The sequence below is a fragment of the Manacus vitellinus genome, unplaced genomic scaffold (assembly GCF_001715985.3).
Source record: "Manacus vitellinus isolate BGI_N305 unplaced genomic scaffold, ASM171598v3 scaffold_20_pilon, whole genome shotgun sequence".
In the NCBI taxonomy this organism is placed as follows: Eukaryota; Metazoa; Chordata; class Aves; order Passeriformes; family Pipridae; genus Manacus; species Manacus vitellinus.
The window spans coordinates 9,259,674-9,403,852 of NW_021939471.1; the positions used below are offsets into that span (position 1 = coordinate 9,259,674).

The 144,179-nt window shown below is 44.3% G+C and overlaps 2 protein-coding genes across 4 annotated transcripts in view; one reads left to right on the forward strand and one right to left on the reverse strand.

The window, feature by feature from the left end:
• Positions 1-42,407: 42,407 nt before the first annotated feature.
• Positions 42,408-104,156, forward strand: KLF7 (Kruppel like factor 7). Of its 3 annotated transcripts, XR_001920527.1 has the most exons (5): positions 42,408-42,659; positions 72,819-73,431; positions 94,561-94,684; positions 101,521-102,447; positions 102,560-104,156. XR_001920527.1 is itself a non-coding variant. In XM_008931091.2 (4 exons), the coding sequence occupies exons 1-4, from the start codon at positions 42,480-42,482 to the stop codon at positions 101,570-101,572; spliced, it is 969 nt and encodes a 322-aa protein (XP_008929339.2). In that variant the 5' UTR covers positions 42,408-42,479; the 3' UTR covers positions 101,573-104,156. The 3 variants fall into 3 exon arrangements, 2 of the variants coding, with proteins under 2 accessions (XP_008929339.2, XP_029815397.1); XM_008931091.2 differs by having other exon boundaries at positions 101,521-104,156; XM_029959537.1 differs by lacking the exon at positions 94,561-94,684 and having other exon boundaries at positions 101,521-104,156.
• A 35,556-nt stretch (positions 104,157-139,712) lies between these two features.
• CPO (carboxypeptidase O) overlaps positions 139,713-144,179 on the reverse strand; it is a 14,500-nt gene continuing 10,033 nt past the window's right edge. The window contains 4 exon segments of the mRNA XM_008931177.3: positions 139,713-139,999; positions 141,204-141,288; positions 142,241-142,443; positions 143,036-143,126. Coding sequence (XP_008929425.3) covers positions 139,731-139,999; positions 141,204-141,288; positions 142,241-142,443; positions 143,036-143,126 — 648 coding nt within the window. The 3' untranslated portion in view covers positions 139,713-139,730.

A 144,179-nucleotide genomic window follows, 5' to 3' on the forward strand; every position in this document is an offset into this window, starting at 1 on the left:
GCAGCCCAGATGAGAAGGGGTCCCTTGAGAGTGCTGGGAAATGAACATTCATCTGCCAGGGATGTATTTAGGAGGTGGAGACAGCCACGGGCTGCATTCTGCATTCCCTGGCCCAGACAGGGAAGACCTGCAGACAGGGACGGGTCTCTGCCCATGGAGTGTTGCCTGCACCGGGAAGCTCCAAAATCAATGAGGTAGATAGGGGATTTATTTCCAAGGAAATTGTGACTAGAAGGCACAGAGCAGCCCAGAGAGTCAGTCCTCCTCACTCAGCCTCTGTCCCCATGACATCCAACCCAAAAGCTGACAGGACTGGGAGGGGGTGCTCTCTTGGTTAAGCTGCCACAGGGGCATTTGCCAGCTCTGGGGTCACTGCCTGCTTGTATAGAGAAGTTAAGTGTTATCAGGAAATAAAAAGGAAAATACTACATGATTACTGGGGAGGGAAAAGGGTTACAGTAAAGAAAGGAATTAGGAGAAAAATAACAAGTTGACCATTATTAGGAAGGGAGATGCAAAGAGATAAGGGGGGGGGAAACAAACATCTCGTACAGTATATTAGTCTTGGGTGTGGATGTAAGTATAAAATGCTCCACAAGTCCTGTAATTGAGAAAATCTATCAAATGTCCTGACAGCTGTTCCAGCATTTCCAGAAGCGATAAAACTTGAATTTATTTCACTTCTGGAAAGGGGGCAGTATCACCTTCTGGCGGCTCTAATGAAATGCCATAAAATTTGAGGAAAAACTGTGCTGTAAAGTAATAAAAAAGGGCAGTCAGCAGCGAGTTGTTTGCTGAAACACTGTCAGAGGGGACACAGTGGGGCGGACCTGTTCCCGCTGGTCACAGCACCCAACCTGGGGGATGCTCTGGGCTCTGGCCTCACTCCCTGCAGCCACCATGCTTGAAAGTGGCCATGGTGGAGCTGAGCAGGCTGGGTCTTGGCCCTGGTCAGGAGGCATGGAGGTCATTGAATAACCAGTATGTGCCAAGGCTCAGGCAGGGCTGCAGAGGAGCTGGGAAGAGGCTTGCATGGCTTTCACCCACCCCTGGCTGGCCCCAGCACCTGGGCCAACTTGGAACAGAGGAGGGCTGAAAAGTGAGACCACTGAGGAAATAGTTTTAATTTGGTTTTTCTTTTTAACTGTGTAATTTGGTGACAGGAGAGGAGGTCATCACTGTTTGCCTCCTGCCATAGCTGCTAGGCAATAAGCTTGTTTTCCTAATTGAATCTGTTAATTTAAACTAAATTTGTAATACAATGTTTAACTTATTTGAAGACTCACGGACTCTGTAATTTAGTACTAATTTGTTGGCAGGAGAGCACACCTTTTGCACACATTTTTCTTTTTGGCTCACCATCATCTGTCAGGTAATTGCTGAGACAGTTTTCTTCCATTGCCTAATTTTGTGTAAATGCTGCAGGCATCTTGGGAGCCAGCGTTACTACCCCCAGCTGGCAAATATTATGGATCTAGGTAATATATTTAAACAAGAGGGGGAGGAGATGTCTAAAAATAGAAGGGCAGGAAGAACAGTGCCGGCAGTGCAGAGGGAACCCTCTCCTCCTCTCCACCACTGTCAGAGGTCGGGCACAGGGGTGACCGGACACATCTTGCCTTCCCTGGGTTACACAAGGGTAAAGTGGCCGGGAAAACAGAGCAAGAGCCACCAATTGTCTCCCAGTAGTGTAAAATCCTCCATGCCAAATGAAAAGCTTGGGATGAGGTCATAAGGACTGGTCATTATGAGCAGTAAAACACTGTGTAATGCTTGTTTCTGCTCCATCAAACCCTGTGCCGTGGGCACTGTGGCCATGGCCAATGCTGTGCTTCCACCAGCATCTTCCAGTCTTGGACACCTCCTGTGGCTCATGGACCGTTTGGGGGGGTATCTGGGACAGCTGTATGGGATGAGAAGTCTGTACTTTGGTCACACTGCAGTTCCCAGTAGCTCAGTGGGAAGTCGTGTGGGAACAGCAGTCTGCTGGAGGGGGCTCAAATAGAGGGAAGCATTTCACTGCCAGAGTGCAGGAGGTGCAGTTGCTTGTGCTCTGCAGCACGCTGAGCACTTTCCACCACAAACCAGAAAACAAAGAAAGGCAAAAAAGGTGATCTGTGAAAGGATTACAAAATTCCTAATTGGACTTGTCTTCTCACACACGCCAGTGTGTGTTGGCCAAATTGGAGAGGCTGAGCCCTGCTGATAACCTGCATGCTTTATTATGTGTTCTCAGCCCAAGCCCCTGCTGCTCACAGAGGTGTTGAAATGAGCAAGTGAATGATTGCCTTCAGCCCATCATGAGAATTCAGAGCCCTTTTCTTCTGGCAGGTGAAAGGCTGCTCTGGTCTCTGCTCTCTTGCCCAGCAGCATGTGCAGGGGGAACCAGAGCCATTCCATGGTGTCTGACCAGTTGCCACAGATGTTTCCTAGACTGCTTGTGGAAAACAACTTTTTCCAAAATAAGTCCTCTGAGTCAGCCCATGACTTCCAGTAGGAATTATTTGTGTGTTAGGGAGAGAATTTTCCAAGGCTTCAGTGACAGTGTATTAAAGGCTGATACTAAAATACCCTTGAGCGGGGCAGAGCCAATCCCTTTGGCAAGGGACAGCGCCATGCTGGCACCTCACTGGGGGGAAACCCGGCTTCCCAGCTGTGGAAAGGATCCTTCTGATTAACCCAAAGTCCAGATTTCTACATGAAGGTTCCCATGGCAACCAGACTGAAAAGATTAAATATTTAAAAATATGGAAGTGATGCTGGTGTGCAAGGCGAATGCAAGAACTTTAGGGTAAGTGATGTCTCTCTGATCCATCCACAGGGTCAAGTTGTGGCCCACACTGCTGTCCTGCAGCCTGGCTGCTGCCATCTCACCTGGCAAGGCTTCTCCAGGCTGGGAGCAGCCACCCTGCCCATCACTGTGCCCATCATCCTGCCTATCAGCACTGCTGCCCACAGCCTCTCTGGGACATCTCCCTGCTCTCCAAATGATTTTCTACCAGACAAACTCCAGGGCATGAAGCTGGCCCCTTTTGGTAATTGCTTGCTTTGATACCAGCACTCCTTAGGAAAGAAGGGTGGAAAATGCAAGTTAAGTGATGAACAAACCTTCCCCAGGCCTCTGCCCTGAAAACATTATTTTTGGAGAACTTTGAAGTGGTTGCCAATAGTTTGCGGGTGGGGGGGGGAGCAAACCAAAAAGCAGGGTTGATTTGCCTTCATCTTACAGCTGTTGGAAAGTGCTGTTTAGTGACAAGCAAATGCTCTGTAGGAAGTGATCAGTTTAATGATATTTTGAAGTAGAATTTCTAATCCACTAGAAATGAGTAATCTGTTTTGACCTTGTTTTGTTTCTGACATATTGTTTTACACAAAGCTTGTGGCTTGTGTGGCCCTGGCCCTGCTTACTGTGCTAAGATCACTCAGCCAACTTCAACAGTACCCATCCTATGGTAAACCAAAAAATACCACTTACAGCAACACATGGTCATGTCTTTTGCCACCAGTCAATATTAATTTATTGATACAATGATTGAGTAATAGTGGTAATACTAAAGGAAGGCGGTGCCAGCACCGAGGCATCTGCAGGGAGGTACAGATGGCCTCTCCAGACACAGCAGAGATTTAATGGCACCACAGTTTCAGCTCCTGCCTTTGGAAAAGAGATATCTCATCTCTGAAATGATTGGAAAGTTAGGGAAGTTGAGTTTTTAATGGCACCCACCATACATATATCCACTTTTAACATCTCAGCCTTTTCTCTAAGGTAAAGAAGAGTGAGGCTCATTAGAGCCCTTTTTCTAATTAGCTGCTGCAAACAGATTTTATTTTATAAATGCCTGAATGTAAAGTTATTTGTGTACCTAATTCCTTTTTTATGTTACATTTATTTTTAAGTGTAATTCACAAAGGCTTCACATTTGTAATTCTTGCAGGGGCATTACAACCAACGATGCACATTTATTACAACCCCTTAATTTGCTGCATTTTATTTCCATATGCTTTTAAACCGCTACTGAGCTTGTTTCGTGCTCTTCCCATCGTTAAATTGTATTTTTTTACTGTACATAAATGGTAAATAATTGATACCTGCCATCTGGTGCTAATCATCCTGCCAGCCCTATGTCTCCACCCTGTCCTTTCATTCCTTGCTAGCTCTCCCCCATCGATTCTTCCCTTTTCTTTCCCAATTTTCACTGTATCTTCACCCCTTTGCTCCAAGGAGGTGCTTGCAGTGATGTGGTGCCAAGAACTGAGCTGCTCTTCATCTCTGCTCAGCCCAAATACTCCACATTCTCCCTGACACCTTTCGGGGGAGGAAATTCCCCTGCAGAAACTCAACCCACCATCCCTGCCCAAGCTCCTCTCATCCTCACGGTCTGTCCAGTCCCGTCACCCAGGGATTACTGTGGACCCCCCAGTCAGAACTGCTCTGCCTTAGCGCCACTGGGCTTTGCAGCACACCTCTTGAGGTGCTCCTGTGCCTCACTGCTCTTACAGAGGAAGAATCCTTGCCAGCATTTCCTCCTGCGTTAGCATGTGTACAGACCCCCGAGATAAGAACGCTGAACTGCAGGGGTGGGTTTGTCTCAGTATAGTCTGTTCTGGAAAAAAGCAGCCAGGCATTACAGCAGTTAATGGCTGCAAACCTCATGTGCTGGTGGCTCCAGAGAGAAGCAACAAGCCAGAAGTCATGGTGACCTGACACTGTGACCACCTCGTGCTCTGTCAGGGAACAAAACAAAGTTCCTCTGAGCCATGAGATTGCTCAGCAGTGAGTTACATGGGCTACGCACTCTAAAAACCACATTTACAAAGTATCCAGTTGCCAAAGTAGGGAAAGCCCAGAGCTGCCTAAAACCAGAGAGCACTTCCCATTAGTAAAGCCATTTTTTTCTCTTAGACTGAATCAGATCTTTCCAAACATAAATAAAACCTCCTTGAAGGCAGATTCCTGGGATGGAGAATGTCTGTGTACACAGTTAAAAGTTTGGCAACACTGTCAGTGACCAAAAGCAAGGCTTTATGATGGGAAATGCTTGGGAAAATTAGAAGCCAGCATTACTACCAGCCCAGCTGATAATAACAGCTGTCACTGTGCAGATATGTGACCATCCGTGCTGAGCTAATTGTTGATAAAATCCTAGGAGTTATAATTAGCCCCAGTGGGACTCCTCGTGCTGCTAAACTGAAGCACATGCCTCCTTGTTTGCAGGGGGGTCAGGCCAGGGGGTAGCCCAGCACCCCCAGGCACAGGGTGGGACCTGGAGGTGCAGACCCTGCTGGGCAGCGCTGGCCCCAGAGGAGGGGAGGCTGGGGGTATTTGAGGGGATTGGGAACAAGTGAACCAGTGCCTCCCACCATTCAACATGATGGCCAAAGTGGGCTGTTACAGGACAATTTTGCCATTCTGCCCTTGCCAGAGCACAAGCCCTTCCTCTGCTTTTACAGCCTGCAGGACAAAAAGGTTTTGAGACGCTGTACCTGAGCATCCATCTGTCCATCTGTCTGTCCTGAGCACAGTATGCTGGGCACAGGTGTGCAGTGCTCCTCTCTGCTCTGTGCTGCATCATGGGTGCAGGCATGTAGCTGCATGTGGTGCCCAACCCCTCCAGCAGCCCCCGGCACAGCCCTGGTAGTGCCCCAGGGACAGGGCAGAGATGGTCTCGGTGCCCCCTTAGGGCAGGTACCAATGGCACTTCTGCAGGCAATGCGATTTTTGCCTCTTCCTCGGTGCATAGGTGTGGGCAAGCGGGGCTGATCCCCTGCAAAACCAAAGCCTCTGCATGGCCATGGCAGGTGCCAGCCTATTGGCCCCACTGGGGGATGGGGCTCCAGGGTGGCAAAGAGGGGCAGCAAAGGGTCCTTGGGCCAGAGGGAGGAGATGGGAGGAGAGGGTGGGAGGTGGGAGAAGAAAGGGAGAGAGGTGAGGAAGGCTGTGTGCCAGTGCTGGGGTCAGGTAGCTTGAGCTCTGTGAAGGGGGGGATCACTGCTGGCTATGGGGCAGAGGCAGCTGTCTTTGCCTCTGAATATTGATGACTGGTGGTCTGAGGAGATGGAAAATCAGCTGAAGGCTACAGGCATCCCTCCTGATGGACTGATGCCTGCCATGTATTTAGTAATGAACCAGGCTCCTTTCCATGCTGTCTGTATTTTAGTACACGGGGAACAGTCCTACTGAATTTGCCTCGAGCAACTAACACCCAGAGAGACACAGATGGGCTTTACTCCATCCTGAAACCCCCTTTTTGGCAATCCTGCTTCACTGGGGGACTGATCAATCAATAATTAAAACATGGGATAATTAAAATCTCATAAAACCTCTCTCTGAGTCCTCAAAGTAAAATATATCAGCCTCTCCATTAGCTACACTGCTTGTCCTGATTTTTGCAATGCCCCCCAAACACGGTGATCTGACCACGGTGTTCTGTCGCTGTGGAGAGCAGGAGATGACAGTCTCCAGAAGCACCAGTCGCCAGCGGCTCCCTCCGGGGCCCTGATGCATTTCCAGCACTGGTTGCGTCATTTGCAGCGTGGCTGCATGTGGGGATGTGCTCATATGTGTGCACAATGGCTTTTGTTTGGAAGTAGTTTCAGCTACTTACATCCACCAGAAACTGGAAGCCCTGGGTCCCCTTGCAGCTGAGCAAAGCACCCACTAGACCTGAGCAGAGTGAGAGTGCAAAGTCCAGTGAAATCCCACCATGACAGAGGAAAACTAAAGTCATTTTACCTGTTTACTGCCAGGTAAAAGGAGACTGTTCTAAGAGCTTAACTTGTAAACTGGGCTCTTTTTTATGTGTTCATAAATTGAGTGACAACAATAAAATGACGGTTACAGAAAACAGACTCTTTCCAGGCATCTGAAAGTTAAAATACATCAAGCAGACTTTGAACCCAGAGAGGGACCACCTCTGCTCAGGGATGATTTCCTGGGTTCGTTCAGGCCTCTGACACGCCCTAGCTAAATGGCATTCATTAGTTCAGAGGAATTTCTGTAGAGGAAAAACCCCAGTACTGGAGCCAGGCGCCACCAACGTGTGATTAATATCAAGTGGTGGGGTCTGCACTCATCAGTGGGGGGGAGTTAGAAATCCTCTTTCCCTTCCAAATGTCTTTGACACAAGCCTTGGCAGCTCTTTCTAAGCTTTTCCTGAAATCTAGCTCTCTTGTGGGATTAAAAAATGCTGCTGCATCAACAGCTGTTCTTACGGGAGCAGGTGAGATGCAGGCCTGACATTTCCAGGCTATCCAAGCAAGACAGCTCCTGACTATATCTTTGCCTGGATGCTAATGTTGGCTGCCAGGCCAAATCCCCTGAATCCCTCAGGCATGCAGGGGAGCAAGCTGCAGTGAGGGGGCCTTTAGTCCTCCTCCAGCCGCCGGGCCACAGGGCCACCCCTGTGGGTGCCCCCTTGGGAGTCCAGGTCCCCGGGGGCAAGTCTGTGCGCCCTGAAGCCTCCGCATCCCTGCGGGCCACAGGCATGCGAAGAAATGGCTGTCATTGCCAAGGCTGCTGGTGCTCAGAGCTGGCACCAAGGCTGCTGCCGAGTCCAAGTCCTCCCACGCCCCCGGCGAGGCTCCGAGGCTGGCAGCGGTACCCGCCGGCTGCGTGGTGCGGTGGCGTTCACGGGGAGGGGGGGACGTGGTGGCTCACGGGCCTGAATTTTCTCACTTTTGTCTGGTGGGCTAATTATTATTGATTGACATTTTTGGAGTTTTCGGGGCACTTTAGGGAAGTGTAGAGTGTGGGAAGAGGAATATGTTGACAACTTTTTCACATAATCCTTTCCAGCCCCCTCATTTTTCAGTCAGCCATGGAACGTGTCCAAATATCTGGGATTTTAATAAAATTAAAAGCAAGCGGACTTGAATTCCCTTGAAAAATACAACAAATCCTCCACAAATTGCTGTTTCCTTCCTCTCCAGCCCCCGTGCCACATGTTTAGGATGGATGTCCAAGGGGGTTTGGTGGTGATGTGGGGAGGCTGACCTGGCCCTTGCTCCTAGCCCCACACCAGCGCAGCTGTCCCAGACCCATGGTACCATATGGCCACTCTTCTTGGGTGATTGGATGGTGTTTTGTGTGAGCATCTTCCCTTCCCTCCATGGTCTGCCACCAGGTCCCATGATAAGGACTATTTGCATGACCATCCTCTGCTTACACCAAGAGCTGCATGGCATCCTCAGTTCTGTTCCAAGGGATGGTCCAGCACCCCTGCACACTGAGCTGGTTTAAGCAACCTCTCCGGAGCTATAGTTGGCAGTGCGTATTTATCCTAAGCCCTGAGTGAATCCCCACTGGGAGCTGCACCTCAGCACATGCTGTTCAGGATCCCCAAAGGGCTTCAAGCAGGTTTGTTGCAGGAAAAAAAAAGCTCTTTGCATTAATAAGTAACAGTCTACTCTAGCTTAACTGAACCGAAGCAAGCACTTTGTGTGGCACAAGCTGTAACAAAGCAGTTAAAGGTGGTTACAAGGGACAAACAATTGCATACTGCACACAGTAGCATCTGCATGTGTAATATCAGCTGCTGTAAATGCATTTGCACAAGTTTAACCACCGTTGCTGGAGGTAACTCTCATATTGTATTACGAACAGTGAAAACTGTTGCACAGTAAATACCTAACTAGCAAGCTGGATTTTAAACAAATGTTCTTTGGAAATGGCAACTGCCTGTGTGGCTGGGAGGCATCACTGCTTCCTCACAGTCATGGTTGCTGGCGCTGGGCAGAGCCGGCATGGCGACGTCTCCAAAAGATGCTCCCGTTGCGTGCTAGTACTGCAAAGGTACAATCCAGACACAGCTGGAGCTCTGGCTCCTACAAGATATTCAACCCTCAGCCTGCAAACACATCCTCTTTGTATTTTCCCCGGGCAGCTTGCTTAGCCCTTAGGCTTCCTGGGTTTTGAATTGACTCTGCCTTTTGAGTGGGAGTTTAAGAAAAAAAACCCAGCAGGTCGAAAGCAAAGGAGCCGGCTGTGCTGACTAACCATTTTGATTTAAGGCAAATGTGGAAAATACTGAGGGGAGAAGCAAAGCCTCCGCTTTGTGAGCAGTGCAAGAGCAGTCAGCAGCAGCACGCGCTTAAAATGGATCCCGATACCTGCCATCCTCAGCTTAACATTATTAATGTTACTTAAACTAAACAGGACTGGACAGGAGGATTTTCCCCCAGCATGGATTAGTGAGTCAGGAGAAAAATGAAATTCAGCAGAAATCCTCTTAGTCATTTTTATCGGGGGTAGATTTTCACATCTGAATCTCAGCTGCCAATTTGCATGGATAATCTCAGATTAGCTTTAGTCCATGGTTCATTTTTTTGTTTCCCCCCTAAATAAGCCCACTTTTGCAGTAAAAAAGCAGAGGAACAATTCTTTAGGAGAATGGCTGTGACATCTAAATAACAATGATAAAAAAGTCCATCTAAAAACAAGCAGCTTGGCACTTTCGGCTCCCTCCTCCTCACTATGCATTATTCATGGTAGACAACAGGACCAAATGTGTATGCTCCCTGTGCAATTACCAGGAGAACATATTCAAAGACATATGCTAGTGCCTCTTAGTGAAAGGAGATGTGCAAGTACCCATTATTTACTAGGCACTGTTATAAAATCTGCAAGTTTGACTCCAAGGTTGCAGCTTAATTGACTCCCCCTGGTAGCTCTTGTCATCCATCTAATTCAAGCCATGCAAAAGCCTGGTTGTTGTTTTGTGTGTGTACAATACACTGGCTGCTTTGGCACATGCTGGTGGAAAAAATGTGGTTTGCATCAATTAACCTTTTTTATAGCAAGGAGACTGGCTGAATGACAGGGCTTCTGAGAAGCATGTAAAACTTCAGCGCGTCACTCAATGCAAATCACCACTGAGGTCATCGGTGTTATCATCATGGCTGCCTTTGGCCCTGCTCCCCCTGAGCACAGAAGCCTCGATAAGGATCATCTGCTTGGTTTATTGCCTTCTTGATCCAATAAATATATTTCCTGTGAGAAAACCCTTCTGTGGGATTTATTTAAATCAGCCTCCCCAAATTCATCTATGCAAACTTCCTTCCTCTTCCTCCCACACTGTTTTTCTCTACGTGCCGTAAGCTTTAAGGATCTCTGCTCTGATTCCTTTCTGATCCCCTTCCCAGGCAGGCAGTAACCTCTACACACATGGAAATAATTTTCCTCCAGTCACCCAGACCAGTCCAGCTCTTTTTCACCCCAGAGCACATCTCCCAGAGATGCAAATGGTGCACTGAGGGGTAGTGGCAGAGAAGCACCACCAATAGCACCAGAGGAGGGTACTTTCCTCCACCGCCTTTCACAATCGAGATGAAGAAATCTCTGGTTATCTGTTTTCCATAGAGGCGTTTGACATGGTGGTACAACCACCACCACAGTAAAAAGCCATGAGAGGGACATGGAAGCTGGTGAATAGCTATCAGGGGTAAAAACCATCTCCCCTGGTGCCAAAAAAGCTTCAACATGCAGGTTCTGAATGCCCCCAGGAAGATGCCCCATGCCCCGGGACTGCTGTGGGTGGGGGGTGAGGACTGCACCCCACAGGGCACCAAAACCCTCCCAGACAGGCTGGCCATGGGGACCATCAATCAGTGGTCCCCCAGGCCTGCCCTGGAGAGCACTGCTCTGACACTGATCAACTGGGTGGGCAGGAGGCAGATCTGTCCCAACATGGAGCTGGGGGGAGGTTGGCTGGAGTTAATAAACAGGTATCACAAAACTTCCCTTGGTAGGGAATTGATGCTGACAGACACCACTGAAATGAAAGACAACAGCAAAGTCCTTGCTACGCTGCCTGCACCAGGCTCTGGCCATCAAAGGGCTCTGCAACCACTGGGATCAGACCTGACCGGGAGGAGCTTCTCCATGTGCCCCTGAGACATGTGCCCGGGTGGCCTTGAGGCTGGGAGCCACAGCAGGACCAGCAGTGATGCACATCCCGTGTCATTGCTGCACCTTGTTGTCATTTATGCACGGCTCCTCTCCCCTTTGCCCTCCTGTTCAGTCCTGCGCCAAACAGCGTTTCCCCCGGGGCTGCCGTCTGTCGGAGAGCTATCCTCTGGTGATGCCAAAGGCTGGGGAATCCACACCACCTGGCTCTCTCCAGGCAGGACCCTGCAATAAAGGAGCAGCAGATGACATGCTGAGGATGCACAGGCATGGAAATGCAGCACCTCTTTCCTTTTAAAGTGGGAATGCCCTGAAAAACGAAGGACAACAGTTAAATGAAGTTTTGAGAGGACAGTACTGTACTGTTCTTCAACCAATCACATGAACATAAGAATCTGTATGGAAGCCCTCATCCTAATTTTGAATAGAAGAAAATTCAATTGAATAGGTATATTTTGGAGAATCTGAAATATGCACACTTTTTTCTAAGCAGCCCTGCTCTCTGCAGTGCTTTGGGAGGTAAAGCATCATTTCCAGCCTGCTGAAGCTGAGGGGAGTGACAGAAGCGGTGATCTGGTGTGCTTTCCACACGAACTCTTAATGTAGACATGCTGCAGCACCACAAAAGAGAATTGACTTCAGTGCAAATGAAGCAAAGCCTTAAGTGCTTTGTTGAACAGCAGCTGAGCTCTTTGGTAATGAACAACAGTGACAAAAGAAATAAAGAAGCAAGCTGTGATAGCCCGATGTGGTTGCAGTGCAGTAGCTGTTCTGATGGCTGCTGGCGTGAGATGACATGTGAATACAATCTATCTCCACACGTTGCTGCAGCCTTTCATGACAGGCTAGTTTAAAAACCTTGAAGACTTGGCAATTAAGAGGACGACTAATTGAAACAGAACAACGTCATGCAACTCCCCTTCAGAGCATCGTGGTCTAGCAGAAATTCAAGGTTTCTACAAGCAGGTTTAAAAACGTATTTTTAAAATCATACAGAAACCATGTCATGTGTGTTTTGCCTCAAAAGCCATTTAGCATCCTTGGGAAGGGATTAATTACTCCACAACACCAGGGCCACACACTTGGGTAGAAAAGAGATGCTGCTTCAATGGGTGACATGTGCCCTGGAAACCTTCCTTCTGCAGGGCAGGGACAGCAGCCGCAAACATCACGCAACTTAAAATGCATTAAAACACACTCTGGAGCCCAGATTTGAGCCTCCTTAAAACAAACCACTGGCTGATAATGATTATCAGCTGGACAGCGAGAAGGAAAACCCATCCGTGTGGGTGTCATGAAAACTGGAATGGTGTTGTTCTATGGAGGTGATACAGAAGTTCAAGTCACATCAAACTAAAAGGAGAACTAGAAGTTGGGATATTCCTTCCCATTACATAGGTTATTCTTTTGTTTGGTGGCATTGACACTGGGTTCTTTAAGGAAGGGATGTTCATTTTTTCTATAGAGAGAAACACTTCAGGTAGCACTTAGTGTGGTAATAAATGGTATTGCAGCAGCAATCTCACCCCAGCACAGTGTGGACATGGACCCTTCAGGAGAGGAGGGAGATGCTAGAGGTGCTGGGACTACTGCCAGCATCCCTTGTGGTGGGTGCCAGGGCTCGTGCTGGGCAGGAGCCTCTGGCAAATATATGTTATATTATATTAATACACTTTTATAATTCCTTTCATTTCCAAGAGCCCCAAGACATGCCGCAGCAGATAATCCTGCTGATTAGCCAAATCAAAGCTTTGTGACCAAACCCCACACACTGTTTAGGGAGCTGCGCAACATGAAATCAATGTATTGAAAGAGCACTCTCCACAGCAAGTGCTGCTGATTCAGAGCCCTCATCTGCTTCCCATTTCAGGGTAAGTGACATCCAAAGAATGGTCACGGTGTTGTTTTCCACTACTAATTATCTGCTGGTCCTGATCTGGATAGCACTTGGAATGTAAAAGACACCATGCCTTCCCCAGGGAGATGAGGACCAAAGCACAGAGGGAAGACTAAGGCCAGGAGAGGAGGTTTCTGCTGTGCAATCTGTGCAAGACACCCAAGGTAGGCTGAAGTGGTGAATGCAAAAAATGTCTGCAAAAAATGGTGAGTAGGTGTTTGGCACAAGGGGGAGAGGAAACACAGACCAATAGATGAAGAATAAAGGTCTTTTCCTCTAACCAAAAGCTATATGAGGAATCTTAATCTAAAACCAGCCAAAGCCAAAACCCTTGCTGAGACCTGGGCATTCGTCACTTGTTTTTCAGAAAACCCAATATCAGGGGCTCCCATCTGCATCTGGTTCCCAATGAATATTTCAAAACTAGGTCTTGGTCATCCTTGAGGGGAATCAGGCAGTTCTGGGGGGAGCAGCACCGTGCAGGACCCCTGACACAGTCCCTACTTTGCATCACACACAGGGACACACCACCAGAATCCTTGTTTTCATCCCTCCCAGCCCTGGCAGCACCGAGGCAGCCTGACACTTCGCCGCGGGAAGGACCTATTAGATAATTGACTGCATCCCCTGCCAAGGCAGCAGGTAGTCTCCTGACAGAGGCTGTAACAGATATTAAACATACTGCTCTTGATCTCAGCAAAAAAAGGCCACTGGAGTAATTTTTTTTTTAACCCACTAAGTAAAAGCTTTCTAGCTCATATTAATAGGTTTTATCTGATGAAAATGGTACATTCATCAGGGAAAAGCTTTTCTTTTTTTTTCTCCCCCATTGAACTTTTGAAGAAATGTTTTAATTTTTTTAAGCTGTCATTGATTTTTTTGTAAGCAAAAATGGACATGTTCAAGAAAAAAAAAAATCCATTCCATTGTAAGCCAATTTTCATTTAGCGAACATTTTGACATACAATTTCCAATTTGGTCTCGTCACATCCTCCTTGTCCCACTGTTACACAGGTCAAAATGTTACAGGAGATTGATAAAAGCGCAAAAATGTGAGCTTGTTTTAATAATTGGTACTTTTATATTTGTTTCTTGACAGTTTTGTCTAGCTGCTTTCCTCTTTTTCTATCAGCCCAAGAGACTAACATGCCCAGGTAGCCACATCTTGATGCCAGACCCATAATGGAGAGATTTTTCCCTCTCCTCTTCCCATTTCTAAACAAATTCCTTGAGCAGACATGGTGTATGACCCATATTCAGGTGAGAAGGAACCAGCATCAGCACCATCACACGTGATGACTAGAAAGTACTTAATTTCTCAGTTAAACTCAATCCCCTTGTTGAAACGCTGCCTGTCCCACACTCCCAAAAGCCTTGGTGCTCTTGGAAGCCTTGCCCTGCTCTCACTTCCCAGCTGGGGGTGTGGGAGATGAAGAGTGGGGCTGGGGGCGTTGGGGGTGCAGACCCCCAGCAGGGTCCTGCTCCTGCCATCTCAGAAACACAGGGTCACCAGCGTGGTGAGCCCCTCTGTGCACCTGGATAACATCTTCTGCTGGGCTTTGGAATATTGCCACAGCCCCTTGGTGCTGGCAAATACCAGCGGCAGTGCCAGCACCGCACCTTCGAGCCCCGTGTATCTCGTGGCCTCATTAGCCCCAAATAATGTCCAGCCAGGGCCATGTACGAGCCAGGCTCCGGCAACCAGGGCTTCCTGTTGCCAGCTCAGCACCTCAGCCTGAGATGTATTTTGCAGTTGTGTCCGTTTGGTACCAATTGAAGGAAAAGAGGGAAAAGGTGAAAAGCAAGGAAATGGACTCCTGCATTGTTCATCTCCAAAGGAGGGAGGGAAGCTGCTGCTACAGCCCGCAGGGGCACCATCTGCCGTGAGTCAGCAACCAGCCAGATTTACTGCCGATTGATTAAATTAACATTTGTTATAAGCCAGGGAAGGGAGGAAGGGGGGGAGAAATCCTCTTCGCTGCTTTTGAATTATTTATGCCCTGGAAGCCTCCACGCCATGCTCAGGGCAGGCAGCAGCGATGTGAGCTGCAAGTGCCCCTGCACAGGGACAGGCAGGGCTACTGCAGGTCCTCCTGACCCCTGACAAATTATAGTGACACAGGGTGGTACAAGGTGTGCAGGATGTGCTGCTCCAGAGGGCATTTTGCTCCCATTGTTTTGGGCATGAGCTCTGTTTTCCCAAAAATGGTGTGACGGGTGGTAGTAAGTGCCACTGTACTTCTGGTGCCCTCCGCTAAGTCTTTGTGAACTAGTGCAAGAGTGAGGGCAGGTTTGTGAGAGCAGGCCAGGCCAGGCTAGCTTCTCTTCGCTCCCCTGGGAGGGACCCAGGAGCAGGAGAAAAAACAAGCTGAATTCCCACCAATTTGATGTGGTATTTTTTTCCTAGGTGCTGATAATGAATCTGGACGGAGTCAGCTGGATGCTCTTAGATCTCATCAAAACCTGCTTCCATGTGCAATGCGTGTGATGCGAGGCGGTGGATTTGGGACTGGGTTCATGTTGCTCTGCAGGGGCTGTCTAGGCTCAGCATGTGCCCACTGGTGAGGGGAAGAAAAAAAAGTAGTGGCACTGCTGAGAGATGTTACCCAGGCTGCGCCTGAGTGGGCTGGACCTTCCGGGAGAAAACATTCATGCAAAGCAGGGCCCAGAAGTTGCCAAGCCAGTGAGGAACAGGGACTGTGGGTCTTTTTTTTTTGTGGCTCACAGTGGGTTTCAGAGCCAGCCAGCCCCAATGCAAGGCCAAAGCCCTGACCATCTATCTGCAGAGCTGGCAGCCAGCCCGAGTGAGAAATAAGGCAGCTCTTCCCTTTCTCCCACAGACTAATATCCTCTGTACAGACACAGCGAGGATGTGTTTTCCTTCTATCAGCTGACCTGTCATACAGGATTGAAGCCCCTTGTCCCTCCTCAGGGTGATAGGGAAGAAGTGTGCTCCCTGCAGGCACTAGGACACATAGTGAGGACAGGGGAGCTGAGGAAGGAAAGGGTCACCAAGGAGTGAGGGCAGCAGCAGAGGTGACTGTGGGAGTAGTTCCACCTCCTGTCATTACCAAGCCTTCCTAAAGCCCAGTGCCTGACTTGCCCTTTGCAGGGTCTCACCCCACAGCCCATGCTGGCATGTGAGGTCTCCCTGGCCCCCCATAACCCTGCACAGCCCCTCCAGCCCTACTGAGTCCCAGGCCGCCACGCAGATCCCTGGCAACAGCAGGGCAGCCAGTGCACCTGTACCTGGGAATGAATTTTGTTATTTAAACTTCTCATTACAGTCAGCCATCAAATATTCACAGTAACAAATAAACGAGCAGAGGATGGGCGAGCCTATTGCACAAGGGCTGAAAAGAGAAATAATTTTTTAAAACCAGACAATTAAGTTACAAATCTGGATACGTCCAGGATTTATCTACCATGCTCTCTGGACGTAAGCACACTGAAGCTGCAGCTGCAAGTGAGGGGCATGTGGTTTGTCCAGCTCTGGGATGACAGTCAAAGAGGGTAGTAAGAGAAGAGGAGGTCAAGTAGAAGAGGGGACTAGTGTTGGGTGTACAGGTAGTGAGGAAATCAAGGAAAGGCCCCCTTGCACAGTCTGCAATGGGACATGGGGGTGCATGGTGTGGGGGGTGACAGCGAGTTGGGACACCAGGCAGGTCTCCCCACTCTCATTTCTCAGCTTCCTCCAACTTCAGGGTGCTATAGTCCTACATGCTGGGATTTAAGCTGAGGGCTCTGGTTGCTATTGCAGCAGAGATGAAGAAGACAGCAAAAGCTGAGAGGGGGGCTCGGGCCGCCAAGGCCCTTCCCACAGGTGCCTGAAGGGCCATTGCCTATGAACAGTTTTCCACCACTGTTAGCTGGAAGAGAAAAGACCTCTCTTTTCAACTCTTGCTGCAGGAAACAGCCCTTCCATCCTGGTGTGCAATGGTGTGGCTTGAAATTTTGTAGGAAAAAAGACGTCCTTGACATGAAAGGAGAAGACGTGGCACTAGGAAGGGACCACATCTGCTGGCACCAGCCAGAAGATAACCAGGTAGCCCTTTCAGCCCCAGGAGGGTGGTTTGAGTTTCCCTTTCTCTCCAAGCAGCTGCTCAGTCTGAGCTCACCCTTCAGTGCCTGAAGAGACACCATCATGGACTGTTTCAGCAGATTTTCAGTTATCAGAGAGAGGGCAGCGCATGGAGGGAGCTGCCTGATCCCTGCTCTCCTCTGAACTGCTGGTAGGCACAGGCACCCAACAGGTATACAACAGCCCTAGAGGTCACCAGCAGACTTTACCTCATCCCTGATAGTAAAAAGGGTAAGTGGGGTTGAAAGGCTGCTCTCTCACCACACACCTCTTCCCCAGAACCCTCTCCCCATCCTTGCTTTCCCCCAGTGACTATATCCACCATGGGAGCACTGGCTGGTGCAGGAGCCCTTCAATGAGGGGCGGGGCTTTGCAAAGCTTGTTTCTGCACAAGGATTTTCCCTCAGCCAAGCCAGGATTTCCTAACCCTCAAAGGCCCATCACTGTAAAGGTCAGGGCGTATCTCCGCAGTGCAGCACATCCGGCAGGGTGAGCGGATGCCTGGACCCCTCTCCCAGCAGCCAGTGCAGATTCCTGGGCAATATTGCTCTGTGAATCTCCAGGTTTTCTGTGTCCCAGGGAGCAGAGCCGGCAGGGAGGGTGGGAGGCATGCCAAGGGGAGTTCAGTCCCTGATGAAGTTTCCAGTCATATTCTATTTTATTGTTGAGATCCTCCATTTGTTCAATTCTTAAAGGTGACCCACAAAGGAAAGTACAATTTGGGCCCATGCCCAGTGTTTGCTTCCCTATGCTGAATAAAAAGACCTGGAAGTAGCTGCTTTTTGGCATTAGACATGTGGATCCTTGCTTTACCTCAAGACCCTGGGGAGGCAAAAGGACTCGCATATGGTGTGGTTACAGAAATGATAAAGACGTGAGCTGACCTGCTGTGAGGTGACTGGAGCAGGCTGTTTGCTGTCCGGTGTTTCTGTTTGTTTTGTTATTAGCATCACTTCATTTCAATGACCAGCTGACATTTTGGATAAAAAGCCTTTGCTGAAGCCTCAGCATCCTTCCCCCTTCTATGGTACATTTTCCGTGGGTTCATCCTCCATTTGTTTCAGCAAAACGTATTGACTATCACTTCCGTCAGCTAAAACAGCAAACGGGAAAAATCTTTAATAGCTTTTCCCCTGCAGGACTTTAGTCATGCAGCGAAGATACCTACAAGACAGCAACCCCAATAAGAAAAACTCAGTTGCAGGCCCCAGGGGTTCCCAGGGCTGCCCTGGCTGTGTGGGGCTCTTTGCTCTTCCATGAGCTGCAGGAGAAGGAGAGTGCTGTCCTCCCATGAACACAGCACAGCCACCCCCTGCACCCCATTTTGGGGCAGGATTTGTGGCTGTCTTCCCATCGGAGACCACTGGTATGAAGCCTGTACAACTTCATGCAGGCTTTTGTCTCAATCTGTGTGTGTCCTTGGGAGCTCTATTCCTGTCACTCCTTCATGGACACCCCTACTCCTCTCCTCTCCTCTCACTTTTCTCTTATATCTAGAGCCACTGTTAAGAGTTGGGGTAACTTCTGACACCGTTTGTGTGCCTATACAGTTGACAGTAAAAACACTTAGGGAATTTAATTCCTCACAGAAATCCAGTTCCCACGGGGCTGACACCACTCTTAGATGCTTTGAGGTTTTCCTTATGGTGTCCCCAACTTTTCCAGACCTTGCTGCTGGGTCAAGTCTGTTGCCAGCCCCTGAGTGCTTGCCCGTGAGTGGAGCATGCCAGGTGCGCTGGCAGGCAGGATGAGGGCAGTGGTGCAGGGCTGGGGACGCTGCTGGGGACGCTGCTGCAGCTCTGCCTGTGCTGAGTCACACCCACCAGACACTCCTGCATATCCCCACTGGAAAGATACCAAGAGTATTAGCATTGCAAGCCCAATCTCTGCAAAATAAGACAGCCTGATCCTTGCAGTAGCTCCTATTACAGCCCATGGCTCCCTTCCCTGTGTCCTCCAGTCATCCGTCCCGCCTGGGTCAGGCAGCCTCCCTCTGGTGTGTGCTGCGTGCCTGATGTTCAAAGCAACATGCTTGGGCCTTCTCCAAAAAAAGCCTACAGACTTGGTCAGCTGCTGTCATAGCTTATTCACAAACTGCTATTCCCCCTTCCATGCTCCTGTCCTCCAGCAGTGATTGCTCCCACCTCTTTGGTCCATCCCATGGTACTGCTTAGCCGTGGGCATCACTATGTCCATGAAAGGACAGACAGACGCCAAAGAGGCCTTCAGCAACATGGGTGATTTGGATGATGGCCTTTTGTCCACACTTGTAAGCATGGGGGAGGCAAAGGCTGGGAGGGACTGACCTGCCCTGTGCCCCAGAAGGCTCACAGCCCATGAGCTCTCCTTTCCTTCAGCTGCAGGCAAGTGATTTATGGCTCTGTGCCTCCAATTCCCTGCCTGGGACCAAGACAAGCATCCTTCCCTCACTAGGCTGCTGTGACAGTGGCTGTGTTTAAAGCTCAAGGTTCCCAGACACTATAGCAACGTGGCCATACAAACACTTAGGGCTGAGCCACTCTTTGTTTGGTGTTTCTGGAGCTCTGGTGTGACTGATGAGCTCTCATCAGACCAAAACCATCTCGAACAGGCTCTGCCAGGGCCAGGCTCCTCTTGACGTCAGTAGGTTTTGGACTGGGGCCCATCTTCCAGAGGAGGTAAGGCCAAAGCTGCTTTTAAATTGTGCTGCTTCTGCCGGCAGCAGAGAGGACAGAGCAGGGCACAGGCCCACAGCAGCCATGGCAGGGTCCTCCAGGAGTGGAGCTTGACCAAATCCATTCACTTTAGCTGGCTGGCCCTGTCCAACACCTTGCCCCCAAAACCCCAGGGCTTTTGATGTGGGCAGCAGACCTGGCACACTCCCTGCCTGGAGAGTCCCAGCTGTTTCTTAGGAAGATGGGGCTTCCTCTGCCCAGTTCCTCAAGCATTACCCATCATCCCTCCATGTTTCCTGAGGGGACAAGGTTACTGCCATCAAGTTCTTCTGACAGCTGAGGACTGAAGGGGACTGAGCAGCTACAGGACCAGCTCTGCTTGGCAGAGACAAATTGCAAGACCCCATAATCCCAAAGATGTCTCTAAGGCAATTCTGCAAATGCCAAATAACCAGCAGTTCAGGCTGTTCCAGGTGGCCTCCCCTTCCTGTTGGATATCTAAATGTCTCCCTCCCACTCTGGGTCCTTACTACAGTGTCAAAGACAAGGTGAAGGTCTGTGGACAGTAAGCAATCCATTGCTCATGATGTCTCCTCCCCAGCTTGCCCTTCTCATGCCCCAGGGCTCCTGCTCTGGCACTTGCTCTCCTGTTTTCGGTTTATACTATGCCTCTCTGGGCTCTCCCACACTCTGAGGCTCCTGGGGCTGCCAAGCCACCAGCCCATTTCTCAAGCTGCCAGAGGGGCAGTGGGTGTCCAGGAAGGGCCCTGACCTGCAAGGCCCAAAGGAAGAGGAAAGCAGGGGCTCCCTGGAACACCTGTCCAGAGTCAGGATTCATCCAGGACAGATGGATAGAGTCTTGTCTCCATGCCCTGGACAGGCAGAGCCTTTGCTGATGCTCCGATCTTGCTGCTCTAGGCACTCGTATGAACTGGTGTTTGCCAATGGTGGTGCTCCTCTGGGCACAGCTCCCCAGCACCTGCTGCCCAGGCTGCTGGCTTTGGCTCTGGGCCTGCCATGTGCCCAGAGTGCTCCAGGCTGGAGGCTGCCGGGCAGAATGGCAGTGTAATTAACCGCTAATCTTCCTCCTCCCTGAATTTGTTCAGCTCCGCTAGGTCTCCCTGCTGCTGCTTCCGGGCACTTCGTTGTCTCCTGGCTCCTTCCCGCTCACCTTCTTCCATCCCAGGGCTGCTCTCTGAATCCACCAAAGCTGCTACTTCGGTCTTACACTAATTTTAACAAAGGCTCTTCCTTACCCTGGGGACTTTGTTAGTGTCTCTGTCAAAGCCGCCTTTGAAAGCTTTGCTACTCATGCTCACTAATAATTTAGTGTTTGGCTTCTGCATGGCTTCCTACTGTTCTCCTGGCTCCACCAGTCTCCCTCCTGCTTTACTCGTCTTCTCCCTCATGCAGGTTGGGAGCAGGAACCAGTTAATATTTGATTTTCCCTCTTGACTGCTGTGTCTGGGAGGCATCAGGGGATCAGCCACAGCCGCTCAAGGAGGGAGCAGCAGCCCCCCTAGAGCTATTCACAGGCCTCCCAGATGTCTTACTTCGCCGCCTTTGTGCCTCATGATGCTTCATCGCCCCCTTGTCCCTCCCCACACCCACCCTCCCAAGGTCTGTTCTCCCTGTTGATAATCCATTATCTACATTTAATGCCTCACCAAAGTCCTTCCCTTTGTCTGACAGTGAAACCCCAACCAGATGTGAAGCTTCTTCTGTTACTAATGGAAAATCCTTTTGCAATAGCTGGTTGGAAAATGGGGAAACCTTCCTAATGAAATAAAAATGGAAACACTGGACTAATTTTCATTCCATGGGCCTTATTAAGGAGCAGGTTTTGTTTGGCATTATTTCTATCTTTTTATAGAAAATCATTCTTTAGAACTGTGGCTCAGAAGACATACTCACACCTCTAAATGTTTCCTTTGCTGGTGTAGTTACTATTGCTCTCATGGCCCCCTTGCCTCTGAAAAAAACAACCAAAAGGGAAAAAGAGATGGAAGAAAAAATGTAAATGTTCTGCTGTGTTCAGACTTCAGAAAATTGAGGCCACCAGTAGCATTTTGAGAAACAAGACTGCCCTCTGTGCATGCCGAGCACACCCGGACGAATGCATAGATAGGCTTCAGGAAGGGGGTGAAGTGTGGCTTAAAGGAAGGTCTTCAGTTAACCCTCAGACTGTGTTTTTATCATTTGGCACAATTTCCAGAGTCCTTCTGCAAACTTCCTGGCTGCTATAAGGTGTTAGGTTGTCTCACAGTGTCACTGCCTTGTAAAGTTGCCCTCGTGCAAACAACCTTTAAAATAGAGCAGTGCCAGCTGCTACACGGCAGCAGAGCTTCCCAGCAGCAGCAACAGAGCCGTGGTACCCAACACAGCCCATGAGAGCCTATGGATGGAGCCCTGCCATAGTGGGCCAGCATCTGAATGGAGACCCCCAAGCTGGAGGGATGCAGATAAGACGTCAGCACATGCCCCTTTCTGGCGAGCCAGCACCAGCACAGCACTTTGGCTGCATGCGCTGGGATCTGCATCGTCTTTTTTGCTGAGACAGGTGGTAAGAGGAAATCCTGGACCACAGAAACCACAGGCATTGCCAGCAAGCTGGGAGAGAACTGTCCTCCTGACCAAATGCGTATTCCCCTTACTACAGATGTGTCTATCTATCTTTTTCCTTTAAATGCAAGCACTCATTTTTGCAGCTAGTTAGAAATTCACTGACAAATGCCAGCCTGAAATCTTTAATCTCCTGTTCAATGAACTGTCACTGAACCAAAAAAACCACAAAAATTCACAACGACATGCCTGTGCTCCTGGTGGGTCTGCCCAGAGCTAGGATTTGAGAGCTTCCCCAACTCACTTATGACATCCTTCCAGTTTGGGAAAGTCTAGCTAGTTTTTAAGTGTGTGTCTAATTCAGAAAGATTTTTTGCTTTTGATTTCTGTATACAGCAGCACATGCTGTGAACTGGAAAGCCTGTGTACCATGTGTTAAATCTGTGGAGGTTCCTGTGTCCTGTCACTCGGGACGAAGAAGTCGATGAACTCATTTGATAACCCAAAGAGGTGAAACAATAAGTAGAATATGCAAAGCACAGACACATGAGGCAGTATGAACACCTACGCTGCTCAAGAAGTTCAGTGGGAGCTGGTGCAGCAAAGTGCTGGGATGTCACTAGAAAGATGTCCTGGGGCAAAAGGAGCAGGCAGACAGGAAAGCTGTGAGGAAAGGCTGTGGGTAAGCATGAGAGCAAGCTGGCAAAGGGGGCTGAAGAAGACAGAAGACAGGAAGAAGTGTGGAACCACACACCAGCAAAACTAACCATGGAGTCATGAACATGGAGTCATTTTTCCCCAAGTGATTTTTCCCAGGCACAAGGAAATGTTTCTTTGTGAAGGTAGAGGTTGGCAGCAGAAGTGCTTCCCCTTGCCATCGTTTTCTTTTTCCAAGGCCCAGAGCCTGCTGGGCACTGCCTTTTCTGCTTCCCACCACCACCAAGGAGAGGCAGCCATACATAGAGTGACTGACTTCAGTGAACTATGGCTTCAATGAACCACCCAGCTAAAGACTTTTGACCCAGAAGGAAAAAAAACTGGAAGGAAAAAAAAACCTGGAAATGGTGGCAGCATCTTTGCCTGGCTTTTACTCTGAAGCTGAAGGCAACAGCAATGAATGCAGATAGGAACAACCATAACAGTCCACCATTCTTCAGCCTGCCATTCTTCAGTCCCCTCACCATGGCCCACAGATAGCTGTGTTTTGGCTGTAACAGCAGGGCCAGTGGGTCTTAAAGGGTGAGACAGGCACTGCTGGCTGCAGGGTGTCAGCAGGAGATGCTCTTTGCTCCCCTTGGTTTTCTCCTTCCTATTTATTTTTCCTGGAAGCTTTTGCTGCTGAGGTGCCCTCCCAGTCAGCAGGAACAGAGCCATCCTGCACGCAGTGGTGCCACTGGCACAAGGCACACACTGGGCATTGCTCCACCACTGCGGAGTGAAAGAAAAGTAGGTCAGGAAAGTAGGTTTGACAGAGCCAAGGACCGGACCTGTCACCTCACTTGCCATTGGCATGGGAACTGAGAACTGCCAGTGAGTGCCAGCCAGTGAGTGGAACAGGCAGCTGCCAGGATACCAGGTAGAGTGGGCAGCCCCTGCCCTCCCAAAGCCATGGCACTGCATGCAGCCCCACTACTGCACCTGCCTCCAGCAAAGGCTGGATCTCTGTGGGAATTATTTGGGTCTTGCAGGTTCCCCAGCCACCAGCTGCACTTGCTTGATTGATAACTGAAGCAAAGTGCCTCCCAAGCCCGGGCCAAAGGCACTAATTGCAAATACGCACTGCCTCCCTCGGATAGGCAGAACAGCACCTACCAGCCGGTGTGACACTCTTCAAGGGAAGGGTCTGCCACTGGTCACTGATAGGAGAAGAGAAATCACTGCATGGGGCCCTCAATACTCAAATTTGCCCCATCAGTGAGTCAAAAAGTCACCCTTTCTGACTGCTGCCTGCTGCTGCAGAAGGTGTGCTTCCTTTGTTTAACATGCTTTCTAATGGACATGCTGCAGTCACTTCGTGTGTTTCTGTGATGCCCACTCCAAACTGGGCTTTGGAATGGGACTAGACTGTGTGATTCAGGGCAGTGGGGAGAATTTCTAATTGCCGAGACAGGCTAGTGTTGACACACAGCAACTTTCTGAGAACAGAAGCTACCTGTGATAAATGCCACATAAGGGAGAGAAGCTTCAGGCCTATGATCTCCAAAGCAACTCAACACAGAAACAACGGTCATGTTTTGGCAAGAAGGGCCCTTATGCCTGAGGTGGGAGTGGCAGTGGCTGGGGCAGGCAGTCCAAGAAACATGGATACAGTCAGTGCCTATTGAACCCCCTGTCTCAGGCTGCCCCCCCATGCCTGCAGCTCCCCCGTTGCAGCTGCCCGTGCAACTTTTGTGGGTTAAATCAGTGCCGGCCCCTCCTCGCTCCTGGCTAATCGCTTTGATGCTGGCCAAAGCGCCTGCCCTGCCTCCCTCCCATCAGCGGCTCATCATTAATTCACGGGGCTGAAGCCCCCCCAGCAGCACCCTGCTGGCCACCACGCTGCGGGGGGCTGATGTGGGGTGGCAGCCTGGCCACCGAGAAGGATGACATCATTCTTGTGTTAGGAGCCAGGCACGCGGGGCTGGGGGAAAGGCTTAGCCCACTTATCTTCCGATGTACACCTACAATTTTCCCTTTCAATCTCATTCCAATCTGGCTACTCCCACGTGAGTTACTAATATAGGACACGCAACGGGGCTTCTCCCTGCCTGGCCTATCCTCATCTATTTGACTAATTAGCTCGGTTTCGCTGGCGGGGGGGGGGTAGAGAGATGGAGAAGGGATGAAAAGGGAGGGGAAGCCTTGTCCAAAATACACCCATCTGCTCCATCTTCTCTAACTGGTCAAGCTGAGCACAGCTTTGCTGGTACTGGACATCAGGACCCACAGAGGTGCTTAATGGCTCTAATACCATATATCCTGTGCCCTGCAAAACTGGAGGGGCATATTGGTCCCTTCCCATTCACCCTGCCAAAATACCTGCCTGCAGCAGCAGCCCTGCAGGCACCGAGGCAGTATTGCCCCTGCTGTGGGGAAATTACAGCCCCTGGCTGGCCATCAAGGCAGGGTGGGAGAGGAGAAGGGCAAAGGACAGAGGTGTATCAGTTTGTTTTCCTTCTCTCCCCTCTTGCAGCCTGTCCCTGCAGCAGCTCTGGGACAGACAGGGGGTTTTAGGGACATTTCCCCTGAGAGGGTGTCCCTGACCTCCCAGCACTGGGCCCCAGCAGCACCAAAACTACCCACAGCCGGACCTGTGGCATCTGAGAAGCTTTATGAGTCGTTCGGCAGGGAACGAGTGGTTAATTACCATGTGCCACTGCTGTTAACCTCTGCAAATAAGTCTAATTATCACAGATTAATGAACAGAGCACAGGCACATCCGAGGAGCTGTCGCTGAGGGTCCTTCCGGGGCCGTATTTCATTATCTTTCCGAACACTGCTGTCCTGTCTCCTGCATTGCCCCCCCAGCCATGCACCCTACTGATGCTCCGGCTGGTCCCGGAGAGATGTGGCCCCACAGCTTCTGCACTGCCATAGAAGTGGAGAAATCCCAGGGGGAGCACCGTGGAGGCACAAAATCAGGGTCTGTGACAGCTCCCAGGGCTCATCCCATGGACCTCAGTGTGGCCCTACAAGGGTGCTCACACATCAGAGCCACCTCCTTGCACAATGTTATGAGGAGACTTGTGATGTTTGGGTTGTGTCTATCCCAGAGTCCCTAGCTTTTGTGGGTAAATAATCAGATGAGATCCTCCTGTCTCATCTGGGAAAGAAAAAAAGTAAAATAGAAAAACTAATGCATGTCATTAGCTCTTGTGGTTGCAGGGAAAAGCTCAAGTGAATCTCACAGGCTGAGAAAGCAGACAAAGGGAAAACAAACCACAGTTATTGATTTTTATTTCTAAAAGCCCACCCTTTCCCCACCACTGCCTTGCGAGAGCCTGTGGCTGGGCAGAGGGGGGCTCTGGCACCTGCTGTGGGATGGGCAGCAGTGTGGGTAGACACCTCGCAGGGCACAGCTGTGGGACCAGGCTGAAGATGCCAGGAATAGCAGAAGGCTGGGGATGCTACGGGATGAAGTCTCAAAGCGAGGAGAATTAATAAATGATCAGATTTTACGATCATGTCAGGAAAGCTTACACTTCCAGCACTAAAATAAATAATGAAACATTTTTTTTTTAGCTATTCTGGCTTATTTTCAGCACTTGCTGAATGGCTGATGTTTTGTTATGTTTGCTTACCCAGCACTCAAGAGCATCCTTTCAGATCTGGACCAATTAGCCCACACTCACCTTGACGAGCATTGCTACAACACACGCAACACCACTGCTGTACTGAGGCTCCTGTGCCAGCAAATCGATGGAGCCTTTTTTTGTTACCCTTAAGAAGTTGCTAGCTCCATCCTCACATGTCTGACACCAGAAGGGGTTTGCCAGTGGAGAAAGGAAATCCGCACCTGGGGACACGCTGCCTTTGCAACCAGCATCTTATTGCCCCCGCAGCAGAGCCCCGCTGGCCTTGGCTGTGTTGGGATCGAACATGTTCCATCACATCCCTCGTGGTGGTTTCGCAGCTGAGCGGCACAAATGTGTCCCCGGCTTCGACATACTGTCATGGGGAGGAAACCAGCAGATGCAAAGGAAGCTGAATGGGCAAATGAATGTTAAAATAATTGGAGCCACCATTTCAGACTTGATGAATATGTTGCTCAAATTACAGCTCTGCCTTGAAAACAAAACAAAACAAAAGCCCTGATGAATGTAACATTAATTTAATAATAGTGAAACTTGTAAATAATGTAACACTCATTTAAATGGTTGCTCATGCAACATCTCTTGAGAGGAGAGTAAGGGACTTTATAATTTTGGGGCTGGGACGACACATGATCTGTAAAATGTGATGTTTTATTCATCAGCTCCCCCAGGAGCTGTTGGGGCAGTGGGGGCAGGGCTGAGACACTTGAAGGCAGCACCCAGCCCTGCCACTGGCCATGTACATGCTCCCTTCCTCCTTCTCTGTCCCTTGTGTTTCCGCAGCACTGTTCCTTCTTGTGCCTGGGCACTGCCAGCTCCTCTGGGGCTGCCCCCTGGGACCTGTCTCCGTCATCCCGTGGACATCTGTGACACCCACACATCGCAGACGTCTCCCCTCCCTTTGCTGCAGCATTTATTTAAATGCTTCTCTTACCCTTCACCCTCCACTACGAGGCAGAATTAAACTCACAGAAAAACAAAAAATGCAGTCCAGGGTCAAGCCAGTAATTACCATCAAACACAGAGAAAATCAGAGCAGAGATACCAAATTCCAATCTTTGTCCCTTCCATTTTTTTTAAGTTGGCCTTTTTATTTCTCTTTTACTGCTGTTAAAGCCTATTACCAGCATCTACAACTTCCTTTCACCAAGGACCTCTGGGTTTTTCCCTGCCCATTTCCTCTGCTTTATTTATTGACATATTCAATAATTTAGAGAAATCTTATTTTAAATGCACAGGGCAGAACTCACCCCCAGGTTTAAAAAACAAATCTTGTCACGTTTGGCAAACAGCTGCACACAGAAGGCAGACATCAAACATATATATCCAAATATGTATATTCAAAGAACCAATAGATATGGTGTATTCATTATTTTAATTTTTCATCCAGAAATAAAAGCTTGTGCGTAACATTATCATAATATTGCTGTATTGATTTCCTTGCGGTAAGGAGCATCCTACGAGATGCGATAAGCTTTCCTCCCCGAGTGAAGGTCAGCCTGCTGCCATTGGGACTATTCTTACATGACCAAAAATGCTTGATCAAAAGCTGATTTGCAGGGCTGGGCTCCAACCTAGTGTGACCAGTCTTCCTCCTCCTCCTCAACCCAGGAGGCACCTCAGTGCCAAATAAGGGAAGCCCTTACACACAGGGCTTTCAGTGTGAGTCCCAGGGCGCCAAAGTGCTCCCCCAGCAAAAACCTGCGGTCTGGGCTGGTGACATGCGGGCTGAGCCCACAGATCAGCACTGGCCACTCATGTGTCCCCCAGTCTATATTGATCCTGTGTCCCAAGTTTATTTTCCTTCTACATGCTGTTTGCAAGGTTATCTCTCCTCTTTTATAGCCTGTAGTATAGCTCCTTTCACCTCTCTGGTGCCCACCATGTTACACAACCTCACAGTGGACCAGCAATCCCTAGCCATCACCTGCCATCTAAATGCCCAGGTTTGTTTGTACACAGTTGAGAAATAAATGTAAGCACACCAGGATGATTAAGATATACCCAGCTGGTGTCACCAGAAACAGGAAAAAAGAGGGAGCACTCTGCATATGAGAGCAGCCCGTGCTGTTTCATACTGACTCATCCAGGACCGTTAGCATCCACACAATACCAAAGGTGAAGAGGCTGCATTGCAAAACCGCTGGGCTGTGCCTCTGGGATTTCTTCATGCATTATCATTTTCATCTTGCTGCTGTTGGTTATAAAATAAATGTGTACATCAATACAGTAGTGGAAAGCAAGCGTCTGTTTTGAAGAGATGTTGGCATTGTTTTATAAATGTCAGCAGCTGAACAGCAGTGGGCTCTGTCACCTGCTACCACTTCTATCACTTCCTTTTTATTAAAAAAACATATTGACAATAAAAGATCTGGCTAAAAAAAAAAAAAAGCCCCTCCCTCCCCAGAAGAAAGACCTTGCTCTGCTCTTCTTGGAAAATCTTTAAACATGTGCCCTGTGAAATGACCTTACACATCTTCTTCCCTCCTGCGAATGCCATTGAAGTATGCTTTTAAACCAGGCAGTAAAAAGTGAGGCTCCTGTAAGCAGTTTAATAGCAGTGCTTCTCACTGCTGCTGCAGCAGCAAATGTCTGAGCTTTCTAAAATGCTGCATTTTGCCCAGCCTGCCCGACTCCTGGCCAAGCTGTGCCATGCTGTGCCGTGCCATGCTGTGCATGCATGGTCGGTGCACAAGCTGCACAGCACATGGTTCCTGCTCCACCCTTGCAGGTGCTGCTGTGGCACTGGGCACACATGGGGCTTTTACCATAGGTATGGATATGGCCTGGCACCAACTCCTGATGCTTCCCACTGAAATTTTGGGGCACTGAGTGTGGAGGACTTTACTATCCCTAGGAGCTGGGAGCGGGGCTGGAGCTGCTCCTGAGGGCTTTGCTCATGTCTCAGAGTGTGGGCAGCAAGGGGAGGTCAGAAGCTGAGCAGACCTAGAGGAGATTTATCACAGCTGACCAAAGCACTGTGGATAGCACTGTTATCGTTTTACTACGGTATCAGATTAAATTATTCTTTCCTTTTTGGTAGGTGGATTAATTTTTAATTGAAAATGATTTTTAAAAGCAGGAACCTCTTTCCTTTTTAAGTAATACAGGAGAGAAAATTTAGAAAAGCATCCCATGAAAGCAAATGGGCTTTATTTCAACAGTCCCTACCTAAAACCACACTATTAGAGCTTCTGTCCCTTTTTTACTGCTTTCCTTCACCAGGTGTCCTGAGGAAAGAAGGCCAGTGATGTGTCAGGAGGACAGCTTACTGTACACAGCCCACTGGGCACTCCAGACTGCCACGCACACCTCGGGTTTGCAATGGAGATGCTGTTAAGCTGACAGTGGTCGTACCTGCCGTTTGCATCCCTTTACACCTCTGCATCAGGGAACTGCAAAGTTGCAAGTCTCAACACCTTCACAGAAACCCCAAAGAAAATACACTGTTCAAGAACACGAGCACATGAACACTGCCATGTAAATGTCAATCACCATGAATCCTCAACATCGGCCATTTGTAAACTGTTTGACTGCAAGTCAAATTGTTTTATGGTTAGAGGAGCATTTAATATACTATGAACAGTTTAAAGTTAGCATTTCGTACTCAGAGTGATTAATGGCACCATATTGTATTTCAATTACTATAAGATACTTCTCTGTAATAAACTATGACAATAATATTCACATTAAGTCAATAAAAAGCATCTTCAAAGTGTGATGTATACGTGCCATTATCACAGCCCAAAGTGAAAGCATCATACAACAAGTTAGCAACACTGATAACAGAAACCTCAGCACCCAAACGCAGATGTCTGTGCAAGGCAGAGGTACTGCACTCTACCAGCTTCCCCACTGCTTCTGGGTACAACTTCATAAACTCCAGCCCAAGAGCTGATGAGAATATGACTGCAAGCATGGACATCCTACAGTAATTTCCTAGGCACTACCACTGCTACACAACAGGTCACACTAGGGCCTTTCATCCTCTCTTCCTTCTTCCATGCAAAACCTCATTAACTGAAAAGGGAAATTATTTTTTCTCATAGTCTTAACCTGCTTGCTTGCTTTTTACTTGCTAGCACTGATTTAACTTGAGTGCCCAAGAGCATACTGACCGGAAACTGGTGATTTCCACAGCCTCGCACCTACAATACAGTTGCATTCCCCATCAGGAAGTGGAAAACTAAAAAAAAACCCAAAAACATAAAAGTCAATTCAAGAAAATAAAACTAAGAAAATATTTAATTTCAATTAACATTGAATTGTTTTGCCTTGGCATCTTAATTTCATTTTGTTTCATCTGACTAAAATAAAAAGACACTTGGCTTAGATGTCAAAACACAACAGTACATATAAAAATTTAGATACAGTATTAAATAGCATCTAGAAAAAGATAATGATAAATTACTAACTGTTATGAACTGTGTATTTATAGCTAGCAGAAAATGTAGTAAAATAAGAAGGTGGAAGTAAAAAATGTTTGCAGCATGGAAATGACAACTCTGTCTCTGTCAAAACAAGACATTTCACCATTATCAAAACAAAACAGAAAAGCCCAAATAATTCACTTTGACTTTCCTGTTGAAAATTATGTCCAGATTGGCACATTCTCACAAAATGCTTCAATTTCAAAAAAAAAGCTGCATGTTCTTCAGATGAAAATTTACTTCTGCTGGAGACCTTCACAGCCACACCTGCTGAAGGGCTTGGGACAGCAGGTACCTCTGATCCCTCCAGTTAAGGATTCAGATCCCCTGCCTGAGACCCACACAGTCCCTCTGCTCAGTGGAGGCTCAACAGTCTCCCTGTTTCTAAGGTAAAATATAAGCAAGTTTGTCCCCTATTTCACAAAAAGCAAGGCTCACCTTTTGGTGCTACCACTAAGAAGCAACGAGCAATGCATCAATAACAGAGGTATTTCACAAAACCCTACGAGGAAATTTAAAAAATAATAAAAACAAAGGAGAGAGAGAGAAAGAGAGAGAGGGAAACATTTTTCTTTGCAGGTCAGCTTTAATGCACCTGGTATGAGGATTGCAGAAGAGGTGAGAAAATCTCGGAGGGAGTCATTATCTGTAGATCACTGCCCAGGCAGACCCTAATGGCTTCTCCCAAGCTGTTAGAGGCAATTCTTTCAATAAGCATTTGTCCTGCAGTGAATGGCAAGACACATGGCAATGCCTGTCCAGACTCCATGCCTGTCTAGCGGGGAGGACATGGCCCTTGGGCAGCAAGTCCCAAGGGGATGGGAGCCCCTGGCCTTGTTAGGATGCTCTGATGGTGAGGACTGTGCTGGTGCTCACACAGGCAGGGTCTCACCTTGCAGAGCTTCCCCATGCAGCTGGACCTGTGGTGGCTGGTGCCCTTCTGAGACTGGGCAGCTGTAGCTGCTGGCTGTGGCCAAGGGCATGCTGCTTCTGTAGTCCTGCATGGAGATGCCTCCACCAACATGCTCTGCAAAGCACCGCTGAGCTACTTCACAGAGCCACAGCCCTGCACCACAGACTGCCTCTGTGCTGTTTTATAAATCCTTGCCATTATGGCCAGTGGCTTTTACTAAAGCAAACAGACAACTCAGACCTGGCTAGAGCCCCCTGCACTGCCTCCCAGTGCTGCAGCAGAGAAGGTCTGCCTGGGTCCTGCACAGGCGCATGGGGTGACCACGTGGGCTACGTGCAGGATCGTGTTGCATTGAAACCCTCCCATGGTAGCTGTTCATTTGGGGGATCTTCACCCACTTTCCTGCAACCAGTGAGCGCTGTGCCAGGGGACAAGCACTGTGTCAGCCATAAGGATCAATTCCTTGCAGCAACGCCAGTGTCATTTTATTAACTGTCTACTTTGCTCTGTACAAGAAAAGACCAGCTGCTTCAACAAGCCTGTATTTAGGGTTTTCTTTCCAAAGACCTCTTTAATTTGTATTCCAAGACTTTTCTACCAGCTTGTCAAAATAAAGAATAAAACATGCATGACAAATACAGGGGACATGCACCCTGACATATACTCTGTCCAAGTCCAATTTAAAGTAGAAATTACTGGTACAAAACAAAGAAACCTCCATAGTTTATCAGTTCTAATCCAATTAATGCTAATAATATAGGTTACTAATAATAGTATGTATTGTACTGCTGAATGTACAGCTGAGAGATGGAGGCAGATGTAGCAGTAAAACACAAGTTAAGTCTCCAGGTCAAACCAGGTCATGTCCTGATCACATCACTCCTTGCTTTTCAAGTTTCATATTATTCATTTCTTGAAACACATGTTCCTACTTAAGCCAATGGGAAATTTGCCATTGACTTCAAAGGGACCCAGAGCGAGCTCCTGCAGCAGTTGCCCTTCTTAAGGAGAAGGACTCTGCATCCCCAGTTTTGGCAAGGTATGAGCAATCCTGCTGGCTTATAAAGTCACAGTCACACTTAACACCACAAGTGCTGGGTGAAAGTTTTTGCAGGAATATTCTGCTAACTTTCATCATGGCAACCTAATGAAAAACACTCCTCAACTTGTGCAGAATTCAGCATATAGTTTAATGAAAATGATTAAAAAATACACATGCTGTGTGACTCTGCCCAGAAAGGGATTTGTCGTGGTTTCTCAGGGTGCTCTCTGCAGTAGGACTACACGTCTGAAAAATGCAAGAGGGTAGAGGTTCAGCCCCCAAAGTTGGTCTCCCTGGTTGGCCTCTTGTGAACTGGGGTTTACCCAGGGTGGAAAGTTTGTAGCCAGTGCTTTTCCTTCTTATCCAAACAGGAGAGGGATCATTCCCCAATAGAGCTGTACAGACAGCAAGGGCATGGCAGCACTGTACATCACCCATCCAGGCCATGAAAGCCCTTGAGAATCCCCGTCAAAAACCCAGTGATGTCTTTGTGCCTTACGACGGAAAAAGGTGATGTCAGAGGCTGAGGCAGCTGCTGAGCCTGCTTGCCTGCTTCCAAGAATCTGTAAGAGTTTCTGGAGAGACATGTTTCCCTCATCCTTTGCTCCTCCAAGGCTCATGCCTGTCATGCCAGGCACCTGCTTTCTGCTTAGCAAAGCTCTGGCAAGCATGATGAGACCCAGCACCCCTATGCTCGGCCATCCACAAAACAGCTCTCAAGGCAGGGTGTCGCAGAACAAGACTCAGATCTTCTTGGCTACCACTTATCACCCATATGACCTCTTAATTTCTTTCCTCAGAAAGAACAACTTTCCAGCTCATCTTCTCCAGGCAACCTCCACTTTATAAAATTATTTCCCCCGTTCCTTATAAAATAATCTCATAACATTCCCCCTGGCTTTAATAATAATAGTTACTCACTGTTGGCAGGAATTGCTAAGAGTACAAAGGACAGGGGTGCCAAACCACTGGCTCCCCTGCTGAGCACTGTCCCAGAAGAAAAGAAGGTCACGAGAGCTCGCTCAACCCTCAAATCAAACTAGGCAGCCAGGAGTCTTCTCCAGCCACAGAGAGCTCAGGGGGAGCAGGTACAAGAGCCACAGGCCAATCCCTGTGCATTAATCTTCAATTTGAGAGGATATGGGTTTTATTCTGGGTTCTGATTTGTTTTGTTACTTTGGGCTAAGGTTTGTCTCTCTCACTTTTAACCCATGAGCTCTTGCACTGTGCAACCAACACCTCAGGGTTAATTGAGTGCTCTTGAAGCTACTGCCTCTCTTCCAGCAGACAGGTATCCGTCGGACTGAGTGATGCAGTATGCCACATAGGCTGAATGAGTATGAGATGCTCTGCCAAGTGGTGCTCATGCCACAGTCAGAGCCATGTAGATCCTCAAGGGAAATCAAAGCCAGGGAACAAAGATTGTGGTGCAAGAGAGGCCCAAAGACTGACACTTGAGCAACATCCATTTTCCTTTCAGCAGTCCACAGCTGCCCAGCAGACAAGGGCTGAGCCCCTCAGAGAGTTCACTTGTGAGGAATTTTTTTTTTACAGACTACCTGTTGCAAGGTCTTGTTCTAAGGCCCCTCTTCAAGCAGGGTAAGAGTGCAGAGAGGGAGAAGCCCTGGAGCTTCAAGCTGCCATTGGGATGCCGTTGGGAAGAGGCTGCTCAAGTGAAAAGACATTTCCATCTTTTTTCATAACAGGAGTCTTCAACAAGATGCTCTTTAGAGGGGGAAATGCTGCAATACCCAGGTGATGCTCCAATGTCATGCCAGCAGAGCCAGCAAAGCCCAATTCAGAAGAGGACTCTGGCCTGGGGTTGCATTTGATTGCAGTCTCTTTGTATGAAGCCTGGCCACTGCTGTGGGTATATGTGTGTGTGCCTGTGTCAAACAAGGTATTTTACTCTTCATGCACCTCTGTTGGGGAACATGAAAAGCTGGCCAGTAGGTGAGCAGCACAGGCTTGCTTCCCTGCATGCCAGCATTTCCTTATTAATTCACACATCCGCACTTGACTATGAGAGCCCCATCTTCAGCAGCTTCTCATAAGGAACAGGACTAAAGGGAAACCCCAAGAGGATGTGAAAACAGAACAGCAAGAATCTTGCCAAAGACAGGCTTTGCTCTCAATGCATTGCATTTCCTTCCTCTGCAAAAAACCCAAGGAGAAAACCCCAGTGATGCTGCTCTAACCCCTGCTTTCCTGAGAGCCCTCTTCTCCCCACAGGCACCATGTGCTGCGGTGTTTGCTGCAGCGCTGCAGAAGAGCTGGACACAGTAGGCCCCTCTTGCTGCATGTGCTACCTGTGCTGTGATGTCAGCTCTTCTTAACAGGGTTCTTGATGGCTAAAGCCAAGAAAAACCAACATTTTGTCCAGAGTAATGTGTGTAATAACACAAGCCAGTTCCTGGTTACCATCTGCTGAACTATGCCAATGTTCTCCTATTTTATTGTAAAGTTTCCTAAAAATTACCTGAGTGCAACCTGATTCAGTCATTAAAAGGCCACCAACCCAGAGATGCAGCACACAAGTGTGCATTTCTCATGTCTGTTGACAGCTGCACAGCCTCTCCCCAGGCTGCAGGGACCCCCTTCCCAGGCCACTCTCCAGCAGCATCGCTGCACTGCTAGCAACAGCAGCACAGAAAGGTTTACAGAGTGGACATCTTGTGTAGAAGCCATAAGAGTCCAGCCTGAGCTTGAGACTCAGAGGGCTTCCTTGCAGCTCATTATTATTTATTATTTGTACTGTAGGAGTACCTGAGAGCCTACTAATATGATCAGAGACTGTTTATGTCAGACAGACATAACACCAACAGAATAGCAGTGATAACTGCCCTTGCCAAGAGATTCAGAAACATACAGATCACTTTGGGCAGAAGGGAGAACTTCAAAGACAGCAGGGGGAGTGGTTAGATCCAGATGGGTTCCAAGCTCTCGGTGGGACCCAAAGGAAATTGCATTTCCCCCTGGTACCACAGGGGTTGTATCTCTCTGCCTCTGGAAGCTTTGACGCATCACTGTTCTGCTCTGAGCACAACTGCAGTGCTCTCCTGGGTAGCAGAGCTTTATGTTCTGGCTTTGAAAACTGGGAGACAGAGACCAATTCTAATGTGAACAGCCACAGCCATTCAGCAAAAATTATTACAAGAAATACAAAAACTGTAGAACACATGAACAAACCACAGCAGAAGAAGCCTCCTTTCCCATAGTGGAAACTCATGAGCATTACATGCTAAGCATGCTTGCTGCCTTTTCAGGACAGGGGGTCAAAAGCCTCCAGGCCAGATCTGGATCAGGCCCATACAGCTATGACTTCTAACCATCCTTTGAAGCATCAGGCTTTGGTTCTTTTGTCTCAGCCCAGAGAACTCAGCTGGATAATATTTCTGCTTCAGGATGGCATGTCATGCTTTCCCATCAAACATCATCTGCATCTGGACAGTGATCAACTTGCAAAGTCCACTGAGACTTTTGGATGCCCTAAGCCATGATTATGGGTTAAACCCATTCCATCTCTAATCCTGGAGAGTGCTCGTTAGCTGCCCTGCAATTAAACCAATTGCAATGTCCACAGAGCACTGATTTGAAAGAGAAAGGGAGCAAATGGGGCCTGTTTTCAGGCTGGAGGCGAGGCACAGGAACCTGCTGTGCCACGCTCTGATGTCCCCTTTTGTTGCTGAAGATCTAGGCAACAGCTTGTGACTCACTGGAAGCCAGGAAGCACCTCCACCCACTCAGGCCCAGCACAGAGATGACACTACCCTGCTTCACAGTGTGTCCCATCCAGACAGAGCTAAGCGCTGCTGAGGGTGATGGCTGCAAGCTGCAGCTGTTCTGCTCCCCAGGATGGGGATGGGAAAGGAAACCACCTCCACTCTCTGTGCCCTTGGGATGCTGCTTTTGGGTTGCACCTGCCACAAGGAAGCATGAAATACTGACCTGCTCTCCAGGCTGAAATGCTGTTGTGCAGGCATGGAAAGAAGACATGGGGCCACAGTATAGAATCATAGAATCAGCCGAGTTGGAAGGGACCTCTGAGATCATCAAGTCCAACCCTTGATCCAACACCACCGTGGTTACTAGACCATGGCACTAAGTGCCACATCCAGTCTCATCTTAAAAACCTCCAGGGACGGAGAATCCACCACTTCCCTGGGCAACCCATTCCAATCCCTGACCTTTCTCTAGGAAAATGAAGTCTGAGGAGGAGACTTGGGAGGTTGGGAAGGTGTGAGGTATCGAGCTGGAGGGGGAACAGGGGATGTCTGGGGCCTACAGAAAAATGCTTCACTCTAGGAAAAGAAGTTGTGTCCCTTTTTGCTACTTGATGTTTGTTAGGATTCTGTTTCTTATCAGATGTGGACGTGGATATAGAAGCACAGATACATTGAGGTATCAGGAACTGACAACTCTAAACAGCAGGGTTGCCTTTGAGGTCTTCTGCTGCACCTCTGCAGCCACCTGGCCATAAACCATCACCACAAATCCTCCACTCCCCCAGTAGATGCCTTCTGCATCCACTCCTGGAGAGGCTGCAACTGCAAATCCAAGCATACTCCAGTAGGTTTCTAAGTACTTCTCCCCTCTTTGCAAGGTTTTACAACCAGTGACAGCTTCAACCCTACCAAGCTGCAGGTACAGCCTCTTCCTCTCCAGGAGAAACACAGATTTCTATTTGGTTTCTGTGGCCAGGTTTTCATAGTTGGGGGGCTAAAGGGGTGGCTTCTGTGAGTCTCCTGGCACCACTGAGGGAGAGGAGGTAGAACTTGGGAAGGAAGGGAGGGGTGGGGGAAGGTATTTTTAAGATTTATTTTATTTCTCATTCTCCTGCTCTGATTCTGTTAGTAATAAATTTAATTAATATCCCCACTTTGAGTCTGTTTTCCCCATGATGGTGATCGGTAAGTGATCTCTTCCAGTCCTTGTCTCAACTCACGAACCCTTTGTTATATTTTCTCTCCTCTGTCCTGTTGCAGAGGGGAGTGAGAGAGAGGCTTTAGTGGGTACCTGGTACCCAGCCAGGGTCAACCCACTACAAGACTGAAAACCCAACATCTGTAAACAACACTGTCACAGGCTCTAAGCACAGAAAAGCTACATTAGCTCTCAATCTGGAGTTGGAGGAGAGGAAGAGATGCAGCTGGCAGCCTAACATGCAAATGTGATGATAGAAGAAACTGGTAGCCTGGACACCTGGACCAATGCGTCCCTGAGGGAGAAGGTGCTTTAGCACTTTTGTTGACTATGCAGAAGACCATGGGGTTTAAAACTGCATCACGAACGAGGGACCTCAGTGTATCTGTTGAAACATCATTGGTACCAAAGCAGGTGTATTCAGTGAAGTGTTTAAATTGTGAATTGATATACTCTCCAATGGCTTTATGGCATCTTGTCACTGGCCAAACCAAACAAAACAAACATCTCAAAGTCCCCCACAAATCAGCCTTCCCTGTTGGGTCCTCACTAACCATCTCTTACAATTACTTCTGGGGGCAGTGGGGATGCAAATATCACAAGAAAAAGCAATCAGAGCAACCAAAATTGTGATTCTATACACACCAGTGGCTTGTAGGGACCCAGTCAAGTGCAGGGGGTGATTCTGAGCTCCTGACTTGAAGAAGGTAGAAGAGGTTGTTGCCAGAGGTCCTGTGGAAGGCTTTAAATTCAAGCTTCTCTCAGAAAACAGTGAAGTCATCTTTCCTCTTTCTCTTGAAGAGCAGAATGAGCAAGGAAATATTTTCTTTCTTTCCTCTCACTAGAACTAACCACTTTCATTACTCCTTAACACCAAAAATATAACCACTTGCCTTTTCCCATGTGCCAAAGCCCATTGGCATTATTGCACAACCAGCCATACCACTTCCTTGCATCTTCCGGACATTTCAGCAAGTTATAGAAACGGTGAAGTTTGGGGCTGGCCTAAAAGTCTTCTCCCCATCCAGGCCATTCAGTTTACCCATTATGGGACAAATCAGCTATGTCTGAAATGCCCCTCCTTACTCCCTGCAGGTCCAGCCTGCACTCTTTGCCTGAATTTTTGTGTAGTCCTCTGTGCCCTTGAGCCCAGCTGTGTAGCAGTAGGGAGGTATTGCTCCTCCTCCACATCTGATTGCATTGCTCTCTGTGATGGGTGGTGTGGTTGGGCTGGAGCAGGGAATGTGGCTATTTGCCAAGAGTAAGGTCAGTACAGCCTGGGAAACAAGGGAGCTTGGCAGAAATCGCCTTTCACTACCTTTGGGGTAGTACAGATAGATGCTGCCTCAGGTGCTGGACTAACAGCATTATACCCAGCGTACCACTACATTCAGTTTTTGTCTAGGCTTTTCTACTTCTGCCAAGTGACAATCCCATTCTGCTTTCTTGACTGACCTCCAGAGAAGAATATCCAAGACAATAAAAATGCAATGTCTGCCTGGAAACCACCCAGGCAAGCAGCCAGATCTGGAGCCCAGCTCTTCACCTCAAGGCTTGCAGCCAAAATCCTGTCCTCAGACACAATTCCTCCTGAAGCCAGCCAGGGAAGCAGACCAGCATCTGCTCATCAGATGTGGCCACCAGTTACAGTGCAACCTGGGTACAGTCTGGGCTCTTTACTGGTGTAAAGCAGCTGAGATCCAAAACTGAGGACAACCTTCACCCCGAGGGTGGAAAACTGGCAGTTCCTACAGGACATGCCTTCAGCAGAAAGTTCAGGATAAGATGGACAAGTAGAAAGATTTTAATTGTTTCAAAGGAGAACTACTCAGTAGCAAAGAGGTGACTATCACAGCAGAGGGAATCCTGGGCTGCCTGTTTACGCCAAGCTTTGCAATATACCAAAGCATGAGCAACCCACTGCTAGCACAGGCCAGGCCTCCTCTCATGCCACTGTTAGAGGAGAGCTTGGACATCACACCACTAAACTTTCTACATATTAAAATGGGAGTTATGCTGAACAAGGCCAGAAGTAAAGCACAAAAATATTTTTCAGCCACAGGAATTGCAGCCTTTGAAGACAAAAATGGATGTTTAAGTAGCTCGCAGCAGAAACCTTCATTGCTTTTGTCCTCTATTTCCTTGCCTAGGTCAGAAAAGTCTCTGCATATGCATTTGGCCTTGTTCTGACAAGCTGTTAAGGATAAATGCTTATCAAAGGCTTTTTCTGAAACAGGTATTTCTTGTGTAACCCTCTCAGTACGGGAGCTGTGTTATGATACTCAAGTGCTGCTTCTTTCCACATCTGACCACCTTTATCAAGCTCTCTCCTTTCCTGTCTTTAAAAGTTTTCCCTTCCCAAGGTGCCCAGGAAAGGTGTCGCTTTGCCACATTGAGGCATGCTTGGAATTGGTAACTACAGTCTGCAAGACCTCTTCAGCAGTGCTTGCTGCACTAACCTTCCCTCTCATCTTCCCACTAACACATACATTTACACATTTATGGGTATATTTATGAGAAAGAGTAGTTTATTATTCACATCCAACCCTGCAGCTTCTCTGCTAAGCTAAAGGTCCTGAGGATAGTCCTGTTTGAGACAATCTATGGCTCCCCAGATGAAGGCTGGGAATGGCATCGTTTTCATAAGCAGTTCCCAGGAGACAGCCATCTTCAAGGGAGATGCCCCTGGACTGTGCAGACCTGCAGCCTCAGGGTCAACGCCTGAGCAAGAGCTCCCACGAGCCATCCCGCTGCTTCTGCAGTGCAATCACGCAGAGAATGTTTTTGTAGTGGTGAGATTGTTTATTTGAGAAAACTGCCTATATCCAGCTCTCTCCCTATTACTGCAGTTCTTCAGCAACATCTTCATTTCCCCTTTTTCCTCTATATTTTGACTCCTTAAACTAAAGTGGGGTGCCTACTCTGCTTTATTCTTCTTGACAGCACCTATGAGAATTTGGGATTGAATGCAGCCATTATCCAAGCCTTCTTCAAACATGGCTTTCAAAGTTGTTAACATGGACCCAGTCTTGGAAAAGGTAAATCTGTCTTCATTGCCAAGAAAGAAAACATACCACGAACTAATCAGCACTGATGAGTTCTGCTGCCTCATACCTCCATGTCATTCTGAGAGGGACACCTGGGAAGACATGTGTGTGTACAAGTGGCATTGCATCTATTTACACCAGCCGAGGCCTGGCCCAGGTATGCTCACCTGGGTGCAGAAGGAAGACAACAGCGAACAGAGACATCTTAGTCACTTACAGCAAGGAAAGTATGATGCAACTGCTCTACAAGTAGATACTTTAGCAACCCCTGGCTTGCCCTGATACCCAGTCCAACCTACACTGCCGACAACCCACCACTAAAGGGCACCAGGGGGACGTTCGTCCAGCAGTCTGGTGGCTGGATACAGCCCTGGCAATACAACCCATGGGACCACACGGCCCTTTGCATTTGAGAGCAACAAAGAGAACATGTTTCTTCTATTACTGGAAACCCCTCCCCACCCCCACCATCTTCAAATGAGCAGTTCTGCAATCCTTTCAAAAGCAGAAATGCAACCGTGCTCAGCGCCAGAGCGATTTTGGGGAAGCTCTGCACCACACTAACCATTTAAGGTCAAACAGCTCATTAGCCAACCCAAACTAGCATTCGGAGAGGGCTCGGCTCACAGCTAAGCCTGATTAAATGTCATGATAGATGCCTTAATAAGCGCAGGAGCATTTCTGGGGATAGCTGAACAGCGCTCGGAAGCTGTGCTGCTGTGGTCTCCCCACACGGGCACACAGCACGTGCTCCTCACGCCGGCGGCTCCTGCTCGGGGTGTATTCCCACGCTTAGTCCTTCCAACACCCCAATCAGCTGTGCATCTTTCCCCGGACATCAGCGACTAAGGGAAAGAAAAGTGCTTTTCTCGGTCTGGCCACCCCTGAGCCTTGGGAACTAGAGGCTGGGGAGAGGCTGCACACACAGTGCGGGCAGGGCAGCCGGCTTGGCAGGCGTCCCCTGCGCGGCCGCGGCCTGTTCCCCGCTCCCCTCAGGGCCGCGGTTCTCCCGCTGCCGCCCGGTGCCGCGGCCGGCGCGCAGAGCCCCGCCCGCCCCTCCACCGTCCCCGCTCGTGCCACCGCCCGCGCGCGCCGCCGCCCCGTTATAAGCGCCCCTAAAGAAGTACTCGCCGCGCGCCCGCCTCGCGGACGCGGGAGGGGCGGGCACTCTACCCTGCCGGGCCAATCGCCGCCCCGCGGCCCGGCGTCCCGAACCCCGCCCCCCGCGCCCCGACGGCGACGCCCCATTGGCGGGCGGTGGCTGCCGGGCACGCGGCGGCCCCGCCCCTCCCGCCCCGCCGATTACCCTACAATGGCCACGCCACTGGCCGGAGCGGGGCCGCGCACGGACTGCGCGCAGAGGGGGGCCGCAGCGCCGGCGCTTGCCGGGAAGGTGAGAAGGAAGCGGATTGGGGGGGGGGAGGGGATGTGGTGATTGGTGTCCCGAAAATGAACGAGGGAGGGGCGGCGAAAGAGAGGCGCGCGGCGCGCCATCGGCCGCGCGCGGGCTGCGCGGCAGCCGCCGGCGCGGAACGTGCCCGTGCGCGCCGCGGGGTGCTCGTGCGCGCCGGCGCCGCTCGTCCTGCTCGGCCCGGCCCCCGGACCGTGCCGTCCGTCCACGCTCATCCGCTTTCTCTCTCTCTCTCTCTTTTTTTTAAAGTGTGACTGAAACAAAACAAAGCCAAAGGGACGCTGGATTTATCATTGGTTGATTTTCCTCCTCCTTTTTTTTTTTATGATCAAAAAACAACCCCCCACCCGAGCAAACAAACATACACAAAAGCAGAAAGAAAGGGTCTTGCTCAGCAGCAGCATGGATGTCTTGGCTAGTTATAGTATATTCCAGGAACTCCAGCTTGTCCACGACACCGGCTACTTCTCAGCTTTGCCATCCTTGGAGGAAAACTGGCAGCAGGTGAATCATTTAAATTACTCCTGTAAATCTCTTAAGCGCAGACAGTCGATGCACTGAGGCTGCATTTCTGACTTTTATTTTATTTTTGTTCTTTAATTCAGGGTTGGGGTTTTTTGGTGGTTCTTTTTATTGTTTTGTTTTGGTTTTTTTCTGCGTGGGTAGACCTTTAAATCTCTGTATTTTTTACCGTGACAAACTGAGCATCCATTCAAATCTGTCTGCCTTCAGCCCTTTCCGAGCACACCCGGCAGTACCTGAGAACCGGTGGCATTCTTTAGGGTTTTCTTTTTATGATGACTATTATTTTTTAATTTTATTTTTGAGCTTAGATTTTTTGTTCTATTCTCTTAAACAAGCCTGATCACTTCCAACCAGTGCTGGCAACTGGCAGCTGGTGGCAATGGAATAGATCATTCTTATTTTCAGGTAATTAGTATATGTCAATAAAATTTGTAGCTTGAGTCAGAGGTGGGAGTGGGCAGGTGTGTGGAAGCACTAGCAAAAGCTTTTAGGCTGAATTCTGTAACTAGGAATGCGACTTATTTTTTGTTCTTTTGTTTTTTCCTTAGAAGACAGGGAGAAATACACACTTCTTGCTATCTTAGAACAATGATGCCTTAGGCTGGTTCCAGTAAACCAATGTGTTCTGAGGCACTGTAGGGTTAATGTGCAGGCAGAATTAGGATAAAAATTGAAATCAAGTATTACAAATGCATTAAAATGATGACTGGTAGCGTGAATAAGTAAGACCAAGGAGAAGAGTAGGTTATAGAGAAGAACTGTGTAAAATGCTCTATGAGCCCACTTGATAAATATAGTTATCAGCTGGGATATTGAGGGAAAAGGAAAGACAGGATTCTTATTTATGTCAGAACATTGTAAGATAGTCCTGCTTCTTGATGCGATTTTCTGGCAGAGGTAATATGCCAGGTGAAATTCTGGAAACTAGTGTCTCTTTAAAAGAAAAAAAAAACACATCTGCTGGTGGGTAGAAATAGTGGAGTGTGGTTGGGATGACATGTGGTGCGATTGCAGCGCACGGACCAGTGGCACTGTCAGTGTGAGAACAACGAGCTACTGGATTTCATCTTGCCAGCATTCACCTGGCTAGCATAAGGGTAGCCTGTGTTAGGGGTCCAGTAACTGACAGTTGTGGGATATTCACTTAATTTTTCCTTAGAAATGTGTGTGGGGAAAAATGTGGACGGCAGAGCTTCAGGGGAGTACTCGGGCTGTAGCCTTGTCATCCAGCTGGATCGTGGCTGGATCTTTGAAGGTTTACCCTAGTAAAATTGTTTTGGCTTCATCTTTGTGGGTATATGCACACAAACCAGAGGTTTATTGACAGCTACAGCGTGAACACATTCAGGATTTAATTTGCAAAATGACCGATCCAACTTCGCCTTATCCTCCAAGGGGGAGGGGATGCTTTCTGTTATTAATATTCAGCGTGCACATCCATGACGGTCACATCTGCTTTCCTTTTATATTTTTAACATGATAGTTAAACTGAAGAGATTAATATAATTTAATTTTAAAAAAAATTCATGTCATCGTTGGTGTTGGATCGGTTGCATATTCAGTTGCATATTAATAACAGTCCAAACAGTCCAAAGCAAGATAGTCTGTTGACATAGCCAGCATGCTTTAGGCAGTACTGCGAGTGATACTCTGTCTCCTTCTGCCTTCTTTTATGCGTGGAAGAGCAGCTGTTTGTTTTATATAGTACAATATACCAATCCCTCTGTTACTATTGCAGAATTTAAAGTTACACTCCTGGTTAAACCCCACTGATTCTCCATGTATGCTTAAAAAGACAAGCTGAAAATAATTTGCTACATTTTCCCTTCTTTCCTCTCAAATCCTGCAACCAGCACCCGATGTTTCATAATGTATCCTGTATTTATGGTTTGTTCCCCTGTTGCTGCGTGTACTCTCCTTGCAAACAACGGGCAGCAAAACTGATGTGTCAGTGGTGGGAGCAGCTGAAACTGGCTGTGCAGAGACCATGCTGGCACGCAAGCTTGGCAGACCCACTGACACAGAGACCCCAATTTAATTCTTCTGAATCACTTACAAATGGAATCAGGTCTTGGGGATTTATTTATTTAAGGCAAACCATAGCCACTTTGGGACAAGGCATGTGTGTTTTATTAAAGGTATCCTGTCAGGCTACCATTGAGACCTTAGGGAAGAGAGCTGACAGGGCAGTGACTGATCCATGTGGGAAGTGTCAGAATTGCGAAAACGCAGCTTTAATTTTGAGAGAAGACACTTGAACAGGTCCTGCCTCTGCTCCTAATAAGTGCTCTGGTGCCATACCTGAGCTTCACAGAGGCTCCAGAGCAGAGCTTCTCCCAGCAGCAAAGCAGTGCCCCAGGAGATTACTTCAGTGTCTTAGAAAGGTGAGGGGGTGGAAGGGGGGAGGAAGTAGTTGTGTGGGTTTAAGAGGAAGCTTCCTTATCAGCTGTTGTGAGCTCCAGTTTTGTGATTAGCAGCTACTAGTGCTTGATGTGCAGAGGTTACTCTGTGCCAGGTCCTGCTTTGAGAAATGATGCTTACTGTGATACTGTAAAAGATGCACTTGCCCCAATGAAAATCAGAGCAAGCCTTAGGGTGAAAGCGTTGACACAGTCTTGTCTTCCTTTTCTCCTGACCCTGGACCACCGTCTTGTAGCTGCTGGCTGAGGACTATACAGCTGGGCCAGTTGCTCATATTTCCGATTGTGAAACACCCATCACTCACTGGGCACTGACAGCACAGGCAGGTTGCTAAATGCACAAAGTCAGCTGATCTCTCCCATTTTTCCTTCCCACTGCAAGAGGAATGTGAGCAAGTTTGGTATCTGTGCTTTTTACAATTAGCGTTGGAGTTGAATGAAAGCAATTCAGCAATATGTACAAAACAAAAAGATTTTGTGTATGGAAAGATTGTTCCCTTTTGTGTAGGTTTCTTTTTTGGAAGGAAAAAATACAAATCAAAAACCCCATAATCCACCCTGGATTGCGCAAGTGGAAATACCTGAAGTGGAAGCTGGAACTGACACCATGATGCCTTTGACGTTATTTTAAGACACATATTGGGAAAGGAGGGCTTGGCTTTTAGGCAGCAAAAGCTTAGCTTTGCTATATTGGCTTTGAGTATACTCCTTCAGGCAAAACACTCTTGAGGTAGGAGGATTTTTTCTTGTAGTGGGGAGGTCAGGATCTAACGAGTAATTCATAGCACAGCTTCATCAGGACAAAGAAGTTTGTTTAGCTTTTCCAGAGGTGTTGAGCCTCTATGGCACTGAGGAGGGATTAAAGGAAGAGGTGGCCTCTGTGCATTGGAAAATCAGGCATTCGCTGTATGTCAGCTGGCTGATATCTCAGCATCTGTGTGTTTCTGCCTGGTGCTTCATCCTGGCTCTAATTGAACTGTCCTAGTTGCTCCCTGTCCCTGTGAGCTGACTCTGCAGTTCAGGACCAGGGCGGGGGGGGAGATTTCAGCACCTGTATGGCTGCTGTGGTGCAGCAGGAGGGCCTCTGGCTGTTTTTTAGGGGTAGCTGTCTGATGTGGCATCCCCGAGATTGGAACCAGACTGCTGGGAGAGACAGCATGAGGCCGAAGAGCGTCTCGTTACTCTGCAGAGGAAGGAAGTGGGTAGGAGGCTGTTTTTGAGAGAGACGACTCTGAGGAGCGTAGCCTGTGCAGCTGCACGTGGTCCCACTGTGTGCCAGGCTTCAAAGAGAGGGAGAGCAGGGCTGAGAATTCAGAAAGGGTGGACATGGGGCTTCAGTCTGTTCTTCCTGCTGGGCCTTCACAATGTCATTTGGGGGGTCATTGAAAGATCAGGGTGCAGAAAGCATCTTTTTTTAATCAGATATGCCTCTTCCTAGAGAAGAGAATTCCTGTTATCCTTCTCTGTAGGCCCCTTGGTGGACTCTGGACCCACCAACCTACTGTGGAGAAGGGTTCTGATCAGGAGAGATTTTGGGGCTCTCTTCATATTCTGTGGGGGCCATAGCATGACCTCTAGCATGGCAGTTACCATAATGTCAGAATACGGGAGCACAAAGAGCAGGTAGATGCACAGAGTCACTATGTGTGTAGCTGATGCAGCTGTAAAAAACTGGCAGGGCTTAGGTGTCAAATCCTTATTCTAAAGGAGCCAGCCCTTCCCACATGGGTCAGCAGGCAGCACGGGACTAATTGGCTGGCAGAGGTGGAAATGGCATTATATTGTTTGCCTGATAACCATTGCCCGATAACATTTCCTCTCGCCTTGGCTGACCCAGCTGCTCTCAGCTGCAGCAAACAATGATCCTTTCAAGAAAGATGCACATTTCCTGTAAAGCATAGGATCGAGTAAGCCTTTGTTTTGCTTTTGAGCCTCTCATAGAGTCGTCTTTGCCTATTTTTAATCAATTCTTCAAGCCTCAGTTTCTCTCTGAAGTGACTGACGACAGCAATGCTAAGGTCTAATGGTCTTTGTGGAGCTTACGAGGCTGAGTTTTGACCCATTCTGGCAAAGGGCTTTGAGATTCCTGTGCTGTGTGAGAGCAGAGTATCTTGAGGTGACTAATCTAGCAGAACTCTTACATCTTAATGCTGACTTTTGCTTGGCGGACAGGGTCATTTTCAGGCCTATAGCAAAAATTTCCACTCCTACTGGAAAGGAATAAATCACACTGGAGAACATTCCTGCCTCCACATCGTCTCCATTGTTCTAGTTTAATGGCATAGTTGGCCACTACATAAACTAAACCATCTCTTTTAATATTGCTATTTCATCTTGGTTCCAGTCACAGTGTAACACATTTCTTAAGTGCTTATAGTACATCATACCTCTTGAGAATAACTTTCAGAAATGGTTGACTTCCAAGAACAGCCACCTGTGTAATGCAGTGTATTTCAGACTCCAAATGCTGGTCCATTTATACCTGCAGGCTCTCTGCTTGCTCCATGTGTTGAAAGCATGCTCCTGTCACCTTAGAGAAAGAGATGGACAGAGAGAGGAAAGACAAACTTGAAACTGCAGTGTCTATTGTTACATGATTTCTTAATTATAGAATCTGTTATAAGTGACTATCTCTTGGCATTATGAAAGCATAGAACTCTGCAATCCAGGTTACAGGTCTTAAAATAGCTGATTATATGTATGACCTACGTCAAGTGATTTTGAAATGGGGTATATACCTTTAAGCAATGCACAGTCATAATGTGGGTACTCAACTGGAAAATATTTTCCCTTACTTGTTTGGGATGCTGAAATCTAAGCTTCTTCAAGCCCACACATTTCTGTACCTCCTATTGAATAGGCAATGGATAGATTAGAGTAGGCTACATAAAAATCATGGTATATAGCTAGTCTGCAATGCAATACTTCCTTGTGGAAATGGCAGAAGGTTTTCAGTTTCAGGCAGTAATTTCATACTTAAGATCTTGAGGGTTGAGGCAAAAATGGTATGTTTTGGATATTGTTGGGGTTTTTTTGAGGCTTTGTCAAATGACTCCACTGAGAAACATCCAGTGTGTTGTTTCTCCATTCTGCTGTGGGAAACGTGGGAAGTGAGAAGGAAGCTGCTTCTGTTTGAGTGTAGATGCATATGAACAACCTTGATTGCAATTGTCCTTACGAAACAAAGGGGTTTTGCTCACTGACTGAGCAACATTGGTGTTCAGGGCATTAAGCAATTGGGTAGTAGTACACCTCATCCCCTATCAAGTTCCTCTAATTTTGCAGAGGGGAAGAAAAACTGTAGGCTTTTGATCACCATGCTCAAAACCTCATTAAAAGTTACCTGCAGGTATTGTAATTGGTGACAGTTTTCTTTTTTGATGCTAAACCTGAATTTTGATAGTTAATAAAGGTGTTTTCGAGAATGGTGTTGAGTCCCTCTTACTTTCTGTTTCCTTGGACTCTCAAGTGCCTCCTGCCCATTCCCTTTTGTATCTATCCATCTACAATGTGTCCACCACTTCCAAACTCCCAGCAGCACTCAGGAGTTGGGAGCGCCATTTTTGTGATATCAAGTGGCAGGAATCACCCACCTGAACTGCTGAATTTCTTCTCCCCGTAGGTCCTTTTTGTAGTATGGGTGCTTCTGTCTTGGTCAAAATTAGTCTGGATTTAGTTGAACTGCAGAGTTCAGCTGATTCTGTAGCAAAAAATTAAAACAAATCTGCTAGGGAAAGAGCTTCCCCCCAGCATTGCCACTTTGAGTTAAAAAAATCATGTTCCTGGTCCCCAAGACACTGAGCTTGTCTTTAAAGTCACAGACCTTTTATTTTTTAATTTGATGTTCTTTATACTTTCCTTATATCTGAGCCACTGAAGATTTGTTTAGTTGTCTCTTATTCTCGAAAATAAAAGTAATGGGATTTCCAACTCTTACTTGATTCCAGCAGCATTAAGAAAATGCCATTATTGGGGCATTTATAGGGATAGGTGTGTACATCAGAAAAAGCTCGCATATTGCTGTGTTCACCAGGCTGTATTTGTCACCCCTGCTCTGGCAGCAGCTGGTGAGGAAGACTGCTTGGCTGTTAGGCTGCCTGTGAGAGCAGGCATCCCATTTCCCTCCTTAGAAGAAAGTACTTCAGTCTTTATGCTCAAAGATTGTTAGGCATCTTGGGTTTAATCAGGACTCCAAACCTTTGCTTCTCAGTTCTTCGGTTACAAGATGAGTTGGCAGCTCCTCTGTTCCCGTAGGGTTGCTGTGGGGGTTCGTGTTACGGGTTTGTGGTGCTCGGGCACAGCGGCTGGGGCAGGAGGCGGCTGTGCTGGGCCATGGGGAGATGGGAGCCAGCCCCTCAGGAGCTGCGGGCCCAGATCCTGCCACACGAGCTGGCACGTGCTGAAAGTGCAGGACAGCTCCTCTGCAGGCAGCCCTCGGTGGGGTGCGCCATTGCCTCTGTGAAAAAATCAAAATGAGGTTCTGAAAGGTAAGCTAAATCCCCCTTCCCGGAGGTCTGTGGTGTCTTTGAGACAACCTGTGCATAGCACTGATTTGACCTCTTCTTGAGTTTTTTAGAAGGTGTTGGAGTTGAGTGTAGGAACGTCAGGCAGAAGGGCATGGAATTTTTTTTCTTTAAAAGGTTCAATATATGAACTCTCATATTAAGCTGCTCTGATGCTCTTAATCCTTTTAAAGCAGGTACTCATCCACTCCCTGTTCTTGCATGTGAAGGATCCTTTCCAATTCAGAGAATTTCCACTCAGTGCAACTGTTTATTCATTACATGTGTTACTTTTGGAGAACTGCTAAGATGCATGTGGTGTACTGTACAACATACACTAGTGACTCTGAGTCATTTATGCACAGACTGCCTGTTAGTGCTTGCTGAAGGTCCAGCAGCCATACATTTAAGTGTCATAATAGCTTTGAACATCATGCTTACAGGCCATGTCTTGTGTGTCCTAATCCTTATGTTATTTCCCAGCATTGTGGGCCTGAGTGCAAAGCTGGAGTTTAAATCATATGTGGGGGTCAACAGCTCCTACTCTGCATGGGCTAGAGAAGTAGACAGTGACATGGGCAAGCTTGGGAGACAGTGTGATTGATGGGGAAGGATGCGAAGGAGAAGGACACTGGTTTGTGAGAGGCTCTTCTGAGACATTCCAATTAGTGTCTTGATTTACAAATCCTGCCCTTAAACCTGTAGCCTCACAAGGTCAGTTTTAAAGCCATGCTGACATAGGGTTGATGTTTGACCATGATGGACCTTTGTAAACCAGCATGTTCTGACAGAAGGTGCAATCAGTGGAAGTATCTCCATCTTTATAATTCAAAAAGTCCTGGAAGCAGGGTTTCTGTCTTTTGGACAGGGTCATCTTGCCCACCTGCTGCCTTTGCAGCTCTGGCACTGCAGCATTCTTATGGTGCAACTGAAGTGATTGAAAATCACAGTGAAAACGAGTGTTTGTTTAGATTGTGCGGTGAGGAAAAATGCATATGGCAGGACAAGTAAATTAAACTTAAAAAATGCTTTAACTGCTAGTTGGCTACTATGGTGTTAGGTATTTGGTTTTAATCCTGACTCTGGAGTGGGCAAAGTTCACTTGCAAACATAAGGAAAGTTCTTGAGTTTGTAAACATTTGCAAATTCTGCTGACTGTCTTCACTATAGCCCAGGAGGGGAATCGGCATTGTGCTGAATTGCTTTGTGCTGGTGGGGGTGAAGTAGGGGACTGCCTTTAATTGCCTGCCTTTATTTTCCACCAGGGCTGCATGAAAAACAAAGGTTCCAGCGATCAAAGGCCATAGTGAAAAATGTTCAGTGGGTGGAAGAGTAGGAGGGGTGAGAGATGCTCCTGTCTGCTTGCTTTTTACACCCAAAAGGGACACCGACCACATCAGAGCACTTAGGTGTGAGACCCAGATTTGAGTGACTGCTTTGCTTGATTCATGTCTGCCCTTTCAGATTACATATTGGGTGTGTGAAATTTCAGTGGATAACGTTTTTACTCCAAAACGAATATATATTCCAATAAAACACTTCAGATTGGACAAAGAGGTATTCTTTTCTGAGAACGTTTGGTAGAAGTCTTTCAACCAGTTGTACTTTCTAGAATTTCCCAAGGGCCTGGCACTGTTTTTGGTGTGAGAGACTTGGTTTGGCTGACATCTTCCGCTCTGTTGTCAATTTTAGCTTTTCGTTTTAAGTCTTGCGCCCTTAACATTGATTCATATTTCCCAGCTATTAGCAATCTGGCTAGTAAAAGGCATCCAGACTCTCTGCATCCTGTGACTCTGTTGCATCTTTTGAGAACTGCAGACACAACACTACGTGATGCTGTGATCAGTGTCTGGGTACTTCTGATCTCTAACCTGGGTGCCTGCTCTCCCTTGCTCTGGAAAGAGCCTGGCAAGGCATGTTGATACACAAGATGCATAAGAGCAGTGCAGTCACACGTTTTCCTTGTCTCCTTGCAACTGCTGGTCACCAGTGAGGTGCTTTGCCCGCCCTCCCTTGGCACATCTGGTTTATTGCTGGATCTGAGGTGCCCCATATCCTGGGGCACAGGGTGGGCTGAGTGGCTCAGCGGCTTTGTTCTTTTCCTGTGTCTACACGGTGGTTTGAAGGGTGCCAACCCTGCAGAGCTTGCTGCCTGCTTCGAGCTGGTGAAAAGTACTAAATAATTCTCGTTTGGGGTTTGTTTTTTTCTTTTCTTTCTTTTGGCCTCTTCTGTCAGCCTGGAAAATTTATTCTGCTCCGAAGAAAACATTCCACTCATCTGCAACCTACTACAGCTGCTGTGTGAGTAATTAAGTATGGAAAGGAGGAAGGGAGAGGGGAGAAGAAAGATGGGATCTAGTGTTTCATATGGAAAGCATCAGGCCAGAAGTGGCTTTGTTTCTGACACGTGGACAGTGGGGAGGCTGCATTTGCTGCACAATGGAAAATCGGTGCCAGTGAAAAAAAACCCCTCCCTCATTAGTGTCTAGATCAGATGGGGATGAAGTTCAGTGTCTCTTGATTTTGTTTTTAAATGTGTCTGCATTTTAAGATATTAAGGGAGAAGCAAAGAACACTGAACTGACCGATTTGGGAATACAGCAAGTTAGGCTAAAATAGCTCTTTTCTGTCTCCACCTGATGCTGTTGTCCCAGTTCATTCTGGTGGTGTCACAATCCTCCCCCAGCTGTTCATAAGCTGTGCCAGCACCTCAGAGTGGTTGTGAACATCTGAAGGTTGCTGTACATCAGGTTCTTACCAAGATATGTGTTTCTTCTATTTGTTTTGGGGTTTTGATCTTTCAGGATAGTGTAAAATCACATTAGTAGGCTTTCCTGCATAATCGAGGAAACCAGGAGCTTGGTTTTGGTGCTGAGAAATCTGGTTCTGATGTAAACAGAACCCTGTGAGAGTTGGGGTTTTAAGAAACCTATGAAAGAGCAGTGGGTGTTGCAGTGAAGTAGGGAGAGTAAGGCAAGTTTCTGTCTGATCAGACTAGAGGAAGGAAGCATTTGGAAGTATCTTGGAAGAAGAGGCAGACTGCTGTAAGTGCTGACATGACCCAGTGAGAGAGCTTGTCAGGTGCTTCTCTTGCAGGTTTGAGAATTTTAGGGTAAATGACGTCACTTGGAGTAGTTTTCTAGCTATCCTGTGTTTTTTGAAGTGCAAAGAAAGATTGTTGTATGCAGTGTTTGAAAATGGAAGATCCTGGTTTAACCTGAGGGGTTTTTTTTAGAGGGAATGAGTCTTTGGTGTTTAATTGTACAGTTAAGATCAGGGGGAGCTTTCCTGTTTCTTGCATTGATTACAGGTTGAAACCTTCCAGACACAGGCTGAAATACCTGTCTCCAGTGCCTCCTGGATGAAGATGTTTGCTTGGATCAGTGCTTCAGGATCTGGGCAGATTTTGGGGTTTAAGAAGGTATCATAAGGGCCTTGCTCTGCTTGGTTTGCATTCCTCCAGGACAGCCTGGTCCCATTGCACCATGCTGTACTTCAGAGCTGGCTGCAAAGCTCATGCTCTTCAGGCAGCCCTGATTTTCTGTTAACTCAAGATAGTTTTGTGTTTTCCGAAGTGACTCCTTTATTAATCTTTCTTGGATGCTGGCAAATAAGTTTCAGGGTACACAGTTTAAATACTCTTTACTGAGTGTGCCTAGCTTGTGTTGGGCTTTTTGAACTCTGGTGGTTTGTTTAAAACATGAATAAACCCCAGTTGTTTGAGGAAGAACAGAAGAATGCCAATGCAGAGTTACTTTGTGGTGTAAAGGACTTGGTAAACAGGTGACTTCCCAGCGTTGTTTCTGAATGCCAAGAATAATGACAGTAGGTGCACAGAGCCCTACAAAGGCTGCACTGGGATTTCTTTTTCTAACATGAGAAATTAATTTCTTTGAAGAACATATGTGAGGGAGAGCAAGGGAAGCAAGGGGGTGGGTGGTTTCTTACTCCCAAATAGCTCCAGTGCATATGACTCCAAGTCTTGAGTGCCTTTTGAACTGGACACGGAGTGAATGCTCTAGGTTAAAGGCTCCTCCTCACTGGGACTGTCTTGTATGGATTATCTTCATGCAGTGAGAGCTATACCATATGCCATTTGGTCAGTGTTTTGTTTGAGCAAACTGCATCTCTGGGCAGGTGGTGTTGCGCTGTGGTACAAGATGGGAATTTCTGTCTTGAGTCCGTTTCTTTAAATGGAAAAGGTCAAGGAGACCTTTGGCATTCAGTTCTGAATGCTGTTTCTCTTTGTAAATGGGAAGAATAGTACCCCCATCACATTGGGGATTTCAGATCAGTCAGTGAGTGCAGATCTGCCACTGGTGATACATGAATTTGCACTGGCCCAGTTTCCATGAAGTTACTTGACACCTTGCAGGAGAGTAGTCTGTACAAATCCCAGGTCTTGTGAGGATATGGAATAAATATCAAGATGTGGGCAGAAAACAGCACACCCATGTTAATGATTTGATTAAAACAATATTGCTGCTCTATGGCTCTTACAAATGTATTTCCACTCGTGTTGGCGGGAGGAGATACTCTCAAGTGCCGTAATGAGAAAGTACAGTTTTTAAAATGTTACACCATAGGCCACTAAGTTGTGCTCTAGCTGTATTGACTTATTCCTGTTTTATAGTGAGCATGGCCTTAGGCATCCTATAAATACCATTTGTCCCCCCACCTTCAGTTAATAAACAATGGAAACTGTACCGGAAAGAAATTTTCTTTCCAAGAAGGAGTGGGAGGTCCTGAGCTGTCCTCTATAAAGCAGAGGATGTAGCATGATTTGTTTTCATTGGTTTTCCAAATGAAGAAAATGTGGCTGTGGGAGAGGATGCGAAGATGTTTCTAAGAGCTAAATGTAGCCTCCCAAATGCTGTCTGGTGTGGGCTTTGCTTCCCCCAGGACGGTCATACCCATCTGGGAAATGAAGACAGATGAGAGAGGTCTCTTAAAAGTCTCAGTGCATGGATAGAAGGAAGAATCCCATTGTTATTTACCCTCCGACTTTCATATCCAAGAGTGAAAACCAACCTGAAAGTGGTTATAAATGAGTGTCTAAAGGAGTCCTTTGTGCACTTCAGTGGGCTGTGTCATCCAGCGGTGAGACTTAAATTATCAGAATAGCCTTTTTTGACATTAAAATCCACTTGTGTAAATCTTCTTTGATACCTTTTTGCTCTGTTTTAATGATGTCAAAAAGCTGTAGTGTAAATGTGAGTCAAGAAGGGTTCCCGCGTGTGCACATACGGATGGCCAGGCATGTTTCGTTTCGAGAGTCCCTCACATGTGTACTGTGTGTCCTGTTGGAAATGTGTGTCAGAGGAGAGACCAGGTTCATGGACGTGGGGCTTCCTCCTGCTCTGACTGGAACCAAAAGCAAGTCCATGTCATGTCATGTCATGGGGGGCACATTCTGACTGCAGATTGTCCTCTGAGGTTAGAGAAGGGTCAGGGAAGACCTTGTGTTCAGCAGGGGGTTTACCCGCTAATTCTGAAGGCAAATTAGGTTCAAGAACAGGGTGCACATGATAAAAAGCATTTTTGATCACTACCTTCATCCAGCAGCAATAAACAGCATATAAGCAGATCTGGTCCAGAAAAAAAAAACAGCCTGGAGATTGGCACTGTTAGATCATAAAGTACTTCTGCCCAGATGCCATTTCTTAATGTATGCCTCAGTGGTGCTTTCCAGTCTCATTTGAAATCCTCCTAGCATGAGGCCCTGCTTTCCTTGGAAGCCTGCGCTAAAACCCAATTTAGGGGAGGGATATCTAGCGGGGTGTTCTCTTTGCTACCCGAGTCTGATTCCTCCCCCTCCCATATTCTCTCTCTTCTCTATGAGTCTGTTGCTTTGTTTGGATTCACCCTGCTTATAGCTGCACAAAGCTTTCCCCCATCTTCATCTGTATTAACTCTTTCAAGAATTTTTTATCTAAATGTGAAATGAGACCCCTGCTCATTGACTAGAGATTACAACTGACTGCAGAACAGATTGATAAATAATAATAAAGGTGCATGTCCCTTTCAGTTTTGTCATACTTTCCATCTCTGTGTTCCTTCCAGTTTTCCTGTATATCAGATGCTAAGAATGTGTCCTCGAAGCTATATTGGTTTCTGTGTCTTATCTGTTCTAGGTCTTTTTTCAGCCTTACTGGATCTCTGCTTTGTGTTAGGTGTGCATGTTGTGTTGCTGTTTCTTCCATGAATGCTTTAATTTGTGTTTTTCCAAATTCAATCTGAAGGATTTATTTCTTGCTGCTGTGTGGTTTTCTTGAAAAACTGCCTCTTTCTGCTGGCATCACAGAAAAGTGTAGCATTTCCTCCCTAAACCTTTTTCCCTGCTTTTCTTCACAATCAAAGCTTTTTATCAGTTTCCTTAGTTTTCCAATTTGTTTTTATTAAGCATGTTTTTATAGCAAGGGCTGTGATCCATCACAGTAAAGGGAAACAAAAAAATTGGTGCCAAATTTGTGTTTGTTTGTTTAATGAAACAGACTTAAAATGGGATGAAGTCAAATTGGTGCTGATGACTTGACTTGATGGTAGCTGGTTCTAAGTGCTGGCTTTTGACAGTGAGTCATGAAAGATCTCAGCATTTTAAAGAGCCTAAAAGCACAAATATAACCGTGGGGTGGTATTAGTATTGGGAAAAGCTGTTAGGGTTGCTGTGCGTTGTTGACCTTTGTTTGCGAGAAAGTATCTATATGCTGGTTAGTTAGTTAAAGACCACTGGTTTTGTGGTTAATGGATGTGAGGTGGGTGTTTACACTGGATCACAGTTAGAGGGTAAAAACCCCTTGAACTTCAGTGCCCACCCAGCACACCTCTGCCCTTCTCTTCATAGAATCACAGCATGGGTGAAGTTGGATGGGACCATAGTGGGTCATATGGTCCAACCCCCCTGCTCAGGCAGGGTCATCCCAGAGCACATGGCACAGGATTGTGTCAAGATGGTTCTTGTGTATCTCCAGTGAGAGAGACTCCACAACCTTGAGCTCCTTCAGCCTTTCCTTGTAAGAGAGATGCTCCAGTCCCTCAGTCATCTTAGTTGCCCTCTGCTGGACCCGCTCCGGAAACTCCGTGTCCCTTTTGTACTGAGGAGCCAGAACTGGACACAGCACCCCAGATGTGGCCTCACTAGGGCTGAGTAGAGGGGCAGGATCACCTTGCTTGACCTGCTGGCAATGCTCTTCCTAATGCATCCCAGGATACCATTGTCCTTCTTGGCCACAAGGACACCCTGCTGGGTCATGGACAGCTTGTCCACCAGGACCCCCAGGTCCTTCTCTGGAGAGCTGCTTTCCAGCAGCTCAGCCTGTGCTGGTGCCTGGGGTTATTCCTCCCCAGGTGCAGGACCCTGCATTTGCCTTTGTTGAACTTCAGACAGTTCTTCTCTGCCCATCTCTCCACCCTGTTGAGGTCCTGCTGAAGGGCTGCACAGCTCTTCAGCAAAGGGAGCTGCTCCAGTGTGGGCAGGGAGCAGATCTGCCCAAAACACTGCATGATCTGTGGTGGGGTCCCACTGCTGTCCCTCTAGAGGGTCCCCCCCTTTGCCACCACCCACTGGGGTGGGTGGCTGTGATGGCCTTGAGCAATGTGGCTCCCTGCACCCTGGCACTGCTGCATTAAAGAAGGATTTGCCAAATCCACGAGTGTAAGGCAGAGGAGCCTGCCTGAGCCAGGGAACAGATGGAGGGGGGACACTGGACACGTTAGCTGCCCTGGACTGTGAGGCGCTCTCCAGTTCACTTGTCAGGACACCCCAGGCTCTGGATCTTCCTTCTGTGTTTGTCCACTGTGCTGCTTTTACCATCTCTGCTCCTTTGAGTCAGCTTGGGCTGCTTGCATGGCAAAGAAGTATTTTCCTGTTGTTTCAGAAGATGGGTGCAGGAGGAAAGCTGCTTGCCCCGTACAGGTCTGCTGGAGTTATAACAAAACAGTGGGGCCTCATCAGATAGCAATGAGGCACAGAGCTGGCTGCAGGCAGCGGGGCTCTGCTGGTTCTTCCTTGGTTCTGTCTCTGTGAAGACTTCTCACAGAAACTGTCATCTTTCTCCCCTTTATTCAGCAAGCTCTTAAGCTGTGGTTATCTGTGAGGGATTTCGCATGGAACATGAGGACTGTAAAGAAACAGGTCCTAAACCATGTGTTGTTGCTAATGATTCTACAGACCAGCATGTAAAAAGCGAAATGTTTTAATAGAAATTAAGGAGTGAAAACAAAGAAAGGACCTGCTACAATGAGGTACCACGTAGCACCATTCTTATAACTCGATCATGTGATTGCACTGGTCTACATCCTGGGAGTATTTTTCCACCTAATGACTTCCTGGAAGAGTTGAATATGCAGAAAATTCACTGTCCATCCAGATGCTAATCAGAACAAAAGTTTAAGTTCAGAAATAAAATATGAATCGAGAAAACTGTGGGAAAGCAGTACCCTCTCTGCCTAACTCTCACTTGTGTACAAGGGTCTGTGCTGGCAAATTTGAGCAGTCTGGAGCAGCAAAAATGCTCAGCGGTACCCCGATAAGTCACAGAACCTGACACCTACAGTCTTGGAAGCAAAACTTGCAGGTTGCCTTTTTGAAGCTCAAATTTTCCAGAAGCAATGACAGAGCTGTTTCAGCAGAGAAAAATACATACCCTTTCATCCAAGACCCAGAGGTTTAGAGCATTCACATATCTGTTTGATTTGATGGTTGGGCTTTGAACAGATGAGATGCTTCACAGCCATTGCTCTCAGAAAGCGGGGAAGCTACAGGCTGGGAAACTGGGACACCCAAGTGCTCAGTTGTTGGAGAAAGGAAGTCGAGCAGAGCTTGAAAAGGATAGCAGCTTCCTGATCTCCATTTTAATTAAATTATTTCTGCAGTTGTCTTCTCTGGCAGTTTAACTGGTGGAATGTGGTCTAGCAGAGGAATTTTTGGCTGCAGACTTGACAGGAATATTTTTCTGGGCCAGATCCTTGCTCAGTGTAAATTAAGATGACTCCACTAGCTATGGCGCTAGCTACTTACACCTCCCTCTGAGAATCTGACCCTGGTGTGCAGACAGTGGGCAGTGTCATATAATTTGTTCTTTTTAATTTTAGTTTGTCTAGACACTTCTGCAGCATCCCTTTCTGGGAGGATTTTGTGCCAGCAGCTCTGAAGCACCACACTTCTCTGGTGAGAAGCAGACACAGTGTGAAAGTGGCCTGGGTGTGCTCAAACTCAGCATTTTTCACCTCCCTGGCACAGATTTGGATTTGATAGTCTTGGTGGGTTTTGGTGAAGAAGTGGCAGAGGGAATGAATGGTAGGATTTCTTCCTGGTGGGGAGAGTGAGTCTGTTGTTTTCCCTGTTTTTGACAATGTGTTGTCCCAGATGAGTGCTGGAGAAAGATGGTGGTGCTGATGCAGCATTTCTGTGGTGGGTTTTTGTTTTCCAACAATGGATGACGCCTCTCTTTGTGGGTAAGAAAGTCTTTCTATCTTTTCTCCCACGCCAAGTCACCTGGCATAGGGGTGGTACTTCTGTAGCCTTCTGCAAACTTGTCACGAGACACACACAGGATCTTGTTTTTACAAAATCCTCAGATTTGCTGGCTGTGGTTAAAGCAGGTGATTAGCTAGGACTGTTTTTCTTCCCCTTCTGTTCTTTTGCCAATTTCTGAGTTACTCACCAGGATTGTCTGTAAAAACACAGAAAGGCCATGGCTCTGGATGGGGCTCAGGAGGGGCAGTGAGATATATATATATATATGTGTGTGTGTGTGTGTGTGTGTGTGTATATATACACACACACACATGCAGACCCCTTTTTGCTACCATTATTTCTTCTTGAATCCAAATGCATTTAACTCAATCCCTAATTCTCGTAATCATTGTTCAAAATTTGCTAATCATGAAGTCCTGCCTTTTGTTTTTAACCACTTACATTTATGTGTCTGTACCCAACCCCCAAAAGGAAGGTTACTTGGGCCTGCAGAGAAAAAAAGCCTGAAGATAGAGATTCTAAAGTAGTTAAAACCAAAATTTCTTTTTGAGAAAACCATAAAGCACATACTATTTCTGGGATTCCACCTGAGCTTGATCAATACTAATGAAGCAGATCTCTCCCAAAAAAAGCAGCTTCCATGAAAATGGGTAAGAGATTCTTTGTGCAGTCTTAATGATTCTGAGAGAGACTTTTCCCCTGTGAATTGCTGTAGGAGTTAGCATCCCTTCCCCCACACTTAGCAGAGGCAAGAACATATGACTATCCTCATGTCAGGCAGCACAGTGTTAATAATGCTGCTGTATTGATCAAATTGGGCTGCTTTGTCACTAGGGACATCTGGGAGGATTTATTCTGACTCCTAAGGCTGTGCCTCCTAAAGTGCATTTTCCGGGCCTTTCACTACGCAAAGGGTGTGCTGTGCTTTTTGTCTAAGCCTGCAGGAGCTACGCTTTCAAAAGATTTCATGGTGCCTCACCATCCACTCCCCCTATCGCTTCTTCTCACAGGGCTCCCACCTCACTCCCACTCAGAGCTGGATGTGGCTCAAGTTCAAAATTGCATTGTGGCGAGATCCAGTTGTTTGCCCTTGGAGAGCGCCTGGAGGAGCAGCCACTGGCTGCTGGAATGTGGATAAACACAGGGTAACGGGAACAGGAGAGGCTTCCTCTTTGCTTAGAAAGTGAGCAAAACATCAGTTAGAAAGCAGCACAGAAGAAAAAACATGTGCAGGGTGGTTTTATTTCTCCCCCCGCCCCCTCAGCTGATATTCATGACCTTGTTACAAAGATCAGTCTGCTTCAGAGACTGCACGTGGTCATTTTTAAGTGTAGGGAGAAACTGAATGTGGTTTTTATTTTTTCATCTGATAAATTGCCACTTGCAGGTTTTACTTACAGAACACTCTGAGTAGTCTGAGGAGAACACGATCACCTTGATATTATATTTATGAGTAAAAATGGTATGAGGCAAAGAAAGCTCTTAGCTCACATGTAGAGAAGACTTTCATTGCAGTTTTTGCTTCCAGGAATGCATCATTACTTGTGGCAGGGAAGGGACACATTAACAGGCTTGACAGGAGAACTGAAGTGCCTGGGGGCACTCAGGGGCTTGAAGGGGCAATTTGGTATCATGCTTCTTTGGCAGGTGCCAGAAGCTTGGTGCTGGGTAGTGATGGGACATCTGCAGAGCAGGGAAGGGTTAGGGACACTTGAAGTGGAGGAAACCCCCGGAAGCTTGCTCTGGTGACGGTAGGAGCACCTCCAAGGTGCTCTGAGCAGAGCTCACGTGTTCAGAAGTGCTGTGATGTGTTCTGCAGGGACTCAGAGTGACAACCAAGTCACAAGTCATGCCTGGAAAATTGTCCTGAATGCATAGAGTGCCAGTAGTTCTGCCTATAGCTAAAGAAGCACAGTTTGTGTGTGTTTCTTTTTCTGAGTCTCAGTTCCTGGACTGAGGCATCTGAAGCAGATCTCTCCAGCAGCCCTGGCCACAAAGCATTTTGGCTCTCACTTGAGCTCTGATATCATGCAACGACTTGGGAAGCACAGCTCCTTGGGAAGCTAACCACTTGGGAAGCAGAGCTGACTAGAGGTGAAGCAGCAGAGTGCTCCCAGGAATGTTCCCTGTGAAACAGAGGCTCAGCCTGTGGTCTCTGGTGCGGCTCCTCCTCTCTACTTTTGTATGTTTATAGAAAGCCTACCTTTGTATGTTTATAACCAAAATAAAATTGCAGCTCCCCAAAGCTGTAATTTGTACTTAGGGAAACACAGTGTTTGTGTTTGCTATTGCAGAGATTGTACCAGAGCATGGTGACAGAGGCCTGAAGCATTTGGAATGACAGTAGCTGGCTACAGACTCCACTTTTGCGGGCTACTAAAAACGGCTTTAGTTAAACAGTATTGATGATAAGCAAAATGCTGGGAATGATTGGTTACACCATGAGAGACAGGACCCCCGCCACCCCTGCAATGGGAGAGGCTGTCCTTCCTCAGTTCCACTCATCCCCTTCCCACAAACCATGGCAAGAGAACCTGGCCACAATCTTTCAAGCCGTGACATTGGAGACTTCAATCACATCTCAGAAAGACAATAGAGGGAAGGAGTGGTATAAAGCCAAACCACAAAGGCAGACTTATCTTGGGAGATGCTCTATGGGCTTAAGTAGAGTGGAAGAGGGAAATCTGGGGAAATAGGATACTTAAAGTAAACTAACTACATTTTTTAAATGTCTGAGTTGGAAATATGCCAGATAACATGTCCTCTGCTGGGCTTATAATGACTACAATATATTTCCTCTTTTGCTTGTTGGTAAGTGGGTTTTGTTTGTTTCCTTTCTGGAGAGTGGTGAGGGACCAAGTTCCCTGCAGTGCATGTTCAGTAGTGAGCTGGATCTCTCTATGGTCGTTTAATGGATAAGGCTGTAGTGCTGTGAACATGACATCTTCCAGTTCCTGGCATCATCATTTGGGCCATTTCCTCTCAGGGAAAGACACAATGTTGAGTTTCATTCGGTTTGCTCAAGGAGGATACTTAGGGATGGGGCTGGAAAGCATGGAAAACCTGTCAGCAGTGTGGGTGCAGGCAGAAGGGATGCCAAGAGCCTTGCCAGGGAGAGATGCCTTCATAGGGTATCACCTCGGCAAGGTGGTGGTGAGTGTTGTGCTCAGTGATGTACCTGGAATTAATTTGGGAACCTCCCCATTAGATTTAGGGGAAAAGTGCCAGCATAAACTTGTGGCAGGGTCTGGTGTTTTCCACAGTATTCTCCAATACATTTCCAAGAATATTTTGCCAGGAGAAACAGAAGGTTTAAGAGAGAGCATGAAAAGGGACAGTGACTTGCCTTGACTGTGAGGCTCCTGCCCGAGTAAAGAGTGTTGCTGAGAAGATGCAGTGTGAAGAAACAAGGGAAGGAAGGAGTGCTTGTAGGGGAAGGAAGGCTGAAAATTAGAGCCTCTCTGAGGTCCTAGAGTTAGACAGGTTTCTGAGAAAGGCTTACACAGGTCCTTTTCCATCCTTCACCTCCTTCAGGAAGTGTAGAGCTTCTTCTGACCTCTTTCTGGTGATGCTTCATCACAGCTCCCAACCTCTGCTTTTCACCTGCCTACTTAGAGTAACAAAATACCACCCTTTGGGCCTTTCTTCATTGTAGTCTCTGTGGACTTGGGAGTCTGCTGGTACCCATACAGGCATTCGTATGAAGGCATGTCATGGTGACTTATCATATATTAACAAAAGACAGGCTTGTGCACAGAAACATCTTGAATTAACCATGGTGGTTTCTCGGATGCTGGGAAGTTGTCATATCTTCCAGGAATGCCAAGACACTGCATTCCTTCTAGGCTGTTTTCTGGCTTCATTGCTATTAATAACTTTGTCCTGAAATAGCACTTTCATATTGCAGCATATTAAAATCATAACAACTGGGTGGGTGTCCACAGCCAACAGACTGAAGAGAGTGAGCCAGTGTGAGAGCCATGGTTGTGTAAATTGGCTCACAGAGGTGTGCTGAATCTGAGCAGCTGGGATCTGACCTGCTGAGTTTTCTCAAGTCAATGAGTGGCAGGGCTTTTCATGGGATGTCCTGGCTTCATGTGCCATGCTACAACCAGTAGCTGTACAGACTGCACTGTACATGGAAGCTGCACTGACATGAGGCTGATCTCATGATCCTTTCATGAGGGGCGAGCAGTGCCTCGTCCACTTCTGAGAGTGCACCTTAAGTTGCTAATGATATCCACAAAAGGCTGTGCCAGATCTCCTTTTTTTTTTTTTTTTTTTAAAAATCTAATGCATTTGGGGGATATAGGTCTCCTCAGATGCCTCTGGGCAGCTGCCTGGGTTGCTTCTAAATGGTTAGGCCAGTACGGGCAGGCTTTTTACCAACGTGCTCTCACAAATTGCTGTTGAAGAGGACCATGCTGCTTTTATCAGGGTGTGTAAGAACCTGAGTGCACTGCCTGTGAGATTTTGAGGCTGATCAAAATCTCTGGTGGCTAGAGTTCTGGAGCAAGAGCCTTGACAGAGCAGTGTAGAAAAGAAAAACAGTTAAAAACACCCTTGACTGTAAGAGAGCATCCTTTGGATGGTACCTGGCTTTAAAGTGAGACATACATTTACCTGCAGTGGGACATTCAAGCATGAAGGTTGTTGTTTCTATGCACAGATGATGAAAACTCTGGCCTAGAAGTGGCAGAAACGAGTTTGTGAATACCCCATACAGACTACTCAAAACTTAAAGAAAATAAAAAAGGGAGAGAAAAGAAACAAATCCAAGTATCAGGATGTCTGAAGTTGGTGTTGTTTTTAAATTCTTCCTATTTTTCCATTTGGGTCACACTGTTCCTAATAAAGCAGACAATATTTGTAATATAAAATAACCATCTCCAGCCATCAGAAAACATGTAGAATTCTGCTTAGTGTAAGCCACAGAGTTAGAGGGGGCTAATCAAGAGCAGAATTTCTTGGAGTTTGAGTGTTGGCAAGGTCCTCAGCTGATGTAAACAGGAACCATGAAATAAGGGCTGCTCTGTGCTGATTTACCCCAACTGAGAATCCGGTTGTGCTTCCCATTGCTTTGTTTCTAGTCTGAGTTTTTTTTCTCTGTGCAACGGTGAAACTCAAGTCTGTTGTCTTCTCTTTTCCTTGCCCAGATTGGCGTATTTATCACAGTAGCACATGCATCTTCTTGCTCTTGCAAGATAACAAATTGCCCAAATGATTAAAAAAAAAAATCAAAGAAAAAAGCAGCAAATGGCTTTTTGTAAACATGCTTGGACAGTTGCTGTGCTCCCATTAAAGTTTAAACTTCATCCAAACAGCCTGCTGCTCCCCACATGGCTGGAGGCAGGCTTTGGTCCTATATGTTTATTATCATTTAGAAATTGTATAAATGCTCTTTTATTCTTTTTTGTTCTGCCCTTTTTCTACAACGCATTCCCCTCCTTCCTCCTGCTTCCTGTTTCCCAGACAGGTCCCCACCTCTTCCTCCCCACAGCCAAAAATAATACAAAAGGGAACATACAAAAGGTTTTTTGAGCCCTGACATGTGATAATGAATGGGCGTCATGTACAGGGTAAATACAGTAGTCCCAGCACAAAAATGTTGATCACACAAAGTCAATTTGAGGAATTGCACATTGTTGGGTTAGGAATTCAGTGTTATGCATCCTCTTGTTTAATATATTTTTAGGTCAGAGCAGACGAGATGACTCACAAGCCAGGACTCTTGCGAAACATACCGTATATTGAGTGTATCGATCACATCTCCAGGTTTGATTTCATAAGCTAATTGTGATGAATTGTGCTTATGAATATGCTGTTGCCTGAGAGTGCACAAACACAATTGGTGTATACATTTGTGTCAGCTGTTGAGTAGGAAATGTTAAGCTATCTCTGGTTGGTAAAACATCTCTAAAGAGTACATTTTTTCATTCATGAACCTAACCAGAGTAATTACAAGGAATCCAATTCTGCTGTGTAACCCCACTGCAATACTTTCTAAGGATGAATCTTAATTGAGGATTGAGACCTAAAATATTGCTCTACTTTGTACATTCCACAGCCGTCAGCATTTGCTCTTGCATATCCATTTCCTGTGAGAAGTTTACCACACTCTGGGGCATGCTTTGAACCTGATCCTTTGATTTCAGTGGGAGCTAGGGCTGGCAATTCAAGGAGCTAATTGTACCTTTTTACTGTTTATAATGCTAAATTAAAACTGCCTCCAAACTGGACAACAACAGGTTAAATACATGCTTGATGAAGTTTGGAGAAAAGTTTGTAGTGAGGGCCACTAGCCAGCTCACTCAAAGCCACCCAAGGTAGTTATATAAATAAATGCTCTCTTCAGAAACATTTTGAAACACTCTTACTTTATATATAATTTTTCAAGTGATCATTGTATGGCTACTTGTTGTAGCATGGCAGCATGGCAGCATGCAGGGCATGTGATGGTGTACTCGCACACATGGCTTTTATCATATTTTGATACTAGCACAATGAACTGCCTGCACTTTTGAATTCATGATTTGGCTATCCTTAATCCTTTGCTGACATTGATGCTATTTTTTGTTGTTGTGACTGGTTGCAGATATTTTTCCTATCTTTATTAAACAGTCAAAAAAATAACAAAAGCCCTCCAAAGCCCTGGTTCAGTGTTTGCAGATTTCTTTCATCCTTTTTTTTCTTTTTTTATCTAGATGCCTATCAAATTCAGCCACGCTTAGCTGCAGTCCTTTGTTCAGTATCTCATAACCAGTGCACTGAAGGTCTGTATGCTTAGGGCCCAAATACCACAGATTTTTAGTGAACAAATTCAGCTTGTTCATTTAGAAGAATATTGGTTAGATAAAGATATATTTTATTATCACTAAGTTTGTAACAAATCTTGAGTTTGACTCCTTGGTTAGAATTATGGGTTCAGACTTTTTTTCTGTTTGAGACATTTGTTTTACCACCCATTTCTGCTGATGAAAATTGCTAATTTATGGTAAAAGGGATTTTGACGCTTTGAGCTTTAGAGTGTGATCAAAGTCTTTGATAATTCTGTTTACATCATGCTCAGAGCAACAGAAAAATGAATTGTGTTCATGTGAAGGTAGTGATTCTGTCCTTTAAATCCACAGAACTTTTTACTTTAAAATCTGTCTTTGCTGAATGCAGTTGAGGCTTCTGATTTCACAATTTCTTATGCTCTGGAGAAGTATAAGAGAAGTGGAAAACATCCAGGGAGAAAACCATCTGGGTCATGGTAGGAGAGTTTATTAAGAGTGCTGTTGTGCATGAATAACAGTGAATGGGCTGGTTTGGCTAAATACATTTCCTTAACAGTTCATTCTTTGGGCTGAGACCAAGAGGGAAAATGGGTACAGGCCATTATTGTATTGAAGAAATTAGCAAACAGAGACTTGAGTCCTGGGTAGCATAGTCAAGAATTAATAGTCTTGTCCATTGCAGACTCTGGTGGCCGGTGTGACCATTGAGCCGGTGTTAAAGAGGACTGACCTGATAGCTCAGGCATATGATGAAGTTACCACAGGAAGACAAATCTTTGCATATCATATGGTCTTTGCTGATGATGCCTGTGCCTGCTTTTTACTTTTGGCAAAGCCTGTTAGTTGACCATCCAGTTAACTTGATTTGCTTCATATATACAAGGAATTAGAAACACGCATGCAAACATTTACAACAAGGTAGCTGTCACTAAGTGTCTTATTACTATACCTGAAAAATGGTTTTAGCTCTGTCTTTCTTTTTTTTTCCAGTGAACTATAAAACATGTAGGCAAGATGTGCTGGCACATGACTAGTTTTGTTTTAAAACCTTTGCAATAGAGATTATTTGCTATTGACTGAAGCTTTTTCTTACTATTTATTCATTTCAGGCTGTGGTTTTCCATTTTTCCCAAGTGTATTTTGTAAAACTACTTATTTTAATACTAAAATTTTGTTTATTTTATGCTGTCCCAAATGTTAAGCTTCTGATGTGCTGCAGCTTTTTCGTGACTAGCAACTGCCCAGTAGAGGTTGCCAAGAGGAAAAGCTGGAGGTTTTGGCAGCTGGGTGGGAACAGATGACAGTCTTGGAATAGATGGGCAAGAGTATTGGGTTTGTCGTTGTTGTTCGGGAAGTAATGAAGGTTTTTGGCAGTGGGAAGAAGATGCATCTTTCAAATCTTGTTTTAGGGTCAAGGAAAAAAATAGTATGGCATTTCAGGGAAGGCAGGTAATTTCCGAATCTATTATGCCTCTTAACTTCAGGGCTGCCCCACAACATCCAGTTCAGTTTCTGCCTCTGGTGTCAGCAACACAAGTGCCACTGTAGCTCAAAGCTTTTGCTGTTTTTCTGCAGAAAGAAACACTGACACCGAGCACTGGACCTGTTTGCTCTGAGCTTGAGTGAACTGTGGTAGCACTACCCTTAGTATTATTGTTTTGAATTGTCCTCAGGTTGAGGATGCTTTCTCTTACTTTTCAGTCTTGAGACTTTCACAGTTATTTAAAGTTAGATATGAAGCCCCTTTTTTACCTGCCAGTGGAAAGCAATGGGGTCGTGATGGAGGTTGAAATTTGACCTTCACTATTGCATGTATAATTCTGCTTTGCTTGTGTAAATTACAAAGAGAATCCTTCCAAGTACTGTAAACAGAGCTGGTAGATCAGACCTGCTTGTCAACCACATTCGACATTTTCATTCTCTGTCACAGCCTGATCTAAGTATCCAACCTCTTAATTAGGTGTTGGATAACTTCCAAGTCCAGTGCTTGATGTCCAATTATATCTGCAGTAAAATGGCACTTAGAAGGAACTAGCACTTCCAGATAAGAACTTCTCATGATCTACTAGAAAAATTCAGAATCAAGATGTTATAAAATACTTGAGCATCAATAAAACAGAGGAACTCAGTGAACCTGCTAATAAGGTGTCTTCCCTGACTTTCTGTCCTCAAATTATTATAAATGTTTGGGCTTTCTTTTACCCTTGGCAGAACTTTACTGTTGCCATATTGTCCTGTCTTAACTGTGCAAAATGCCCAGGAGTTTGAGTTAAAGACTTCACAGCATAGGCAGGTGCTTCTGAAGTGACCTGTGATTTTTCAAAAACCTATATGTATGGGTCAAAGTCCAATGCACAACATGGCTGTCAACCAAGGCTAGTTCTTTGGAGTTCATTGGAGCAAGTTTAGATTTATACCCTGGGAACTGTGAGTTTATCTTGGGTCATCAGTTGGAATTAGGTTTTCCAGAGCTGTCTGGACCTGAACCCAAATGCCAGACTTGTGTCCCTGCAAAGGCTCCTGGCCTACAGCCATGTCTTTACCCCATCACTCTCCAAAGGGGAGACAGAGGCATTGGGTACCTTATAATGCCTTGAGGTTTGGCACATTGATGATGGTGGTTGTCCCAGCTAGATCCTTCCTCCTGACTCTGCTCTGGGGGAGAGGGATGAAGTCAAACATGAACATCATGAGTGGTGACTCCAGCTCCTTCATATCTCGGTTTTGAATGTTCTGGGTTGTGCTTTAACCTGGACAGCTGACAGACTCCCTAAAACTTAGGCTCTCTGAGCCAAACTGAATATTTGCAAGTCTGGGAGGAATTGCTAAGTCTGGGATTTGTCATGTTATTGTTGCAGTTAGTAGCGAAACTTGATTTCTGCTGGCTTCAGAATTAGGTAGCTGCTAAGCTGTGCTGAAAATGGTACATGCGTATCACATCTCTGCTATCAGAGGTACACACGGGCGGGGTTTCTCTTGTGTTGTATTTCCTAGTGGCAGGTGTATTTGGTAAATAATCTTTACTTTCAGTATATGAACTTTAGATGGGCTCTAGGGGTAAGAATGAAGCTAGATTAGAGGTCATACCTTTCTGAATTGAGTCTGAATTGAGGTCATACCTTAGTGGACACTGAGTTTTCCTGGATCAGTGCTACTACAAACTCTGAAAGGACTAGCAAGAAGTAGGTCCTTACCAGGCATAGGACAGCACTACTGTAGCTGTAGCTGTCTTGTACTGTCTGAAGGATCTGGTACTGCACATGGAAGTGTCATGGTGTGCAGCTTACATGTATTCTGCTGCTATATGTGCCCCAGAGAACTGGGATGATATTATGATATGGGGAGAGAAGAGCTGTTCAGAGTTACAGGTAGAAAACACAGTGTTTCTTGGAGGTGATGGAAATGTTCCTTTGCTGGGGAAATGAGCCTTTTTTCAATTGTATCAAAAGTTGAAAAATCAGACTGAGGCCTTGACAGCATTGTCCACTGCCAGACTGCCATCCTTTTCTGTCTGGCTTTCTGCAAGTGTGTGGGGTCTTGCAAAGTCACATCCTATGATTTGTCAGCCATGAATCATCATTTCTTTTAACTGGTTAAATTGAGGAGCAAGGTGCAAGGAGAACGACCCTCATTAATCAGGGCAGATGGGTTGAAGTAGTGGGTCACTTTTTATCCCTAGCCTGTGAAACTGGCTTGACAGCAAACAGCAGTCTTACTGATCTTCTTTTTGTGTTCCTGAAGGGAACCATCTTCTTCTTCCCATTGCAATTCTTAAAGTCTTTACTGCTGTAAATCCTACAGGCACTGGGTAAGAAATTTTAATACCCACCAAGTTGCCTGCAACGTAGCAACCAAAGGATCATCAGGCTTAATGTCATGTGTGTTACACAAAGCTCCCTCTCTCTTGCATGAATGGTTAAGGAGAAGCTGGACATCCAAGCAGCACTATGACAAGAGCATCTCACTGCTATCTTTGATATTCTTGAACCATTTTCCTACCAGACTTGTAGTGGAAGTAGGAGATCTACAGGGGTTCACCATCATTTGAATTCAACTGTTTGGGTTCATATCTCTGTGGGTAGTGGTCAGTATCCTGCTGCCTCCACAAAAAAAAATTTGATAGTTTCTGATGCGCTTGCTGGCAAATGGCTTTGTGGAAATGGAGAGCTCTCCTGCCTCTTGTGATGGTCCACCAGGCTGGAGTGGGGAACCTTGGTGGTCTCAGCCTGACTGGTTTCTCCAGTTCAGAGCTCAAGGCAAGGGGTGGGCTTAGTTGACCTAAAAACTGTCATGCCAGGGCAGGAATGAAGAAAGCAGGCTGGTTTCTAAACCCTTCCCCACCACTCCCTGGGTGATTTGGACCGCAAGGAGAGAAGGTCGCATAAGGTACTTGGCAGAAGCTGGGAAGTGCATATGGGGAAAGATGCTTTGTTTCTGTGGGCAGTAGCCTGCTCTGGCAAATGCAGCAGCAGGTAGGGCCCTGGCAGGAGGTAAAGGAAGGGCTGTGGCTGTAGCCCCTCGCCAGGCTTTGTCTGCCATGCAGATTAGGTGCAGGGCTTTTCTGGCTCAGTGTTGCTAGGCTCTTCCCCGCTATTGACTTGGTGAAGAGGCTGAGGGGGCTGGGAGGGAGGGACCTCATTATATTGTTTCTTGGAGTTGTTTTTCTCCCCCCTCTATGGGGAGATGGGCTTGATCCACTGGTTTTGGATTTCAGAGGCAGAAGGCAAGACATGACCAGCTGGTGTCTTGAAATGGCACAGGTGCAGTGGCTGCGGGAGGGGGGAGCCAGGAATAATTACAGGTTTCTGAAGCATCAGGCTTTGCCTGAAAAGGGCTCATCGAGAAACTGCTCTTTATGGAAAATTAATGGTGAAGCTGGAAAAAACTGTCAGACCCACTATTGTTGTCATGGGGTAGTGATGCCTTAAAGGAGCAGCACCTCCTGCTTGCCTCCCCTCCACGGGCAGCCCAGAGCTGGCATGCAGCTTTCTGATCCCACAGCAATTGAAATTTCATGTCACTGTCATCAGATTTAATGGCCTTGAGTCCTTCTCTCTCGTCCCCCCTGCTGCCCCCCTTTCCACCCCTAATTCGTGATTATGCTTGCTCTTTCCTCTGGAAGCCTTTTATTTATTAGGCCCTAAACCTGTTTCTGCCCCACTAGATGAAGGCTAAGTGGACCAGAAAGCCCAAATTACATGATGTGGTGAACTGAAAAGCATTGCCTCTTCTGGTGATGGGGTTTATTCCTGAAAGACTGTGGGGCGTGTTGGAAAGCTTCTCCCAAAACCCATTAGGACTTATCTGGGGAGAGACCAGATTTCTAGCTAAAGTTGTTTCTTATGGTCCCAGAAATGCACCTTATAAAGAAAATGGAAAGTTTGCTAAAGGCAAGTACAATTGATAAATGTCCCACCCCCAGGACTGTGCAGTCTCATACCTCTGAAAATAACCTACGTGATGAAGTATGGCATCTTGCTTGCATATATTGCTGTTCTGTTGCTTTTTGTCCAAGTCCATCTCTACAGCTCAGATCTATAATAAGCTATTGTTTTAAGAGGAAACAACAGATAATAGCGTGGCAGATTTCACTGAGAACTCTGAAAGTCATCCCACCACACTGTATCTGCAACCAGCAGTGCTGCTTCATAGGAGCTTTGAAAGTAATAAACCTGAATTACCTGGTAGCTCCTAGAGAGCTGAGTGGGGCCTCTTTACACTCCTGTTGATGGGACCTTTGTACGCAGAAGGCAGAAGTCTCTGTCTCTCCTCTAGTCATACAAAGCTTTTATTTCTTGATCAGATGATGGACTCTCCAGATTGAGATATAGTTGGGTCACCAGCTCCCATAGACTCAAAATTTTTGCCAAAAATCCCTTTCTTAATATGTCTAGAAGTGTTCTCTGAGGAGTAGTTTTCAGAGGTTTCTAAAAAATATTAGTTAGATCCAAGTCCTGTGAAATCACAGTGGTGGTATTAACCAGCTATTCTTTCAGGCAGTGAGAAATGAAAAACAGTGCTAATAAACTCCATTAAAAGCTCATGAAACTAGAGCAGACGGTTTTCTATAAACAATAAAAGTTTATACTGTTGGCTATGAAGAACATTGGACAGTGTGATGGTGCCTGGAGGCTTTATTTGGGCAAGCTCAGGGCACCTCATAATAGGGCACATTCACGTAGAAGGCTCCCCCCATGCTTGTACTGGTGATCACTGCTGTGGAGATGCAGAAACACGTTTTATGTGGCAGCATCTTTTTAATAAGGTATGCGTGTGTGTTGTGTGCAAGTCCGGTGTCCTGTACACAGGAAGCCCCATTTGACCAGATGTGCCAAAAATCCCTCTAAAACTGACAGTAGCCCATTTTTTTCTGTCTCCTTTCCTTCTCTCGGCCCTTTAAACAAGCTGTGGTGTCACTGGAAGTTTTTCTCTGTCTTCTATCTTAAAATGCTACACTTCAGAATTGTCCTGTTTTAGGAACAGATTGGGCCCCAGCCAGCTACGCTGAGTTAAATTTGGAGTGAAAGTTAGTGTTTGTGAAGGAAGAGAAAGCAGTTATTTGGAGAAGTGACTTTTTGTTTGCATGTGGCCAGGCAATGGGTCCATTAGGATTGTTTCATATGGAAGTGACTGTTGAACAGATTACACTTAAAATTGGGAAAGCCCTGGTACCCATGAACAATGTATAGACTTTAATGAAAAGTGGGTGCTTTCTGGTTGTCATATCTTCACTTTTGTTATAATACCTGCTACCATACATGGGTATTGCCAGACTCATCTTGCAGCAGCATCAAACAAGTGCCAAATCTTCATGTTTCCCAGCGTGTAACCATCTCACGAGAAGGAGTTGGTGTGCATGAGAGATGTCTTTGAATGGCACTGGGCCTTGTTGTTCTCCTGCCCTAGGTGAGAGCTATGCTGTAATCTCTGTCTAACAGTGGTTTCTCTCCCTTCTGCAGACATGCCTGGAGTTAGAGCGATACCTTCAGACCGAACCGCGCAAGATCTCTGAGACCTTTGGTGAGGATTTGGACTGCTTCCTTCATGCCTCCTCAGCCCCAGATGCAGAGGACAATATCCAACAGCTGGACCCCATCCTTTTACCAGTGGAGACGAGTACATGTGACAAAAGCGCCAACATGGACATTATCCTCTCACGTGACAAGCTGCTGTCTGAGACGTGCCTCAGCTCGCAGTCCACCAGCTCTTCCACAGAAGGCTACACAGCCGTCAACCAGGCCCAACTCAATGCAGTAACCTCATTAACTCCTCCTTCCTCGCCAGAGCTCAGCCGCCACCTTGTAAAAACCTCACAGACTCTCTCAGCGGTGGATGGCACAGTGACATTGAAATTGGTGGCCAAGAAAACTTCACTCAGCTCTGTAAAAGTGGGTGTAGCAACAGCGACTGCGGGGACGATAAAAAGCGGGCAAAGTGACAGTGAACAAGGAGGTATGGGGACAGAAGCATCTCCAGAAAACAAGAAGAGGGTTCATCGCTGTCAGTTTAATGGGTGCCGGAAAGTTTATACAAAAAGCTCCCACTTAAAGGCTCACCAGAGGACTCATACAGGTACTTATGTAGGATGCTTCTCTCATCTTGTCCTCCTGCCACGTAACCGTAACCATCTCCTTTTATTCTCATTTAAAAAAGAAAAAAAATCTAATGAATGTCCAGGCTTCTGTCTACGAAACAGGGCAGTGGAAAAATATGGGGGGCCAGCAAATGTACCCATTATTCAATAGAACAGAGGAGTTCACCACCTACCATTAACCTGTTGGGGTTTCATATGTCTTTTGGGGCTTGATGCAGAGTAATTTTAGGCTACCTAAGGGATGTAGATATATCATTCACATTAAAACAGTGTGCATTCCACTTTAGGTTTTTGGCACTCACTTCTCCAAGACAACTTTAAAAATGTTAATTTTAGTCAAGTGTTACTTGCTTCAAATAGAAAATAGCGTGGGTAGGTTCTGGTTGCCTTTTGTATGGGGGAAAGAGAAAAATGTGTTTCGGATCTTGGTTTAGGAATAATGTGCATGAGACAGCGTGTGTGTAGATGCAGACATGTAGGCACGCAGATGCACATACCCTTCAGATACTCATGATCTTGGACTTCTCTGGTGCTAAAATATAGTGAGAACAAGTAAAAGAGTGACATGGAGTTTGAATGAAATAGTGTAGGTAGAGAGGGAATAGGATGTATGGATAGATGTGAGGCTGTTATTTTGGATAGCATTTACAAACGTTGTATATGAGCTTCACTGTGTAAGCTGGTTGAAGCACACTGAATTGGCTTAGGTTTGATAGTTCAAATTCCCCACTCTCCTCTCATTTCTTCATACTCTCCGGTAGCTTTTCGGCTGGTGTTCATGGGCATTAACAGCTATGCAGTTCACACACGTTGCTGCTTTGTTCTAAGCTTCACACGTGATGAGAGATGATAAATTCCCATTAGCACTGTCTTATCATGTGATTATTCTTGTTTCCAGAGGGATTGCTGTAATCAGTTTTCTCAATTTTACTGTAAAATGTGTGGTCTTTTACGATAACTGCACATTTAATTCACAATCTTATCATGCAGGCAGATTCCTAGAAGCAAGGTTGTTCTTGCAAGGTAGAAAATAACGTGTTGGGCCAATGCAGTAAATCAGACAAATATGTGGGTTGTTAAGAGAGCTGCATTCATCATATACTAGGCAGCCCTGTAAAAGTTACATGGTCTGAAGTATAAATCATACTAAGACATAAAAGGCATTGGTTTTGATCTTTTATATGGACTTTCTAGTGCTTTTACTGGGGATAGCCACCTTGCCAGGAGTGACCTCACCTCTGATCCAGTGATTTGAAAGCCAGTGAAAGTAATGCAATCATTTTAAAATCTGCATCAACATGGTCAGAAGGTTGGTTCCTTGTAGCACCAGTGCTGCTGTGAGGCTGGACCCCTACAGAGCTGTTTGGTGGGACATCCCAGCCGAAGCCTCCCAGCAGACAACATAGCTTCCATGAAGGCACAAATGAAGAGTATGAGAGCAGTTAACCCAGTGGTCTTGTTTCTTCAGATGTAACCCCCGTATTCCCCCTTGAGCTGAAAGTGATGAGTCTTACATAGCTTTTCCTGAAGTTAGTCAGGGATGTGACACAATAGCCCGGAAAGGGTGAACTTGTGGAGTTTTTCTGTTTTTGTCACCCAGTAGGTGGGGATATGGGTAATGGATTCCTGGAGGGCACTTGCAAAAACTACTAATCTTTTAACACCTTTACCCTTTGGTGTCAAAACCTTGTAAGATTTTGCATGCTTTTGAACCCAGCTTTAGGTCTGCTTGAATTTAGTATCTGAGGTCAAAACCTTTTCCCCTCTAACATCAGCATGTGAAATCTCATGTTTTACAGTTCAGCCATGAGAAACATTTCTCACTGGCCCTGTGATGCTTCTGTTGAGTAGCCTTAGACCACGATGTGTTGAGTCTGCCCATCCACAGCAGCACTCAACATGGTGAGAAAGGCAAGTCCACCTTTGCTGGCAGATGGGGAAGATGTTCATCAGATGATGGGATTGCAGCTGCCCAGGTGTGGTGCCCACAGCTCCCACTCCCAGCACCTTACCTAGAGGATTCAGCTACCTTTCTCATTTTGCCAGTTAAACCATCAGTGGTTTAACCAACCCCTAAACCATTTAGTGCTTCATGGGAGTGTTTCTGTTTCCATTTACTGTGTCCTAAGCAGATGGCATAGGTTGTCAGGAAAGTGGAAAGCAGGAAGGCAAAAGATAAGAGGGAATACAAACCTGAGAGGAGCTCTCCTGTCTTAGGAGCCGTATAACTTGCCCCTGCCCATATCCTAGCTGTGCACAGCTGTCTAGAAAGCATGGTTTCCCTTTTTGATGAGGGCTGAATGCAGCCTTGTTGTTAAAACACATCTTCGATGGAGAACCTGGGAGCAGGTAGGAACCTGTCTCTCATTTTTGTCTGTGGAAAGCAGGTTGTCTAAATATCTTTGAACATTTACATCTGGGGCATAACTGGAGTGAACTGGGGGGAGGGAGGTGATGGGCTTATCTAACCAGCTTATTTGAGTCCAAAGCACAAAGTCATTCAGACCCCTTCGTACTGCTTAGGTGCTCTGTTCCCTTAAAAAACACTGACCATTGGATGCCTTAATTCAGACCTGGTACAATCCAGACATTAAATCTGTTCACACTAACCTCTTTAGGCTCCCCACAGGGAGCTCCTGCCCCTGCAAAGAAAGGGTCAGAGAGAGGAATAGGTGGGGAAATTTGGGACTGAATTATAAATGGCAAGGCTGCCTCCTTTCCCCTGCAACCTTCAGGGCTAGGGACAAGGAGCCCTTTTTTCCATCAGTACTTTGTTTTTTTCATGCCTGAGCTGAGTTTTGTGGTATGGGTTGCGAATGCAACCCAGCACTGCCAATGGCTAATAGCCACTTGGCTTAGTCAGTGGCTGAGCCAGTGGCTGAAATGATTGCGAGATATTTTCCTTTGGTTTGTTAGTGTGTCATGCGAGAGCAATCTGCCAGTGTGGGCTCTGTGCAAAAGGGTGCGAGTGCCCTGGCAGAAAAAGAGCTCTCAGTGTGGGGTTCAACAGGCAATGAGGCAGATTGGGGCTCATCACCCAACTTGCATGTGCAAAGTCCACTTGCTGAATCAAAGGGATTTACTGCAGTACATGAGGGGGGTGGGAAGGCAGCGGAAGGAGGTTGCATTCCTTTCGTTCATATGTAAGGAGGTTGCATTCCTTTCGTTCATATGTAAGGCTGACCAGACAGGCGCTGGCTGCTGTTCCTCACTGCTGCGTGATGAGCCAGGCTGGGCTGCAGGCAATAGACTGATAGCAGCTTGCTAGATTGGGAACAATCTTTGCTTAGGGTTTTACTTTGCTGGCAAGCCCAGTCAGACCCACACGTGACACATGGTGCATCTCCCACATTACTCTCCCACATCTCACCTGCAAGAGAATCAGGACAGCACTGTAAGACCCATCAATGGTCGAACTGGTTATGAAACCACCTTCTGGATGACCTTTGGAGAGGGATAAACAATCATCTGTGTGGGAGAGAATTTAATCTGGAAGGGAAAGGGAAAAACATTGTCTGTATGGAAAGGGAAATGAAAATATTTGACTGAACTCAAAGCAAGCTGAGGCATCTAAAGTTAAGGGTGTGTAAAGGAGCTAAGAGCAGCAGTGGGACTGACTGTCAGATTGCAACAAAGAATTCCGTCAGGGAAGAAATAGCAGCTGGGCCTGCAAACAGGAGGAAAAGGTGAGCTGTAGGTTTGGATAAACCACACTGCCAGTGTGAGGATGAGGTAAAAACATCTAAAGAAGGACTGTCATGGTAATGCAACCCTAGCACATTCTCTTGCAGGGAGCAGACATCAGAGCAAACAATGGCATTTTGTCTCTTTTGAGAGACAGAAATTTTCATCCTGCCTTCACACATGCATGGAGATGAATTGTCAATGTAATGGAGAGTGGAGAGGGAAGGAATTCGAATGAGCCAAACCCCATGTATAATCATCAGTACTTCCTAAATTAGAAAACAGGATATTGCTGGAGAGTGTCTGAATGCAAATAAGTCTGAGGGTGAGCTGGCCTGTGACCTATGGAAAGATTAGTCATGGGATGTGGCTGTGTCTCCCACATCAAAGACTGTTGGAGGAGATTTCTATCTCCTAACAAAATCATTCCCATCGACCTTCCTTGAAGTAATGGCCAGGGGAAGGTGTAAGATGGCGCAGATGCTTTCTGGCCAGAGATAAAGCATCACATATAAACTGACCAGGAAATCCTTAAGATTGGGACAATGATAAAAATATTACCCTTACGGGGTTCTGCTAGGGTTTGCATTTTATGAGTATCAGAAGGTTCAGGTTTTTTTTTTTTTTTATTATTTATCCATCTAAAATCAGGCTTTGATACAACCTAAGCTCAAGTCTGAGAAATAGCATTTGGGCACCTCACATCTATATTTAGGTTTCTAAGACCTAAACTGGTGGGAAATACCCACCTAAATGGATGCTACGAGCCTATGTGCAATCTTAGATAGCACTTATTCAAGTGTGGTTTGTTTCACATTGTCAGGACATCTTATTTTAAATTATATAGTTCTTTGATCCAAAGTGCTGGGTGAGAGTAACTGAAACAAACAAATCCACCCTGCAGGAAAACAAATTACTATTTGTTTTGCAAAGAAAAAGATGAGAGAAGCAAGAGATGAGAAAGAGCATTAACCAACAAGAAGGTTTTTGAGATGGGGTTTAAAACAATAGGGAAGAACTTTCTCCAAGTGTTGGAGATAGAAGAGGAAATATCCAGAATTTAGAACTTATTGGAAGAGACAAAATAGAGGAGACTAGGCTGGATGATAGATAAAGAAGATTTATATAAAATAAAGGAATAATAGGAAAAATAAAGACTCTCTGTGTCAGTGATACCACATAAATGGGAAGCTGCATTGCTGCACTGTGTTATGTGGTAGCACCCATGAGCAGAGAGCCAGTGAGGAGAAAGAAAAAACAAATAGCGAAGTACAGCATCAGTTCTGCAGGATGCAAGACTTTGAATAATGACTTAGGGAAAAGCATTTGGGAGAACAGTATAGGTAGCATAGGAGAAATTAAATTCAAAGCCCAAGATTTTTTGTTGTACAGAGACCTATAGCTTTGTGGCGAGTCCACACCTGTGTGCAGGGCTAAAGTCTGCCAAGGGGATGTGGACGGACGTGGAGGATGCTCAAGCTCCCATGACAGCACCTGAAGCAACAGGTGAATTTGCCACTGGAAATGAAAGCAAGGGAATTGAGGGAGGAAGGGTGTATGAGGAGACCTTTCAGGGCTGGATTTTTTTGGGGGGTACAGTTGCTTTTCCCGAATGGAAAGATGTATTTTGTTGTGGTGTTGGATTTTTTAAAGTTTTTTTGTGTAAAAACATAAGAAGTGTTCATCAAAGCTGGTTAAAATGAGGTCAACCTGATTATGAGCTCATTAAAACTTTCTGGTTTTGAAGCCTTTTAGCTGTTTGGCAAGTTTGGAAGGGACTGTTGTGATTTCACTGTGGAAGGTCAGAGCCTCATTTCAATGCAGCAAGAGCTTAGGCTTAGGAAACAATCTTTGAGAACCTCTCAGGCGGTAGGAGGATGGCCCCTGCCAAAAGCAGCCCTTGCCATTTAAGACACCAGTGATGTCCATCCACTGCTTGATTGTCAGTACCTGAGTTCTGCTCAGGTTTCTGACCTCCCGTGTTTCTGCTCCATCATTTGCCAAACCAATAGCACAATACAGTCTTATTGTTTTCATTTGAAACTGTAAATAGGTATTATTTGTTTTTTTTGCTTACCACGTGAGAAGATTTCTGGCTCAGGATAGACCTAGAAAGGGATGTTTGCTATCTGTTCAGCAGCTACAGGAGAGAAAGTGCAGGTGCACCAAGTGTTATGGCAGTCTGCCTTGGTAAAGTGGAGAGGAGCCTTCTCTAGCTTGTAATTTAGTGTTTTCTCTATGCTCATCCATCCACTCCTGAGCCCTCGTGAAGCACCCATCCAGTGGATGAATGATAGACTTCACAGAGAAATATTCAAAGAAAAAACCACCAATTTGTCTTTTGCCAATTTCCCTTTGTGTTGCTGCTGTCCCACACTGGATATGATTGGCAAATTAACAATGAGAAGCTATGATTTTCTTGTCCGTTTGTCCAAAGCATCATCACTTCTGAAGTATTTGAGGTCACACCAGGCATGAATTGGAGATGTGTGCTCAGAAATGCTGTTTTAGGCTAAGGTGGGCATGCTGGATGAGCAGGGCCTAAGCAGACTGGGAGAGCTGAAGTGCTCTAGGCAGGAAAAGCCAAGCACATTACCTCTTGTCTCAAAATCAGGTTTAGCCTAAGCACAGTGTGAGCTTTTGAGTCTCAGTCACATCTGGGCAAGCAGCCAGCAGCCTCGATGGACGTCTCCTAATCCAGAGCCTGTCTTTCACACCCCATGTGGACACAGTCCACATACCTACATACCAGCAGCAGCAACTTGCAAGCAGGAGCAGATGAACTACAAGGCTTCATGGAAGCTAACTTAAATATAGCTAAGGCGCCCACACTTTTGCCAAGGGTGGTGGGGTCCCAAATAAAACCATGGGTACCATGGCATAGGTGGTGCCCAGCGTATAGCACAGACCAACTGCAAGTAGGGAGACCAGCCAGGCCTACATTAGCATGGCTGAAAAAGTGTACTTAAAGATAGCCAAAGGGAAATTTCTGATGCAAAGAATGCAGAGTGGATTTCATGAATAAAAATTTCTGTCTCTCTTTTGCTGCAGTTTTGGAGAAAGTGTGTGTATTTGTGTCTTCAGAAAACTTCTGTCCTACACCATTCTCAAAAGTCAATTGAATACCACATGGCAAGCAGTGAATGGTAATGTGCAGCACTAGATCAAAATGAAGGAGAGACAAGGATGTCAAATGAGGGCAGTTTCAAAGAATAATGCAGCCATTTCAGAAAGCGGGTGACAAACTACTGCATGGGACCTGCTTTATCCACAGGTCTCTGAGAGTGACCAAAATCTTTGTGTCCCTGTGTTGTCTTGAAACAGTTTCTTTCACCTGGTGTGCAAGAGGCCAGTACATTGACAAAGTTGAGGTATTTGATTTATTTCCACTTCTGTGCACAGAGGGCTGGTGTGTAGTTGGGTGGTTGCAAGCTGTGTTGGGAGCTCACAGCTGGTGTATCTGGATCAGTCCATACTCATTGTCCATGATAGTTATGGCATACAGTGGCAGTGGCATTCAGCAACCAATATCATACAGTTAAACATTACAGACTGTTATCATCCAAAAATCAAATCCCCTCAAGTTACACATTGCGTTTCCCCCTCCCTCTGCATTACCCACCAAGTGCACCCAGGTCCTTGAGCAAAAACAATCCCACAGGTAGGTTTGCTTGAGGCAGGACTAAGCCAAATTGTCTTCCCGAATAATTTATTCCTCATATGCACCATGGGGACTTTATCCCCATCTGTAGTGCGTGCAGGCTTTAACTGGGCAGGGCCCGCTCAATTGATAAAGCCTTTCAATGTGGTTTTTAACAGTCCATTGTACTGTTCAGTTTTCCCAGCAGCTACTGATGCATGATAGGGAATATGATACTGTGCTCTCTGGCCCAGGTGTCTATGAGGCTGTTTTTGAAATGAGTCCCATTGTCCTACTTCATTTCTTTCCGCGGTGCCATGTTGCCACAGCACCTGCTTTTCAAGGGCCAAGATGGTGTTCCGGGCAGTGGCGTGAGGTACAGGATATATCTCCAGCCATCCAGTGGCTGTTTCCACCATTGTCAGCATGTAGTGCTTGCCTTGGCAGGTTTGCAGGAGAGTGATGTATTCAGTCTGCTAGGCCTCCCCATATTTATATTTCAACCACCAACCCCCATACCACAGGGGCTTTATCCACTTGGCCTGCTTGATCGCAGCACGTTTCACAGTTATGGATAACTGGGGAGATAGTGTCCGTGGATAAGTCCACCCCTTGATCACGAGCCCATCAATATTTATCTCTTCCCTGATAACCTTAGGTGTCTTGGGCCTACTAAGCCAGAAATAATTCACCCTTATTTAGCCAGTCCAGATCCAGTTGAGACACTTTAATCTTGGCAGCCCAATCCACCTGTCCGTTGTTGCAGTGTTTTTCAGTAGCCTGACTCTTGGGTACATGTGCATGTACGTGATGAACTTTCACAGTCAACTTCTCTGCCCAGGCAGCGATGTCTTGCCACAATTAAGCAACCCAAATGGGGTTACCTCTGCACTGCCAACTGGTCTTTCTCCATCGGTCTAGCCACTCCCACACAACATTCAACAGAAACAAAGGCATTAATATTCCTTGGCTACAAGTTATAGTTCATTAATTAATATTCCGTTGGTTAAATTATTTGCTTCTTTTGCTAATTAGTCTGCATGCTCAGTCTTTTTTGAATTGATGGGTTTCTTGAATCGATGTGCTGTGAGTTGGTGGTCGTGATCTCTCTCTGCTGGAATTACACTTTCCCTAGTTTGATGAGTTGGGATTGTTTTTTCCTCATAATCTGGCCTTATCTTGTTTGTTTTGTCAAGTGTCCTTCGTCTGTAGGTTCAGCAGAGCTCTTTGAGGTGAAGGTGGTAGAAAAGCCTCATGGCCCTGAGGAGCAGGCCGGTTTCGGCCTCCATCCTGTAGAACAGTTTGGATCACCTGGAGGTGCTCTTTTCCCAGCATCTTCAGTCCCTACTGAAGATGAGGACATCCATTCCCTTCCCTGTCCCTGAGGTTTCTTCACATTTCTCCAGATGCAGAAGGCAATACAAGCCATGCTGAGCAGCCCCACAGATTGCTGGGCTGTACAGAGCATCCTGGCCATGTCAGCTGGCAAGGTAGTCCCAAATCTGGCACAGAGGGTAGAGCAGGTCAGAGGCTGCACTCTCTGGGACAACGGGTGATTGCTTCAGTCCCTCAGGAGCGATATCTGTCCTGACCCTGACCCAATCCTGGGGATTACAAAGGGCAATGGTGCTGGAGCATTCAGCAGACATGGTCTTGGTGACAATAGGTGGTTTCTTTGGGCCCTTGGGAACGGTGTCCATCCTGACCCTAACCCAGTCCTGGGGATTGCAAGGGTCGATGCTACTGATCCATTCTTCAACCATGCACTTGACGACAGTGGGTGACAGAGACAGCCTGTAGAGCACCATGGTCAGGAAGACCACCAGGATGAGCCTCATCGTGGTCTCTCCCAAGGATAAAATCTTGACATGCAGCTGCCTTGGCCTGTCACCTTGATCAGAGTTCAGGCAGTGACCACGTGAACTGAGTGGTTTCCCAGTCCATAGGTGCTTGCACATGTTGGCGATGTGACGTCGTGGGCTGCTGTCACACAAGGCTCTGTGGTGTCACAAAGGCATTTTCCGCTCATCTGGCAGGCAGTGAAGGCTGAGGTAGAACTGGGAGGACCTGCTTGTATGTGTTTGCACTATTGCCACTGTGACATCATGTGCCGCTGTCACACAAGGCCCTGTGGTGTCACAAAGGTGTTTTCTGCCTGGCCGGCAGGCGATGAAGAGTGAAGCTGAGCTGGGACGACGTGGGCAGGTGGATTTTGAAGCCTGCTACTCCCACTGCTGTGCCTGCGGGCAGACACCGAGCCCAGCAGCAAAGCGAGACTGTCCCACATGATTTGCACTGGGAGCTGTGCCTGGACTCCGTCCCAACTGCATTCAGTGCTGTGTCCCAGCTGGGCAGCCATGACACATTTCTGTGCAAAATTCTCTTGAGGGCAAAGTGGCAACACATGTTAAGAGGAAATCCAGAAATTCAAGCATTTTGACAAAAATCTTAACCGTACCTGAGCAGAGGCTTGGACAAACTGACCTGAGAGAGATAACAGATAATTTCTTAACATACCATTACCTTTCACATTTGATCACCTTTCATCAACACTATATCAATTGGATACTGTCTGCCATATAAAATTTCAAAGGGGCTTACTCCCTTCCTAATATGTGTGGTGATTCAGATTCTCACTAAAGCAGTAGGTAATCTACACCTAGCTTTGTGGATTTGTCACCCAGCACCCCTTTCTGCATAGAACTGTAAATAAACACCTCAGCTCTGTGTGTGGATCAACTTCTTGCACACGGGCTGAAAGAACCTGTTTCAGGACAACAACTGCAGAACCAAAATCTTCCCATTGGTTAGCTCTATACATGAGAAGAAGGCTTGGTAAGAATCAAAACCTTTAAAACACTGCAGGCCAGTTTGCAATCCTGGCAGTCCCCATTTGCAGATAGGTGTCCAGATGTGTCTGGCCTTCAAAACTCAGGACTGAAAACTGGGGCTACAAAAACTGAATGCTGAAAAAACATTTGCAGGTATACTGGCTAAGCTAATCATGACAAGTGTGAGCTTCAAGATAAAAGCTGATGGCCAGCTGAATTCTGAAATAAAAGGTGTACTCACTGTATGGCAGTGCACGTTCAGAGACTTAGCGGGGATTTATTCCTTCCTTCTGTACCTCTGGACTCTTACCACACACAGAGAGATCCTAATAGATTAGTTATTATAAACTTTAATTTGTACATAGTCTTGTTGGCCACCTGTATCTTTGCAAAACCTTTCCTTCCTCAGAGTGAAATTTTCCACATTTGGTGTTTTTCCAGTGTGGTGGTTGTTTGTTATTTTAGATATTGGAGGAAAAATATTTGTTTTGTAGGAGAATGTGGTATGTGTGTTGGGGAGAGGCAGGGAGAAAAGAGCTATCTGCAGTGTAACAAGCTTAGCTGAAAACTTGGCCTATATAGTGGAAAACAGTCTTTGAGTAGAAGATTTCTATCTGTGAATATCTGGGTAAAAATTAACTTGAGTGGATTAAGCTATAATCTCATGTAAACTCCCGTATGAGTGATATGTGATAAAATTTTATCATTAATGCTTTGCAAAACCCATGAATCCCAAAGGTGATTCTTTTCCTGGGCTTTGTTTGGCTATGAATGTGAGTTAGCAAATATGTTTCATACAGAAAACCTATTTATTTTTTAAATTTTCTCCCTGACGATGCAGAGTCACCCAGCAATGGAATGTCATAATACATTTGTGTTCTCCTTCAGTTACATTCACCTGGCAGCATGAATGACCTGGGCAGGTTCCAACCTTAGAGCTAAGGATAAATAATCATTTGTGCCTTCCTAACTGGTAAAATTAATTATCTTTACTGACTGCCTTGTGCTCTTGAGACTAGTGTGCTTCGTTCACCAAGGGTTGCCCAGCAGTGTGGCCAAGACTTTTTTACTGAGCCCTGCTCAGTGTAAAGCAGCAAGGAGCTCCTGCGCTGCCGAGTACAGCCTGCCACCTCGGCCCAAGAACAGGGAGAAAGCACCAGGAAGGATAAGATTTCCTTTAGACATCACATGCCTACCACCATGTAGGTAGCTCTGCCTTGACACCAGGGCAGCCTTCACACGGAGAACTTGTTAGTGTATTCTTCAAGCCCAAGCACATTATTTCCCTTTTGCATCCACCCCCAAATCAAATCCAGTATCTGAATGATTGAAATCTTGGTTCTTTTTCCACTTTTGTTGTTGACAAAACTGGGAAAGAGAAAGGAATTTATATTCTTTTCCTCTTGTGTTTTATTCCTGTGCTGTCTCTGCCAGTCTGCATTGTTTTTTGGTCATCTTTCTCTGATTTTTTAGTGGCAAAAGGGAGAAGATGATAAATGCTTAAAAACATCAACACTGCAATAGTTAGTTTGAATAAGCAAACCTCACATTCTTTAGCAAAAATATGGAGCAAAATCATTTAAAGTGTTAGTATCTGTAAAGGGGGAGTCTGTTCCTCTTTATTTTTTTCATCAGTTCTAGGCCCTATATGTCTCATATTTTTCCTGGCCTATTTGCCTTTATATATAGTCTGGAATTTCTCAGAAACTATTGACCTAAAATGCGGATGTCTTCGATACACTGCTCCAGATGATGTAAATTTGTGCCATGTTCCTTAAAGGGCTGTCTCATTGTCCACCCTCTGAGATACCTTACAAAAAACAAAGGGGAAAAACATGTCTCAGGGTCCTGGAAAAATCTGACCCACTGAACTGCTGAATCTTTTTCCTTTTTCATGTGTTCCTTCTGCTGCTGCTACCTTGCATCTTTGAGCTCACAGAGCTCCACAGAATCTGAAACTGGAAGCCCTTATTAGAGGACATTTTTTTTAAAGTTCTTGCTGCTTCTCTGGGGACCGAAGTAATGGCAGCTTGAAGCAGCAGAGAACGTGTAATTAGGGCAAACAGTGATGCCTCGCATGATGGGGAGAAACAGGAGGAGAGGAGGGGAGGCACGCAACAGCCTGGCGTGCGCAGGCTGTTACTAGGAGACCCCGGCACAAAATGCATGAGATGCGGGGCGCTAATGGGCCAGCCTGCCTGGGTACCAGCCCGACCTGCTGCACAGCTGCTTCTGCCCTCCTGTTGCCAAGCAACTCCATCCTTATTTTTTCTTTTCTTTTTCGCTTTTCTTTTTTTTCTTTTCTTTTTCCTTTTATTTTTTTTTTGGTTTTTCTTTTCTCATTTTCCTCCCCCGACCCCCCACTCATTCTGGAGCCTTAATTGGATAGTTTTGCTGCTGGTGTTGCTGCCGGGTGCCCGCCTGGGCCTGTCGCTCTGCTGCTGTCCCTAGGGCCCGACTGGGGGAGGATGTGCAGGCAATTAATGGGGTAGAAGTGTGGGTTGTATGCTTGGGCTGGCGCCGGCATCTGTCCCCCAGCCCTGCTCCCCACCATCCAGGAGCTTCCTCCAGAGAAGAGCTGCAGAGAAGGGGTTTGAACGGAGATCAAATTTCGAAGGCTTTATCACTGACGATGGGAGTCTTGCATAGACCCAGGGAGATAAAGCATGACATTCCTCCCCACCTTTAGGGCTCAGCATGGATGTCAGTGGGCACTTGTTAAATGAATCCTCTTAAGTTGAGAAGAAAATGGAATATTTCCATTTCTTTGGATGTTACTACATGCTTTGCTTTTCTCTGCTTTTCAACTAGACAAGTGGGCTTTGTGGATGTGTGCTAGGTGCTTATGTGTGTGTAAGACATAATGCTGCAAAAACTCGTTTCTTTTTGTGTCCTGAATGGCTACATGCTAAAGACTGCTGCTGGCTCAGTAGACAAGCTTTGGCAAGGCCCTTAGGGACTAATCCGAAGCTTTGAAGTTTGTAGAAAGACTGATTGGACATTGGATTTGCTTCTTAACCTCTTTTCCCCCATCTCTAATATAGATATGATCAGAACCATCTCTCTGTAAGGGCACTGCTGACCTTTTAGGATCAAAGGAGCTGTACATCATTCATGGAAATGTACTGCTTTTACACTTGATCATCTCTGCCCATCTAAAAATAGGTACAACCTTCTCACATTGTGTGTTTCACAATCCAGTCACATTCCTCTTCTGCCCCATACTGTCTTCTGCCAGCTTTTCTCTTGTGCTTTGTCACCCTTTCAAAGGCTTTTCCATCTTTCCAGCAGGTGGCAAAACTGTGAATAAAATGCCTTTTTAAAATTATTTTTATTTTTTCTCTTTTTTCAAGTAGAAAACATTGGTGAGCCAGTTAAGCACTGACCATTGCACCCCCACCCCCCCCGGCATTCCTTTTTATAATAAAAATAATAATTAGGCTTCCTATTCTCCAACAAAAATCAATTAGGAGTATATTGAGGAATGAAAGGCTCAGAAAAGTATCTGAAATTGATTTTTGTAATTAGTTTTACTGGTTGATGGGTTGCACGCACATACGCTTAGATGTAGCATTGATCTCCAGAGGATGTATGTATTAAATAGCCTGCTCTTCCTTTTTGCTAAAGAAATGAACTTATTAATCTTAAAAAGAGAGTGATGTTGTTGTGCGCTGAACTGCAGCTGCTCACTGGCTTTTCTCAGAGCAGCTGCCTGAGCCGTGTGATGGCAACATGCTGAATCTGGTGTGGAAGTTGAGATATTTAACAAGCAGCAGGTCTGGGGCAACTCCTCTTCTGTGTCTCATATTTGACAAAGAGTATGTCTGTAATGAGGGAGGACAGGCACTGGTGTTAAGGAGACCTATCTGGTTATATTTCATTTTTCAGGAGTCCTTCTGCAACATGTTTCTATTAAATAACATGTAGCTCTTTACACAGGAAGAGAGGAGTGACCAGTAACATTTTCTGTTGTGCCATGTGCTGTGTGCTGAAGTTCAGCTAATTAGAAGAATTATGGCTTGGCTTCATTGGTATGCCATGTATGTAGCTTGTAAAGCTCTCAGGGACCCTTGGAGATGAAGAGTGCTACATAAATATAAAATATTGTTAATGTGATGTTCCACATTAGGCGTCCCGTTGTGCTGAGGCAGACTTTCATAATAAACTGCAAGGCAAATAGGAATGCCTGCCTGGCATTTCTCTGTGAGGCAATCTGGGGGGCTGCTTCTCCTGAAACCACACCAGCTTCTGGCATTTCTGAGTGACTTGTGTCTGCACTGGCAACATCGCCATGGGCACGGGCCTCTGAAGGGTGCCTTGGGTCAGCTTGCAGTGACATCGATGCTTGCTGCAGTGGCATGGTCCCACTCACCAGCCCAGGAACAGCAGGTCCCAAAAGGATTTCTCAGGAAGGGTAGCAAGGAAAGTTATCAAAACGCTCTGTTAACAAAGCCCGTGGCACTACTTGATTCTTCACACATTTCTTCGCACAGCTCAGGCCCTAGAGCTTCCTTATAGGAAAAACCCAGGCAAGAAATCTTGCATTTAATTCTTTTTTCAGTTATAATTTTGCAGTTTGTCTGGTTCTTCAGGAACGCCAGTCTTAAAACAGGTGTAGCTGAAGCTGTCTTTCAATATATATTTTTAGACACTGAGACTTTTAGAATTAGTTTCATTTTAAATAGCCTTTAAATCACAGATTTTAAAAAGGAAGGAAATATTTGTGTTTCTTTCAGATGACTTTTTTTTGGATCCTGAAACTATATGTAAACAATTCGCAGTCAATTAGAACATATGCTGATTTTTTTCTGTTGTTTTCTTAAACACACTTTTGCATGCCAGCTTTGTGTAGCTACGTAACATCATATTAAGGAGCTCTTCAAACATAGTGCAACAAATGTCTTATTTGAATGGCCTTCAAAATGTGCATACAGACAGAATGTGGGGTTTTCCCCTCAGTTTCTTTAAGCATCTTTTGCTAAATTCATCATACTGACACAAGGAGTCCCATGACACTACCAAATTTTAGCACGGAGAAGTATCAGCAAGGATTTTGACTGTGATTCTCCTCTGAAGTTCACTGCAGGACTCCAGGCTTAAGCTACCTGATGGTTTTACTAAGTGCCTGTTATCAACATATGTTTGTGGTGTGGTATTCAAAGTGGGGTGCAGGGGAGGCATAAAGAAATAGATATGGATGTATAATCATAATATCTTTGTTTACTTTTAATTCTGTAAAGATATAGGGTGAAACTCGAGCCTTAATGGATGTTTTTCCAATGACTTGGATGGAGCCAGGATTTCACCCTACAGCATTGGAACTCTGTGATCTTATCATTCACGTCCCAAAATCTGGAGAGTTTTCTTCTTAAAATCCCTGCTGTTGAAATTCAGGGAATAGAGAACAAACTTCTTCCTCTGTGTTTCATAATAAATCTTCTAGCCTGCAAGGCTGCAAAGAGAAGTTTAAAATCATGGCCCTAGGTTATCTAGAAAGCAGAAGGCAAATGATCTCTAAATAGTATTGTTTTCTTCTTTAAAATCTCATTATTTCTATGGAAGAGTAGACTCGTGACTTTTTAACCCTTGGGGCTGGCAATAAATAATAAGAATTATAATATTCTCATTGTATGCTGTAGTTTTGTGATCATGTCCTCAGCTGATCTTGATTATGTACCTACTCTTCATCCTGTAACCTAATGTTTCAACTAATGCCTCTGTTGAAACAGCCTCTGTGAGATGTCTGTAGCAAATGCTGCTGTGCTCCTTATACAAAAGAAATGTCCCCGGGACCTAGAGGGTACCTGCGGGATGTAGGTGGCAAGGACAGGGGGTCTCTGGATGTTGAGAAGAGACAACATCCCCATTGCTGTGTTTTGTGAGGAAATATTTATTGCAAAGGCTTGTACAGGGTTTACAAGCTAAGTATATGTCGGAGAGAAAACCTGATGTTCGCTGGTTTATGCCTGGAGAGCAGAGATAACAGGTGCCTGCAGCTGAGCTGCTTTCCTAGCCCTCTGCACCATCAAAGGAGAGAAATTCACCTCCCATCCCAGTATGACTGATATGTCAGAGTCCACACATGCCTTTGCCTCTCCATTAACTTGAAAAAGAACCATAGATGGCAATTTCAATATATAAAGTTGTATGAGATGAAGCTTACCAAGACTGCCTGAGGCTGGAAAATGGAGGGAGAAGTCCCAAGGACAAGTGTGGTGTTCACAGAACCAGCCCAGCTCTATCAGTCATATTTTGCTGAAAACCTAGCATGTGTTTACCACAGTAGTGTAAATGGGATTGTGTGCTTGGCTTTTTCATACTTAACAATGATAAATTTTTGGCTTTCAAGAAAAAGCTGTACCAATCATTTGTATATTTTTGTAACTAGATGCCTAATATTTAGTCTTGCATTTATCTTAGTCACAAAAGAAATAGTGACCTGATTTCAGGGATGCCAAAGTCTGATGAATTTTCTGTTATGACTCATAATTCCAGCTTCACTATTGCATGTTTCCCATAAATTTTCAAAGGTCTTTACCTGGATGGAGTGCCTGACTGTACTGAAGTGTGCTTTAGGGGTACTTTTAGAAGAAGAACTAGGTTGTGGGAGGTGCCATAAACAGAAGTGGAATAGAGAGCCTACTCCAGGAGCATCCCAGTCTCAGGGCATAAAATGTACTCCAGGAACATGAAAAGATTAAATATGCTATGGACCACAGGACACAGCCACAATGAAGAGAGTCTGTTTTGCAGAAGTATGCCGTCACGATGGACTGAGACACTACAGTATATCTGAAGGGCTAATAGTGTTTCTGTACCACTCGCTTTTTTGGTGATATGGTCCTTCTAGACCAGTAGGTTTCAGCACACTGCTCTCTGCTGTGGCAGGCGTGCACAGGCTGCTCCTTGGGGATCCTCATCAGGCAGCTCAGGATGTGTCTTATGTGTGTGTTCCCTGATGATCAAGTGACCTCTTTTGAGATGAGTCTTTGGTTGCCCCCATTCATTGCTTTGGTTCAACGTGGCCAAAGCATAGATGTGGTTTTGGATGGCATATCCCAGGAGGTGCTCTGCAAATGCACACGTGGTACGCTTCGTCTGTGGACAGGCCGCAGGACCAGGCTGTGGCTAGACAGGAATAACACCTTTCAAACGCACATGGTGCGGGTGTTGGGTCCTGCAGACCCACTGTTTCACTCTGCAGCTCACCTTCACTGCGCTGTGCTGCTCTCTGATGCACATTAAACTAGAATGTGGTCAGGAAGCTTGAAATCACTAGGTAGCATCTCCACCTCCCAGGAGAAAAGCTTAGAGAAAGCTGATAGCCACTGTTATGGGTCAGTCCTAGATTTTCCATAAGAAAATGGCTCATTGTTTTAACACTAGTGCTCATCTCGGAAAATTGCATAATTCACTTCTTGAACATATGTCTGCATTGCTGGCTGCCTGCCCTTCCCAGGTGCATTTGTGGATGTGTGAAATCTGAACCGGCCCCATGGTGTGGAGCATGTTCTGAACTGAAAGAGCTGAGTATTTAACAGCTGCCTACCCAGGTATCAGCTTCTTTTTGGATGACCATTGCCTCCTCCATTGAATGCATTTATATAAATGCGGATTTATGTAGTTGTTTAAGGACTGCACAGATCTTTGTGTTGAATAAAGGTGACCTAAGGAGTAGAGCCTCCTTCCTGGGAGTGGCTTGCAGGCATGGGTTTTAAGTGTGGTTATTAATTTGAGGAATTAGAAAAAAGTCAGTGTGGCACAGCTTTCTGATATTGCTATTTTTCAGTGGATTTTGAAGTTCATAATTAATTTCTTAAAAAGGGTGAGATCCTGGTCCTGTAGAATTGAGTGGGAGTTTTGCCATTGCCTTCAGCAGAAGGGAATTCATCATCTATTCTTTTATTCTCACTAATGCTCTGCAACAACAGCCTAGCACATGGAAAGGATCCTTCCCATTTTTTCTCCCTGCTATTGCCAGTAGTGAGGCAGGAGGACCCTCCTTCTTCACTCTCATCTACATATGTTCACTTTGGCAAGATACACTTCTGTTTCATCATCACGTAAGGTGAAAGCAGCCATTAAAGGAGCGGTTTTTTCTTAGTCTTCACGTGCAGAGATAGGCAGGTCTCTCCCTTCCCTTATGTGCTTTTGAGTAGCTGCAGGAGGGCAGGAAATCTAACCTCTTTGAGGTCTCTGGGTCAAGGAGCTGTCTGACGTGTCTTTAAAGGTCACTGTGCTCCTTTGCATTTATCTTGTGCCACTTGGAGCACAGTATGCCAGCAGGCTGTAGGGAGCACAAAGAAGTACTGCCTGACATTTTGTGGAACAGGGCTTGGGTTACAGAGGAAAAGCATCTGAAAACAAAACTCAGCTCAGGGCTGTGCAAGGCCAGAGCTAGAACATTTGAGAGAGGAGTCCCTGCAGCAAGTAACAGAGATGTGTGGCATCCTGTGGGTTTACCAGTAGTCGTGCCTGGCATTTCTGTCTCTCGTAACCTATGTATAGCACTGTACATTTTCAAAGCTCCTGACAAATGTTAACAAGCCAAACTCCACCTCAGTCCCAATAGCGTAATAATTTCACAGAAAGCCCGAGATGTTTTTCCTTCACCCTTCTGCTCTGTAGGTGACTGTATCCTTCAGACTCGCTGTACCTGCCAGATTTGGCTGAGCAGTCATCTTCTGCGTTTGCTTTGCAGCATGTGCAGCAAATGTGCTGCAAGGCACTTTGTCTGCCTTGCTGTCTCCACTCTAATGTAGGCACTAGAGAGCGTCAGAGAACCAAGGAAGCTGAGTTATCATTGAGGCTTATTTACTGACAGCTTTTAAAAATAATGCATGAACTGTTCAGACAAAACCGGTACACCATCACAGGCAAAGAACCTGGGCTGGGGAAATCCCTCTTCTCTGAGGAGAGCAGATGCAGGATGCCAGGTAGGGTGTCAAGGGCTAATGGGGACAGTGCTGCAACTGCAGTTCTAGCGTTTGGGGCCAGCACTGGTGACGGTGTTTCAGTTACAGTTGAGTAGCCAGCCCAGAAATAAGACTCTAGCACTTGGCTCACTAACAAGAAGTTTCTTGCTTTTTATTTTCCTGAAGAAATCCTATTCAAGGAGTAAAAGAACAAGAAGCAAGTCTGCAGAGATGACCAGGCAGGCAATTCTAAGTGGGGTAGTGTTATTGTTGGCTCAGTCCGTTGTCCTGTTGGACATTTTCCCATGGGGGACTGTGACACACAACAGAGACATCCAGGCTGGCCTTTCTGCATTCAGGGACTGTGGGACAAATGGATATTTTGGTGTAGTCTTGCCAGCTGCTACCCCCTCTTCAGTGCTTCACCCCAGTTGAACTACTGAGCCAAAGAAGCTTCTCAGAGGCCAGTAAAATGACTCAATTGCAATTAAGGTCTCAACCCACTCTGCTGTTCTCTCTGGGGGGGATGACCACTGGGCAGCAGAGCTGCCTGTGCAAAAGAAGTCCACAGAAACTCACTCATGAGTGAGAATGGCATTTTTTCATGTACTTTGATACACTTCTCTTGCCCTTGTCACTTTTCTTGCTTTTTTGGCCTCTCCAGTTTGTCACCACGAAATACATTGGTCTCCCATAATCAGATCTCACTCCTTTTCTTGCTGAATAGACACACTAAATATAGACATCTGTGTCTCTGCACTGTCTGCTGTGGTCAAGTGATTGTTTCGTGTGACTGGCCTAGGGGGTCATACAGACTGCAGCCTCAGTGTGGTCCATGGTGGGTTTTTTAAGATCGCTTTCTTAGCAATTTTAAGAAATTACGTAATAATCCCTTCTCTGTTTATAATTCCTATCTTAGAAGCTTGGTAGTGAAAGTGATTTCTTGTTTGCATTTTATCTCAGCTCTCTCCTAATGCATCCATACGGTCCTGATTGCATAGGGAAGAGTGATGTGGAGTTTATATAGGAGGAGATGCACTGGAGCATTTGTCCTGGGGGGGAAGATATTAAATTTGAATGCACACCAATGCATGTGCACTGAATAAGAAAAAGGGAGTCATGAGACCTTGGAATTCTTCATCAGAAGGTGTTAAGACTCCGCAGATGTTACACCATGGCAGACTTTGATTCATGGAGACTGATTTGCATTAGAAGATAGGTAGATGTGAACACAGAATCATAGAGTTCCTGAGTTGGTAGGGATCCACAAGGATCATTGAGTCCAAATCCTACCAGCAGACTAGAATCTCTCCTGTCTTACAACTGCACTGTTCCACTTCCTTCAGTGGCACCATTAATATTTTGAGGCAGAAACATCTGATAAAGGTGTTGTGCAAAAAACCTGGAGGACCAGCTGATTTAAAGAGGAAAAAACGTATCCTCTCGCAGTTGCTGCCTGACACATGATTTCTTGAACCAAGGAACAGTTTTTGTTGTCAGAGGCGACCAAAGAAGGTGCAGTCCTTGGGGGCAGCAGGCATGAATGCTTGGGGGGAACATGCAAGGGGTAAATAGACTCAGGGTAAAGCATGCAATGCAGTAGTGGTTGTCACTCTGGAGTGGTGCACATCTGCAGAATGTTCAGATGTTAATACAGTCACTCAAGTACCACAGTAATTCATCTGGCAAGGATAGAGAAAACTGAAAAGCTGTTTGAGACTCAAGCTTCAGCCACACAGCTGCATAGACATTTGGGAACATTCTCGGGGTTTCTTTGAAGGGTAATTGCCTGGTTTTGTTAGAAATGGGAAATAAGATTGTGCAAGAATTTTAGCAGTGATAAAATTTGGACTGGAACTATCCTCAGTACAATACATCATCAGCCCTAAGTTGTTTCCATCCCACACTGGCCATGAATTGTGTGATGGGCTAAGCTGCTCTAATGGGTCAGAGGCAAGGTGGGATAACAGAGGGCTTGCAAATTGAGTACTCAGTAATCCTGCTGCCACACTGACTGTTCTCTCCTCCCCTCTGCAGGTGAGAAGCCTTACAAGTGCTCGTGGGAAGGGTGCGAGTGGCGTTTTGCACGGAGTGATGAGCTCACAAGGCATTACAGAAAGCACACGGGTGCAAAGCCCTTTAAATGCAACCATTGTGACAGGTAATGCAGCTTCCTAATATGGTGTTCAAGAAACAGAGAGTTTTGTGACTGGTATGGAGTTGCCAGCTCCCCAAGACAAGAGACCTGTCTCCCAGCAGAGAGAGGCCCCTTCTGTCCTCCTGTCCCACTGCCTCAATCCCTGAACCAAGGAGAGGCCCTCCACTTTTCCCCTGTCTTCTCTGCCTCGGTGGCCAGGCAGGCTGGCAGATGGGGAATACTTCCTAAGCAGCCTAAGCTGTTTCCATCCCACAGCACAGAGAAAAATGTGGGTGGAACTAGGTGTAGGTCTGATTGAACCCTGCTGGTGTCTGTTGTGGGCACAGGATTCAGTCCATAGAGCAGCTCTTATTAATACTTTTAAAGCAGAAAGGACATCCAAAGGGCCTTAGACTATTTCAGTGATGGACCTCTCTACAAAGCATCTCCAAAGCTTTCTGTCTCCTGGTCCTGTGAGCCTGGTGCCCTCACAAAGGTAGAGCTCCCTCTATTTGCTCTGCTTCCAGAACTAACCTGAGCACCACTGCTGGCTGCCCACATTTTGGCAGGGTGGGCCTCGCAAAACTGATGGGCCTCACAAAAACATGAGTGTATGGCAGGAGGGATGGGGAGTGTGTGTGGCTCTTGTGCCCCAAATTTATAGGAAACCTGTAGGAAAAAAGCACTTAATTTCTGTATGATCATTGTCTTCTCTTACCACAGAGTCCAACCTGTTTCAACCCTCAGAATGTAGCAGGGGAGAGTCAATAACAGATGACAAAAGGGCACCACTTTGAAAAGCACAAGAGTGATTTAGACATATCTTAGAGTTCAAGTTCATAAGGTTGTTTTGTGTAAGATCAGTGATCTCTGTGCATTTCTGCTAATTAGTGAATCTTTTCTTACAGTTTTAAATCTCACCCTTGACATCTGTTTGAAGTGGGAAATACTCTGCACCTTCATTCTGTGTGGGCCCAGATTTAAAATCCTGACAGGTGCCCAGAGCCAAGGTTCCTGAAGAGCCTGACATGCAACAGTCTTCCTCTGGGCACTCAGAAATGAGGTGTGAGCTGAGCACCCAGCAGCTCCCAGTGAGAGCCTCGGTTAGGGCCACTCAGTGCCAATTCCTTTTTACAGTTTTTTACCACTTCAATGAACACCGAGCTTGTCTGAAAAATCTGGTCATCCTTGCTTGGTGCTGAGTGCTTTTGAAAGCTGGGTTCTTTGAATTTAGAAACAAAACCAAAAGGATACCCTTCTCCACATCCCCAATCCCAAATGATAAGAAATCAGGGTGGAGCAAAGGCAATTAGCCCTGTAATGACTTTTGACAGCACTGACAGGATCGAACAATGAGCACTGCTCCCCCTCGCACCCCCCCAGCTGAAGATTGGCAGTGCCCTGGGTGAAACCTAGATCCACTATTGAGTAATCAAATAATGTGCTTGCATCTGAACATGTTATCCAGCTAATCCTATTTATATATATTTTTAAAAGAGGCTTAAGAAAATTACCCATCTTTTTAATGCAGCACTAAGGTTCTCGGCTGTGATAAGGAAATGTTTTGTAATACAATAAAGGCTCTAGGAAGCCTCTGGGTACACCAGACCAACAGAGAATATGCGTGGAGAGAGGATGTGTGGGACATAAACAAGAGACCCCATCCTTTTATGGGAAGGAAATTTGATCATTTTCACATCCTGCCTTTCCAAGAGCTTCATCTCCTTAAGTGCTCTTCTGCCCTTGTCTCCCCTCTTCCCGTTCCCCTTCCCCCACGGAGGGCTTCCTCTTGGATTATCTTTTGTTTTATCCCTGGATTATCTTTTGTTTGCTCAGAATGAGGGACAGGATAAACCAAGTAGGGACCTCTGCAGTTCTGCTTTTGTTTAAGCACCTCTGTGAAAAACAGTTATGTTCTGTTTTAGATGCAAAGCATTGCCTTTCTCTTTTCATTCCTCCGAAGAAGAAACCATCGTGGCCCCACAAATACCCACACACATGTACACACAAAGCCCCAGGGTTTCTGTGTCAGGACAAGCAATAGTTTTAGCAGAAAGCTAAAGAAATACAGTCAGTATTTTCAACTCCTCGATCTCTTTCAGCCCTTTGTTAAGTGTTCATTATTCTCCCTCCACATATTATCCCTTCCTATCTAGCTTTCCTCTTTGGCAGCAAACTCAGTCACTGCAGTCAAGAGATATATTCCTGTAATCATCTAATGCATTTTCTGCTCTTCTGCTGAATCTGTAGATGAAGGAAAAGTACTATTAATAAAGTTAAGAGTACTGGGGATTGTGCACTGTTAAACTACATGCCCATACCATCTGTGTGTGGTGATAGGAGACAGATTTGTCCTTACTCTCCCATTTAGTTGATGCAAGTTTGTAGAGTGGCAGTGCCTGTTCTTCTTTTGCTCCATTCTGCCATACTACTATTTTTCCTTCTTTTCTCATTCCCAGATCTCTCTACTACCACCTATTGCAGATGTCACCTCAGGCGAGCACTGAAACATGAGCCTAAAACTGTCCTTAGCTGTTTAGGCAGACTTTCAATGTTAAAGGTGCCTCTTCCTGAGCCAGGGTTCCAGCTGGGGAACAATTTCTCTGTATTTGAACTGCTACCCTTTATTGCACACACCATTATTGACAGTAGATGTGGCCAGCTTGTTACATTTTAAGGAGCCTATTTGAGCTCTTTTAACAAAAATGATGTAGCACAAAACCTATGCCTGTTGTTCAGATTTGAAGGCTGTATCTTGGCAATCAGAGCATGAAGGGGGTGATTCAAATAGCAAAGGGGAATGTTGTTCACACAGTCTGGCTGTAGTTCCCTTCCAAGGCTGTTTTCAGATGTGCTTGTCTGTCTGACCTTCTGGCTGTTGTCAAAGGGGGATGAATGTCCTCTGTGTACAGGTCAATTTTATAACAAAAGAGATAAGACGTGATTCTCTTCTGCTGCTCCAGCCCTAACACAACACTATGCAACCCACAGATTACATGGTTAGTTATAGCTGGCAAACTACCACTGGTTTGACTAACATCGTATGTGCTGCAAATGCTGTGTGGATTGGTGGCAGCAGGGGATAAAGGAGAATCAACTAAAGGGATATGGAAAGCAGTGTACAAGTCCTTAGTGCCTTCCAAACACCAGGGTTATGCTGGTCATTAGCATTCCCCAAGAATTTTGCTCTTCAGAAACACAAGCTAGGATTGTTCCTCACACAGTGCAAGCCCTCAGCACTTCAAGGGGAAGAGTTTGACAGGGTAGTGACACTCAGTTGTTCAGCATAAATATGTGTTTAGGAGATAGCAGCTTAGTGCCAGACTGTTGGGGTGTATGTTCCTCTCTGCTCGTGCGTGCACATGCGCATGTGGTTTCCTTGTTGACAGCAAGCTAAGAGCACACTTAACTCGAATGAACACGTGTCACAGTGGAAAATCCACAGCTGGTAAGAAAGATGGCTGAGCAATATATTCTCTTCTCGTTGTACTTACCTTTCCTCTTTCTCCTTCAGAGGCCTCAGTGCTGAGCAGTATTGTGTTGCTAAGGAGATAGAACAGAAAGAGAAAGGAAGGAATCATGTTTGTGTGCAGGGAATTTATGTGTCACACATCACTGTATGAATTTTATAATTAGGATGTCTAATTCTAGCGTAAGCTGTCCTTTCCAGGAAGAGCTGGACTCAGGAATGGATGATGGAAAAGACTGCAATGTCCCCACATATGATGTGCAGAGCTGGTCTGGAACTGAAAATGTTGTAGAGCCAGAGGTACAGAGCAAGGTCTTGTCTCATGGGCAGGACTACAGACCAGCAAGCTCCTGTTTCTTAATTTTTGAAGAGAAGAGTTTCCCTTGACAGTTTATCCTGTGGAACCTCTTCTGCTGCTGCCTTTAGTCCCAGAAGGAAAGAAAAAATGTGCCCACTAATCAATAGGCTTTTTGACAGCATGATTTAGCTGCAAAAATTTTGTAGGGACTGTTTTACTGTTGAAAATAATTGTCCACATCCACCAGCCTTACTAAGAGATAGAACTAACCAAATTAGTCAGTGGAAGAACGTGAAAAGTTAGTATTGTACCTTTTATTAGCTATAAACTAGCAATTATGGTACCATTTTATTAGCTATAAAATATTATAGGACTGAAAAATATACTAGATGCTAATATGGTGGTTACTGATGTGAAACAATGTATTGAATCTGTATTTTTAACAGCTCTTGCTGGGGTGTGACTCAGCGTACACTTTCCGGTGTTGCATCTGTAGTAGAGGCAATTGGAGAGGAAAAGCCATGCTGTTTGGGTACTGGTCTTATGACTAGTCCTAGACTGAAGTGCCAGCTGGTGCATGCCTTTTTGGCAGCCACTCAAGCTGTTGTTTTGTTTTGGCAGCCCTTGTAGCCAGAGCACGCTGCTTTCTCAGTTTAGACTGGTGAGAGAGATGATGGTCCAAGGGTGCATTTTGACTGTATGGAGCCTGCTGTGTTGAAAGCCCAAAGTCCATTGTCAGATTCACGTCTGTCTTGCTGAGGTTCATGTAGGACCTTGGAGGAATGCAGCCTCCATCCTCTTTAGGAGTCTTTAGTTTTTGCCATTCTGAAGGTATTAACCCCCTTGTAAGCTGTAAGTAGAGAAGAGCTGACATGAGAAGAGCTATGGTCATTCATAGAAAATGAGTATATGACTTTTCTTGTGAAAGTTGCCTTATTGAAATGTTTCTTTGTCTTAGAAATGCACCTCTTGATCACTCATCTCCGCTTGTAGAAGCAGATAGGTAACATGTGCAGGGGAATACTTCCAGCAGAACAGAAAACACCCCCTAACTATTTGAAATATCTTCATTTTTATAGCTCTCCTCTTTCTCAGGCTTTCTTAGGGTGTTTATCCTCTGGGTATTTGCCTTTAGACTGAGTGTTCTTTTTTTATCTTTCGGTATTGGCTTTTTTTCCTGGGTAGTTCAGTTTGTTTTTTTACCTTCTTCTTCCTGAAAAATACAAAATACTCAGCTACTGGTTTTTTTTAAATAACTCAGTGCCTGACTATGAGCTATCCTGATGCTCACAATAAGCCATTTGGATATTATTCTGTCCATTATTGGTGGGTGTTTTATACTCTAAATCTGCAGGGCAGTGAAAAGACATGTCAGGCAAGTCTGTTCTGGAAGTAGCTTTTCATGGTGCCCTTGGAGCCTACAAAACCAGTTTATTCAAAAACCATAGGCATGAGGGGTTTTATGTGATATTTGTAGTAGATGTTTTTTAAAAAAAATAAGGCAGTGTCTTGTGGCTTAGGGTGGAAAGGAGACAAACCAAGATTTGCAGGGAACTTGGAAAGCTCCTGTTTTTTAGTGCTCAACTTGAATTACCTAGAAGAAGTTTAATTTCTGAAAGTGTCTTGAGTCCTGCCACTGTGACAGACAGGCTCCATTTTTGGGCTGTGGGGTAGACAGCCAGAACCACTGCCTGCTTGTCCCGTGGTTTGCTCTCTCATGCCATACATATCTTAAATGACACTGTGATGGTGGGTGTGAAATGGGTTGGTGCTTTCAATCCCATAGCTAATGGGAACAAAGTCAACAAAGAACTTTTGCTTACTGGCAGTCTTGATAGAGTAAGGCATATATTGAATGACAAGTAAGAAAAGCCTTTGAACTCCTGAGAACTTATTCCCCTGATCACTCTGATGTCTTGGTGCTGTGAAGTGCCTGAATTTGGGCTACTGTTCCTGCTGCTTTGAGTGCCCTGCAGTTTGCCTACTAAAAAAAAGGCAGCTGTTCTAGAATACGAATTCCTGATTAACTCTTTGTGGGGTTGCTCTTTTCCTGGAGTAAGTGTGTTTTACTCTGAGTTTCTTAACTCACTTCACAAGTGGATTAAGTAACTTCAGAAGAAGGCAGTCATAAGCCTTTAGCAAGGGAGTTAATAGAGATGCTTCATTTCAAATTCATGCTTTACCTTATTCTCCATTAACTGCATGTTTAGACCAGCCCCAAAACTCAACTAGCTCTCTAGAGTTGCTGCTCTAGGTCCATCTCATCAGGATCCAACTACATGTTCAGAATGTCAAAACATTATGTTTTCTTATGAGATTATAAAAAATGACTTTGTGGATAAAGAATAGAAGTTGAAAGCTCAAGTCCTGGCTTCTTCTTTTTCTGGGTTTACCACTCTTCTTGTGTGATTTACAATTTCCTTGCCTTCTCTGTCTCTCAATTGTCACTCTTACGAAATAAGCATAATACTTTATCTTCTGTCAACATCCTTCAGGGAGATAGCTTTCATCAGCATCCACATATTAGCACCCAGATTCCCAGTAGAGAGAAAGAGAGAGATAAGTAGCCTGATGGATTGTCAACCTCCAAACTCTGAACCAGCTTTCCTTCCCATTTGTAGTTAGAAATGAGAATTCAGCTTTCAAAACTAGCATCATACTTTGGTGCTTGTTGCAGGTACTGGGCACTTGAGAAAGCTGGAGTTTTTTAAAATGATGTTGCTGAGTACTTGAATAAAACTAATTTGGTTTATTTAATTTTTTATATGCAAACACACACACTAAATACTTGATTTTATAATATAGGTGCATAGATGAGCACTCTTCCCTGATGTTTGACTCGAGGAAAGAAGAGGGAGGGGTAGGAACAGAGAATGGAGAAAAGTAGTCTCTTTAGCTGCCAAAGAGACAAGGTAGTTGGCCCTCTGTGGTCACAGAGGTCAATCACACAGTTTGGTGGCGATCCATGGATAACTCAAGGAATGTCTCTAAACTTGGATATATATTTTCTCTTGTACTTAACAAGGAAGGAGCAGAAACCCTGTTTTCTGAAATCCTATATTTATTTCATTTCCTGATTGCTTTATGTTGCAGGTGTTTTTCCAGGTCGGATCACCTTGCCCTCCACATGAAGAGACACATCTAAATATCAGTCAGCTTGGCATAGATGTCATCTGGGCTAAGTGTTGTGAGATGAAAGTGGAACTCAAGTTACAACGTGCTACCTTACAGGAGAAGAGAACTTGCTCCCGTGTAATCCTCTGTACAGGGGCCACATGCTCACACTGTCTTGCACCCAGTGATACTTCAATACGTACATCGGTTCTTTTATGCCTTGCCCCAGCTGGATGGGAGAAGATGCAGGCGAGGAAATGGTGTAGTGGTGAAGTCAGTGGAAAAGAACAATTGCTTACAGTACTTCATCCCTCTTGGATTTGTTTCCTGTTTTTGCCAACGGAAATCAAAGAAAACACAGGAGGCTTCCCTGCAGTGGACGGCAGTAGGAGGGGCTTATCTAACTTGCTTCTCAGTGCAACTCAGTAGAAGAATATGTTGTCTTGAAGTTGCATATTTGTAGCACTAACTTCCTTTTTAAATAGATGGGGGGAAACCAATGACCTAGAAAACCAAATCCCAGTTTGGTAGCCAAAATGAACCTCTTGGTTTTTTTGTTCTTTGTCTGAGAATTCCTAATGTTCAGTGCATCAGACTTCTCACAGACACTTTGATCTGTCTTGGTTTTGGTTCTTCTTCCTAGAACTGAGCTATTGAGATCCTTTTAAGTCAATACCAGTGGCCTTAATGGCAGTAGACTGTGGAGTGACACTTGTGACACAAATATCCTCTTCTTGGCCTGAGTTTATGTAGACTTCATGGAGGATTATATTTTTGTTGGTTGTTTTTATTTTAATTTTTGTTTTGGCTATTGCACAACATATGCACTAGGGACTCTGGAAGCTGCTGCCATGATGGCTAAGTAGCCAAGGGATAAACCCCTAAAAAACAGCACCTAATATCTCTGTAAGCCTCACCTTATTGCCATAGCTAGGACTTCTTGTTTATTTTTTGAACAAAAAACTTTAAAAGCTTGTTTGGAAGCTTAAACATTTTTTCTCTTTTCTCCACAAACAAGTGATCTTCAGAACTCCTTGTCTTCACCTGGATATCAGTCTGGGACTGGCCACACAGGCATGACTATGGGATTCCTTCCACATCATATGAGCATGTTAGCCACAACCCACGGTGATTTAGTGGTGAATTATGTTGCTTTTTCTTGCTGTTCTACTAACCAATTTAAAACATTAGACTTTTCTTTGTGTAAAGAGCACCTGCAGAATGTTTTAATTTAAAGCTAATGTTTGTTGAGCATCTTATACACACAAAAAAACCCCAAGCCAAAACTCCTGCTCCAGTCTTTGACTGGGAAATCGAGAACCTCTTCCAAGTACAATGGCTTCATTCAGCATTAGCCTTTTAAAGAAATTATCAAAGTCCTCCTTCTCCATTCATCAAGTTGATACTGTAGGCCACTCCTATATGAAAAAGTGTAACCATGTGAACAGTGAAGGAAGGAAGGGATTTTACATACAGCAGTGAGCCTTTTCCAAATGATTGGTCTAAAGTATTACTAACCTAGAGGTCCATTTTGGCCTACTGTGTGAACCATCAAGGAGAAGTGGAGGTCTCATGCTCACCCTTCCGTCCTATTGATAATTTGATTTCGTTGGCTCAAAGTGGATTAAAGTCTTCATTACAAAAGGAAAAAAAAACACAAAAAAATGTATTGCCATAAATTGTATTTGAAACTATTTGACACTGGCCCTGACTCCAAAGACTGCATTTAGGACCATAAAAACGGCCTATGCAAGCAGGCAGGTGGTCATTAAGTTGTATATTTTGTATATTCTGGGACCATCCCTACAAGGTGTCTAGAAATGAATCAAAATAGCACGTGGTCCACAAATGGTTGCTGCTCTTTTATACTGTATTAGCCAACTGCCCTTTGACTGTTTTGACTCATTGACTGTTATATATTTCCCTTAATTTATGTTTTGGGAGGTAAAACTATACTCTAAAGGGAAAAAAGAGCAAACAAGAAACTGAATAGATGTTTAAGAGCTGTCACCAGGATCCTTGGCACTTGAATTCTCAGCATTTTGCAACCTCTGGTTCCAGTGAGAGATTGAGTTTACTCGAAAGATGCTGGTTTTCCTCACAGTTTTCACAAAACACTGTGACTGTCAACTGAACACTTTGGGGACAGGGGGGAAATACGATGTCTGGCCCATATGGCATGAAATATGGACCAAAATCTAACCATCTTTTAGGGACAATGATGTAATATTCATGATAAGAGCTTGAGAGAGAGAGTGAAAGAAAAGAAGGTCAGAAAGAAAGAGAGAGAGAACAAAAATTGAGTTTATTCCAAAGATTTAAAACTAACTATACTCTATATGTGTATATATATATGCTTACATATATATATGTATACATTTAAAAATTGCAGAGCACTGCTTGCTGACAATCTCGTATTTCTCTACTTCTGTATTTGCATACTTTTTATGGCTGTTTCACTCAGCTGTTCCACTGGGACCGAGGGCCCTAGGATCGAATTTGTGATGGAACATACAGATCTGCCAGATCACAGACTCACAAAAAATCCTGAGTTGGAAGGGACCCACAGGGATCGTCAAGTCCAACTCCTGGCCCTGCACAGGACACCCCAAGAATCCCACCATGTGCCTGAGAGTGTTGTCCAAATGCTCCTTGAACTCTGGCAGGCTTGGGGCTGTGACCACTTCCCTGGGGAGCCTGTTCCAGTGCCCAACCACCCTCTGGGGGAAGAACCTTTTCCTAATATCTAGCGTAAATCTCCCCTGACACAGCTCCATGCCATTCCCTCGGATCCTGTCACAGGTCACCAGAGAGCAGAGATTGGTGCTGCCCCCCTGCTGTCCCTCAGGAGGATGTCTGATGGGAACTGAAACCTCAGGTCTGTGAAACTAGAGCATCCAGTCAATGCGTTAAATTGAAAAAAGGGTAAGAGAATCCTAGAATTTCATTACTGTAGTGTCCCAAAGTGTATGCTCTCAAACCCACCACTATGATATTCATTGGCTGTGAACCTGCATAAATGTCCTCCTTTGGCCTGTGGACACACCTGGCTTTAGACACACTATTGGTAGTCTACAAACCTTAATTTTTAAATGACAGTTGAAGCACCACACTATTTAAATTGGAAAAAGCCAATCAAGACTGTTTATTTACTTCCAGTTGTCATTTATGGTCTTGTTGGCATCTTATTTAGATATGGCAGAACAAGAGCCCCATGGTAAAAAAAAAGCTGAAATATCTGTTTACTTTGTTGTAAAGGCAGGCCTACATCTACATCACAGATCCAAATAACCTAAAAAACATAGAAAAAGGGGGATAAGAGACCTAAGCAGATTTCAAATTTCTCAGGCTCTCTCTGTAGCAGGTCTTGAGCTCTAAAGCCAAAATTTGAGCTTTGGAACCATCTCTTATGTTTGTAAAGGAAGATATTTTTCACCTGTATATATGGTGTACTCAGTCAATCTGTCGATTGGGGTTTTGGGTGCTCATATGCAAGTGTCTTAGTCATTACTAAAATTTTGAACAATAACTGGCATTTTTTAGAAGGAGTCTCCATTTTGGAAAGGCATAATCAATGTGACACATTCCAGGTTTCTTTTTTTTACAATGATAAGTTTTGTTTCTTTGCAGATATTTTAAGCTGTGCACATCAAACTTGTGTAGCTGGTTCCTTTTTGGACCTGTGTCTTCTTGCTAAACTTGTACAATTGTCCTCTCTTTGTAAACTGTGAGTAGAGTCAGACTGTAGAGGAAAGGATCTGTGTAAGGCTTCTTGGAAGCAAACCCATAAATAGACGATTTGGTGACAGTTGAAGATTGAGTTATCCAGCTTTAGAAAGGAGAAGCTTAACCTTGTTTCCTTCAATGCTAGATTTACGTCTGCTTGCAAAAGAGAAGCCATTGTAAGAAAGTCAGACTGTGGTTTCCAAGGCCATGGAACTATAGGGTGAGAACAAATCAAGAAAAAAGTCTCCAAGATAGTGGACACAGAAGAAGCAACTAAAACAAATGTGAGTTTTTGTGATTACCTAAATAACATTTTGGAGCAGAGCAGTCAATCATAGGATCATGCAGATGAGAAGGGTCCTCCAGAGGCCATCTTGGCCAACCTCCAACTAAAGCTGGTTGCTCAGGGCCATATCCAGCTGAGTGTCAACAATCCCCAAGAATGGAAATTCTGTGACCGCTCTGTGCAAGCTGGTCCAATATTTAACCACTTTTATGGTTAAAAAAAAATAAAAATTCAAAAATCCATGTGTCAAGTAGGAATTTTCCACGTTCCAACCTGTTTTCATTGCCCCTTCCACTGTGCACCTCCAAGAAAAGTCTGGCATCTTCTCTACAATCTTGGTTAGGTATTTGGAGATAGCAATAAGATCTACCCTTACTCTTCTCTTCCTAAGGCTGAACCATATCTCTCAGCCCCTCTTTATCCATGATATGTTCCAGAACCTGATCTCCATGGTGGCTCTCTGCTAGACTTGCTCCAATATGTCAGTCATTTTCTTGTAATTGGGACACCAAAACCAGACTGAATATTCCAGATCTTCATATGTTTCAGTGGTGATATAATTTATTTATTCTGGATTTTTCCATTATCTAACTGAGACAGCCTATATTTTAAGACAAGATTCTATTTTGAAAACTGACTAATGAAAAAATCATTTAGGAAGCCACAGTATAAATAGTTTTATAATCAGATTTGCTGAATCTCTGCATAAAAATATGCTTATAGAAATATGCTTTCTATACTTCCAGCTTGAGGCCTGGCAAGCAAAATTCTGTTTTTTCAACGTGATCGTTGCTGGTTTACCTTGAACTGAAAAATTTATTGTTTTGTTCATACTGTATCAAATATGAAGCCACATGATGCTGTATTTTAGTAGCTTTTTAGACTGAAACAACACTTTAGTGCATCTTCGTTATGTTTGGTTTTCCCCTTAGGAGATAAAGAGCAACATAAAATATCACATGCATTTTATAAAGATTGGTCTAACAGCCAAGGAGATTCCAGAGTCCAGAGTATTCTTCATTATCCCAGAGCTGTTCTTTTTCAGTAGCTACTCAGGCTAGACAATTACATTACCTGGCTAAACTGGCAAAGGAAGAGAAAGGACAAACTGAAATTCTAGATTCTTTCAATATCTTGCACAAGGCCCTGAGCAGTCTGATCTAACTAATCTTTCTTTAAACAGAGGGTTAAATTAGGTGACCTCCAGAAGTACCTTATAATATTACTTTTTCTGTGTTTCTGTGATTCATTTCAGAACTCTCTCTGATGAAATGTGTGCTGGTTCTAGTTGTTCCCAGTCTTGTGCTGATGGAACAGACTGTAGTGCAGGTCTGTAGGTTTTCTCTCAAATTCTGATAGTTTCACCCTTATTAAACTTTGTAAGGTTTCTTCATGAGGGAGACTTAGAGAGGAGGGAATCTTCAAAAAAATCAAACCTTTAGCAAACCAGTTTGAAGGAATATCATACTTTGAGATGCATCACAGCTGCAGGGACCAGCCAGATAATACAGAAACAAGTTTGCTAGCCTGGAGAACCCATGTGATATCTCAAAAATGGTTTCCAGGACCTGAAATCTAAGCCAACATATTTCTACAAAGGTGAACATTGGGTTTGGTTTTTTATTTATTCTTATTTTCCTCAGACATTTTGGAATTGGGTTTACTTGTTTTTTAGGCTAGCACATTTTCACTTAATACATGGCGAGAACTGACCAAACACCAATGCGGAAGGAGGACCTGAATGCAAGAGGAGCTCCCAGGTCCTTGTTTTTGAACTGTTTTAACTTCAGGCATAAAAATATAACTAATCACTAGGATGTGTAACTAAAATGGAGTTGATCAATATGATTGTTGCAGTGATTGAGTATATCTTAGCTGTCACCGTTCTGATATCTACAGAACCAGGCTTTCTCCCTCATTTTTATCTGACCCTAGACAATTGGGGTTTTTTAACTGTCTTTAACATTAAGGTTGCTCCTCCTATTTAACATACTTTATTTTTCTGTGTACGAAAAGGTCATAATTGGTACTTTTGACAAAACTGGTGAAATCCAACTTTTTCAAGTGTTTCCCTTTCTCTGCCTCTTCCCTTAATGTATGTCAAAATCTTTAAATTTAAAAAATAAAAAAGAGGAAAATTTTGTAAATAATTCAATGTTACTAGGCCAGCACCCGGTGGATCAAGGGCTTTTATTCTTGATTTCATTCAGAACTTGGCACATTCTGTCATTCCATCCAGTAAGACTGTTTTTAAGCTTTCATATCTTGGATGATGCTCTAACCTAAAACTCTTAAATTACATTTTGCTGATTTCAGATAGAATTGCACTTGTAAAGATCCCTACATACCAAGAACAAAAACAATGCTTAACTATAACTCTATTTAACTCTGTCATGAAAAATGGAAATAATTTTCTCTCAAGATACTACAACTATTCAGTGAAAAGTCTTTCCTGAGCATTAAAACTACACCTTCGTGAATGGTCATTTCCAGATCAAACTTGGATATTCTTCCTTTTGTCACATCTATGTCTCTTTTTATTAATAGTTTAGGGATGACTACTGCAGTGTTTCTCCTCCACAGCGTGCATGGGCTTCAATTGCAAGATTTAGCATTGTAAGGATTGTTGGATCTGACCTACCAGGTACTAAGATCTGTTTCATAAAGCTGAGAATTTCATCCTCCCTTAGAGGAAGAAATCTAAGGCTACTTGTGCTATATAAGTTACATATATAATGATATGGTTGTATATATAAATTATATACATAAAAATGTGGAGATCAGGAGTAGACTGCCTTTATCACCTCAAAAATGAGTTTCCCTACCTGATAACTTTCGAATGCAGGCGTCATTTTTCAAACAGGGTTTTATAGTTTTCCTTAATGCTTGTTGATGGCATTTTTTGGTGTAATAATTGAAGTTGGAATTCTGCGATTTTAAAAATGGAAGCTTTGATGATTTTTTTAAGTGCTTTGGTCCTAACTTCTGTATACTGCCAGAAAACAGGTTCTCCACCCTGTCTCTGTGTGGGTGTGGATGTACAACAGTATACTGTATATACCTACACAGAAGAGGAAACTGAGCTACTGACTTACAGTTTGTAGTAGCCAACCGTGCCTATTGCTTTGATTTAGGGAGGGCACTTGCTGTTGCCACTGCATTTTAGGAATCATGTCAGCTTCTGTAGGAAAGTTTTCAGCAGTGCTGGGAAATACATGTTGCTGTGTACTGTGAATGAGTAGGCTGCAAATTTGGGGACTGGGAGGGGAGGTGGGAAGGGAGGGGGATGAGGGCTTAGCATGTACACACTAAAAGGGAACTAGAATGGAAAGAAACATGGCAATTTTAGCCTTTATTGTTGGGCTCTCGGGGAAAGGAAAAACTAACCTGCAGTCCCTGGAAGGCCTGTTGGCTGAAGGGCTGGTCTTTATATTTTGCAACATACATTTTACCCATCACCCTATTTTAAACCCCAGACCTGTCAGATTCCAGAAGTAGATCAAAACACTGGTTTAAACACTACTTTGTTACCAAGGCCGTGTCTCTACCAGGGAAGCTGCCCTACGTTAAAATATCAGTCTAGTTAAAATCACTTTGTAGCTGCACCTATTACTTGATTGCCTGGATTGAATTTGCATTGGCATCCTATGCAGTTAAGCTGAAGTGTAAGAAATGCTTCAACTAATTAACATACCTCTACAGGAAGGTTCTTGCACCAATTTAAGTACCTGATTTTGAAATTACTGCATATAACCTATGACAGCTTTTCTCTTAGAAACAAGGCCTCAGTTTGGCATGTCTGCACATCTAGTTGAAAAAATAATAATGCAGGCTGAGATTTTTTTTCTTGCTTTGCAAAGTGGCCTGTTTTCCTTCTTGTTCTTTGAAACTTTTCTTGCTCTCTACTACACATTAGATTTTTGTTTGGGGGATTTTTTTTTAGCAACAACAACAACAAAAAAGTATGAATGCTCCCTATTAAAAAAAAAGAAAAAAACAAAAACAAAAAAACAAACAATATTGCTTGAAGGACTTTCATTTTGCACTATAATTTTTCTTTTACCAGATGTGTCTGACAAGTGCATTTTGGAGATGCCCTCGGTCACGTTCTCTCAGGCCTACTCTGGTATTTCTAATATATCACAGAAGTACCCAATCTTGTAGCCCTCAGTTCTGCCTTTTTTTGACATTTTATTTTTTTTAAGCTTTTTATATATATATATATATATATATATTACTTTGTCAGTTTTTTTGCTGTACAAAAAGTCTTAAGATTTAAAAATATTATTTGTATTATATGATGGTGGTATGTTAATGTTACAAAATTATTAATGAAGAAAAAATTTATTTTTGTTACTGGTCTGTTTCATAATTCTTTTTTAAATTGGTATATTGTAAGATATCTATGCAAAAATGTTATGTGACGCATTTTTATTTAAGAATGTAATATGTGTAATAAACAGTAGAATGTGTTTGGCCTGACAGTGTTTAGTGTGCCTTGTATATTATTTCTTTGTGAAAACTTCTGTGAAGAGTGAAATGACTTTTGAGTATCAATTAAGGCTATGGTTCTATAAACAGTTACTGACATAAAAAGTATAACTTCTTAGCATGCTTTCGCTTATCAGAATCACATTTTTGGATTTAAAAAATTTATTTTAATGTGTTTTATAACAATTCAAGTGTTGCTTGTTTTCATGCCGTGTCACATGTTGCTTTTGCAAAAGATGCCCAAGAAGGAAGTTCTTATTCTTAAAGCTGACCGGATTTGCTTCTTTTGGAGTCAGTGATTTCTCTTATTTGACAGTTTACACTCGTTGAAGCTTTCAGCCAGTAATATTTTTGTAACAGATACAGAGAACACTTGCATTTCATTTTCCATGCTCAGCTTTAAACATTTGTCAGTCAGTGGTCAAAACAGGACTAGACTTTAAGGCTCCTGAAAGCTAGTGCTATGCTCTAGTCTGGGTCTCACCAGAGTGCAGTGTTGTTCTCTTTCCCCTGCCTCAGTCATTTAGTCTCCCTCTTTAATGTCTGCAAAATTGCAACACAATTGAATCCACCTGGATACTCAAGTACTAAAAATGTATTTAGGCAGTAAAAACAGTTATTTTGAGCACAATTACTTTGCAGTGTCATGGCATAAAATGAAATTACTTTTTCAAGTCAGGCCAGTATCCCTTTAGGTTTCTGCTGCCTTGTGCTCACTGCAGCAACTTCAGTGGGCATTGCAGCAGAACTATTCTATCTGATGCCAGCTGGCTAGATTTTATTTCTGGGACAACATGCCTCACTTGCCCTGTTGGGAAACCTGTTAGGACTGTTTATGTCAGACAGACAAGGGGTAGGATTCTCTTCCTGATGTCTGCGTCTAGAAGTCAGATGACCATTCTAACCTGGCCATTTATACTCCCTCTGTAGCTAACGAAGAGAGATGCATCCAGAGGTTACTCACTCCAAGCAACGAGTCAAATGGAAAAGGAACTGGGGTGGTGTCAAGCATTTCTGGAAAACCACATTGTTAAGCTGGAAGACAGAAGTTCCGCTGATGCCCATGGCTGTTCTGGTTGCTCAGGCTGTACCAGAGGTTTGATGATGGACATAATTTGTAGTGTTTGGGTGTATGTTAACAAACAGCTCTTGAGCACTGGAAAAGGGCTCAGTATAGGTCAAAATTTTGTGCTTGTGTTCCAAATGGTCAAAACTGCACCATGCTCTGTCTACTTCAGTGTGGCAGTGATACCTTGGTGTCACAGAGTGAGAGTGATTGAGGCAGTGTGTTGTCACAGAGCTTTTGGCATCCTACCATGAAAATACAAGGCTGAAGAAACCAGTGTCTTTGTTGTACATTGAAGTATTTGTCTGATGTAGGTATGAATGGAGTTATGTTCGACACAGAATTAGTTCTGCAAATAGAACTTTGACTTTATAACATCTTTCTTGTAAAGACAAGGTCTAGGTTCCTTCACTTTCTCTCTTCCTTGAAGACCTCTGGAAGCTTTTGGCATCTCACCTGCCTTGGTATTTTTGACAGTTACATATGTTATATCTATACATCTAGACAAATATACTTCTAGAGTAAATTAGTTCTTTGCTCCCCAGCTGTGAGAAGGACTTCCAAAGAGTTCTGGAACAACCTTTTGAAGGATACTTTAGGGCAGCACAGCCTGGAACCCTATTAGAGGTATGGTTATCAATTACAGGTAGGCATATAACCAGTTTGTTTTCCAGGAACTTTCAGAAAATACAATGCTTTGCTATCACTTTCTCTTAGATGCAAGTAGGTTATTAGTCTCAAGGAATAACTGTCAGACACTTCCCCAGGCTGGAGGCCAGGGAAAGGAGACACTGTGAATGAACTCATTCCCTCTGAAATTGTTCAGGTAATGCACAGTCACACACCTTGGACAACTCTCACTGTTGGGGTACAAAGTTCTCTGAGAAAAGAAACATTTATTCACTTCTGGCGTTAATATGACCCTCCTGTTGAGCTCATCTGATGCAAACTCACCATGTGCAAACTTTGCATGACTTTTCAGACCTAGAGTCGTAGAAGAGTTAGCCTTGAAAGGGACCTTAAAACTCATCTAATTCCAACCCCCCTGCCATTGGCAGGGATGTCACCCACTAGATCAGATTGCACAGGATGCCCTCCAACCTATTCTTGGACATTTCCAGGGGTGCGGCATCCAAACCTCCCTGGGCAACCTGTTCCAGTGCTTCACCACCCTCTGAGTAAAGAATTTCTTCCTAACATCTAATCTAAACCTGCCCTTTTTTAATTTAAAACCATTACCCCTTGCCTGTTACTATCTCCCCATGTGAAAAGTCCCACCATGGTTTTCATAAGCCCCCTTAAGGTACTAAAAAGCTGCAATGAGGTCTCCCCGAAGCCTTCTCTTCTCCATGCTGTACAACCACAGCTCTCTCAGCCTGTCTCTGTAGTTCCTTTGCTTTGAATGCTGAAGGAGGGAAGGTCTGAGGAGTTCTTATGCCTTTCTCAGGCTATAGGAGGCTGAGCGAGCTCAGCTCTGTCTAACCATGACTCTGCAGCATGGATCTGGTGGGCAGTTTACTCCAACAGAGGAGGTTGTTAGATGTTTTAGTTTCCTCAAATATCTTCTTTTCCAAGCAATTTGAGCTGAAAAAAAGAAAAAAAGACAAATATTCCTTATGAAACTTAAAAATGAAGATTTTTTTCCCTCTTTTTTTTTAATTTTTTTTTTATTTTTGGCTTTACTCACCTATTTCTAATAAAAGGGTAAATAATGAGAACAGCATTAACAGTGAATGAAAGCAAAGGTTTGCCACCAGAATTATGTTATTTTACTACTTTTTACAAATATTTGTAATACTTCCAGGTTTAATTATTTTTTTTAAGAAGTCAGTTTTGATATGAAATAAACAGTTTTTCATTAACAATTTCTGGTCATCTGGCTGGAAGTCTTTCCAAAGGGCCAGTAACAAGCCATATCTCTTGCCTGAAAGCTCGTGTACCTCATCGTGTACCTCTGTGGTGCTGAGAGATAATGAGGGTTATTGAAATGATTGCATTTAGGGGCCTTCTGTGTCTGTGGCTTGTCCATGGACTGCAGCTTTCTGGAGATCTTTTGTCTGAAACCATAATAGCCTGTTTACAGAGACCCGTCGTTAGGTACCCCTATGCAGTTCCAGATTCATTGTCTGCTTCTGTTTTGGCAGTTTAATGTTCACTGATGGAGAGGCCATAAAACTGAACAAAACAAAGATGTGCTGTATCTAGTTAGTCATGAGTTTAAAATTCTTCAGGATTTTGGAGACTCTTCCAAACTCAGTCAAATTTACCTCTATTTGCTGAATTTCTGCTGGATTTTTTGGGAGTGCAAACAAGTGGAAAAGGATAGGTGTACTTCAAATTCAACTTGAAATCCCCAAATAATATGGAGTGTGGGATCTAGAAAGCAGAATCCCCTTCCAGGCAAATATTTGCCTCCTAGTTTGAGGCTCCTATCTAGTATTTCTAATTTACTGAGTTAGTCAGAAGGCAGTGTCCCCTCCAGGATTCAGTCTAGCTGGTGTCATCAAGCTTAGGACCAGTACTAATCCCATGAGTAAAGAGAAGTATGGTCAAATGATACCATTTAAAACCATTTTGGAATATTCAGGAAGGATCTTTTGAGAAATGGGAACTTTACTGCCCTTCAACAAAAGCTTCTTACCCTTTTGACAGAAAGCTGCAAAATAAACATAAGTACCTAAAATTCAGCTATTGGCCTTGGCCTTCTGACATAAATATTTTGGTCCCTGAAATAGAAGTTTCTTTCCATCTCTTTCCTGTGACCCTGAAATACTGCGGCTAGCTGATGGTGCAGGAAGAACTGCTACAAAGATGATAATTTGGAATAAGAAAGAGGGCACAGCCCTCATAATCAAAGAGTAACACCTAATGCTCTGGGGAACAGCGAGAGTTGCCAGTTCATGAGGTTCATGAATTTTGGCACAGAATGGAGGGACTGAGCTACAGATCTTTGTCTCCATGTAAAGTCACATGAGGAGCACCAAGGCATCACCTCAAACTACCCTGAAATCCCAAGTAATGATTAATAAACCTTAACTGTTTCCATTCCACTTTTGTCTTCTGATGCTTGCAAGCATTTCCCCAAATTCTCTCAGCCCACTCCTCATCTCCCCCCTTTTCCATATTTTTATGCTGCCAGATGGCAGTTTCCCTTCTTATCCCAAGAACATGATCACCCCTTTACATTTAACTGATTCGTTGGTATTTAATGATTCTATGGCTATTCAAATCTATAATTATTATCCATTAATTGATAAATTTTCTTCATTGCATAGGATGAGTTGGAGTGAGATAAAGTGCGTCAGGCAGTTCGACCACATGCTGATGAGGCAGTGGTGCGACACTCAAGGGGCACCTGCTGCTCCCCTCACAGACACCTGCTTTCTAAGTCATGCCTTCAGCGCTGTGCTGGTGCACAGCACAGGCCCAGTAAGGTGACAGGGCTGGGATGAGAGGGAGCAGGATGTGCTCCCTGCCCTGTGAAGAGCAGGGACCACGGCAGGGGCCCCTCTGGCGCCTCATGGCCGAGGCCCTGGGGAGAGGCACGGGGCCCCTCAAAATGGCGCCTGTCTCCCCTCACGTCTCCCAGCAGGAGCCGGCCTGGCCCTTCAGGCACCTTTTGGCATCGACTGCAAGCACCAGCCCTATTCAGTGCTTGAGCAGTGCTTGAGTGCTTGGAAATGGTGCCAGCAGCAGCAGGAGAATTAAGGTTGAAGGGAAGCTGAGGATGGCATGTTCTCTTCCCATCGGATGGGTCCTTTTCCTGGTATGTGGAAGTCATGTTACCCTCTCCCTGTACAGTGATTCTGTCACCCTTCTTCCCCCACCCCATACCTCATTGTTTTGGGGTCCCCCCATGGCAAAGCTGTCCTGGCTTTCTGCAGAGCCATGAGGGTTTTTGTTTTCACAGTGCTGGTAACCAAAGAATTATAAATTGCCATGGTTCTTCATGGTGGCCATTGCTATTAACCCCTTGTCTTCTTTTCTCTGAGCATTCCTGGTGCTGGGTGCCTGCTCCCCCAAGCCACAGTGTGGATTAAACCAGCCACCTAGGCATCCACAGATCATATTTTCATTAGTAAACTCAACCAAGGTCCATGGTCCAGTTGTCCATATTGCTAAATTGGCCCCATCGGACACCCCCTGCAGTGCTGCCTGTGTAGGGCTCACAGTTGGCAGGTGCCCAAAGGCACAGGCATATTTTGGGAGATTGTGTGGGGAAGGGTAAGAGGTTTCACTGTTGTGAGACATAAATTGAGCTGAGCCAGGCAGCCTCAGGAGGACCCAGGTGTGTTTCCATGTCTGTACGAGCACCACCAGCGCTCCCACACGGTGCCATTCCCTCCAGCAGCTGCTCTTGGCCTCTCCCGATGACCACAGCTGTCTGCGAGGGGAGCACCATAGGCTCACGGGAGCTGTGTCACTGTGATCAGGTGTTGACCAAAAATATCTGTGCTGTGAGAAGGTAGCTGTGCTACTTTCTGAACACGGCCCCTGACAGCTGGGCCACTTTGGCTTGGTGCCACACTTGTCCACATGGTGCAGAAGCTTCCAGATGTCGGCTGTGCCAGTAGGAGCTAGGATGGCTGCCAGGCTGGGCAGGCCTCCTCCTTCTCCTGCTGCTGCCTGCACTCAGTGTTACTGGCAGTGAGAGGTAAGTGCACGCTCCAGAAGGAATCTGCCCAGCTACAGTGGACAGGTGAAAAAAAATCCACAGGCTGAGTAATTTTGTTCAGCCCAAAAGACCAGCCCCTGGGTAGCTGCTGCCTGGCAAACTTAAGGAGGGCAGTTTTCTCTTTGATGTTAGTGGAAATTACATTGTATACATATCAAGGGGAGAATGTGCCCCTCATTAAACAGAAATCACTGTCAGTGAGTCACGGTGTTAAAAGGATTTTGGCCACTTATCCTTCACTTTTCAGAAACTCCATTTCAACATCAGGAAGGACTTGCTTGAAAGCTACTTAAACATAGTCAGCATCACTGAGGATATTGCATGTATGTTTGTCTCAATTTAATAGAGAAATGCATACTCAGATTTAAATGCCTTCTCGATTTATTTGCAGAAGAGAAAGGGAGGAAGAGGACATTGAAGACAAAACATGCAAAGAAAATCTCAAGTTTGATTTTAAATAGAGCAAAATGTTATGAGAAGCTGTATGGTGAGGAACTATACCAGTAAGTAGAAATGCCAGATTGTTCCTATACCACTGCAAACATTTTAGGTAAATATAAATAGCACAAGTGTAGCATGCCCATGGAATTCACTTGCTCCGTGGCTCTAGCAGAAACACAGCAAGGTGTTAATATCTGTGTAGACATTTTGTCTGGGCGATTCTGCTGTGAAAGGCTAATGCTGGTTTCCTCTTTCCATGGGGGGAGTAGAGATGGTCCACTTAACAGAAGTTCAAACATTAGGAATAAGCAGTGGGGAGAGAGCTTTTACGGACAGTAGCCAGGCTCAAGGAGGATGGTTTGAACTATCATTTGTTATAACTGGATTCTGTGCTAAATCCAGGAATTTACAAGCTAGTCTGCAGGGGACTTGAATTGACTGACACCAAATCAGGAACATCATCTCTCCTTGATCAAAACCAAATCCATGTAACTGTAGCCACTGGTTACAGTACCCTTTGTTATAAGTGCATCAGCTAATTTTTCTCAGTAAGGTAGAGAGTAATGAAATTACTCCATGTGTTGATTTTTCTTAAAAGAATTTGTAAATAGTTTCAGAAAAATCCACAGTTCCATCACAAGAATGTGACCCTCCAACAGTCCTATGGTTTTTATTTGTTTGGTTATGGTGCCAGTTGTCTTACAGTGTGATGGGACTGAAAACAAGAAGAGTCTGATGCCAAAATCACTTTATGCTCATGATATTTTTTGTTTTGCTTTGTTTGGTGAAAAATTATGGCTGGTGAAAATACTAGATAAATCAAGGATGTTTATGATTCTTCCTTCACATGCCATGTGCCTCACAACTGACCAAGAAGAACTGTTTGAAACAGAGGACTAAAACAGTTTCTACACCACTTTAAGGCATTCTAGCTGCTCTTAGCTGTGTTGAGCATCTCCAGCTGTGGGGGTGATTACACACCTATTAAGAATCAGACAAATATCTATTTTGTGTGTTGGCAACTGTCAGAGTGAACAGGTAATCCCCATCACCATCATTACTGCTTTATGTGTGGACACACACTCATGCATGTATATTTATATGTGTGTATACACACATGTATTTAGAGATATGCAAGTTCTTATGTTCCCTCCCTACATTTCTGGTGGTACCATAACACAATCCTTAAGAATGTTCTCCTACCCCCACCCCTATACTTAAGCAATGTGAGAGAGGAGAGGAAAAAAGCTCTTCTGAGCGTAATACTAGTATGGTGTTAATAAATCTTGTCTGCCAAGCCAGATACTCCTGCAACACTGTAAACCTGTCACTTTGGCCCAAATTCACAGTAGAATTCAATACCTAAATATCTTTATTGATATTGGGAGTCTTTAGCCTCCCAGCAACTTCCTAAATCAAGGATGATAGCATTCTACTACCAGACAGGGGTACCTGCATTAATGAAATTATCAGATTCCAAAGACAGAGGCCCCAGACTGATTTCCCTGGTCTCACCTGTCTGCTAATCTGTTTATAACACCATGTCATTCTTGATTTATATCATCTTCAATCAAGTTATATCCTGTTGAACACCAGTTTCTCCTTAGTTGGCTGCCAGCCTGCCAAAGTGATAGCTTCAGTGGCAGCACCATGTAGGTGAGTTACAAATATGGTAGCTGAAACTACAGCATTGTCCTCTCCATTGTATTCTTTGTTGGATTTGTGTGATGCATCACACAGTGGCTGTGTGTAATCTGGAAAGGACCAAGCATGTTCTTGTGAACTGGATGAGCTCTCTGTCTCAGTAGGACTTATTTCTTTTCACACAAAGACATGTAAATTTAAGGTGCATATGTATTTCAGTCTTGGTTGAGGCCATGTTGATGTTTGCAGTGTGATTCTGGTATGTATTTTGTGATGCCAGTGCACCTCTGCTCTCTCATCTGGAAAGGAAGCAGTGCTAAGAATTCTCTGTGAAGGGTGACTGCAAAGATCAAACATTTTGAGGGCAAGGAAAAGTAATATTAAGAATATTTTTTGTTTGATAGAAAGCAGACCTTTTTTTTTTGTCATATCCCTCAAAGTCTATTGCCATAAAAGACAAAAAAGTACCGTGGTTCTGTAATACAGTATGTGCTAGTACACCACAAGCTACTTAAGAAAAAAAGGAAGATATGTATGGAATAGGTTGTACACAATATATCCTTGGAAGTGCTTAAGGGGATAATCCAGTCTTTTCCTTTCTTGAAGAATTGTAGGGCACAGTTCTTAAAGTTCATGATCTGTATAATATATGGGGAAGGCAAAGAGAAATTAGGGTATTTAGGTAGCAGTTATTCAATCTGATGTTTTTGGAAAGAGTGATCATTTCCAAAGAGAGGAAGATGTTAAGTTCCAACGTGTCTGAGCAGATAGATTTTTATGGACCACTCTTCAGGGCTGAATACAGGAAGAAATTATTTTTCTGAGAAGTTGACCCTAGTCTGGTGTCTGAGCTAAAGACCATTAAAACTACTAGGCAGGTTTTCAACTTGAGTACAGTTTAAACTGCAACTTTAATTCTCTGTATGGAGCATGGAGATTTTTTTATTAATACCAAACTTTTAAATTTTTGTCATAAAATAAAATAGATTTTTTTTAAAAAGACACCAACAAAAGTGCTAAAAGACAGCCAATCTAGTTACAACACTTCTGTTAGAAGCCATTCTTTTGGCCCCATAAGGAGCAGACTCCGTGGTTCTGCTCTTCCACATACTTCTGATTTTAATAAGAACAGGAGGTATATAGAGAACAGAACATTTTCTGAAGGGGACCAGTACATGCCTCAGCATTAAAAACGTAGTAAATTAACAGTCCTCTCCAAGAACTGCTCCTTTGTATGATGGCAGCTCAGTGTGCTGTATTTCCTACAAAACCAGAGTTTATGACTAATATGCTGGTCAGATGTTACATGTACATTCATGCCAGTGATGGCAGTAACAATGGAGATATTTTCCAAGCTTTACACAAACTTTTTCTTTCCATTTCTCTTTAAAAAAAAAAGTGTAATTATCAGTCCACCTCAAGCACTTTTTTCTCCTCATCTAACCATCACCAGCCCCCTCAGCACTCGTCAAGCTGTGTGGAATCTAAGAGATTCCAAGACCTAAAAACATGTGATATCCTCTTGGATTCATGTTTAATGTGGAATCTCAATCTGCGTAAGGCCTCAGGATAAAGCATTTACTGACAGGGGGATGGCAAGGCAGTCGGGATTGTGTAGGCGTGCAGAACTGAGGAACCAGGGCTGCTCAATATGTTTTTAATCAAACTAAGAAATACAGCCATTGAATGAATAGAGCTGATTGACATGGGGAGTTCCTTGTTCTCCCCTTCCATCTGCAGCCTTTTCAGTAGCAGAGCAGAATAAAGAAATTTAAAAGGAGACTGGGACACGTATTTTCAAAGAAATGTTATACAAAATAGAAGCAAAATCCTCAATAAAAGAAAAATTGTTCTTTTGCTACAAAAAGCCTAATAAGGTTTTCCATGTTCTTTCCACAGAAAAGAATCAAACCCCCTCTCACAGTTTCCAGTGAACCAATGGAAGGTTCAGTAATGGAATAGCTGAAAAAAATTCTAAGTAGAAATTGTTTTCATTATCATTCTCCTGACAGGAAAAAAACTGCTAGGAAAAATCAGCTGTCCCACTGCTTTAAAAAAAGAAAACAAAAAAAAAGAAAAAAAAATAGAATTGGGCTTTGAAATGTCTTGATGATAAAAAGGGAGCATTTTCAAGGGAAAATGCAGCCCTGATCTAATTATGGAAAGGAATTCGCAGCCACACAGCTCTGACCTCATCACACCATGCAGGATCAGGCAGTGGATTGTCTGCACTGGGCAGGATGTGAGTAGTCAAGTCTTTGGGTAAAAGAGTGTGTCTGCATTTCCACATACCTGCTTTTTCTCCCATCAGCATGTTAACTGTGTATCCAGTTATAAAACATGGGAACAAAGATAATGGATGACCTTGAGGATAATTAAACTGAAATCACAGTGGTCTATTCTGAAGTAGGGAGCTAGGCAGAGGAGTTGTTTAAAAATAGGTAGATGGCCTACTAAAATAAATATAACAAATAAAAATATTAAAATAAAAAATATCCATGTCTGCATACCACAAGCTTAAAAATAATAACACGTGAAAGCAGAGTGTATGACTGTGGAAGGAGAATTTGATACAATAGATATTCCTGAAGAATGAGGGAGGGTCAAATTCAATGGGATATTGTAATATGTACTATAATCTCTAGAGCAAGGGTGGGTTAGGTTACAGAGTGAAGGGGAGGAAGGGGACTCTGCAGCTGCAAGACCATTCTATATAGACAAGAATTCAGTAGGTGAAGAAAACCAGATAGTAAAATATTTATCTATTAGTGGCTGATAAAAGCAATTGTAAGTTAGGAGTAAATAAAAGGGACCACAGTGTAACTCTGAGAAACCTCCTCCAGGTAAGAAGCATGCCTAAGAGTAGCTTGCTAATATTCAATTAATGGAGGAAGAATTTTCTAATAAAAAATAAAAAATACAAGCTGAAACAGAGAAGCTAGTGAACAAGCTGTAGAACTGTGAGTAAAGATATTCAGAGTGTTAGGCTGAGCAAGGAGGTTTTTTCTGAGTAACTTATAGTGGTCACAAACAACATACAGTAGATTTTAAAGTCTAGGTTGTCTAATGACTGCTTCTCTAGCTTCCCACTTCACACCCTTACTTTATGCTGAAGTATTTTCTAAGATATTCTTCTTTCTGCTATTCCCCTTCATATCTTCCACAAAACAATTATAACAACAATCCAGCTGTTTTCTTGCTGCTGTTGATATGTGCAGAAGACCCCCACACCACTGTACAGATGATAGACCAGAATGTCTCAAAGCGTCCTTGAGCTGCTTAAACTCATATCTTGCACACACTGAAATCAAGGAGTTAAAGTTATGAGGGCTAGGAGGATACTCTACAGAGGCTAAGGTCAAACATATGCACAGAGTTCTTTGTAGGGAAGGATGCCATGCAAAAGTTTGAAAAAAACCCAAAAACCTGAACCCAAAACCCCTCTATATTCACAGTCACAACAAAGATTATTTGTATTTGAAAAATGATGTGGCCAGAGCCTGATGCACAATGGCTAATATTTCATAGTTAGGTTAGTCTTACTGGCTCTCTACTGAATCCCACAAATATCAAAATTAAATTAAAAGAGTTCAGAACAGATTTTCTGTAACTCTAACTTCTTGTTCTGGGTCTTAAGTAAGTAGGTGCATGGTGTGCATCATATGAACTGGACAGCAAAGCCAAGCTCCAACAAGTAACTACAAATCCACATTTCAGAGTCAAACTCATTGGTATCAGTGGAAGTTTTGTCTTAACAGTGAAAGTGGATCAGGTCCCACTCTGGGCTAATCTGTGAATGCTTATGGTATTGATGGAGTATCCTAGGAGGATGAACATTTTTTAAAAGTACAGGAAAAGGAGTCAGGAAGAAAAGAAATAGTAGTAGCTTTAAAAAATATTTAATTAATTAACCCCCCTTCCCAAGTTCTTACTTCTTTTTGTTCTGGCAAACCATCTATTTACTCAGGGAGTTTTTGTCAGAGTGGTTTTTGCATATACAGGCAATTAGTTCACTGCTTGTCACAAGTTTGGCTATCAAGTGATACTCTTCAAGATTTATTCCTCCTATGGACTAACAAGCTGGAAACCTTGTGATAAAATGAATCTTCATGAGCAACCCTTATAAAAACACGAGATTATCTTTAAGGAAGTGATTAGATTCCTTTCAAGTACTGCAAGTGAAATACACTCAACCTGAGGTCCTCCAGTTAATGAATTACATTTCTAGAATTTTGTTCCCTGGAACTCAGATCCAAAATCACAACTTCTGCCAGCCCTAGGGCTGGATCACGTTTCTGTGAAAATCAGAATAATTGCATTGGCTTTACAGGCAACACATGCAGGCTCATAATGATGATTAAAAGATGAAACTTTTCTATTAAAATGTTTTCAAAGGATTGGCAACATTTTTCCACATTTGCAACATGTAGGAAAATTCTTTTGTCATGGTCACAAACCCTTAGAATTAGACAGGTATTCAAAACATGTCCTGGAGACGTGGGAAGGATTAAGTTTTGCATGTCAGTTTTATTTTTTCTTTCATTTTGTTTTGTTTTACTTGCTATTTGTGCAGCTTCTTGCTGCTAATTTGTGGTTTTCAAAAGCATAGTTATGTAGTTACTTTATAGAAGATAAACAATCGATTAAAAAGGCAGGTTCAGTCCTATGTGTACTTAGCCCTCAGGCTTTCAGAGAAATTTAAATGGTTCAGAAGTACAAATTCCTGTTAAAAAGTTGGGAATATGCTGCTATTTTTATAACCTATCCCACATCTTATTATTTAAGTAATTGTGTCCTCCCCCACCATGTTTAGGAAAGAAAAGAACTTTGCACAGTTGCATTATATATGACCGGGAAAAAAGAAAAGGGGAAATTAAAAAAAAAAAAAGGAAAAGGAAAAAGAAGAAAATAAGGCACACAACCATAGGACTACAGAAGAGAAGAGATAGCCTCTAGTTCTGGAAAAACTTCCTGTTCCTAAATAGGTCATTAATCATGTACTTGAAGTTAAGCACACGCTTATGTGCCTTGCAAAATTGGGATATAGGAGGAAACTGTGTGCTCAGTAGCACATCCTGACTTTGTTTCTTAAAACAACATCTTGTCTTTAAAATCTTGTCCGTTCTGTCTGAGTGGAGAATTGATAATCACAGGACAAAATCGATCTAGGCTCTGGAGCAACTGATTACTGGCAGGTCAGCTGGAGCATATCCTGAGCTTGGGGCTAATTAGTGGAGTTTTCCAGTTGTTAAGGGACCTGCTGGAGAAGACTATGAAACCCAGCGCTTGTATTTCTGATTATATTAGTACTGGGACAGAAATTGGGAACAGATCCTCCTCATTCGTTACATCCATCCTTACTGAGTGAAAAAAATAATAATTAATGAACAGATTTTTATTTACATTCTGGTACCTTTGTATAGCTGAGTAGAAAGGCCTTCATGTGAGAATAAACAAAAAAATGACACTGAATTATACAGTGGTATAAATAACTTTTCTGTAAATGTGAATCTGACCTTAAGTTTTAGGAGCTCCAGAACAAAAGAATAACACTGTTAAAAAATAAAGGGGCAGAGAGGCTTAAATTCGGGTACCTAATTGCTTTGGAGACATTCAGCAGCACGCAAAAATAGCAGGCAAAGGCTTGCTGGGAAGAGTAAGACACTGTGATACATAAAGACATTTACCCTTAGGTAAATCATGAGTAGTCCTCCTGCAATCAACGGATTGGTGTAAGTTGATCCTGGAACAAGATAAGACTGAGATAACATTTGCTCAAGTTACCTGCCTTATTATTGGAGCAATTGTCGGCTGCAGCTGCTGCAGCACTAGAGGATAAAAGGAGAATGCTTGAGAACTAATTAACAAGTTACCAGCTGAGTGGGTCTCATTATTTTGAAATGTAAATACTTTTGTTGATTAAATCTGGACTTTTAGCTCAGCTCTTTGAGCTGAAACAGGAAATTTCATCAAAAGTGAAAAATGAGGAAGCAAGGAGCTTTGTGGTGTTACTGAAATAGCTGATCCTTTGGGGAGTGTCTCAAAGATGTATGGAGAGCTAAAAGCAGGAGCTTTTATATTTGAAGTTACCCTCTGCAACTGGAGCTGTGAGAGGCTCTTGCTCTCTTCAGACTATGCGTGAAGAAAGACATAACTTACACTGACCAGCAGTTACCAAATAGTAAGTTTAATGATAAGACAAATTCCTATTCAGCAGAATCTTGGTAATGTTTCACATAAATGTAAGTTCTAGCACAGAACAAAAGTTTCTTCTCAGATCCTTACCACAGATTTTTTGTCTACCTCAGATGTCTGGAGTTCCTGTTCATGAACCCAAATTTCTGCACACATAAAAAAGGACGTGTAGTGGATTTAGACACCTTCCCAACTGACTCGCATAGGAATAATCATTACTTTAAACACCCACTGAAAGGCACACACATTATCTCCCACATGTGAAAATAGATGTTTGTCACCTGAGGTCCACACAGCATTCACCAGTTCTGCCTCCAAAAACAATCAGTACCAGCTTTATCAGAGGACATAATCCTGCAGTTTGGGAGATATTGAAAATATGCAGCCAGGGAATGTTTTCTCCTATTCCTATGAACTGCATAGTGTCCTGATACAGACTTCATATACTTCGATTACATGACATCCATCTTCTTCCTGCAAACTCTTGTTTCCTTCTCTTTGCTTGACCGATGCTAAGATTGGCCTTCCTGTGTACCAAATCACTGAGATTTGAAAATAAAAGGCTGGAGTCTTGCTTAAGTTCTCCTTCACCCCTTTATACTGCTGGTGAGGCAAGGGAGGCAGCAGTCCTCCTCACACAGTGAGGACGGGAGTTCCAGCTCTTCTATGTCCCTGGAGCACTCCAAGCAGCTACAGATTAGTGATGTGAACCCCACACAGTCAGTGAATGAAAGCTGGTTCCAGTTGTTTGTGTCTGCAGTGCATGGGACAGAACTTCTTACAGGAGAGATTCAGCAACCACTCTAAGCAACTCCATCAAGGACAAATTGTTAGTCTGATTCACGTATGCTATTTTATTATTCCATTAGCATTCACGAATGTCTCAATATCCAGCATTTTTCCATTACACCCTCTATAATTTGCCACTGCTTCTCCCAGGACAAATATTTGCTGTGGAAAGATGAGTCTGATTATCTTGTATTTAAGACTGTAGCCTTTTCCTTTCCTTCTTTTCTGATAGCTTCATTATTGTTTTTGGCATCTGAGTCACAAGAAGGTGTTACACAAAGGGTATTTACAGTATAATGAGTTCAGTGTTGTTGAAAGCTAAAGTTCATTAGCCTCACATTTAAGACTATTAGAGCAGAGAGGCTGTAGTGAAGCATTGTGTTTGTCATTTGCACAGTGTTTCTGAAAAGCAAACAGCACAGTTACTCTGGACACTTCCTGGCTTCCTTTCTATCCTGGGAGCTGATTTTCATTTGCAATAGAGTCCAATATTGCAGAATGGAGATTGATGGAACCATTCAGCACAGTGTCAGCAAGTGCACATCACCTCTGCTCTGACCATCACCAAAGTTACCAGGAGAATGAATCAGAAAGGATTTGAGCAAAAGATGTTGTCGGTACCATAGTGACCACGCAGTTGCTAAGGATGTGATTAGCACTCGAATTGCAGGAACGGGAGAGTTAATTGCTATGTCCTCATTCCATTTCTCTAGGGGAATACCTGTTTGCCAATTCTACCAGACAAAAAACCCTGCCTCTTGATTTTACAGCATATGAAGCCAGCACCTGTTTGACCCTAAACATCTCCGTTATGAAACTAGAATACATAACTGTTATCCACCAGGTGCAGCACATGCAATGCTAACAATTGCCCTCTTTATCCATTTTTTTTCTGTATTTCTCCCTCCCATGCACAACACTCACTTACTTACTCACTTCCCTCTGGAAGTTTGATAGCCTTTTTTTTTTTAATGTAAGTCTGAAATGCAGCTATTAAGCTGAAGAAGGCTCAGGGAGATGAACTAAAATGTCTAGTGAGAAGAAAAATGGCACTGTAAGGATGGGATAAAAAAAAAAAGCTCAGGGTAATAGAGATTGATCACTCAATCTGTCCATGCCCTCAAATAAAACTGAGTGAATTTAACATGTTAGGTTACAGTTAAGAAGCTGAATTGTTTATGTGGATAAAATATAGTTTCAGATTATCATGGGGGACATTTATTTATTTTTGCATATATGAGTCATTTAGGCAGTCCCTTTATATGAGTGAAAATATGTTTATTTTCCCACTCCCTGCTGTTGTGTGTTCTATTAATATCACACTGGTTGCAATAGACGGATAAACTAGAAACTATTTGATGTTGAGTTGGTTTTTCACTTTTTCTCTTCTTTTCCTTCTTCAGGCAGCTATTTTTATAAAGCAGTTCAAATGCCCCCAGGCACTTCTCATACAAGTTTTCCTCCATTTTTAAAACAGGGCTTAACCCTGCAATAACAATCCACAAGAAAGAAGTAGCCTATGAAAGGTCTGTGATGTCTTTTATCCCTTTCAGACAAGATGGAGGTGACACTGTATTTTCCTAGCTTCCCAAAACAAAGCATTGGGCAGTCAGAAGTGGCCCCGTTTCCAGCTGCTTCTATTTGACTAAAATAAAAGGAAAAAAGCTAGAAGCTGTCAAAAGAGATGCTAAAGTGAATAGGACAGGAGTGTTTCTGTGAGATACATGGGTCCCTGTTGTTTACCACTAACCACAACTACCATCTCCCCCTCTGTCACTGAGGACATTTCTGCTAGCTGTTACTACAGATGCTGTTGCCTCTTTCCTTATGGCAGAAGCTAAAGGGACACTGATAAATTTGTTCCTTCTTATGCTGCCCATAACCTCTTGGAGTTGTTTCCCTTTGTTCTGCCATTCCTATGGCTCTGTTTGGATTTTAGTAAATTATGGACACTCCAAGCAGGGATCTGATGCCATATCATGCTTAGCACTGTACGTACAGACTACAGTGAGGATACTGAAGAACTTATTATCTAAAGAGATGATGCACAACATGTTTACAAAGGAAATCAGTGGAGAAAATGAATGCAAAGTGTTCCCAGCTGAGCCAAGCAGCTCCCAGCTGAGGGAGGTGTCAGACAGAGGAGAGCTCAAAGTCTAGGAGTTGGAGCCAGAAGACCTGACTTTCCAACCTGACTCGGCTGTTTTTGCTCATGTGAAAATGAGGGAGGGAATTAAAGCACCCGTACTTGATGAAAAATGCTTTCCCCTTGATGGAGGCAAGGGGATTTTACTGGGGGCTCCAGGCAGTTATCTGTGGGCTTCTGAACTCGCATAAACTGAATTGTGCTATTCCTGCTGTCTGTAGCAAAGCAGGATGGCAATGAAAATGAAATCTACTTCACACCCTCAGCCAGCATGACCCAGTTATCTTGCAGCAGACATCTATCAGGATGTTTGCCTTGCCTGTGACTGAGCAGCAAGCCTTCTTTAGTGTTCCTGGCTTGGCTCTTGCTTTGTCCCCCATTTGTCTCCCATTTGTAATGTGTCACTCTCCTTGTGCTCCATACTGTCCAGGTTGCAAGGTGTGTGCTATCTATGGGGAAGAGCACTGGCTTTGTTTTAAATGTCACTATACTTCGCCCAGCATGGCCCTGACCTCTTGGTATTGATCTTAAGAGCTGCAGAAATAGAAATTAATACATAAATTCTCCCAACCTAACAATAAAGGAAGGGTGGGCTGGTTGTGACCCCATAATGCATGTGAAGACTCCCTAGGGGTCTTCCACCGTAAGTTGTCACTCCATGATGGAACACATATTTTGAATGTAACCTCACCTGCTTTCTCCTTGTGGGCAAGTGCTTCTGTCTTTTTGTTCTTTCTTGATCATATATTTTGGTTCACATACAACCCATCTATGTCCTTGCCCCTGCTGGTGGGAGGACAGTAATTTTGAAAGGCATTAACAGTCTTATCATTTTGTGCATGCTTTAGATAGATCATTGAAAGTGCCAGCTCTTCCAAAGATACCACTGGGTAGTAAGCAAATGTTACATAAAGGCAAAGAGCTACATATTATGCTTCAATGGCTTAGGCAAACAGATAAGAAGACATGGACAAGCTTCCTGGAGAGGGAATCTAAAAAGACCAGCAACAGGGAGCTACAGATAGGAAGAATGCATTCGAAGAGAAAGCAGGAAATTAAGGACAGCTATATTGGTGTCAGTCCTACTTTCCTAAAATCCAAGGGAGATGTATCAGCATCTACAAATAAGAGCGAGATCGAGACATAAAAACTTATCCCCTCACTGCCTATTGCTTGCATTGAATATGCTGATATTATCTACTTTCTCAGTTACTTTATTCAGCAAAGGAAATAAGCCTGGTAAAATGTGCCATATGTCTTCCCCAGGAACAAGTTCACATCATCTGAGTGTTTTTGATCTAGGACATAATTTTTCTCTGGTGTTACTAGCAAAATCAGTGGCATAACCCTATGAGTCATCCTGTACAGCAGCAGTTTTTGAAGGTGTTCTTCTTTTTAATGCTGCATATCTTTTAATAAGTCTTTTCCCAAAGTCCTCAGGCCCTAGGAAGCCAATTTATAACACATCCCTTTTTAAATGCATGTGCCAGAAACCCACACTTTCAGCATGTCAAGAATGGGAGCTTGACGTTAATTTCTTAAACCTGTAGCTGGGATCCTAAAATAAGCACCAGATTTTTCAAGAGGGATGAAATCTAATGAGCTTCAACCCATTCTCAAGAAATTATGTATTTGGTCCTTTTGAAAAGCCAGAAAATAAAATAGATGGGGTTTGTAATGCAGGACTCATTTTCTACCATGTGTAAAGTGTACTGCATTTTACGCTGTTTTCTTTTTAGAGTTATAGCCATCCATTAGAGAACTGGACCAGGGTCCAGGAACTTTCAGCATCTCTTACATTTGATCAGATCTCTTGGCTGCATTTTCACCTTCTATAAAATCAAAGGTGGGGAGGGAGGGTAAAAATCTAAGGGGAAGAGAGGAAATTATGATGACTAGATTTAGGAAGCAGATTGAGATCTCCTGAAGAAAACGAGACAGAAGAGTCAGCAGTTATTGTGGGACGCCACAATCATACTGGACTAGAATGTGTGCAGATAGCCTCCCCAGGAAAAGGAGAACTTCCTCTTATATTTATACAGAGATGTAGGTATAATTGTTATAGGACTGCACAGTCCTGATGTACTGACAGGGAAATTGCTGCTCTGCTCTGTGACTCTGTCTTATAACCAGCCCTCTGCCCCAGAAATCATTGCCCAGTTACATTGTTCTGCTGGAGAAATTTCTGTTACTGCTCCAAAAATATGAAAAATATATATATTCTACCTGGCTTTCGGAGAGCAAACTGTGGCTGTGCCTGGAAAATTACTTCCTTGGCAACTATTTATACTAACAAAGCATGTTCCTTCTGTGCGAGCAGATCCCAGGAGGCAAAAGCATTTAGCATTCCATAACTTGGGATCACAGTGGCAAGACTGGCCTTGAGGTTTTTTGTTTGTTGTTTTGTTTTGGTTTTGGTTTTTTTTCCTGTTTTTTGTTTTGGTTTATTTGTGGAGTTCTTATCATGACTAGCAGTCTCCTAAGCAACAAAATGGTAGAAAGAAAAATAGCAACTAGGCTAATAACAAAGCTAAGGGAAATCCCTGCCTGAGTCATTGTAGAAAAGGGAATTAGCAGTCCCCTTGAGCCTTGAGACACTTATTCAATAGAAAAATTGTTCAAGTTTATCATCCTGTCACCTGATGAAGATGTGGGATATGTGCTTAACAGGTCTTCCTAATTTTAGAGCAAAAATCTCTCCTTGCCTTGCCTCCTGCTTGCTTTTAAAAAAGCAGCATTTTAACAATTGAAGAGCGAGACAGCCCTCTTTTCAGCAGGAGCTAAATTCGTAGAGACCAGATTTTGTTCCCAGATTGGCTCTAAATGGGAAAAAATCTGGCATTTCTACAGGCTTGCTCTTACTTTTCAAGCTACAAATGAGAGCAGAATCTGACTCTTCAGCCAATTCCATAAGGGCAGCTCCTGCATAGCGTGTAGTTTCCTCATTTCTCTACACAGGCCTCATCTCAGATCTCTTCTCTCTGAAGGATGTGGTTTCTTAGGGCTGACACTTGCTTTATCTCCAAGCCATTTTATTCCTACAAAACAGAAGATTGTTCAACTGTGTTTCTAGAGTGTGCAGTGGTCAGCTCTGAGTCAACACTTCCACAGGAAGCCACAGTGCAGTAATAAGGTGTTTCAGTTTGTCCAACTTTCCAAAGGATCAAGGAACTCTCAGAACAACCTTTGGCTGAACTCAGGTATGTTCAAAAACACATACCAATTTTTGAATGAGCCACCCTTACTCTAGATGTCCTGCAGGTTCTTTCCTATTTTTGTGGCCTTTCAGCACATACATTACTTTAATCAACATGCAGTGTAAGTTGTATGTTGATCTTAGCTCTTCTTGTGTACTACTTATTACATGGCTTCTCAGTATTAGAGTTTCTTTTTTCATCATCCCCTTGTGGTTTTGTTCAGGCCTTTTCATGTTGGTAATGCAATTACCAGCTATTTCTAATAATCCTCATCATTTTTATAGAAAACAATAATACAACCAAGCAGCAGAATTAACGAAGTCTATTTTCCTCTGAAATTGTGTCCCTGCCCACACACAGTCTGTAACCCACTTCTGCACAATTTCCATCATAAGTGTGCCAAAAACCACCTGCAATTTCCTCTGCTCTTCTCTTGGAGAGGCCCCCCCTTGCTCTTTTCAAACAAGTCCTAATTGCTGACCTCAACATACACCCCTTTCCCTCTTAAAGGCACTAACGTGGGGTCTGTACTCCACACAGTCACCTTTTCTTATGGAGCTTGCAGAACTTCTTGCTTTTGTGACCTCTTTCACATTGCCAGTTTGGCCGAAACAGCCAGCTGGTTCACGAGTTATTAAGGAGAGGCTGAGAGATGGACAGTGTGATCTCTCAGACCTTATTTCTTCAGGAAAAGAGGATAAAACCAGAAGGTGATTAGAGCCCAAATGGTTATGTCTATGGACCTGGGTTTTTAGAGCCGTCTTTATCCCATAGAGCTGGTGATTTTGTTGAGGAGTTGTTATGTATACTCCTGCATATTATCTAATCATTACGTTTTATCATCATCCACTGAGGACAATATAAATGTTTTAGTATAATAGTTGATTTGTCTAGTTGGCTGTGTGAGAGTGGGAATTGCATTTAACCAAGGCAACAATTCCCTTCTTTTTTAAAAAGCTTGGAAGTTTCCAGGGACTTTGTCTGACTCCTGATTCCCCTCCCTTAGTGTTCCCTGTCTTGTAAATTGGCACATGTTGCCAAAAGTGCCTGCTGCCCAAGGAGTGGATGGCATGGCTTCCTGTCAGGCTGTCAACATAGTTCTTTTAATCAGTCAGGGATTTGTTGCTGAATGAAAGAAATCTCCCCCAGACATCTTTCAAGTGAATGGTTTCCACAAAATTCCCAACCCAAGTTGCCGTGGGAAAATGGGTAAAAAGGTTTCAGAAATCAAGCTGTGGTCTCAAGCATATTAGGATTTACAGGGTCACATCCAGCATTGCTAAGGCCAGGAGAAGTCTGATAATGGACTCAATGGGTGCAGGATTAAGCCCATTGCCACTTAGCTACCATGGTGACAGAAACCTTAGAAATTTCTGAAACACTGCTGGTGTGCTGGACTAATTTCAAGCTTAAATTTAGAATAGTCTGTACAGCCAGTTTAACACTGCCATTTAAATTATAGTCACCTGTCTTTTCTCCTTAAACATATTAGATAATACTTATTTACAATATTTACATCTTGGAGGTACATTGTGGTTTTACCAATTCTCTTTCTTTTCATCTAGAAAAAAGGGCTGCCCAACAAAGAGGATGATTTCTCTTTAAGCAGCTTCTGTTTCTACTCTTGGGTTTGGAAAATGTTGTTGTTCTTTAGTGAAGAGCCCTCTGAAATGCTGGATTTCTGTGAGGTTAGAACTTGCCACCCTCTCACTTTAGCCTCCTCCTGACACAGCATCATATGGGCTCCTGGTGGGTTTCTCAAAAGCATCTCTGTGTTTTGAAGCTGAGAAAGAGGTGGAGCCAGTAATTTCACCGAGTACTATGGCACCATGTCAACATTTGGGTTTAGTCCTCTAAGTAAAACCTGCTGCACTTCATATAGAAATCTAAGGACTCTCTCAAAAAAATGTGACCTTTAAGCAGGATGTTTTTCACTAGAATACCTGTTAAACATACTATCAAGTGCTTTTCATGGTTTTTCTTTGGAAAAGCAGAATGGGAAATTTGCACTACATTGCTAAAATACTATGTGTGAAAAATGTGAAAGGCAAAAAGTATTTATTAGATCTAGGATGCTATGTGTTTTTAGAGTAGCCCTGTGGTTAGAAAGTTTCTTTTCCTTTGAAACCATTTCTCATTTTAAAGCTCTGTGTCTCAGTTTGAATGCTACAGGATTGTGAGTAGGGCCCATTCTGTGCTCTGTAGTCCACCTTGCTAGGTACCCTTATGCAAGTTGGTTCTCTTTCTCTTCAGTTCACGTGCTTTGTTGGGTAGTTTCGCTTCCTACTAAGAGTAAGACTTTCAGTAGCCATGTGGGCTTCACTGTGTTGACCTCACTGGAGGTACTGTAGTCACATAAAAAAATATTTTTACTGTTCAAATAGAGTTCAAAACTTGTTCTGCAGTAGGTGTTGTTGTATCTGATGTACAGGAAAGTGAAATAAATGGTGTCTATCCCTGAAAGGTTACAATATGGGAAAGTGCCATATTAGCCTATTCAGAAAATAAATAACCTGTTCTTTTCTGGTCACTTTTGCATCAACATAGAACCTCCGAGAGGACCTTCATCTGGACTAAAGAATAGCATAGCTAGATCAGTGGGACTGACCACACTGCCTAATTTGAGTGATTCTACACAGTAGAAACAATATCAGATTCCTAATAACCTGGACAAAGCCCATACATAACAGATGAAAAAAGCTTCATGACCATCTTATCCATACACTCGCTAAGGAAGTGACAATTTCTGGAATTTACTCTTTTTTAATCCCTGGCATACTGTGTGTCACAAGATAATCAATGGGTGAAGCCAGTGGCTGTCTTTGGATCCTTGAAAGTCCGTGAGATCCACAGAAGTAATTAAGACAAAACAAGTATATATATGAAAAATACATCTGCTGAACAGAGTCACAAATACTGGAAAAGGTTGAAAACTGAAGATGAACATACAACTCCACGGTTTGAAGGGGGACACAGAAGAGAAGAGCTTGAGACTTCAATGACTCAACTAGGCACCCATACCCAGAAATGTACCCCAGAGATCAATCCAAGGAGATAGATAGTCTTACATTGTCCATTTCTAACTTCTTGGATTCCACGTATTTCCATGTCCTTTAAATAGAACAGGGCTCCTATCAACCTCTTGATCTGTTCTCCTGGCACACATAATGGCTGTCCTATGTGCAGATGGCACCACAGGGGTTTTACTGACTCTTTTCCCTAAAAAACTTGTCAAAACTTCTTTTGGATTCACTGCTTCTCCACCCTATCGTTCTCCTACTTCTTCCCATTTCTTTGCTGATTACATTGCATGACTTTTCTCCCACTTGTAAGATATATTCTTTATTTTATAATGTTTCTCATGCACTAAAAAAACTGCTAAGTCAAGCAGTTACCAGAGCTGGAAGATCTTCCTCCAACTGGCACAGCCATCATGTAGTAGCCATCATGTTAGCTTTAAGTACAGATTACTATTAAGGAGCTTGTATTACCTTGGCTGTTTGCCCAGCATGTCCTTGATAACTCAGGGTCACAAAAAATGAGTAATACTCTGGTCCTACCCAATAAAACATAGGCTCATAATGATGAAAATGGCCTCAGCATTCAGGAGTCCTTTAAATCTGGCACTCCAAATTATATGAAAAAATGGTTTAGATTGCTTTCCATGGTTTAGATTGCATTTCCATGAATAATTGCTATTAACCCTTATTCCCCTTCTTGCCTCTTCCCAAGACTGTTATTGATTCCCAGTTGCTTGGATGATAAGAATATCCTTGAATAGTCTTTTAGGGATTTAAGACACTAACAAGTTTCTGAAATGAATGGGACTTTCTGGGTAGCAGATGAAATACACCTGGATAGATTTCTCCATGCACAAGTAGCTCAATATCTGCCCCTGAGATGGGAGCAATACCAAATAATGCATTTTGACTGTGCAGACTTGTGCAATCATTTCCCCAATAAAAATGCATTCTCCTGGTGTGGGATGGTTTGTTATCCCTGAGTATTTATAGTATTTTCTTGTCAACTGTTTGACACTGGGCTGGCTTTCCCAGATTTCTACATCTAGATAGTGATTCCTTTAAGTGTTTTCACAATTATACCATAATTGGTTCAGACCAATGTCACTAGTAAGTGGTGAAGCAAACTCCAACAAATTCATAGACAGTTCCAGTATTGCAAGTGTTGATCGCAAGGGACATTGTTAATCCCAAGAAAAACTCATTTTCCAAGTAGAAGCTAAAGCATAACCCCCCCCAAGACCCCATAAAAAAGATCTTCATTTGTTTCTAACTAGGAAATTTGGGGGGAAAAAACTATCGACAGGCAAACCTAAACATTTTGCAGAAAGAGTGACTGAAGTGAGAAGAGAGAATTTGAGATAAAGTGACCTTTTTCATAGATTCATGTTTTGTGTTTAGGAACTAGGAACACAGACATAAAACACAAATGTACTATTTGTGTGTTAGATGATGGCAGTGGATGGGGGATACTTGCTACAACAGGTTGATTGACCTGCCCTGGCACTAGTAGTGAATGACATAAAGGCCTGGACTGCAGTCTCAGGATGGGAACTTCTCTTCTGTGTCTCTGGGAAATAGACCTTTACACCTAATTATTACAGAGCGTGTTGCCTACTCTGTGTTCCTTGATGCCTGCTTATGGCTTGTGCTCAGTATCTCCCTCATTATCCTTCTTCCGCCCTGTGCCTCACTAATCAGAGCTAAGTAACATTCATCAATAATCCTTTTTCTTCCCAGGACTCTCCCAGGTAAAGCTGTATGGGTGTTTGAGAACAGGAAGTTTGTATTATAAAAACAAGGACTGTCTCCTTTAGACACTCATGCAGAAGAAGCTAAAGCTAGGAAAATGGCATTATTAGTCCATCTATGACCTACCCATTTCCTCTTTGCCACTGCTAAAGCCATCTTTGTCAGCACAACAAATTTCCAACATTTTTGCAAATTCTCTCCCTCCTCTAGGGATTTTCCATTGCAGTTGGTTCTATGCAATCCTAACTAATTTGCTCTCTAAATTACACTGCTTTCATTTGAGGCACTCCCACACAACAGAGTGCAGGTGTGATGGGATGCGCCTTGGGTCAGTGTACTGAGATGAATTAAAAGATGTGAGGATGACATTACATTTGCTCTTTCTGCTCGCCACTGGCTGCCTTCTGAATAGTGCACTCATATCTTTTGCCAGCTTGCAGAAAAGGAGCGGGTTTTATGAATGCCTAACATGCACATAAACAGACTCCATGAGATTTGGCAGACAGGAGCAAGTGATGACATGCTGTCATCAAATGATTCCTTTATATTTTATACCAATAAGGGCCATCCAGATTTTTTGGAAGAGAGATACATGAAATATAAAATACATTTTAGACAAGATCTTCATTAAGAATACCCAAACTTGCTAATCCTAATGCCTGGTCATAACCCCTGGTAATTTTTTCTTATTATTTGTCCTCCCTCAGCTGAGTGATAATGAAAACAAAGTAGCCATGGCCAGCCATTCATGTGGAAGGAAATTGTTAGCACAGCATGGGTTCCACTGTGGGTTTCGTATATGATATAACTGGACATCCCATCCCAGCTGTAGATAAAGCCAAAAGAAGACACAAGGAATGAGATACATCTTATCAGGACCATGCATATCTACAGCTTGTTGGCTAAAGGGAACCGAAAATGTGATCAAGATACTTTGATTTCATTCAGAGCCTGACCTTTCTGTCTGAAGTAGGTTCCCAGACTACAATTGAAAAATTGTCTGGAACACACTGAGAACATCCTTCAGTGTTTCTGAATGGGTTTGTTCTGATTAAAACTCCTTAAAATTTTCATACACAGTGTAAGATGTTCAAGTCTGAGAGTTTTCCACTTGGAATAGAATCTGCACAAAAGAATAATGTTTGGAGCATAAGCAGATTATCAAGAAGTAACAACTTGCATTGCAAGTACTTCCCCAAAATGTCGTCTGACAGAGGTGTTTTCCACAGTCCCCTCAAAACTGTAGGTTTCTGCTCCTCTATCATATGATGCTCTAAAAAATGAGGTTACACACATTCATTTAATACTGTAGTTCCCTTGTGATATCTTCACTTTCCTTAATGAGGGCAGTGTTGCTAACTTGTTAGGAGCCTGAGGACTGTATCAAATTACATGGCATGGAGGAGAAATTAACAGAGGAGCTTCTTGTGTGACATGGAATGAAATCACTGACAGCCCTTTTGTCGATCTTTATTTTTGTATTACAGACAAAATGTTAACAATTATAATATAGAACACTTACTCAGAATTGGGATGTCCTTTTTTTTTCAGTAACCTGAATGACTAAAAGTAATTAAACCTTCTCAGTACTGATTATATAATACAGCAGCCACAATACGGGTGTTTAACTGTGAGAAAGAGAGGAAAAGATCATGGGTCTTGGTAAAATTATTGGGAAGAAATGACAATGAATAGAAGACTCTACTAGTTTTTCATAACTTTTAGTTTTGCTTGTGTTTGCATGAGTGAATCATAAGTCACACTATAGGAATCTCAGTAGGATAATGCTGTGCTTCTGCTAACATGTAAGAAACCGGAATGCAGCTCTTTCCACACTTCATCATAAAGCAAAACCTGTCAAGGGTCAGATAAAGCAATAAAGAAATGCAGGAGAGGGAAAGCCAGGATTCATGAAGTAAGGGGAGTTTCAGTAGAGACATCCCTACTGTGTTTTTCTTTGAAATTTTCCCTTGCAAAACATGGTTGGTAATATACACCCTTTCTGCAGTGATTTTTGTCAGCCATACATATCACTCTTTTACAAGCACAAAAGATACAGAGAGAAGTCAGCAAACTGAGAGGGTGTATGAAATAGAGAGCCCATGTAAAGTTTGTAAAGATTAATTTGTTGCAGCCTTGGCCTTTTAATGGTTGTGGCTTGCTTATGCAATGTTAGTTCCTGAAACAGGTTGTAAGCACTAATTGCAGGATGTCTGTTCTGCAGTGGCAATGGGGCAAGGTGCTGCTTTCACACACCTTCATTTATGGCTTCACTGTGCAAAGGGGGTGAGCCATTGCTAACAGGTCCAAGGAGCCGTGAGCCCAGGCATAATCAGTGTGCTGACAGCAGCAGACATTCTTCTAGATAATTATTATTGCCAAATATCTACTTTTTTTCTGTAAAAGGCTTCCTCTCCACTTCTATGACTCCTGAATACTGGGAACACTGGAGGCAAATTCCCCCCTCATTCTCTTGCTTCTGTGCCATGGGCAGGGGTATCTTCCCATGCCTGATGGATGTTATTACAATAAGAAGAACTAGTGAGAAACTGAGCCATTCCACAGAAGCCTGCAATTAACTTAAGGGCACACCTGGTTGTATCTTGTAGCGGTAAATATTTTTATCCAAAGATACCCACAATCAGCAAAACCAGCTCCCTTCCTCTCTGGCTCTAGGCATAGAGGCTGTGCAGTACCTCTGAATCCAGTGAAGAAGTCCTGACTGGCAGTATTTTTGAACCAGTGTAGTCATGGGTTAGTTTTGGAAAGCACTTTGTGGCAGCCCAAGCTTGGGTTGGCTTTAGCAAGATGAGCGTGTGGGCACTGGTTCCCAGAGGGCTCTGCCATCTGCTGCTGGTGGCACCGGGGAGCTTCACTGCTGTTTGCCAGCAAATGGCTACAAAACACTTGTGGTCAAACCCCACTTGCGTCAAGATATCTCACAGTCATGGGCCAGATGGATTTGTCTTGTTTCTTGCAGTTCCAAAGACAGAATACACAAATACAAATATAAAGACTTACAAGTCACATCCTAAACTAAACGTAAGTTTGGGGACTGATGCTCCTGTGAGGGGAGGTGCTAATTAGTGACACCTGCTCCAGAGCCCAGCAACAGACGGGTCTTATTGTAAATGAGTGGTTGGTCTGGAAAGACAATGCTCTGGGGAACCTGCAGGAGTTAGGCAGATTTAGCTGCACCAATTGGAAATAATCTGTGGACAATGAACACATGAGCTAAGACTTGTCAACTAATAGTACAGAGAAAAAATAGGATGTGCTTTGGAAAAATGACTGCAAGGTTCTATCTTTTTTTTTTTTTTTTTTAGCAATACCATGGTGAAGTGATACACATCCTTCTCTTGGCAGCATTGGAAGAGAATTGGGCACAAGAATTTTCCAGAGTCTGCCACAGACCCTCTATGAGATCTTAGTTAAATTACTGAGTCTTGCTGTACTTTATAACTTGAGGACCATAATGTTTCAGTTCTATCAGTGTCTGTTATCTGTGAGTTTTCTGGCAGAAGCTCATGGTCTACATTTTCCATCACTAGCCTTCATGCTGTCAGGGGTGGGGAGGGAAGCATTCTTTCCACAAAGTTGGAAATATTTTGTTAAAAAATCTCTGGTTAGAACACTTTCTACTTTCAAGCACAATCTTGACATTTGCTAAGAAGACCAGACATTTCATACTTTTTTTTCCCCCTGGATTCTTCATTTTCTATCATGACAAAAAAGTAATCTATTATCTGTAATAGCTAAGCCTGGTGGACATATTTCTGGGATGTGGGACTCCTAGATTCAAAAGCAGAGTAAAGGATAAAATAGGCCTTCTCTATTTCAGTGAATGCCCTGAACCCTCTGGTGTTAGCTGTAACAACACAGAAGCTCTTTCCTTGGCATTCCCTTTTGAGAGGCTCAGATGGAGAGTCCTCGCCTGATGGGCTGAAACGTTTCCTTTCCTCTGGCACTCCATTGAGCTTTCAGCTTCATATGAGGAACCCAGGCAGAGCCCTGCAGATGGCAGGCTCCCTCAAGTGATGGAGAGCCACAAAAGTGGGCCCCAGTCCTTCTGCAGAGTCAGCCCCAAAAATGGTTAACAAGAAAGAAACCCTTCTGTAAATAGACTTTCTTTATGTTCAATCTGTAATGAAAACCCTTAGGAGTCTCCCTTAAGGAGGATAATCGACACCACCAGTCACAGTTTTGGAAGTTGATGCAAACAAACCACTCTCTGATCTGCTCTGTAGAAATAGAACCCTATTCTTATCTTTCTTTTCCCTTTCCCTTTTGAATTTTTGAAGGATTTGGACAGCTTCTATTAAATTCTCACAGGCGTCCTGCTAAGGTCAGCAAGACCCAGAAGATAGTGGGTTCAGGCAGTGGGAAAATTGGGACAGAGCAGGACTATAACTGACAGAAGGGCTACATAGGTCCAGGTAAGTCCCTGAAAACATCCCTCAGAACCAGGGAGTAAAATGCTCTGTCCCCATGGGTACTTACCATGAATGTCTGATTTAAAGTCCCTTAAAGAATAAGCAGAGCCAGCAAGTGAAGATTTGGAAATTGCCACAGCTCTTCATCCTTTCCTCCTTCCTTAAAACATAACTATCAAAACCACAAGTGGATGCTTTTACTATGTGGGATGAGCCTTTATTGAAATACTTGACATTTAGTTCCTCCACTCATGTAATTTTGTATTTTCAAAGGGACACTGTACTTTGGGGTATATGTGAGTCTCTTGCTGGGCTCTCTAAGCCATTTTTAAGAAACAGTCCATGTAAGTACAATACTCAGGCAAAGGCTCAGGGCCAGGCTGCTGCAGGTCAGAACCACAGCCCCAGCTGGCAAGTACTCCTGATATACATAGTCCATGATAGTTGTCACAGCCAACATAGTCTCCTCACATGTGGGCTGGATCTGGTCAGCGGGGAGAAGAAATCCATAAGTACCATTGTCTCGCAGTTCAAATGTGTAGGAGAGAGGAATACCAATCATGTGGGCCCAGTCCCGTGAGGAGCCTGAGTTATTGTCTGTGAATTTAAAAAAAAAAAAAAAGAGGGGAGATATTTGTATTAAGCACAGTTCTTTAAAAAATACTTCTTGCTACGGTTAATGTAAGTTTATATTAGAATTCCTGGACTAAGCAGTAAGCATATATCACTGTGACATGGAAAACAGAGTTTCTAGGTGCTGCAATTCTTAATTATACTAAAAATCTTCCATGGAGTTTCCTAAGTCACAGTTCTTCATAAGATGGTATTGTTCAGTAACAGGAGATGAGTTTCAGGGATTCTGTGTTTTTAGCATTTTGCTGTGTATGGGGTACAAGGTGGATTGGCCATTTGTCTGTTCTGGTACTTCATTTCTTACATTGATACTGATTGGATTTTCTATTTATTGTTGTTTTTAAGAATGATATTGGTCAAATCTGAAAAATTTCTGGCTGCTTCCTGTATCACTGTTCATCTTACTCACGGATCTTTTTTCTTACCTATTCAGTATAAGTAAAAACCCTGACAAAATACAGCCCTAGGCAGGGGCAAGTTACTTTACACTGCATTGCTCATGCAGTAGGTGACTCAGAGACTGGCACTCCAAGACTGGGAGGGACAGACACTGGAATATGCAAACCATATGGATTCTGGAGCCAACTACTTACTGTTCTTGCTTGCTGGGAAAATACTGAATTTACCAGGCAGCCTCTAGGGCTCTCTAGTCCTCTTTGTAAAGGCTGTCAACTAGTATCAGCTGTGATGTTGTGTTTGTGATGTGGCTATCCAGTCTATTAGGAACAAGGCTGAAACTGATATATTTCACACAGAATTGCAAGCAGCTGCCACGTGATAATGTCTGATGGAGTAACTACAGCCCTGACTGGGCTTTTAATTTTTTCTTGATTTCGGGGAAGACAAATAGGAGTTTTGCTGCTGACTTCAGCAGGGTCAGGATGATCTATAGCCAATCTCCTTCTGTCCCCTGTGATGTATCTGTAAGGAATCCATGTAGGAACTTGCTTCTCTGATCAATGCTTCCTTCCTTCCTGCAGATAGCTTTATAACTTAGAGAGTTACCTTGTATTCAAATGACTGCTGCTTAGATGTTCCACCAAACCAGCCCTTTAAGTATTACTCAAGAGGAAACTCAGCAAAACAGTACTTGCTGATGCCTGTGACACAAGAATGACTCTGTTCTTTGAAAAATAGAGCAATCAAAGGGAAAGGTAAAGAAACTTACATAAAATTAAAGAGGGTGGTCCTACTTTATAGCTGGTGCCATACTTTCCTGTCAGTGCAGCAGCTGCTTTCTTTCCAACTTGCATCTGAAAATTCAAAACAGGGACAGCATTGTCATTGGTGGCAGTATCTTTGGCAATTATTTTGAGTGGACCAAAATTTTTGTCTCTTTCAGCTTTACATTTACATATGATCAGCTTTAAGTTTTAATATTATTATTTCAGGTCTTTAAAGGAACCCATTCTAAACATTTGGACAAATTCTCCTTGATTTTTGTAATGCAAATTATGTTAAAATTTTTTAAATTACTCTGCTGCAAGATAGGGATTCTATTTGCTTTGTTGTGAGGCTAGAGGGCTGTACTTTGGAGAATTAAGAGTCCATGCTGTATAGCACACTGGCACTGACTACAGCAGTGACTGACCTCTTGCTCTTGTTTTATTGCCATAGGCTCTGTATCCCACCATCTTTAGAAACTGAGCCATAGACAAACTAAATGACTTCTCTAATGACTCATATGAACTCCAAAGCCAAATCCCTCATGGTCTTGACTAGAGCTTCAGCTACTGGAATCTTCACAAATACACATGTGAATGAACTCAAATCAGAACACTCAGAAACTGAGGGGAGAAGTAACCAAGAAGTAGGTGCTTACTTTACTTCCATTCTCCTGAGAGCACATTTGGAATACCCTTCCTGGACACAATCATGACAGCCGTATGTGTATAATGTGCTGGCATCCTAAAGTGCAAACTCATTCTTTCATGCAGCAAAAAATGTTGCTCTTCTCCATTTGCCTTGCATTGCATTAGCCCTATCTGTAATAATTCAATTTTCCTGATTTAAGTTGAAAAATTGGAATTTCTGAGGCAAATAAACCTTACTGATACTGCACAGAGTATCAGTAACTCTGGGAGCCAAGGCCCTGAATAAGCCCCATTCTTCTGAAGGAAAGGCAAGAGGGCAAGTTGGGTTTTGCCACATGCTACTGCCTCTACTTGTTCTCTCTTAGTGTAGAAGATGAATGTTTTGCCCTACCAGTTCTTCATTGTTACTTGGAGGTTTAGTTGTGGAACCATATGGACTGAGGATGAGCTGTCCATAGGAGTGGATTGTTAAAAAGCATGCAATGTCACTCTTCTTCCTCCTGATAAACTCAGCCACAGCTCTTGTCTCAGGTTCTGATTCTGGTTCAGAGCCACAGAAGATATTACTGCTGCAGTCAAAAGAAACACCAATACCTGGAGAGGAATACAAAAACTGAATCAAAGGAGAGACATAAAACACCAGTTCAGAGGGAACTGGGAAATTTACCTTGGAGTGTTAAAGCATGTGTTTATGTGGGCAGGGAGACTAGACAGCTCAGTGGGACTTTAGCATTTTACTCTGTTGGTACCAACTAAAATTTCCTACAAGACTGAAATATTTAATGCACATTTACAGGATGGCTGCAACGAAAACACTGTGACACCACCACAGTGTACCACTTGCCAGGGAAGCTTTGGGTCCTCCTTGCAATTCATGATAAACATAAATAGTGGCTGTTAAGTGACTAACTCCTAACATTGCTATCTAGAGCTGATGCTTGCTCTTGCAGTGAATTAGAGGTATGGCTACTTAAGCAGCAATTTTCTACTTACAAAAATAAATGGCAGTTGAAAGTCAATGAGTTACCACTGTTACAAAACAGAATTTTTTTTTACCTATGTCTTGATAACAACTAGATGAGTGTTCCTTTCTTATAGGACTTCATCTTTTTTTTTTTTTTTTCCAAAACTAGTTATTACCCTTGCTTTACATTTGTGTTCATGATCTGAAATACTTAAAACTTACTGCCCCAGGATGAATTGAAGTTTCGGTTCAGATCTGTCCCATAGCAGGTGCCATTCATATATGGAGAACGGTTTTTCCTCCACAAACGATCCTAAAGAAAAGTAACTTCTGTTACATAATAACAACTTAATGATCCACATGGCCCAGTAATAATAGGGCGTAAAGACTCCTTTATTTTAGACCTCTGCATTCTAAGTAACTCTTGCATTGTAAAAGTACAACTCTGTGTGCAAAGGTGATAAAGCTTAGTGATACTACAGCCAGGCTGTCATCTGCCACAAGCCTGCATGCACCCTGAAATGAGCTTCCTGAGCTTTTTTTATTTTAATTATTCTCTTTCTGTAATACTCAACTGCTTCCACGCCGTGTTGCAGTCCTAAGCAAGACTTGGCATTGTGAGGGATAAGAGACAATAGCTGAACTTCTGTTTGTTTCAGATTCATGAAGATTAATTCTTTTTTGTCAGCTAACCTTGCTACTGCTCCTTGCTTCCCTACTATACTCTCTGCTATACTCGGTTCTGTGCAGAGCTCACTGCGCTGCCTTTATGAGCTTCCCAACTGAATTACCTGTGCATCCAAGTGCAGTGTGTGATATGCCCCAAACCTACTGGAGACCTTGGGAGACAGCAGGATCCACATGGTGGTAGGCTGAGGATCCACACTGGGCCATGCTGAGGTCCTGCATTAAAAGGTGCTTCAACTGGGCTCAAGAGCTTGGAAGCATGATGTGAGTGGCTGAAGACCAACATTTTGCATTATCCTCTATATCAGAAAAGGACACAGGGCACACCTATTTTAAAGCCAAATAGCTCAGTATTTGACCAATTCTCCTCCTGTCCCATGCAAAGGTGCTAAGACCCATCTGCTAGTTGAGATCTTTTGCGAAGAATGAATGACTCTTCCAGGCATGTTTAACTCCATCAACCAGGCCTTGAGCTGTTATCAAGGAAGTTAAATCCATATATGAATATAAGCCAGCAGTGCCCTGGCAGCCAGGAGGGCCAACCATGTTCTGGGGTGCATCAGGCAAAGCATCACCAGCCGGTCAAGGGAGGGGATTGTCCCGCTCTGCTCTGCACTGGGGCTGCCTCACCTTGAATATTGTGGCAGTTTTGGGCACCACAATATAGGAAAGATATTAA

What these genes read in the sequence shown, in the direction of transcription:
- KLF7 (XM_008931091.2), top strand. Translation starts at nt 42,480, where the DNA reads ATGATCAAAAAACAACCCCCCACCCGAGCAAACAAACATACACAAAAG. An exon ending in TGGAGGAAAACTGGCAGCAG is followed by an intron (nt 42,660 to 72,818) that starts GTGAATCATTTA and finishes TCCCTTCTGCAG; the next exon opens with ACATGCCTGGAGTTAGAGCG. An exon ending in AAATGCAACCATTGTGACAG is followed by an intron (nt 94,685 to 101,520) that starts GTAATGCAGCTT and finishes TTTATGTTGCAG; the next exon opens with GTGTTTTTCCAGGTCGGATC.